The following is a 129,501-nucleotide window of genomic DNA, read 5'->3' on the forward strand; positions in this document are numbered from 1 at the left end:
ATCAGTGTGTGTAATATATATGTGTGACAGAACGGTGCACCACGTCCTGTATATACATCGGTGTATATATATGTGTACTACATCCCGTATGTACATCAGTGTGTGTAATATATATAGTGACATAACGGTGCACCACGTCCTGTATACACATCAGTGTGTGTATATAATAGAATACTGTGTGATGTTACATATATACAGTGGCAGTGCACTGGGAGGTGTATATAGCTGTACAGCTGGAGCTGTATCCATCCTGCCAGCGTTGGGGAGGTGTCTGGGAGCCCCAGGATGCGGCATTATGGGGCAGGCTCCTAGGAGAGCTGTGATCATTCATGTGCTGAGAACTCATTAGGGATAAATCAAAGCAGTAACAGCAGGAAGCAGAAACATTACACCCACCATTCAGTAACGTCCCCCTCCCTTACCCCTGCACCCCCCCATATCATAAGACGCCGAATATTCTACCTCCTCCCAGATCATAATGGGAAGGATGGATCCACAGAGGCAAAGCGCTGCCCCTCGCCTGGTTAGGAGAACTACCTACCACTTTAACACTTTGCTTCCCTATAACAGAATGGTGGTGACAATCTCCATACAGGAGTGAAGTGCACCCCCTCTCATTTACAAAACCCAAATTACAGATTATGTTGGAGGAAGTGGACAATCAGTCACCGAAAAAGGGGTCCCAGGAGGGGGAGATAAGGAGGTTAAGATGGGGGGGTGGGGGGTGGGTGTAGAGGGTTAGGATTTGCAAATAAAAGTTCACGAAGCAGAAAATAAAAAAGCAAATCATACAGATGTGCCAATTTTCAGGATCATTGCTCCGTCCGCCCCTCTCTCTGTGGTAAAGGCTGGGCCCCTAGGGACCCTTCATACTAGAATAGGGAATATCCCGCCCTACTTGTCAATGACAGACCTCCACAATGCCGCCCGCTACTAGCAGGACATGTATCCTACAGCACTAAATGAGGGACGTGTGACATACGGTGCCAGTCACGGGGCAATCATACATGTATCAGACACGCTGCCCCCCATATACCACATAATACAACTTCAAATAAGAGGGGCCGCTGATGGGCACAACATGTAATATGCCCAGGTCCTGGAGCAGGGAGAGATCTCCCGACATCTTATTACCAGCGCCTTCACCTCCTGAAGCTCTGTACCCCGCTTCACTGCCCAAAAACAAAGACATCCTTTGTCTCCTTCAAGATTTTCCTTCATAGCAAGTCTATACAGACCCGGGATGGAAACCTTTCATCTCTGAAGAGCTCAGCTGTAATACCAGTCTATGAACAAGAGGGGCGCTGTTTTTTAAACACAGCAATCTTATTCCATTGTGGCTACATCTAGGCTGTAGTATTAGTTATATGTTTCTGCCATTGTAGACATACATAAAATATATGAAAAAAATATACACTAGTACACATATGGGTCTTGCATTGTAAGAATGCAGTTCTGGTGTCGTTTTAAAGTGGAGAATCTCTGATAATCTACCATCAAAATCCATCATGATAAACCAGAGACTTTACTTATAGATCCAAGAACTGTGACTGTGGTAATCTTCTTATATTTGTTATCCATTGCCTTCTTCCATCTAAAACTTTTATAATTTGGGGGGCGTTACCAGTTCCCTCTGTGCTCTGGCTTCACAGGCTGTTACACTGTCTCCCCCTTCCCCCTCCTTGCTGTAATCTCACAGCAGCAGAGGATGCTTCAGCACAGTGGGAGAGGTTCTCCTGGAGGTAACAACCTGTGAAGCTACAACACAGAGGGGCTCTGGTTACGCACCCCAGTGCACTTTTGGCTTGTTAGCATAATTTTAAAAGTTGATTTTAGAAAGTAGGAGCCCATGGATAACAAATATGAGAAGGAAACCACAGTCACTGTACCTGGATCTGTGAGTAAGTGTCCCTAATTTATTATGCTTGATTTTGATGGTAGATTTCCTTTAAAATTGTTGTCAAAGAGATATAAAAAAAAATAGTGATTTGGTCGGAGAGGGGGGGGGGGGGGGATAAAAAAAATAAACATGTACTTACCTCCTCAGTCCCTCCTGTTGTCCCGCACCTGGATCTCTCTGTGGAAGCTGCACTCTGACCCTACACCATATCCCAGCACCTGATACAGAGCTGGGATAGGGGACGGGTGGGCATGGCCAACCAGAAGCCATCTGAGCGCAGTTTCAATGCCCCTGTAAGCAAACAGCCACATCGCTGTTTTATTATACCTCTCGGACAACCCGTTTAATATCACACCAGGATCGTGTTTCTAGGTTTCCACGGAACCGGAGACATTCACAGTTAAAGTCAGGAGTGGGATCTGCATATAAAAATCACATTTCTGGCTGCATCGATAACAATGGAAATCTGTGTGGTACTAAGAAATAAAAGCTCTGACTCTGCGCTTTAAAATGAAACCAGGACTTCATTCAAATATATACAATTGAATCTAGCTGTTTGCTAGATATTTACATTCTAGCTGTCTATAGCCTCCACTAGAGGGAGCCGACTGTTTTGTGTTTAACTAAAAAACTAACTATAATATCTCCCTCTAGTGGTGGCTACAGGTAGTCAGAATTTTTTTTCACATGTCTGTGCAGGGGACTTGGAGCTATACATCAGAGGGATACTAAGTAAGATATGAGGATACTAAGTAAGATATAAATCAGCACATGATGAGGGACCTGGTATTGAAGTTGGAGAGTCAGTGTAAGTCAGCAGTTCTCTACACACATAGCACTAGAGTCTGTAACACAAGGAAATATGAAGGACAGTGCAATCCGGCAGGGGACAAGGGTCCTTCTGCTTCCATGTGACTCAGCAGCACTTCTCTGTGCCTTTCAGCTGCTTAAGAGGTTAGGAAAGAGCCCGATGTACGTCAGAGCCTTGTGCAAGGAGCACATTCCCGCCATCTCCTCAGGACTTCTTAACACAATCACATCCTCAAAAATACGTCCTTGCAAAACTGGACAATACTTCCTCAAGAACGGTAACTAAAAGGACGTGAAACTTCGAAATATCTGAGCGCAATCATCTCTGAATCATATAACACAGGAGAAGCGGGGTGAGGGTGGTGGTGGGTGCACCTATTGCAAAATCATACAGGGTCATCATGTCTTAAATCCAACCAAAGGTTACAAGAAGATCTCAGATACTTGAATAGATATTTATTAATATTATGATTATAGAGGAATAGAGTTTGTTGGTCTAGAATTGCAATACGAAGAGGAAAGAGTGGAAAAATACAAAGTATTTGCATGTTACATATTACTATGTGTGTTTTAGGAAGGGTTAGGATTTGGTGTGATCCCATTAGAAAAGTACCTACCCCTAATCTTGTCAGGAACACAACTCTTAGATATACAGAAATTTGTATCTGACTTTACAGGGGTTTATATATACGTCTTCCAGGACTGAGGGTGCCCAAAGGTGTCCTGGAGGTTTATCCTCACACTGCTGTGCTCTTAGCCATCTCTCTATAGCCCCTGTGTATGTGTATGTACCCATAAGTCTTCTACAGCAGAGGAGAAGAGCTGTGGAGCAGTTCAGCGGAGAGAGCGGTGTGAGGAGACTCTACACATGCTCCAAGTCCAGCTACAAACCTGGAATACAAGTGCATTTTTTCACAGTCTTGCTGCTAATAGTACATGGTTCTCCAGGACCAATAACTTCAGGTTTGCAACATCAAAATTGTTACTATGTTCCCATACCTTCTCTTTCATGGCAGGTGCACAGTATATGAACAACGCGTGGAGGCTCCCCAGTACAATTTACATGGTTTTATTGGTTTTCCAATGCAAAATGCATACGGCACAAAGGCTGTGCCCAATTGCAGACATGAAAACCTCACATTCAGTACCTGACAGGATGAATGAGGACCGCGGTATGAGATCAGGCTCAGAAAAGGCTTAAATATAACATACAAGTCATCCGCAGTCCTCTAAATACACAAGGAACCTTACTGTGCACATATAATACAGGCAGGTCACATTGTCAAAGTGCAACGAGAGCAAGGAGGCCGAGAGACAGCGACTCTTCATGTGACATAGTAATAAATCTACATAAAAACACAGGTAATGGTAACGGTAAAACATCATGATGTCTAGAAATACACCTCCGACATGTCTGTTTTAATAAATACCTATATTCCCCATATTATAACAATTTGTGGCATTCCTCTGTTATTCCTCCTGGAAATATATAACAAAATTGAATCATATTAACAGGGTGAGTCCCTACAGAGTCTGACCTGGTCAGTGCAAGTAAAACAATACATCTTAATGCATTTATACAATTCGCGGAGGAATAACAGGAACATGCTACAAAATATTTGCTTAAAAACAGACATGTTGGAGAGGTGCTGGGTCCTCTGTAATCCTGCTGGATGAGGAGACCCAATTGTGAAATGGCTAAGCTCCCGTGACGTGAAAGAAGTCTCTTTCCGACAGGCCTGGAAGAACAAATACTTAAAAAAACTACAACATAAAGGAATGGTCATTGCATAGAAATAGTACCATAAACTCACTGACCAGCATGTGCACAGTATATATGAGTGGTGGACATGACCTGACATTACCTTTAATGGTTGATCCAGTCCGGCAAGGTACCATCACTTCACTACAAACCCCTGTCACATGTGACCGGCATCATACACTCCCTCTACAGTACAGTACAGTATGTTAAACTTAAAGGGGTTGTCCATAACCGAGAAAACTTTCTGAGCTAATGAGAAAACCTAACAGTAGCCAGAGGAGGTGTCAAATCTAAAAAAAGAAGGCGATTTTTCCTATTTGAGGCCAAATCCTCTTCTTTATTAAGCTATATTTCAGTCGGGACAGGTTCCCATAGACACTCTAAAGTAGTAGTCCCCAACTTTTATTTTTGCCCAGGAACCGGCAGCAAGCATACATTTTCTTCAGGGACCGGTGGGCATGGGTAGGTGGTCTGGTATTTGGCCAAAAATATATGGCTTATAATGTATGTAGAAGTGCCCCCTTCCCCACACTTATACCGGCCCCTTTCCTGTTCAATGCTTCCATTGTCCATTAAGTTTTTTTATTTTTTGACAAAGTTTCGGTTGTGGCCCAGTGTCAGGTGCTCCACGGCTCGGCCTTGGGCCATGGCTCGGTGGTTGAGGAACGCTGCTCTAGTGTATAGCAGACATGGTAAACTGTATAATCGAATGTAACAAGAACTAAAGGACACAAAAGGTATTAATCCACTTTAGAGAGTCTATGGGAACCTGTCCCCACTGAAATATAGCCGTCTGGTGACAGGTTCCCTTTAACAGCAGGTCTTAAACTCAGCGATACAACACTGCCAGCTAGTGGCCACGACTATAAGTGCAGGTTGCCTTAGGCTAGAGAAGGGTCTAGCTTCTAGATATGTAAATACGAGTCTACAGATCTATAAGATTATATATATACCTAAAAGCAGAGGGAATGTTATGTCTTATTATCACCCTCACACGTACACGCACAATATCATCAATACTGGTTCAGGATCCCATCGGGCTCCTTCTACTCTAAGGAAACTACCATGTGCAGTATCCTTCCAGTCTATGACAGATTCCCTTCTCAGTGGTCTCTGTCATACATGTGAGGTACCATGAATAGTGCAGATAGATGCAGCATCAGTCCCATTTTGAGTAGGGTGCTCCGGTCACACTAAGTTTTTATTGCGCTTGGGGATAATCCTACGATATGTTCTGCGCTCAGAGATGTTACGTTTGACCTTGACAGACATGGGGGAACTCTCCGGGTTCAGGGAAGGGCTGGAGTAGGACCTTTTTAGGCCAGAGTTCTCCTGTCCTCCATCGGGTTCTGTAATACGGGACTCTAATGCCTGGAGATCTTCACAGCCGCTCTCCATCCGTAGGGCTAAGAGCTTCACATATGTTTCGTACCTTAATTTCTAAAGAGAAAAATTAGGCATGTGAATATAAAATACCAAGAAAACTTTAAATCTAAAAAGTTTCATAGAAAATCATTATTTCCCTGGGAAGGAGTGTTGCTAATCGCTACAGCTCTGTGTCCTCTGTCTTCTGGGCAACTAGTGAGTGACTGCATTGTGCCAGGAAGGCAGAGTGCACAGAGCTGTGGTGATCAGCACTGACAGCCAAGTACTAGCCGAATAGTACTTTTTATAGAATAAGCCCCATACAGGTAAAGGGGAGACTCTACAGATAATGCTAAAAGCCATGTAAAGATTGCCTGTAGATTGATAAAAATCCAACCGCACCTCAAAACGCAAGTAGTCTCCACGTAGATGATAGTCCTCCCATTCCCGTGTTTTGCTCTTTGAGTCTGGAAGATTTCTCTGATGCGCTGTCAGGTCATCTGTAAACCTGTCCATCAAGGACTCGTGGGACTGCAGCTGCTCCTCCTATAACACCATGTAACATTTTAATATACAACATTACAAACGGTAAAACTGACTTTTTTTCAATGTACAAACTTTCCCTCCCATATATTTTATGGAAGATGTCGCCCTATGAGCAGACCACCCCTTTAAAGGAAATCCACCATCAAAATCCATCATGATAAACAAGGGACACTTACTAATAAATCCAGGCACCGTGACTGCACTAATCTTCTTATATTTGTTATCTATGGCCTCCTTCCTTCTAAAATCAACTTTTAAAATGATGCTATTGAGCAAGAAGGGCTCTGGGGGGTGTTACCAGAGCCCCTTCGTGCTGCAGCTTCACACTGTTTGATGGATTTTGATAGTAACTTTCCTTTAAAAGACCAATTTTCTGTGCAAAACTGGGCATATTACTCAAAGTGGTTTCCCTTTATTAATTGTTTATCAGGGTGTCAGGGTATCGGACATTCTTTATCCCTCGCCTATATGTAGCAAAAAGAAATCCACAGCAGCACAATGTCAAGAAGACCCCTAATAAGGGGGGGTGCAAAGACTCAGCAGTCCTGGTAGAAGACTCAAATGCATATAGTTGTCAAAAATTGAGGCAGCACTCCAAAATCAGAGATGAAAAAAGGAAGGGTTTATTCCCAAACCAGCAACGTTTCAAGCTTGAAAAAGGTGATAAACACCGAAACGTCGCTGGTTTGGGAATAAACCCTTCCTTTTATTCATCTCTGATTTTGGAGTGCTGCCTCAATCCTCGCCTATATGTGATAGTTAATACTAATTCCTTAATTTATAGAGTGCACACAGATCACCCAGCAGCTATGATACATGTTATAGGCTTTTGAGGGTTTTCCATTAGCACCTACCAGGTCCATTTTGCATGGAGCGGTGGGAAGGATGGGTCTGTAAAATCTTCTTTGAGAACCTACAGCGGCTGGAAACGGAGGAGATGAAAACATGGCTGCCACCAAGTTAATACGGATGATCCATGAGTTCATTTCTTCTGGTGTCCTAAAAGGAGAAAGATATTGATGATTTTATCTTTTGGATATCAGATTGGATCTGACACTAAGCATCCAGCTACTGGTTAAGTGCTGGATCCAATTTGATAGAATAGGGTCACTATGTCTAGTTGTGCTAATGCACCACTGTCATAAGGCGGACAATACTTACGGAGTCTGGAAGAGGAAAACCCGCCAGTCGGCGGTCTGCAGCCGGAAGACGTTGGGTCTCTTGGTGTACTCACTCGCTCGCTCAGCTAGAGAATGGTGGACACTGATCACCTCCTCAGGGAAATGGAAGTCAGACCTGTACTCATCCTGCCCAAAAGACAACAACCGATAATCCACTCTTCAAATATGTCATCACAATGACTTCTGATAAGATGTGCCTGATGTCCACATATTTCCAATTTTAAACTAGAATATTTCACACCCTGCAAAACTGATGCAGTTCTCAAGACAGCCAATAGAGGGCATATTTTTTTTTTATACAGGCAGTCCCCGGGTTACGTACAAGATAGGGTCCATCGGTTTGTTCTTAAGTTGAATTTGTATGCAAGTCAAAACTGTATATTTAATAATTGTTGATCCAGACAAAAAAAATTTTTTTCCCCAGTGACAAATAGATTTTCAAAATTTTAGCTGAAATGGGACCAAGAATTATCAATAAAATTTCATTACAGACACCTTACAGCTGATCATTGCAGCCTGGGACTATAGTAAAGCAGAGAGATTCACCAGATGTCACAATGGACAGATGGGTCCGTCTTTAACTAGGGGTCGTCTGTAAGTCTGGTGTCCTTAAGGGAACCGCCTGTATTTGGACAAAGATGTCATACCTTTAACAAGAAGAGCAGTGTCCCCTTCAGTACTGTGTGAAAGGATTTCCAGCTTCTTTTCCCCCAAGGAGCTATAAGAAGAAAAAATCATCACATTATTGATCAAGATCTTTCCTGTGGATAGGTGATAAATGATCAAAAGACAACCCCTATCACTTATCTGGAGCAGTTCTTGTTCACACTAATGCCCCCTATAGAGTAATATACACATTGCAGGCCCATTTAGCTAAGGATATCCAGGCACTGACTTACTTTTCTTCCCATCGATATCGGCGTGTACTTTCCGGCAGAGTATTCCCTGTTTATAGACCGGGGCATCGGGATCAGGGGCAGGAATGTCTACAAATGGGTTGCTTTTCTTCCGCACAGACATGAGACTGTCGTTTCTACTAAGCAAGCTGTTCACCAGTTTTTCTTCACTCCTGAAATAACAATGGGCAAAAAATAATTACAAAAGGCACAAAAGGAAACAAAAAATAATAACAATAACTCCTTTATTTATATAGTGCTCACAGATTACGCAGCGCTAAAAAATAAACTTTAAATAAAACAAACAATGGATAGCTGCACTAGAAATGGCAGAAAGGTTAAATAAATGTATGGACTGTGGAGAGTAATCTACCTGTATACTGGAAGTGGAGTTGTGAATCTGTAGTTGAAGTTAGATGTATAAAGGTCTCTTCAGCAAAATGGCTTCCAATAGTTCCAAATGGATATCCTTATGTTGTAAATTCCGTCAAGAATCCAAGGACATATCGCTCATCCCAGATATATATCCAAAAAGGAAAGGATGAAGAGTCCTAGAGTCAGATGCAGATAAGTTTCCGCAGGATACTGCTTGTACTGTCGTCATTCCTGAACGATCCGTATCGCGAGTGATGTCACACTTTCGGAACTGCATGCGGATACTAGCCGCCAGCCTGGGTGGATATAATCTCTGGGAACACCGAAATCCCCTTGGATACTTGATGGAATTTGCAACATAAGGATATCCATTTGGAACCATTGGAAGTCATTTTTCCTGAAGAAGCCTATATACATCTAACTTCAACTACAGATTGACAACTCCCCATCCAGTATACAGGTAAATTACTCTCCACAGTCCATTCATTTATTTAACCTTTTTGCCATTTCTAGTGCAGGTATCAATTGTTGGTTTTACAATTTTCTGGGGAGATATGTGGGTTGTCCTTCTGATTCCAGCGAAAGTGATTCACATAATCCAACCTAATCCAAACATTTCCACTTTGAAAAGTAAACTTTATTCAGTTCAGATAGATGGTTACACAAGTGTGAGGGAGGTTGTCATATGTCCTTGAAAGTAGGAGTATGCTGACATTGCAGCATGAAGTACATGTCGCATGGATATCAACAGAATTTCACTGTTAATGCATAATCTCAACTATTCCTGTGGTTGCCATGTATAAAAATTATGGGGGACATTTATCAGTGCACCAGTTTCTGGTGTAAAAACTCTGATAAAATAGCAATTTCATGTGGACTGCACTATGTTGGCGTGGAGAGGGGCGCCTGTCAGTGGAGTGGCCCGGCACAGGGTGTTCCTGCCCTGTGCCTGCAGACTTTCTAAAAATTTACCTAAAACTACGCCAGGTCTGTCCTTGCCCCAGATACGTCAAGAAGCCTATGCCTCTTGATGTATCTGTCGCAAGGGGGCACGCCGGTATATGATAACTTCCCCCTTATGAGTAGACAAAAGAAATGTCCATCACATATAAGACTGGTTAATATTTTTACTTCAATTCCTTGGTTCTGTTCTATGTATCAATAAGGGTCTAAATGGAGCCTATAACCCAAATGTGGTCATTGAAATATACTGACAACAGAAAATAGTTGTAAGAATATAGTCTACTCACATGGCCCATTCCAACTTCTCTGTACGGATAGAGTTGTACAAGGCCTAAAAAAAGAAATAAATAATGGAACCGTATTATACCTATGTACTAATACATGATACTGTAATAATGTAAAGATGCATGTCAGGTTTGTGGCATTGCACTGATATCCAGAGATCCCACTTCACTTTTTGTTGACTGTGTATGAAGTAAGGTTATTTGTAGTGGTGTCCACATATTTGAGGTTTGTGATCACACTTCTGTGGAGCTATGTACACTTGTTCTCCGTCCCCAAGGTTGTATAAGAAATATCTATTGTTATAAATGGCATCAGTCACATTACAACGGAAACAATGACGCTGAGAAAACTGGAGGAAGTCCAAAATCCTTTGTGGCTTTTCAGTCTACTCGCTATCAGAAGGCTCTTATGTTAAAGTAAAACTACCGCCAGGATCATGGGTTATAAAGCAAATTATTATGCAAATGAGTCTGAGGGGTTCTGGGCTTTATTAACAGCTATGGAGCCCGGAGCCCCTCAGGTTCACATGATTTGAAAGCCTTTTTTTGTGAATAGGAGGGCATGAAAAGCTAAAATAAGAGGGGGCATACAGCAGTATGTAAGAGTGCTTAGTATACAATCCTAAATCCTGGTGGTAGATTTCCTTTAAATTTTAATTTAGGCAGATTTACTAACAGTGTCTTAAATGTACAGTCTGAAACTACACTAGATCTTGTGTCATTGGTGTAGTTCATGACTGTCTGCTTTTTCTAACTCAGCACCTTTGTGTTGACGGAGTGGACGACAGATTTTTGTAGTTTACACAAAATAGTTAACCATTAAAAAAAGCTTGGTCCTTTACCTTAAGAAGCTCCTTAGGAAAATTGGTCCCATCATTCATGCCTTCAAGGTTATTAATAAATTCTTGTGAGGTCATACTCTTCCCAATATTCTATAGAAAGAAAGTTCAGAAACATCATTGGTATGAAGCTGAGCTGAACATTATGTCCGGTTTATAGTTACACCATCCAAAGAAGGTGATCGACTGGGAGAATCAATAGGGAAACAGAATTGTATGGCAATAATATACTCATAATAACATGGCACATTGAAAGTTACTGTAGAGGAGGCTTCAGCGGGCAGCTGGGATGTGCTGCACCAGCAGGACACTGCTACGCTAGGTATGACATGCAGACTACAAGCAGTGTGCAGTTGCAGGGCCCACTGCACAGCCCGGGTCTGTGATGTACTGTGGTTTCAGGAGTTCAGATTCGGTGTTGGCACATATCATGGGTATTAACCTTTTAAATACCACTGGTGCGATCACTGATCGTGGGTGTTAGCTGTTTTTTCTTAACTTTTTATAAGATGTATGCATAATATATACATACTGGGGCACATTTACTTACCCGGTCTGGAGGAGATCTCGAAAGTGCATTGTCCGATGACAATGCACTGTGCCGCAATTCAATAAGATTGTGCACCTGATCTCTGCATGTGTCGCTTCCCCGCTCAGGTCCGCCAGAGTTGACCATCTCCCTCTTGGTGTATGTAAGTGCATGTCTTGTGACACAATTTTCAAATGAAATCCTGCGTTTTATCCAAATCTGTCGGATCATCCCCCCCCCCCCCCCCGATTTGTGTCGCATGAAAGCCAAAATCATGTGCAACATAATCGGCTGCTAAATACCTGTCCCAGCGGCACGATCCCTGAAAACGCCGGAAAACCTGATGGAAATGCCGATGCGGGACCCTTATTAAAAAAGCTCTAATACGTATACATATACATAAGTCTATAAGATGTATACATAATATTTATGATGTATATATACAATAAATCAGAAAGGAGAACCCAGCATCTCACGGACTGCAAGAAAATCTGCATTATACCTAAAAATCTTACCTGCCCATGTAGATCTGAATTCAGAAGCATAAGGGCACAAGTCAACGTGTGAACAGCATCTGAAACAGCGTTAAATGTAATGAGCTCTGGCCGGGTACAACCTGAACACACAGGACAGAATGAAGAATAACCAGGACACGTATATCAGGACCGCTCTCACCTGCTGACTGGTAATCCTTAGGGTTACAGCTGTGGAAACGTTTGGAGAAATGGAAGAGGACCCGCTCTCGTTCCTGGGTTTCCCCGGTCAGTACCAGTTCTTGTAGCAGAGACCTGACCATATTAAAGACAGTAATTAGAGCAAACTCTGCGACATCAGATTTAATATTGATAGAAAGAAAGCAGACAGAGAAAAAGAGTACGTACAAAGCCCTGCCACACACGGTAGAATAATGATAGACAATTTTTGTGGGAACAGAAAAAACCCAATTGGGCTCATTTACTAAGGGCTTTGCGACGCACTTTTGTCTGACTTTGCACATTCTTCTAGGCTAAATGGCTTGCATAGGTATTTAATAAGTGTCTGCGCCTCTAATGTGTCGCACATGACCCTTTTGTGTATCCATGCAACGCAAATTAGGGGGCGTGCTGTCGGACCAAGCACCTTATTTAACTTTTAGATTGTGTTGCACGCCCTATGTTAAAGGTGCACCACAAAAAAAGATGGTGAACTCTGTCGGACCGGATTTCTGGCGCTCGTTCTTAGTGAATCGTTAGCACCAAGCATTACACACAGTCAGCGTACTTTTAGTGAATTGTCCAACTTTGTAAGTAAATGTGCCCCAATGTGTGACTTCCCTGACTCTCCCTGGGATAGATAAGGATACGATGCTGAGTTTTTCATGTGTCCAATCCCTACAATCTCGGGATAAAGATAAACCCCATCAGAGGTGTCTGGTAGCAGCTTATCAATCTTATAAATTTTGTCTAAACCGAGTGTGCAAGTGCATCGAGGGGTAGGGAGGAATAACATTCAGACAAATTACCTCTATCAGAAGAAAGTATTCTTGCACCCCATTATTACATGATAATCAACATGCGCAATGGGCATAGTGAAGCCAAGGTTATTCGCTGTGTTGGCGTATTAATTCATTGCACACACTCCCATGTTTTGGCCTAGCAAAGGATATTGGATTCGGTTTTACCGTGCACAGGTGGACTTGTTGGCACCGACTTTTACCCTCAGGTAGGATATATATTCCCTCTTTTATGTGAAATCATTACCTATGAAAAATCTCCTCCAAAGTTATGTGAAAATGAGCAGAGAAGAGTCATATTTTGACTGAAATGTGTCAAGTTTACATTTCATGTGATTTTAGTTTCTCGAATTAAAAAAAAAAAAAAACCTGGCCTACCAAACAAGCAGATAAATGTCCATAAAATAAAACCGTAGGCGTCTCACCTCAGAGCTACATCCAGGCTTTTCCCTGTGAAGTCGAAAAGTGCAAGATATTCCTCGGCCACCAAGGCACTGAACTCATTACTGAGAAAATATAAGACGTTTCCGTTATTGCACTTGCTCTTCTCTAATCAGAGAGCAGAATACTGCATTTCAGTGACAAAACTTACTTTTTTTGAATGTAGGGAGCAACCTGAGATCTATCAAAACCGTCCAGGTGGAATAACTTCAGTGCCAAGCAGCGGGCGGCCTCCACGTCCTGAGACTTGGGTATGGCTTCCACATACGTCACCTCCTCGGAGCTGCAAAGCAACAACAAGTCAGTGTTCACAGGTAGGTAGGGAGATAAGTTTATAAAGTCTGACGTCTCTACACTCAGTCTGTACTGATGCAAAGCCAAAACGGGGCACCTATTACAGGGTTATGGGCAACCCAATGCCCTAATCTTACCCAGAAGTCTCCAGATCCGTGGACACATCGTCTGACTGATCTACGACGATCTCTGGAGGTTTACAATCCGTTTCGTCCTGAGTTGGCGATTTATTGTCCACATGTTCCCTGACTTGGCAGCGCTGGCACAACATATGTGCATCTTCTTCATTATGGTTGTCTATAAGCACGTCCCCATCATGGTCCTGCACCGGTACCAGGTCTTCATGTGGAGTGAACGGACCGTCCTTCAGTGTCTCAGAAGGTGGGTTCTTCTGCTCCGGATTCTCATCTTCTATTAATAATTTGGTCCAGAAACCAGGATCGGAAAACAGTAAACCTTCCTCTTCAGCAGCAGCAGCGGGGTCCTGGCCGGGGGCTATGGGTGCTGTGAGAGGAGAGAGGAAAGGTCACTAATCTTTGATATGAGAGTCATTAGACAGAAGCATTTCGTTTAGGGATCTTGAATTAGTTTCATACCCCCGACACATGTGCAATGGGCAAGGTTATTCGCTGTGCTGGCGTTTTACTTCATTGCACACACTCCAATGTTTTGGCCTAGCAAAGGGTATTGGATTCGGGTTCACCGCGCACAGGTGGACTTGTTGGCACGGGATATTACCCACAGGTAGGGTATAAATTCCCTTTTATGTGAAATCATTACCTATGAAAAATCTCCTCCAAAGTTATGTGAAAATGAGCAGAGAAGAGTCATATTTTGACAGAAGTGTGTCAAGTTTACATGCTTCAGGGGGAGCGTCACTTCAGATGCCCCTATATGCAACTCTAGAGCACCTAGAAACATGTCATAGGTGTCATCATAAAGGCGAGAATATCATTGTTCAGATTGCATCAGGATTGTGGTTCAGTGATATACAGACCCAGAGATACAGGCAGTGAAATCCACCATCAAAATCCAGCATGATAAACCAGGGGCAGTGAGATTACATCAGGCAGAGGGAGGGAGAAGTGCAGAGAGAGAGCAGGGGAGGGGGAGACAGTATAACAGCCTGTGAAGCTGAAGCACGGAGGGGCTTTTGTAACATCCCAGAGCTCTTCAGGCTCATTAGCATAATTATAAAAGTTGATTTTAGAAGGAAGGAGGCCATGGATCATAAATATAAGAAGATTACCACAGTCACGGTGCCTGGATCTAAGAGTAAGTGTCCCTGGTTTATCATGATGGATTTTGAAGGCAGACTTTCTTTAAATAAATAGTTGGAGACGTGAGCTGCAGATAAAGATGCAATTCCCTGCCTCTATCTCCAGTTCTGTAGATCACAGCACCACAAGTCTGATGAGATCTGAACAATGAGATTCTTATATTCATTTCTAAGTCCTATGAAACCGAAGATCAGGACGTCAGAAGTGCCACTCCCCCTGTAGCCTCTAAACCTGACTCTTCTCAGCTAAAATGTGACTCTTCTCTGCTCATTTTCACATGACTATGGGGGAAATTTTTTTTTTATAGCTAAAAAGGTGAGATTTCACATAAATGAATTAGGATATTTCATACCCTATACCTGGCACAATTAGCCTTGGATAACTCAGGAACATTATAGCTGGGTAAGGCTCCAAGAGTAAGGCTCCATTCACACTGACGTATGCTCGCCCAGCTAGGAGGCGCGATGGAGAGGAGGAAGGATGAGTGCATGGGCACGGCACTGAAAAGGGAGCACATGTTGTGCTCACACTACCGAGCCCGGGGGCCATACCCGGCCATATGTATATTGCAGCCGGATATGTGTCCCTAAGAAGGTCGTGGGTATGGGGCCTTAGTCACACAGGTCAGGGACCTCCAACTCTATGAAAGGTGCTGGAGCCCCAAACTTACTGACAGGTTCCCTTTTTTATTTATTTATTTTTTTACATTTAGTTTTCTAAATGATTTTTTATTATGTCTTTAATGAGCCTCGATAAATTATCATATTCTCACGTATTTGTAGTGGTATTCATATAGCGGGTTGTAAATTAAGGAATTCTGGAACACACCCAACACCACAATGTGTGAACAATGACGGAGGTATGTATGTCATGACTTGGGGGAAGCGTAGGTCACGGTCCGATGAGCTCTCACATAGTAACATACATCTGTATGGGATGTACAGATTTAAAGGGAAACTCCAAAATTGACATCGAAATTTTCACTTCTTCATGAAACGTTTGGGTCAGCTGGGTGGAGCTAAATACTAATAGACAGGAATTAAAATAGAGAAAATTGTAAGTTCTACAGAATTTTTTTTCCCAAGCTAAAGAGAGCGTGACAGGTTTAGAGAAGCTCGCGGGTTAATTCTACCCAAGGAAAAAAAAAAATCACACGCTGTATTGTCACATCAGCAACTTTTACATCTCACTAGGAAGTAACATAATGATAGGAATTATAAATAGCTCTGGATGTCTCCGTCATCTAATATGATCTCTTGTTTGCTTGACATGTTATTAGAATGGAAATATTAATTTGCATATCTAAGTAGTAGTCACCTGCCTAAATTACAATGGGAGTAGATCCGCCCATAGATCTGCATATATCTTGGTATTGCTGGGGCCAGGTTTTCTAGGTCTATGGTGAAGGTGCCCCATGTGAACAAGCCTTTATTCACGTAATAAGTGCTTGGACTATTCACGATTTCCTTGCTGCTAAACGTCTTATCGTCAGACCTCTCCTTGATAATTCAATTACAAGAAGTGATTTAGACTCGGCCATGGTCACCGGATATTCACTGTTACTTCATGTTACCTTCTCTCACTCTCCTACACACTGACAGAATCAGCGCTGAGGCTGCTGGAATCACAGGGCTTTCCCTTCCAGCTCAGTTGTTGTGCACCAGACTTTGCCATTTCAATAACAAGTTTTTGTAATCCCTGTATCTGTGAAGAGTCACTGCTTCTACAAGACGACTACTTCATATTACAATGTTACTCCTACATTTGCCCTCTTCATTCCTAGAACTCTCCGACACACCTCCAAAATCAGTGCAGAGGCTGCAGGAAGCACAGGGCATCACTAACTAACATACTCCCTTTACAGGCACACGGGGGGAGATTTATCAGTGCTTGTACGTCACTTAATATAATAATTATTACTTTTATTTATATAGCGACATCTTATTCTGAAGCGCTTTACAAATCATAGGGGACACATACAAATAAAACGATACATACACTTTTCTGGTGTACAAGCCCTGAAATAATCGCAATTACTAGCGAACTTCCAGTCATTGCGATTACGGTATATCCCGCTTTACGTAACCTCCATGCCCAGAGGGTGTGAAGGGGGCTGCAGTCGGTGGAGGAGTGGTTCCTGCACCCCGCCAGCACACTTACCATAGCCTTGGAAGCTTTTAGCCCATGGCATTTATAAACTGGCACAGCCGCCCTGCCAAATACATGATATCCAGCAGCCGGAAGGGCTAGGGACTTTATCCTACTTGAGCCAGTGTATGAAAAATATCCCCTGCAGAGCTTATCATTTAGTCTTTTGCTAAAATATTCATAAAGAATTTATTAGGGTTAGGGTTTATTTAAAAAAAGAATCCTGGAACGGTTGCAGTTGATAGTAATAACTCGCACGTCTTAGTAGTAATCACCTTTCTAATTACACTGGGAGCAGATCCATCCATAGATCTGCTATATCTTGCTATTGCTGGAGTAAGGTTTTTTCGAAGACTTTATAAAATAGTCTATAGTGCACGTGTCCCATGTGAATAAGTACCTCCGGTGATAAATAAAGACTTTCTCAAGTATTCTGAAGCATCATGAAAGTGAATGGAGCATTGCATTACAGACAATCCCCGGGTTACATACAAGTTGAATTTGTATACAAGTCACATCGTGTATACTTTAGAATCCTAACGCCAGCCAATTTTTTTTTCCAGTGACAATTGGAATTTCCAAATTTTGTGCTGCCATGTGAACAAGGATTATCAATAAAGCTTCATTACAGACACCTTACAGCTGATCATTGCAGCCTGGGACAAGAGTAAAGCATTCAGAGAGCTTCACCAAAGGTCACAGAGGGCAGGGAGGCTGTAACTAGGGGTCGTCTGTAAGTCGGGCGTCCTTAAAGGGGTTTTCGCGATCGGATTGTGGTGCATCGGCGCCGGCTTGCATGCAACAGAAATGGGTGGTGGTGGGGGGGGGTGTTTCTTGCAAAATCTGTCGCAAGATCAAGCGCTCACATGCACCAGGAAGAAGAAGGTGAACTCCGCCGGACCTCAGCGCAGAAGCGACTCCTGCAGGAAATTGGACGCACAACCTTAGTGAATCGCACTGGACCCGAATCCTTGTCGGACAACGCAACGTGGGACCGCGACAGGACCGGGTAAGTAAATGTGGCCCTTTGTTTTAGTTGAGATTATTTTGTCTCAGTTTCCCCTACTTAATGCAGTAGCAGATGCAGCATTGCTATCTTGATCCATTATGTTGGATTGAGAAGGCACGTGGGTTTAGCGTGGCCACTAGCAGTAACGTACAAGATAGATGGAAAAAAGAAAAAAAAAGTGAAGCCAAGCGGCACCACTATAGTCCCTTTATTCCAGGTTGGGGATCACAGCACCCGAACCACAACCACTCCAAACTCTTATAAGAATAATGGAATAATGAGGAGTCTCCTCGTCACAAGTTACATTGTGATTGATCTGAGAACAAGTTCCCAGCTCAAGTATTCGGAAGAAATTCACACTCACGGGTTTGGGTGACACTTGCAGTAGAGGTGAACGCCGTCATCATTTTCGGTGTTTCTTCTGTCCTCCTTAAGCCATCCTGAAAGGTACAGAGTCTGTTAGATACACAAGTAAGTGTCCTCGCTCCACCCTGCCTGCAGAGAACTAATGAGACAAAGCGAGTGTCACTTGCATACAGCGAGGTCTGCACACACCCGTGGTTTCTGCCGAAACGGATGTAAGTGCAGCAACAGCCACAAAGACAGCCGCGGCCATGTGACTCACGCCTGCTCTTCTGCCTAACTACTGCTAGTATTGATGGAGGAAGTCTACATGTAATAACATACGTGTTATCACATAACTCGACCACAATAGGGAAAGTGACCCCACTAAAATTCACTAAATTGTCTATAAACGTTTTTATTTTTATTATTAACCTGTTTGTGCAGTAAGATGCCAGAACCCCATTATTATATAAAATTATAACATTATCATGAAACGACTGGACCTCTATGGTCTCAGGACGATGTCACATTCAGAATTTTTCCAACTGGAATCTTTAGTGGGTCGCTATGACAGCCCAGGCCTAACAATGGTCATCAGAACTGCCGGAGTGTAATACTAATCTAGAGTGAGACTGTGTAAGTTATTGCAGTGTATATCAGAGATCAGATGTACTAGACGAATCCTTGAGTGTGACTTAAAATAAGGTTAAAAAATACAGAAAATATTTATATAAAAATATTTCAATATTGTGTAAGTTTTTCTGTAATTGTAATGATCGGAATGATTTTTTATTTGAAAAAAATTAAAACAATGACAAAATTGCCATTTCTAGTTTGTTCTACCTTAAAAGGAAATCAACCAGTATGAAAAAGTAAAAAAAAAACACTGAAAATACTCATGTCTGCTCCTCTTCATCTTGATCCCGATGCTCGTTGCTCACTAGTCTTGACACACAGGGATCACCTAGAAAAAAAAAACGTATAAAAAGCAGCCCGGAGCATGGGGACAAGATGTCCGGCGCTCCGGGCTGCTAATTATGCACGCCCCCTTGTGTAAAGTCATCTCCCTCTCAAACATAGGAGAAGGAAGCATCTATTACACAAGTTGCGGGCATAATTAGCAGCCCTGAGCGCCTGACATCCCGTCCCCACGCTCCTGGCTGTTTTCTCTAGGTGATCCCTGCGTGTCAAGACTAGAGAGGGCAAGCATCAGGATTTTTTTTTACTTTACGGGTTGATTTACTTTTAAAAAAATAATAAAATCTCATACTAGTACCCTTAAAATGGTATCAAAGAAAACTACAGACCATCCTGCAAAAAAACCAAGCCATCATACAGCTCTAAGTAATACAATGACAGGTAGCAGACGTGTGGCCTCCTGAAAGGGACGTTCCTTTACAAAAATTGGCAATGAGAATTGAAAAGATGTTGTTCTGTTAGCCCACAGCTATGCCTTTAAAACCTTAGATACAAGAAGGCTTTGTATATCTAAAAGTGGAGAGGGGAGCAGTCTGCTGGTTGTTTATGTGGACATGTGCCAGGCTGAACACACATTAGGGGGTTCAGCCAATGTTAGTCTAATGTGTATGACCACCTTTTAAAGAGGTTCTCCTTTTGTTTATTAAACCAATTTGGGGGCAAAAAGTTTACCAACCCTACCAGCTACCCATTCCAGTATGTGACTCCTGGTCGGTTTGTTGAGGCACAATAAGTGATGTCACTTGCGTTCTCAGAATCCAACTGGTCACAGTTGCCTCATGAATACGGACAATTCAGTCCAGTCTGGAATGTTGCTGAACCAACCGGAAGCCTTACAAGGAACCTGTCACCAGGAATGTAATTTTTAGCTGGCGACAGGTAAAAACCTATGCTATTCTGATTTTATGTCTGTCAGCATTCTGAATCATTTCAATACTTTATAATAGTTTATTTTACATTACCTGGCTCCCTGCCAGCAGTGTGCCGAGTCCCGAGGGGGGAAAAGGGGGCATGTATTCTTCCTTTACTCCACAATCTCTCTCCCCTGCCTGCTCAATGCACATGACTGGAAGTGGGGAGCAGTGAGGGAGCAGGATGAGTGTGAAGGAAAGAAGACTGATGCAGGCACACACAGGCTGCAGTTGCCCCCATCTTGGGGACTCACCACATGCTGCTGCCAGGGAGCCAGATAATGCAAAATAAACTATTATAAACTACTGAAATTATTCAGAATGCTGACACAGGCATATTTAAAATCAACATAGCATAGGCTACTGGAACCTGTCACAAGCTAAAAATGACATTCCTGGTGACAGGTTCCCTTTAACAATTTAGGAGATTGGAGGCATATCACTTCAGACACCCTGTAGGCAGTTTAGCTAAGCTGGAGTCCCAAATCAAAATTCTGATCCAATAAAGTTAAACAAGATCTGATGGTGATCTGATGCCGACAGCGATGCCAAGCAGACACCCGTAGAACAGAAGAACATTTACATATTGTTAAATTAAGTTATAGAAAATTCAATATGCACGTCACATACCTTCTGAGTATTGTGCTGAGTGTCAGGGACATGCCACTTCTTGGTCCTGGAGCTGGCAGACAACACCCTCTTCTCCTCCCACTCATCCTCATAAATCTGGAGCTCCTCCAGTGACTCTTCCCGTGTTATCTGATGCCACGCATCTGTTCTCGTACCTGATATTTTAATATCCCAGGCGCTTTGTGCATAGAGCAGCTGACTCCCATGAGCCTCTGCTCTATGTGTATCTTCACATTGGCCTGCGGGAATACACAGCTGTGTAATGTGAGCCGCAGAACATGAGTCTGTTGAGTTCTTGAACAATGGGTTATCACAAAATAAGCTTTCGTCTTCTATGTCTACGTCCGAATATGAAGCTTCGTCACTTTCTTGCTCTTCTACCAAAGTGGGAAGCTCTTCGTCCAGAAAACCATCAACCTCAATGTGAGGTTTCCAGGTTTCCAGCATTCGGCTCCTGGGAGGACATTTCTCGGACTGATTGATCTCATCCTGGAGATCCATCACACACAGCTGGGCCTGGAGTAAGCTGGCCAAAAAGACATCCTGAGCAGAGTTGTTCTTGGGCAATGCGTTGACTTGGGTCTTCATGTTGGTGGCTTTAGATGCTGCCTGAGGAACCTGTTGGACTTCCCTGTGGGTTTCTAAATAGTTTCCAGCATTAGTACCTGGGATGAAACCAAATTCTTTGGCTGTTTCTGGAGGTTTCTTCACAATGGACCACTCATTAGTCTTTGAGTCATGGTTCAACAAGGGGCCGAGATCGGAATTAGCTCCAGTTGTGAATACCTTGTGTTCTTCAGAAACCCTGGACAAAGTTTCGGGTCCTATGTCAGGTCGAACATAATATATAGGTAGAAGGTCATCATCCACCGAAAGCTGCTCCTTTTCCATGTCACCCTGTTCATTTGTAGACAGGGGCTTCCAGTTTGGCAAATAAAATGTGGATTCCTAGAGTCCGGCACTAGGAGGATTCAAGTCACTATAGGTTGTGTAACCCGGGGCTCCAGAGGACCAATCTTCCACATTAACATCTGCCCTGGAAGACACGGGAATAGAAGCAAACAGTGAGGAGAAGTTAATGGTTAATCTGAAGGAGTAACGCTCTGAAAAACCTCTAGTAGCTTGAATATGCAACGGCCATAAGTATAGTATAGGGTTTATAGTACTTATACTGTAGATATCCTAGTCTTATGACAGGGTTTTGTGGGTGTCCATGCTTTATGGGACTATTGGTAACTTCTAGTAGTTATAGTCAAGTTACTCATTTGGGTAATGTGCCACTAGTAGCAATAACCCTAACATAAATGGATTAATAATAATACTCTCATGTTCCCTTTTCGACAGAAACATAATAAATACGTCCCAAACAATCCATTTATACATCTTACAGGATAAAGAATGAAGCCGACTCCTGCCAAAGTTATATCACAAGAGGAGAATGTTAAAAAGGTGGAAATGGGAATTACTGGAAAAAAAATAAGCGTCTGACGTCAGGAGAAACATCAAGGCCGTAAACAAAAGAACTTTCTGCAGCTATAATTAAGATTGTAATGGCAGGATGTAGTGATGAGGGACAAGGCTGAGGGGAAAAACTGAGAGAACACAGTGCAATACAGAGAGAAAGATAGACACGAGAGAGACACAGAGGCTCATGTGTGTGACACAGGCCCAGAAGTGTGAGAGACCTGGGGGTGCTACAGAGGCCCAGAAGTGTGAGAGACCTGGAGGTGCTACAGAGGCCCAAAAGTGTGAGAGACCTGGAGGTGCTACAGAGGCCCAGAAGTGTGAGAGACCAGGAGGTGCTACAGAGGCCCAGAAGTGTGAGAGACCTGGGGGTGCTACAGAGGCCCAGAAGTGTGAGAGACCTGGAGGTGCTACAGAGGCCCAGAAGTGTGAGAGACCTGGGGGTGCTACAGAGGCCCAGAAGTGTGAGAGACCTGGAGGTGCTACAGAGGCCCAGAAGTGTGAGAGACCTGGAGGTGCTACAGAGGCCCAGAAGTGTGAGAGACCTGGAGGTGCTACAGAGGCCCAGAAGTGTGAGAGACCTGGAGGTGCTACAGAGGCCCAGAAGTGTGAGAGACCTGGAGGTGCTACAGAGGCCCAGAAGTGTGAGAGACCTGGAGGTGCTACAGAGGCCCAGAAGTGTGAGAGACCTGGAGGTGCTACAGAGGCCCAGAAGTGTGAGAGACCTGGAGGTGCTACAGAGGCCCAGAAGTGTGAGAGACCTGGAGGTGCTACAGAGGCCCAGAAGTGTGAGAGACCTGGAGGTGCTACAGAGGCCCAGAAGTGTGAGAGACCTGGAGGTGCTACAGAGGCCCAGAAGTGTGAGAGACCTGGAGGTGCTACAGAGGCCCAGAAGTGTGAGAGACCTGGAGGTGCTACAGAGGCCCAGAAGTGTGAGAGACCTGGAGGTGCTACAGAGGCCCAGAAGTGTGAGAGACCTGGGGGTGCTACAGAGGCCCAGAAGTGTGAGAGACCTGGAGGTGCTACAGAGGCCCAGAAGTGTGAGAGACCTGGAGGTGCTACAGAGGCCCAGAAGTGTGAGAGACCTGGAGGTGCTACAGAGGCCCAGAAGTGTGAGAGACCTGGAGGTGCTACAGAGGCCCAGAAGTGTGAGAGACCTGGAGGTGCTACAGAGACCCAGAAGCATGAGAGGCTTAGAGGTGCAACAGAGGACAAGCAGTGTGAGAGGCCTAGAGGTACTACTGAGGCCCAGAAGTGTGAGACAGCCCTGGAGATGCTACAGAGACCCAGAAATGTGAGAGGCCTAGAGGTGCTAGAAGACCCAGAAGCGCAAGAGGCCTGAAGGTGCTATAGAGACCCAGAAGCATGAGAGGCCTAGAGGTGATACAGAGACTGAAAGGTGCTACAGAGGCCCAGAAGTGAGAGAGGCCTGGAGGTGGTGCTACAGAGGCCCAGAAGCATGAGAGCAGAGACCAGAAGCGTGAGAGGCCTAGATGTACTACAGAGACCCAAAACCGTCTGAGGCATGGAGGTGCTAGAGAGGCCCAGCAACGTGAGAGCAGAGACACAAAGCATGAGAGGCCTGGTGGTATGGCAGCAGTGTGACACAGCGCTGGAGATGCTACAGAGAACCAGAAGACTGACACAGGTCCAGAAGGGTGACATAGACCCAGAGACACCATAGACAAGTGAAACAGAGATGCGACTGAGGCGCAAAGGCGCAGCACAGGCACGGAGACATAAAACAACCTGGAATCTGGTTGCTATGGATATCTGCTCCTCCGTTTCCTGTAGTAACTACATGCGGTCCTCTATCTTCTTCTCTGTGCTGTGACCTCTGGAAGTTACAGTAAATGTGTAACAGGAAACGTTCAATGTACAATCTAAGAAGGACATTACATAACAATCACTGGTGACAGAAACAATACTCGCCCCCGGAAAGTCACAGCAGTGACACCCCTCATCCACTGACCACAGATGGACCTCCCCATCACCATTGGTGGTTTAGTGTCAGCAGATAGACCATGTCCAGCTGTTTGGCCACAGACTAACAATACTGGGGCTTATTTACCGAGGGTCGCGCGCTGCACTTTCGACAGACTGTGCACTTTTTTCGAGGATTACACGGCTTGCATAGATATTTAACAGGTGTCTGGGATTGTGTCGCAGCTGCGCTGGCTTTCATGTGACACAAATCAGGGACGTACTGTCGAATGGTCCAACTAATTCGGACTGAGTGCAGGATTTAACTTTAAAATTGTGCCGCAAGACAATGCATTTACATGCACCAGGAAGGTGAACTCCTGTGGACCTGAGCGGGGAAGCAGGATATCGGGCGCATTGGGGCAGATTTACTTACCCGGTCCATTCGCGATCCAGCGGCGTGTTCTCTGCGGTGGATTCGGGTCCAGCCGGGATTCACTAAGGTAGTTCCTCCGACGTCTACCAGGTGGCGCTGCTGCGCTGAAGTCCGCTGAAATGCACTCAAGTACACCGGCCTATTCCTGGTGAAGGTAAGTGCAAGCTCCGCGTCACTTTTTGTTTTTTAAATGCGGCGGTTTTTCCGAATCCGTCGGGTTTTCATTCGACCACGCCCCCGATTTCCGTCGCAAGCACGCCAGCGCATATGCGCCACAATCCGAGCGCGTGCGTCAAAATCCCGGGGCAATACAGGAAAAATCGTCGCAAATCGGAAATATTCGGGTAACACATCGGGAAACCGTGAATCGGGCCCTTAGTAAATGACCCCCCTTATCTTTGTGAATCACGGCACAGTTCATTATCGTCGGACAATGCACTTTCGGTGAACTACATGGACGGGGTAAGTAAATGTTCCCCACTGAGTTATACTCTATATAGTCATAATATTTTTCATATTTTGCATTTCCATTGAAAAGAAGGCAAGTCGCAGCCTAGATGTGCGGGTGTAGAGTATTTTTATCTGTCAGATGACATACGGGAGTGATATCATCCCTCGTCCCACACGTGTATGCTGGATTTCCCTCTGCTGTGACTTGTTCCCTCAGCCCCTGTCCTCCATCACTTGCTGAACTGGAAATCGCAGAATATGAGGTGCAGGTGGTATCCTGATTTAAGGCCTACAGTCCCGGGGCCATGTTTGTGGGGAGTTCCTGGGCCTGTCGAGGCAGACATCTTGTTTTATAATCACCGGCAATGTAACACTTATTAGCGCTGGAGGGGTCTAGTAACAGTAAACAGTAACCGTTCTACACGCCGCTGCTCTGCCGCATGTGAAGAGTCCATCATGGAACTGAAAAAAAATGGACTTCAATAAAGATATAGATCGTCCAAAAAACATGCCCGCTTTCTTCCAAAAACAGTGCCACGTTTGTCCACAGGTGAAGCTTGGTAATGCAGCCAAGTCCTCATCTTAATTAAAGAGAATAAAGCAAAAAGCTGTAATACCACAAACAACCACTGCAAAATAGACGGCACTGTGCTGATTCGTCGCTCGGCTGATCAATACATTTGATGGCTTATTCTAAGAATAGAACATTGATATCAACCTCTGACATATCAGGCAACCTACAGGTGTGCAAGAGCGGAAGCACAGGGTGCAAGTGCAATGGGGCAACAGGTAATGTTTTGGGTGTCGACACTGCAACGCAATGGGCTGCAGAAGAGGAAATTTTTCACTAAAAGTACTACAAAAAGACAAGTTATGGGTAGAAATAAGCGGACCTGTAGTTTCAGTTCAGGTTCGGCTGTGTGACCCGGGCATATTGCCGGATTGGTGGCTGAACAGTGTCCCCCTAGCTAGTAGCTAGGGTCATCAATTTGCCAGAATGGCTGTTTGGCCGTCAATACGTCTGGGTCGCACGGCCAAACTCAAACTATGGGTTTTCTTACAGTTCTGTCTTGTGTTGTTCCTCCTGAAAATTTTGTGTGCTCTATGCAGTTAGAGGTTGTGTCCCTATACACTAACATTGTCCAATCAATGCTGTGAATAATTAGACTGTATATGGACACACCCCTTTGGCAAATGGAAAGATAACTCAGTTGTCAATCTATTTATTCATTTCCAAGAGGAATAACAGAACTACAACCACATTATTTCTTATCAATAGGGTATGTCCCTACACTGATCAGTACCAGAATATAGAGACACATTCATCTACCAATAGGAAAAGCAACGTCCAGCTTTCAGGTCATTCCTGTGTTTCCTGGAGGAATAACAGAGGAACCGCACAATTTATAGTTACTAAAAAAAAAAAACACACTAGAATTTTCGATTCACTGGAAATATACAGACGGAGCAGTGGCAGGACCTCCAAGCCCGTGCAGCGTTGTGGTGGACAAAAAAAAACTTTCATCCCCCCTTAAAGTATTGAAAAGTCATTGCTTACCTAGAGATGACAGCACGAGGACTACATGGGACCAGCTCTATCTAGTCCAAATTGTGACCCCCTAACAGGGTCCACAGCAAGGGCTTCAGTCCTGGGGGTCTCATGGCTTGTATCTGCAGAGCACAGGCAGAGGATGCTGGATGATCTGATGATGTGTAGACCCCGGTATCTGTCAGCACTCAGCTATGTAGCGTCAGCCGGAGAGGAAATCAGCTCACCTCCAGAGGAAGTGCCTCAGCGCTCACACTCCTGCCAGGTACAGGAAATCCATGCCGCTATACCCGTGACTTCATGTTTCCACACACCGCGTACTACTAAATGCTACGTGATTCATACTGACCATCACAGGGGGACGGAGGTCACCAATATCCACCCAACTAACATAAAAGAAACCAGTCCAAGCAAAGAGGACACCTAAAATCTGCCCCAATGATCATCAAATATTAGAAATCCGGTTTAAGGAGATCCCCAGCGATCAACTGAAAATGTTGAAATCCCCAGGTAGCGCCCCCCAGAGGCCGAATATAGAATAATACATTATTCAGTAAGGGGCCAAAGTTTGTACCAAAGCCAGGGGTTTCAGGATTATTACAGGAACAATATACTAAGATAACAAAAATGTAATCTATCGATTACTGGACACCAAAGATTCCCAAAAGGCATCCAGGACTATAATGTGGTCCAACGGCCCTAAATTAGGAGTTTAAGGAAATCTACCATAAAAATCCATGCACCGTGACTGTGGTAATCATCTTATATTTATTATCCATGGCCTCCTTCCTTCTAAAATCAACATATAAAATTATGCTAATTAGCCTGAAGGGCTCCTGGGGAGGTTATCAGAGCCCCTCTGTGCTCTGTCTTCTTTTACAATGTCTCACCTTCCCCCTGCTTTCTAAGTACTTCCCCCCTACCTCTTCTTTCAGTGTTCTCATGGCAGCAGCACACAGCGGCAGAGGGAGCAGGGGGAATGTGAGACAGTGAGCAGAGAGTGGCACTAGCATAATTTTAAAAGCTGATTTTAGAAGAAAGGAGGCTGTGGATAACAAATATAAGAAAATTACCATGGTGACAGTGCCTAGATCTATAAATACAGTAAGTGTTTTTTTCATGCTGGATTTTGATGGTAGATTTCCTTTTTTCAGATTAAAAATTCAGGCCTGTAGAAATGTGCTGAGCCTCTGTTGTAGATGTGTGTGATGCATGGATGTGCTCGGTCCTGCAAAGCTATTAACGATCTGGCTAAGCCCACTTGCACAGAAACATTGGGGCTCATTTACTAAGGGTCTGTCGGATGCATTTTCGTCGGGTTTCGCAGCGAATTATGTTTTGCTCCGAATTGCCCCAGGATTTTGGTGCACGCCGATCGGATTGTGGTGCATCGGCGCCGGCTTTCACGTGTGGCTGAAAGACAACCCGACGGATTCTGAAAACCCGCAGAATTTAAAAAACCAAATTGTGTCGCAAGATCAGCACGTACATGCACCGGAAAGAAGAAGGTGAACTCCGGCGGACCTCGGTGCAGCAGCGACAACTGCTGGATATCAGGCGCACGACCTTAGTGAATGTCGGCAGACCCGAATCCTCGTCGGACAATGTGCCGCGGGATCGCGACTGGACCGGGTAAGTAAATGTGCCCCAATCTGCTAGCCTTACATTTATTTTCTCATGGTTCCCAAAAAAAAAAAAAAAAAAAATCGGATAAAACACAGATGAAATATGGACCGTTTTTACGGACAAAATGTTTTTGGCTCTGCAACGGATGATACACTGACTGTGGATCCATTGTTTGCAGCCAAAGAACAGAACCCGAGTGTGTAGAAAGATGCAGATCCTAAATTTATAAAAAGGGTTTCCAGTAAATGAAATGTATCACCTAAAGACAGAAGTAGAAGTAGGATAAATCCATGACTCAAGCTGCGTACAAGTCTCGTCATGTCTTGGAGACGTGCGACACCCCACGGTCAGACATCTGACAGCACACGCCAAAGTTATTAAAGGTATACTATCGTTACAAAAATATTTTAATTGATGACATTCTATTTAAAGTAAAAGAGAATAAACCGGATGACTTAGGGAAGGATACGCTGCCATCTATCAATAATGGGGAGTGTTCAGTGCAGATCAGTAGCTATTCCCGTCTCCTCTTCATTTGGGATCAGACTAAGCCTCTCTGTATACACCGCCCTCCATAAACAAGGGCTCCGATGCCAGGATCCACCTCTGACAGCTTTAGACTCCTTTTATATTTCCAGACATGACCTCTCCATAAAGGAGAAGTATGGTCTCACCTCAGAAGTCTCTTCTCTATTGTTCCCCGGTCTGTCACCCTTTGCCGGATGCTTGACATGTAAAGCGAGGAGTTGCGCTGCAGCTGAGATACAGGTGCTGTGTGGCTGCGGTGAGGCTCAGCTCCCGGCAGTCTTGTGGGCAGGAAGCTAGCAGGCGGCCTGCTGTTCTTGGCAAAGCTCGGGGCCTGGCTGAGCACAATGTTCGGGGTGAGAGGGGAAGTGCCATTTCTTTCTATTGGATTGCAAAGGATAATAAGAGGCCTGTGTAGGCAGCGCAAGGTAGAAGGCACAGTCCTGAGTATATAGACCAGCGGTGCCCCCCAGAGCAAAGTTTTTACTAAGAAGAATTATTAACATATTACCGATCAGTAAATTAATGAGATGCTGACAGCGGTTTTTAACCCTATTAAACTACCAGAACCTCAGGTAGGGTATGAAATGTCCTTTCTGGAAGTCCCTGTTTTATGTAAAATCTAAAAAAAAAAAAAATTCTGTCAAAGTCGTGTGAAAATGATCAGAAAAGAGTCATATTTGCTTGAGAGGATTCAAGGGGTAGAGTCATTTCAAATGATCCCATCTTCAGTCATTTTAAAGATAGGAATCTGAACTTTCAGATCATGAATTACAGAACCAGAGAAAGAGAAATATAAAGACTGGAAAAATGATTTTTATCTACAGATCTCATTTCCAACTATACGGGAGATTTATTGGAAGTGTCTAAAAGCAGAACTGTTCTGTTTGTCCATGCCAACCAATCAGAGCTCAGCTTTCATTTTCCCACAGCTGCTTATAATATGAAAGCTGAGCTCTGATTGGTTTCCATGGGCAGTTTTACCTCAGACACTTCTGATAAATCTCCCCCTATTTTTTAACTGCTTGTATCTCTGATTCTGTACATAACTGAACAATTAATGCAATCTAAAAATGAGATTTATATATTTAATATGACACCAAGAGCATTTTTCTAGGTACTACAGAACTGAACATATAGGCGTCTAAAGTGACACTCTTCCTGCAGCTTCTTAACTTGACTCATCTCTGGTAAAATATGACTCTTCTGCGCTTATATTTATATGATTTTGGAAGAGAGTTTTTATAGATGAACAGGTGATATTTCAGATATAAGAAGGTACTCTAGAAAGGACATTTTTTACCCAACCTGAGGGAGCTAGTAGTTTAATGGGGTGAAATATGGTGACAGAATCTCTTTAATATATACAGACCTGTAAAGCAATAGTGGTGATGACAGGAGAGTCTCATTAAAGAGAACCCGTCATGCAAAATAACCCCCTAAACTAAATATATTTTCATAAACTGCCATTAGAGAGCATCGCCTCTATCCCTTCATTGTCCCTCTACATGCCTGTAAACCTAAGCAATGAGGTCCTAAAGCTGTATGCAAATGACCTGTGAAATGTCCAATGAAGCATTAGCATATTCAAGCTGTCCACTCTATTCATGAGTGGGAGGCACAGCCACACCCCCAGTGCATGACTGACAGCCTGTATAATGATGTGAGGCTGTATAATGCTGTGCTTCCTGGTGCTGGTGGCCACGCCCCCTGCAGCCTGTGTGTGTATGTGTGTGTGTGTATAGGAGAGATACAGCAGCTCCAGGCAGCCATGTTACAGCAGAACATGTCAGATTCATGTGTAGCTGATGTCTGTGTCTCTCACCTGTATATTAGGAGGATGCAGCATGTCAGCAGATGCAGCACACACACTAGCCATGCTTTACTATACATTACACACAGACATGAGCAGGGGGAGGAGAGGGGAGGGGTAACAGGGGTGACATCACTGCCTCTGACCATGTGACCAGCCTCATTTACTTGATAAAAAATATGTGATTTTACAATGAATAATGTATGAAATAACTAGATAAAGGCTGGGATGGGATCCTTGTGAGCTGCTCCAACAGGTAGAGGTGACAGGAGAAGTGACACAGACCTGATGACAGGTGTCCTTTAAGGACCTTACTATATTATATCTACATCTGTGCACACTTCAGAGCTGAAGTCTCCCAGCAGTCACTGCACAGAGTTTGCTGAGGAGACTTGCATGCTGGTTAGTGTAGGCTTTACACCAGGCGTTGTACCGTAAACTAATTTATACAAAAATGACCCCCCCCCCCCTTGTATTAGAGAAGCAAAACTAAGACGTGAAGAATTTGTGTCTGTCAACAAGGCTGTAACTACAGATCAGGGCGAGATAAGAAACGCTAAGTTTTTACAAAGTTGCTCAACTGTAGAGAATATCTATATATAAGCGTCATAAAGATTATTACTACTATTAGAAAATCTAAAACAACTTATCCCAATGAAATCACAATCCTGTGAGGCACAATTCCTCTGTTATTCCTCATAATAAATGGACAATCGGGTGTTGACCACCGCAGTGTGGTGGCCACAGATGTCACCTTGCCAGGGACTGGAAGTACAGAGGAGGATAGCATCTACGCAATAATGAACGGGAAGTGAGGCAAAGCCATCAATAACACATCCATTACTGCAAATGAATGGTAAAGATGGTAATAGGGAAGAACCACAAACATGTCTCCACAATAAGGGGATTATGGATGATGAAGAATGGTCCTCACATAAGTCGGACCACTCGCACATGGAGACTTATATGATACATAGGAGATCAGCATTACATAGAGCAGCTGGGGCACAGCTCCGCACAGTCGCTCCTTTGTTCTCACACAGAGCCGGCTCCACACTGTAGTGCTAGAAATTATTGTGGGATTCGGTCCAGAAATTCACATATAATCCTGGTTACAGACCCCCCATCCCCTACAAGGTCAGTTTGCAGTCGCTTCCGGTCCTTATGGGACATGCTTGTTTGTGCGGGCTGCCGACGTCCACATTCACATTATATATGTATGTGTACACTAAACTCACAGCTTGAATTATTAATATAATGCAGACCATTTACAGCAATCTATAGAACCCTCAGCTTAGGGCCATTGTTTTTACAGTCCATTAAAGCAACCATCTGCTTTTAGCTACTACCCCCACCTCAGTGGTGACACAAGACCCTGTAGCGGCTATAAGGGGGGAAGCTGTAGTCCTTGACATGTACTGTAATTCACATCTGCGTTCAGGCTTCCGTTTTGTAACGGATCCTTTTTTTACTCAATTGATCTCAATGGACTTGTAATGGTGTCCGGTAGTGTCCGTTTTCCCGTCATCTGTTAGGCCTTCCGGTATTTTAGCGGATGGTTGGACGTAAACTGCGCTACTTTGTCCGTCTGGAGTTACAGAAAGATAACGGAATACTCTTTTCTGTCCTTAATTTAACGTTTATTTCAATTTAATGCCTATTTAACACCAACATGTGAGGGACCGATGACTGGCCACAATACAGGTCCTCATAGCCTATGGCGCCCGGCCGCGTACGGTGCCCACACCGTACAGTGCACAGAGAGGGGTGATCAGTGCTCATCCGTCCTCTCCAGCGCATATGTGTACTCTCGCCAAGGCTACTAGTGTCTTCTAATGTGACCATAGGGTCCTCTCTGATGCCATTGCCCACTAGTGATTACATTTGCAGTAATGATACCCATGACCTATACAAAAAAAACATCAATATCACATAAGCAGTTTGGTGTCTACGTTTTTCTGTATAGTGTTAGACCGTGGGAACTGCAGCTCAGCTTCTTTTTATTTGATATTAGATGATTAGATGGCTCTGTCTATGAGAGCCTTCAGCACTGCATATTTCAGGAGATTTCGGTGAAAGTGACTATTATTCACCTCCCACCCCCACACGTTTTTCCTGTCATACTAGCGTGTATAAAGCTTCCTGTTTGTGTCTGATACTACTACGTACATCAGGAAAGAAAGATGGCCACAAGCGCCTGACATTCTGTCTAATAAGCAATGCTGGCGTCCTTCATGATAACCTCAGGATGCTACGTGAAGAGGAGCCCTAAATAGCACATCAGATAGTGCCAAATCCTTCCCAGCGATTTACTGTCTACATAAAGGGTAACACGCAAAAATACACTGTACAATGGGTAAATCTTTAAAACCCCTCAGTACTTTATAAGAGTGAAAAGATAATAAGAGAAGACTCTAGGAGCAGTTGAACTTGACATTAAAATGAAGGAGGAATCTGCATATAGTCAACCTATGCGGTTCCCTCAGAGGATTTTGGCGGGAATTTACTTGACAATATTGGTTTGCCATCTCAGACGGACAAGGGATCACTTTCTCCTGCTTGTGACCTACAAAGTGCATACGGTGTGTGCATGTGGTCTTAGTAACAGATAGAGCTTATAAAAATGCATTGTTTTTATTAAATTCCCAGTTTTTAATAGTTTTTTTTGTGTTACTAATTTTCTTATTTATGACCAGAGTAATTAAATGAAGGCACTGGCTGATAATTTGACATGCAAGTTGTATATTTTTCATTGTTCATATCCTAAGGGGTTTTCCAGGAATTGTATGCTGATAAATCAGGGATTGCTGCAAGATGTTAAAGATGACCTGTTACCTATAAAAACAGCACTAGGAGCTTATTACTAACGCAAGCAGCTCCTAGTGATGCAACAGACGCAGCAGTGTTAAACTGCTAGCATTATCAAAAACCTCCAATAACGCTAGCAAACACTGCTGCGCTGTACAATGGAAACGCCAGAGGCGCTACCTCTTCCCAGGACTGCCCCACTCACTCCATAGGGTAGCGTTGACTGTCACGCATCATGCGGCAGTAACCGCCCCTAATCCCGCCCCCTCATGAATATGCCGGACCGCTTTGAGAGCAAACACAGCGCAGCAGTGTTTGTTAGCGTTATTGGAGCAGTAACACTGCTGCGTCTGTTTTGGCACTAGGAGCTGCTTACTTTAGTGCCGTTTTTGAGGGTGACAAGTCCTCTTTAAAGAAGATCAGCCAGGGTGAATTGGGACACTAAACGACCCACAGGGAGACCTAAAACACACAGGTCCTGTTTGAGTTCTCTCCTTGTTTACTTAAAAAATAAATAAATAAACCTTTATACTTACCTAGAGATAGGTCCGATTTTTGTGGAGCTGTGGGTGGTTTAGTGTCCCAAATCGCCCTGACAGGTCCCCATAAATTTATCCCATATTCACAGAAAGGGGATAACATGCTGTTTGGTGGGGTCCGACTGCTGGGATTCCCACCAGTTAGGGGTGCCTGATTCCTTCAAATACATGGAGTGGCAGGTTGAGTATGTGTACTATCACTTCACACCTTGGGACACCCCCTTTAATGCAAGTCCTCAATATCAGTTTTGTGGGCTACAACAACCAGAACTTCTACCATCAGCTGTTTATAGACTTCTCAGGGGTCGGCATCATATAAGCACCCGATTAGTTTGTCTCTGGAGACCTCATATGATATCCCTAACTCCTACTTTGTCCATATGTGTAGTGAGGTGGATGAAGCTTTACATATATATCGCCCCTACACACAAGTAACACATCTATATACACTCATGTGAATCATGACTGTGCACTATATAAAGAACACAATACATCACGTGGCTGCATTAATACTGGATTCTCCACTCTAATCTACTCATAGTCACCATAATTACTGTACTATGGGTATCTTCTCGCTCTGGCACATTCTGCTTGGAAAAGCCATGTATTAGCCGCACTGAATGGGACTAATCCCTGTAAGCATCCACTGACGCATCTACAATAGAAACGCCAGTGTCTCCCTGGATGTCAGGAGCTAATCCAATTACAAATACGTGTAACATTTGGGGTGTGAGCATAACCTAAAGCTCTGGTTCTCTTCTACACTATGGTTTCCATTGATAATATAGGCCATAGCAGTAAGCCACATCCACAGCACAATGGCCATCACTGTCTATTTTAAGAGGACCTTTAATCACCTCCATCAACTACAGCTCCTTGCACCTCTTTGCAGACACTACTCCACCGATTCTGTCGCATATAGAATTTTATTTTCTTTAGCCCCCACTATTACCGGGCAGTCAGTCCCACTCCTTTCAGCACAATATAGGCCAATAATTTCACGTGGGTAGTGTCAGGCAAAGACCACCCACCTGACAGTAGAGGAATTGATTACTGAATAGAGGGGTATAGAGAAAAAAAACGGATATAGAATAAGTAGAACAACACATACTACAGATTGTAAAGGTATGGATTTTGTAAAGAAAGGCTTACTTTAAAGTGATTGTCCCAAGTTTTACAGAAAAGCAGATCACAATCTGATTGGTGACAATCCGAATGCTGGGATGAGTACAAACGACCACTTTTCACAAGACAGGGGGTTCTGTTCTTACTAATTTAAAGGACATCTACCACCAGGATGAAGACTTGTAAACCAAGTACACTTACAGGCTGGTGTGTCCACCTTCTGGCAGGATCAACTCTTCTTGAAACTTCTTCTACCCTTGGTTTTAATAAATAAAGGTTTTAAAATTATTTTTAAAAACACCTATTTTCATAACAACAAAAAGGTCCAAAGAAGCTAAAAGAAGAGCAGAAAATGATAGAGGGGGCCCACACCAGTATGTCAGAGTGCTTGGTTTACAGACCTTCATCCTGGTGGTAGATATCCTTTTAGAAAGTGGTTGATCGTGTATGCGTTTTGATGCTCCGATCAGCACCTATGGAAGTGCCAGAAATTGACAAGCGCTGTACTTAGCTATCTCCGGCAAGCCCATAAATTCCGAATTCAGTAGCAGGACGCAAGCTCCGCTACCACTTCATTCACTTAGTTAGAACAACACCCCTGTGAACTCCCGTTGTTCGATCTTGTGATAAGTTGGGGTACCAGCAGTTATACCACACTGATCAGATTCTAATCCCCTATTCTCCATGGGGATGGGGGGGCTATTTATACACTTATCTTCAGTATGACAATAACGTACGAGTCTGTTTTGGATCCAAAATTTAATCTTGGGTCGGCATAGGGTCAATGGCCTTAATAATGACCATGCATGCTATAAATATATAGATAGATCCATAGAATAAGGCCTCCATATCAGACTGTTGAGAACAGTTAATCTTTAGGATTCTGAATATTAAACCCTCAAAAATTTGATATTAAAATGCCAGAAGCAGCCCATAACCTTGTCTGACATTGCCCATACAATGATTTCTAGTTTCCTGTTATGTGAGTAGAGGAGGTCACTATTACCTCACCAGCACATTGTCCCCGAGGTGATCGCTGTCAAGAACTTTCTGCAGTTCTACAAGATATCAGAGACTTTGACACATTCTTGCGACATGCCAAGTTTCATTGAACGCATTCCAAGATATGAAACATTTACCGAGTCCTCATTCATTTACGTACACAAAACTAGACCCACGGTGATCCGCTAAGACTAGGGCTTTGTTTAAAGAATAAAAACCCACAAAAAACAATGTACCTGTCAGTACCGCTCCAGTTTCAGAGCGTAGTCTCCGTTTCCATTATATACCTCATAGAAAAGGGTGTGTGGTAAACCTATCCCAGGAATAAGTTTTGTACTGTCATTTATCCAAGTTTGGCACATTTTGTGACTACGACACAATTATGTCGTTGTAAAAAGGTGATGTAGGTGATGTAAAAAGTTTGAAACGTTTTAGTCCAAAACCTTCTTTGTACCAAGAAAATCGAACTTTTTTTAATGACAAAAACTGAATTACAAGCCTTGTACATAACCCATGATAGAGGGGCTACACCCCTCGATGAGCTGGACGGATTTGACATATATTTTTGCACCCACTCAGTGGGGCTCACGTGCGGGCGACGGCTGAGGTTTCAACATCAAAAGACAGGAAAGTTGATGTGGTTTATATGGTGCAGCTTCCACACGGACACATTCATTTCAATGGCCCCACGCACATGAAGGTGTTTTTCACGGATCCACGATGAAGCTGTAGGAGCAGGTCCTATTCCTGCCAGTGTTTCCGGCACAAGTATATCCTCCACGCACGGTCCGTATTTGCTAATCACTTGCTGTACAACACATGTGACCCTTTCAGAGCCAGTAGTATCATTTGCAAGCCTTTGTTTTTTTTATCTTGCGAATTTGTAAAAACGGATGACATGCAGAGTGTTTCATGTGGACAAATGGTCCAGAAACTACACATTGATGAGATACGGATCACAAAAACCGGAGCACGGATCAGTTGTAAAACGCAACAGAACCAGTGGGCAAATACATAATGTGAACACTGCTATAGCAATGATCCGGGGGGGGGGGGGGGGTCACTCCTTTGAGGGGCATTATACAAAAGGTCTATATAAACTACACAGTAATAGTAGCCTGCAAGATGTGTGATGAGGGTCCTAAGTATCATATATAGTCCTACATACAATTCACAGCTATATATACAATATATACAGTACTACACCTAGATTGTAAGCCCCCCCACAGGAGGCACCCCGACTACAGGTCATACCACAAGTCCCAGCATGGCCAGCGGCACTTACCTAGTGTGGAGAGCCCTGTCTCTCTCGGGTGTTACATGTAAAACCGCAGCTCCCGGTGTCAGTGTGCACTGAGGCTTGCAGCAGGTCGCTCAGCCATGAGTCTCCGGTGGGGGGCGCTGTGCAGGCTGCACTATAGGCTGTGTATTATGTGATGACACAGAGGTCAGGGCCTCACCCCGCACTGCTGAGGAGGATAGTCAGTGTCTGTGTGAGAGCTTCTTCCTTGTTCTACAGATGGAGCAATGTGTGTTTACCGGAAATAATAAAAAAAAGCAGGCAGGTCTCACATTACAGCAATGGCGGCAGGAGAGCAGTGCCCCTGCTGTGTGTGACCTGCCCTGCTGCCCAGGGGCACAAGATGGGGCACAGCTCCCCTCACATGCCCTCATATATCCCCATACTATAAGGACATGTCCACACATGCCACACAGTTACCACCAAACTAAAGTTCATGAGAATCATGATATTTTATCTCAAGATTTTCACTGAGATATACATGAAAAATGCAATAAACTCTGTAAACTCAAGCATGCTAAAGCAGGGGCAATTACTCATAGATCCTGACACGATAAAGAAAAGACCCTGATTTATGCCCCCTTTCCTGCATAAATACCCCCAATTTATAACGCCTCCATTTTTGTAGCAAACTGTCTTTAGAATGGAATCCCTATTCAGACTGTGCTCCAATCCAGCTATTAGTATATATTATCATATATCCAGATGACCTCTATTTCTCCTCTCATTAATGTCGTCAAAAAATATTCCAAAGATGAGTCTTATTGAAGGGACGGCATTAGGAATGTGAAGGAACCCGCTTGACCAGTTCATCGGGCTATTGTGGAGATGATGCTACATCACAGCTGCTTCCCTGGTATATGTAGTAATGTACATAAAACCATCCCAGCATGAGGTGTTCACTGCCGAATAATATTCCATTAACTCCTCAATGCCATGAATATTCCGCAATGTGTCAGGTTATACTAAATATTTCCCTTTAGGGTTGCTGCAAATGGGTGTGAAGAGTCCACGCATGATTCACAGTTAAAGGGGGTTTCCATGAATATGGTTCTGGAGTAAGAAATAGAGGAACAAATACTTATCTTGCTCCAGCTCTTATGGGTTTGTGTCTGAGTGGAAGTTTTTGGGGTCTTACAGGACCCTCTTAATCCAATGAGTGGCCTAGCGTTACTAGCGGAGAACCCCTTTAATGCACATTTGGCTGTGAGTTCTCACTTTGAGAGAGGAGAGATCTGCTAAGAACGTACACCTGAATAATAACACGTACATTTTTGTGCAGATAATTTTCTTCTGTATAGTAACTTTATTATTTGGTTGCTTTATAGTATGTAAAATCTGCTCCAGATCCGGTCCCTTAGTATCTACCCTTAGGCTTGGTTCACTCCGCAATATATGACATATATTTGACATATTTATCGCTTTGTAGGAGATAAGAAAAAGGATAATTCAGCTGTCAGCTTATTCATACTTTTCCAGGAGGAATATCAGAGTCCTGCGGATGCTGGAATGAGCCACATTGTTTCCTCCTAGTGGCCAGGTGTGATATTACAGATGCATACTGTACAGGGAGATCAGCAAGGTCATGTTTGGTGTGATTGAGCTCTTAATACCTTGGTTCTTGAGCACACATGCAGCCATTGTGAATGTGCAGTTCCTCCTGACATAAATTTTACAGTGTTCCTCTGCTAAGTGTTGTTTGCTTGTCACACATGAGTGCCTTGTGTATTTACCTAGGCTTCTATCACTGTATTTGTCTAGGGCAGTCATAATCTTGTATAGCCGCCATAAAACGGAGCGCATTGTTATGCACTGGCAGTATTTCTTATCACCGCTCTCTAGTGAAAGTGACAGCTACTAATGTGAAGTAAATCATAGAGGACAGTCAAAGTCTTGTGTACAAGGTGCGTCCCAGTTGCATACGACTACAGTCATATGCTGGGCTGCACCTATACATCTGAAGCATTACCTGCGGCTTGTCTCTAACCTATGATTATAGGGTTATATGTGCCAATAATGACACCTAAATCCTATGCATACATCACAGATTGGTACATCTCCCTTATAAGCTAAATTATTTCACCTTTATCCTTCTTTCCTCATATTCAAATAGAATTACTATTTAAACAGTCCTCCTTATCATGCTGTTCACAGTATGTCGTCATGATACTAAAAAGACACCTAACAAATGATTAAAAGTACCTGGTAAGTTACAAGGTTTTAAGGATGTTCTCAGACAGAAGTGACTATAGAGCATCAACAGGAGGTTGTAACAGAGATACAGAGAGACTGGAAGAGTCACAGAAAGGCATAGATGTAGATGTCCTTTTGGAACATCCCACATTGATGGCATCTTTAATGTGAACAATGTGGGGAAAACTTCTAAGGGACGTGCGCCAGTTTTTTGTCGGACTTTGCACGTTCTTTCTAGTGCAAACTACTTGCACAGGTATTTAAGAAGTAGGGCGGCACGGTGGCTGAGTGAGTAGCACTTTTGCCTTGCAGCACTGGGGTCCTGGGTTCGAATACCACCCAGGACAACATCTGCAAAGAGTTTGTATGTTTTCTCCGTGTTTGCGTGGGTTTCCTCCGGGTACTCCGGTTTCCTCCCACACTTCAAAAAAAAAACATACTGCTAGGTTGTTTAGATTGTGAGCCCCATGGGGACAGGGACCAATTTGACATGCTCTGTGCAGCGCTGCGTAATCTGTGTGCGCTTGATAAATAAAGGATTATTATAAGAAGTGTCCGAGACACATTTGTGGAGCGGCTGAACTATTCTTCATGTGACACAAATTACTGCAATGATGGGGGCATTTCTATGCTCAGTCTCACCTATGCAAAGTCCGACAGAATTGTGTCGCACGCCTCATGTTAAAGGTGCACCAAAAAAAAAGTTAATTCTGTCGGGGCAGTGTAGGGGGCGCAAGATTCATAAAAACCGTGTGCCACAAATCATGAATGTGTCACTTCCTGCACACTACACAACTGCACATAGTGGGGTCCGAATAGCTCTTTTTCGTCGGGTTTCCCGAAAATTACCGGTTTGCGACGAATTGCCCTGGGTTTTTGGCGCACACGATTGGATTGTGGCGCATCGGCGCCGACATGCATGCGACGGAAATCGGGGGGCGTGGCCATCGGAATTCCTGACATATTCAGAATAAAAAAAAAATGTGTCGCTTGACACGCGCTTACATGCACCCAGGATAGGATGGTGAATTCCATCGGACTTCTGCGCAGCAGCGACACCTGGTGGACATCGGGCCTACGACCTTAGGGAAGCGCTGGAAGACCCGAATCCTCGACGGAGAACACGCTGCTGGATCGCGACTGGACCGGGTAAGTAAATGTGCCCCAGTATAGACTGTGATATTCTTAGTAAATGTTCCCCTATGTCTTTTAGTCAGAGGGTTGGGGATGGTTGACCTCCTGGGACACATAAAATTCTTTATGGAGTTCTTGAAATAATGTAAATGAAAATATGGATGTCACCAGTTTTAACCATGTACAACTGCAGGAAGTGTATGGTAGTTGCCTCTCTGCCCTGAGTAACTGCTGTAGTATTCTACCAGAAGCCTACTACAGCATTTACTCAGAGCATAGATAATGGATTGTAGAAAAGATCAGTGCAGAGATCATAAGAGCACAGCAGTGTGAGGACAATCCTCAGTGCTCCAGCCACAATCCAGAAATATAAATTAACTGTTCATAGTCCTACTGCTACTGCAGAAGAAATGATTAATATACAGGAAAGATGTATGAAAATTAGCATGCCATACTTAAAGGTGATGACATAGGTGCCCAGAAAGGTTTTGTTCCGGTCACAACAATCCAGCGTTAGGAATTTCAGGGTGCGTCCACGTCATCTCTTGGAAACTCCTTTGTTGCAAAAAATGTGCACTAAGCTGAGATTATCAGACTTCAGGCAAGTGCAATGTAAACTATGTGCAGATTCAAGTTACCGGATACAGTAATAATAATAATCTTTATTTATATAGCGCCATCAAATTCCGTAGCTTTACAGATTCTGGGGAACATATACAAATAAAATAAGACATTAAGGAGTAATAACATAATAGTCATATGAAACAATAGGAGTGTGGGCCCTGCTCACAAGAGCTTACAGTCTATGAGGATGAGAGGGTGGCACAAGAGCTTACAGTCTATGAGGATGAGGGGGTGACACAAGGGCTTACAATATATGAGTATGAGAGGGTGGCACAAGAGCTTACCGTCTATGAGGATGAGGGGGTGACACAAGGGCTTACAGTCTATGAGGATGAGGGGTGACACAAGAGCTTACAGTCTATGAGGATGAGGGTGTGACACAAGAGCTTACAGTCTATAAGGATGAGGGCATTACACAAGAGCTTACAGTCTATAAGGATGAGGGCGTTACACAAGAGCTTACAGTCTATGAGGATGAGGGGTGACACAAGAGCTTACAGTCTATGAGGATGAGAGTGTGACACAAGAGCTTACAGTCTATGAGGATGAGGGGGTGACACAAGAGCTTACAGTCTATGAGGATGAGGGGTGACACAAGAGCTTACAGTCTATGAGGATGAGGGGTGACACAAGAGCAATCACTTAGTTCTCCTAGCAGTAGCTTCTGGATGGGTTGTGCAGGCTCACCAGATTGATCCTGACAAGGAGAGGGCGCTATTCGCAACAACCCCCTTTCCTATGCATTGGCAGGGGTGTTGCATATGCATGTTTTAAAGATCTTTACTGAATAGGTTTATGTAAAAAGTATCCTTAGAAAAAATCCAGTTCAATCTGTCCAAGACAAACCAGATGTCGCCAATTTTTGCCAATTCAATTGTAAAGGTTGGGTAAGGGTGATGTTCTCTTTAATTGGATTCTAAAAAGAGGATTGGGAAATGTATTTAAGCCTAAATATAACCGATTTAAAGAGAAGGACCTGTTGAGACCACAGGGATTGGATCAGCAATCAGGTGCAGAAAGTGCTGGTGCCCTCTAGAGATGTAAATAAGTTTTTCCCCCAAATTTCGAAATTAACTTGACCCTACGCCAGATTTACACACAAAACTAGGAGAAAATGTTAGTAAACCAATCAAACATAACCATAAACTATTTCCATAACTTTATATTACTTCTACGTTGTGTATGACTGTGTCTAGAAGGGATGTGGTCAGTCTTTTTCTCAAAAGCCTCAGCTATAGAAAATACATTTCCTGTAGGAGTGATTGTGTAAGGCATGTCCTCATAGCTCTACATACGTCTGTTAACCTCTTTGTAACTGGGCCTGAAAGATCAAACACTAATGACTAATAATAAATATGTAAATATATAATATTTTTACTTTCATTTGGGTCATTCTATTTGTGTATGTACTGAGCTTGGTTTTTGGTGTTGTACGGAGCACCAGAAAAAAAACTCAAAAAACTCAGGCCTGTTCTAAGGTCCAAACTGGCGAAGTTTGCGCGCATATTTACTAAGTGGCCAGAGACTCTTAGTATATTTGTGGTGCTGCATCACCAGTCTAGGAAATTTTAAGAGTGGCATTCAAAATACCTAAATCAAAATTATCAGATCTAAATTAGTGCCCCCCCCCCATAAAAACTAAGCCTGGAGGAAAATAGTGTAACTGTGTTTTCTCTCACTTCAATCACATTTGGAAATTTTCCCCCAGTTTTTCAGTGCAATATCAAATGTTCCCACTAGGAAGTACCATTTGTCCCACAGAGAACTAGCCCGCTTTTGGTTCTACAATCCAAAAATAGTCCATGACCAAATTTTTTGGGCAATATTCTAGCTATGCACATGAGCAAAGCTCTGATCCGTGACACAGAGTTGATAAAGTGTTTCTCTTATGGTAAAAAAAAAAATTATATGCTGATGACTTATCACCTTTTTGGGGAGACTCCTGCCAATCTCTGACTAATGTTATTTCTGTCATCGGTACCGATAATGTGGCTCTAGTTGGTGTATTTTTAAAAGTTCCAACCAATATTTTGAGATCTTGTCTGGAAGAAAGGGGTCCCTCATATTAAGTATGAAAGGCTTCAGCAATGCCGGGCTGGGTTGCTAAGGGCCCAGTGTTAAAAAATCGAATTTGGGGCCCACAATTGCATAACTACATGTACAGTTTGTTACACAGTCTATCCATATAATTTTATGGAAGAAGTAAAATCCAAGTCAGCACAATCTTATGGACTCCTAATAAGGAGGGGTGCAGCGCCCACAAAGGTTCTGGCTTGATCCTCTTGTAGCTAAATAAAGTGAAAAGCGGGCAGCACTCCATGGTTCAAAATTTCAAAATAAAAGGTGAACTTTATTGAACAAGTGGCGACGTTTCGGTGTGTAACACCTTCATCAAGCCGTATAATTTTATGAATAGGTAGGATGGTTGAGGATACCCTGTCCATGACTGATAATGCAGGGACAATCTCAGGGGCCCTCCTGTGGGCCAGTCTTATGTATAAAGGTGGCCTGGCCATTCCCAATCTATGGCTGTACTTCTTATCCTGTCAGCTCCAGCATTTTCATTGCTGGGGGATATTGAGTGCGCCATGACTGTGAATTCGCCACTGGCTTCTCCGACAGAGGTGAAAAGCCGTGGGTGCTGCAATCTGAGATTGTTGCTCCCACATCATTGGGGAGCGACGATAGACCTGACTCTATTTAGCAAAAATTTAATAAAAAGTGATCAAAAGGTCTTACGGCCCCCAAAAAGGTAGCAAAGAAATCGTGAGCTTGTGCCACATAAAAGATACCTCACAAAACACTGTACACCAAAGTATGATAAAAGTTATTAGCGCCAGAAGACGGGAAAACTAAAAAGAAAATCCCCATGATTGTACCCAGCCAAGAAAAAAGGAGCCATGCCATTTGGGGCGCACAGTGAAAGCTGTAAAAACAAATGCGCTGTTTCACCAATTTTGCATTTGGATATTTTCCCACTACTCAGTACACGGCATGGAATATTAAATAACGGCACTATGAAGTGCAATTTGTCATGCAGAAAACGAGCCCTCACACAGCTCTTTACATGGAAAAATAAAAAGTTTTTTGAAGGTGGGGAGTGAAAAATGGAAACACAAAAATGAAAAAAGGCCAGGGCGTTAAGGGGTTAATCTCTACAGGATGCACATGATTGTGCACAAGTTGTGTAAGGACTGGGCCGGAGATTTGGATAATTAAACAGTTTTGGAGATGTCTGCACTACTGTACATTCTTATAATGTACAAGTCTGCAAAATTGATGAGATCATATTTTTTCAGACACAGACACCTTACAGCTGATCATTGCAGCCTGGGACTATAGTAACATCCAGAGAGCTTTAACTAGGGGTTATCTGTAAGTTGGGTGTCATTAAGTAGGGGACCGCCTGTAGAAATAAAATAAGACATTACAGAGTAATAACAGGCATATGATACAATAGGAAAGAGGGCCCCTACTTGCGAGAGCTTGCAGTATATGGGGCAGATTTACTTACCCGGTCCATTCGCGATCCAGCGGCACGTTCTCTGTGCTGGATTCGGGTCCGGCCGGGATTTATTAAGGTAGTTCCTCCGCCGTCCACCAGGTGGCGCTGCTGCGCTAAAAAAGCATCGGAACGCGCTGGAGTTCACCGGCTCGGGCTGAGTGAAGGTAAGTGCAAGCTCCGCAACAGATTTTTTGTTTTAAATGCGGCGGTTTTTCCGAATCCGTTGGGTTTTTTCGTTCGGCCACGCCCCATGATTTCCTTCGCGTGCATGCCAGCGCCGATGCGCCACAATCCGATCGCGTGCGCCAAAATCCCGGGGAAATTTGGCGCAAATCGGAAATATTCGGGTAACACGTCGGGAAAACGCGAATTGGGCCCTTAGTAAATGACCCCCTATGTCTTATTGTATTGTGCTCTGACTCTGACTGAATTGGAGGGTTAATTGTTGGTAGAAACACTTGTAAAAAAAAACTTTCAATAAAAATGTTATTGTTATGAAAATAGAAATGAGCAAAGCTCTCATTAGAGCAGTGTTTCTTTCACCAGCAGGTGTCAGTGTGGAGCTACGGAGGTGAGTGCGTATGGTGACTGTAATCTGTATAATGGTAAAACGGTTTTCTATTGTCATTATTCATTACAGCGGCTCATTAATCATTTCTTATCTGTGCCGTAGCTACAATACGTCCTTCTCCAGTATGTCCTCCAGCTAAGAACCATAAGTTGAGCAAATCAATATGTCAGGACTTATGGTTTAGCAAAATTCACATGACGCAAATATCATAAAAATTCCTGTTGCTTTTGTGTTGCAATGTGAGCAGTAAGACGTACCCTTACATCTTGTTGCGCATGGGGGAGTGTGAAGAGGGCTCACGAGCTGAGCCCTCTTCATGCTCGCCGGGTGCTTGCTTCACAATGAATGGCCTGGTCCATAATGGGTTAAGTAGATTACTTGGGCAGTGTGAGGTCTTATTGCATATATCAGTGGTGGCGAATCTATGGCACAGGTGCCAGAGGTGGCACTCAGAGCCCTTTCTGTGGGCACTCAAGCTACCACCCCACCACAGAGTTTGCCAGCTAGGACTCAAGGCTTTCTCCTGTGATCCAATACAGCCCAGGACGTGCCATGCTCAGCGCTATTTGGCTGCCAGGACTAGAGGAGAAGCAAGAAGGTGTGGATAGAGATGGATTGTCATTGGAGCTCCTGCTCTGGGTCCCCTGATTGTTCCTCTTCAGGGGACCCTGGAGAGAAGCTACAATCCAAATTTCTCCATCATCTTTCTATTGTATTGGTGAACTCAGGATGCCAGTACAATTAAAACCTGTGATACAGCAGGGATGAATAAGTTACTGCTTAAAATGTCATGTTGGCACTTTGCGACATATAAGTGGGTTTTGGTTGTAGATTGGGCACTTGGTCTCCAAAAGGTTCGCCATCAATGGCATATATCATACAGACATTTCGGATTTAAGATCCATTCTGGGGAATGAATAGGGTTGTCATAGATTTCGGCAGACCACATCCAAATCCTCAACTCTGATCTTATCAGTTTATGTATTATCATAATTACAAGGTGCATCAAACTGACAGTGTGACATATGATACAGGCCTGGCACCAGCACCCGGCTTCCCCGGGCAAGACCGGGGAAAAAAAAATTGTTTTAATGCGTTTTGTCACTTTAAGACACTGGTACAAATGATCACCCTCCAGTGCCTGTTGTTTTATGCCTTGGGAGCGCAGCATAGAGGCAGAATCCAAAACTCACCTGTCCTCGTTCCCCTGGCCTATGGGGGGAGGGGACAGTGTGGCATATGGGTGGGGCGCAATGTGGCTTATGGGGGGACAATGTGGCTTATGGGGGCACAGTGTGGCTACGGGGGGGGGGCACTGTATGGCTACAGGGGGGTGTGTGTGTGTGTGTGGGGGGGGGGGGGTCAGTGTGGCTACAAGGCGGGACAGTGTGGCTACAAGGGGGGTGGGACAGTGTGGCTACTGGTGGCAGGCAGTGTGGCGCTGCAAGTTTTCTGAAAAGTGGCTCTGTTGACCTTCTTAAACCTGAAGCCGTCCCTGATATGATATATTCATGTAAAGACCATATAAGTAAGAACAAGATGATAAAAGAATACCCAAAAGGACATCAGCGTCCCTCCTTTACCCTGCCGAATGCAGAAATGAGGGGGAAAAAAGCAAAAAGACTTTGAATACTTGCCTTAATACATTACTTAATAATAACTAAAAAAGTCACCCAGGCCTCTTTTAAACTTGCAGAATTAATCAACCTAATCAAAATATTACTGTAAAGATGCGTTGTCTATAACGATGGTGAAATGTGTAGAGGATATTAGATCTCTGCATTAATATAAAATTGGAGATCTAATGGACTAAAAAATGAATGGAGAACCATGTGGAAAACCTACCTGCTCCAGCTTTTGGTTCCTATGTCATGCCAGTCTCTAAGCACTAAGTGCTTTTGCAGGATTGCCCGGCAACTCAATTAGGCTGATCAGTGGCCTCCTTGGACCACGGGATGCCACTTGTTCTTACTTCATGAGTTACCTCCCGTGGTCCAAGAAATTGGTGCTGGAGACCAGAAGAATGGAGCACTGCAGGAGCCAGGAGATAGAAGAAGGGTAAGAACACTTTGATGTTTTTTAGGTGCACCCCTACCCTTTCACCCACAGGGTTTACCAAGATTCCTGATAAAACCCTTTTAAGGGACGAAGCAGTAAAACATTTTATGACTGGTATATCATGAAGGGGATGAAAGCCAGAATACTACTTCAACCTATATTACAGGAACCAGCTAAAAAAAAACCTCTGCATTTCACTTTTTATTTACTTTATTAAAGAAAATCTGATAAGAGCCCTAGAAATTGTTGCTTGTGTTGCAGTACATACTTTTCTCCACTAGATGTCACTAGTTGTGCTATTTATGGAGCATTCACATTTCTGAGTTGTGTATACCCAGCAGCTCTATATATTTTCATATATTCATATAATATATGTGTGTGTATAAACCTTTATGGTACATTTACACCAACGTGAGCTTACCTGGTCGCAGCCCGAGCGAGCGCATGTTGGCCCGCGGGAAAGGAGGAGGGATAAGCGCTGCTCACTCCCCTCACCACAGTAAACAGCTCCATATGGCCGCAAACATAGCAAAAGAAAGAGCATGTTCTATCTTTTCCCTGTGTAAGTTGTGACACCGTACCACTGCCAGGTCGCCATAGTCATCTATGAGGACGTAGACACACATCACCACAATGGCCATCTGAATGCGGCCTTACTGTGATACTAAACCACTTTTACACACTTCAACAGGGATTTTGGCCCAGTCCTCCCTACAGATTTTCTTCAGATCTTTCAGGTTTCAGGGCTATTAAAGGGCAAGACTGAAGGCATGAACTACCCGTAACCTTTAAAAGAAAACATGGGCACACTAATGCTGAGATTAACCCCATTATAAACCATCTATAAATACCACAGACCACAACTCTTGCTAGGTTTAAAAAAGGTCACAGCTTTATTTTATCCATACAAACAATTCCAAACACTTAAAGCACTTGTTTGTTATTCGGTCTCATCGTGCTCGGCCACTGTATGCTAGCTGGACTCCCAACTGGCAAGTCGGCCAACCGAGCATTCTCCATCACATCTTTCTCTTTCCGCCAGCTGCGACTTGGAGTATGGGCTATGTGCTGATGAGATAGTAAATATTAGATGGGGCACTTCCTTTCCATGACAGGACATCCGCTCTTCTATTTCATCACGCCCATAACAGGGAAATGATGTACAACTTGGTGATGTGCAATACAGAGCAGTGCTGGAAGCTTATTTCACAACAAGAATCCAGCTGTAATAGTGAGAAGGGTTCTGGCATGAAGATTTCCATGTGCTTATGCCAGGTTATCATAGGTTAGGGGTCCACAGTATAGAGGCCCTACTATGAAGTACACCTGTGGTTAGGTAGGAGCAGATCTCACTCTGATGGACACGAGCTGCACTCTTAAGCGCTTGTTCAAACAAATGTCTTTGGTTTATAAGTCACAGATCATATAGTGGTCGCATTTTATGGACTAAACACAGCACTACGGATGCGAGTCCAAGTATCATAGTTATACAGTGTGAAAAATAAGTACGGTATTTCATACTCTGACAATTTTACAGGTTTTCCCGTCTGCAAAGAATGTAGAAATCTTAAATTTTTTATCGTAGCAACACTGCAACTGAAAGACAGAATTTGTCCCCCGATTTGTGTCGCTGGAAAGTCGGCGCGATATCACCAAAATCCAATCGCGTGTGACACAATGCCCTTATAAATCCCTGTCCCGCCAGCATGATCCCGGAAAAGTTGGAAACCCGACAGAAATCTGGCTGCGGGACCCTTAGTAAATAAGCCCCATTGTATGATTTACAAATAATAAAATTTTTTTGCATGAAATAAGTATTTGAAACAATAGAAAAACAGAACTTAATACAGTGTAACCTTGGAATACTATTATTTGAGTATAATATGAGCCCGGAACATGCTTGTAATCCAAATCGCTTGTATATCAAAGCAAGATTTCCTATAGGAAACGCAGACAATTCGTTCCACAGTTATACAGTTTTGTGAGAGAGAAAGTTACAGTACAGTAGAGGTTGGGGAGGGTCACATAATGCTTGTATTATGGAATTTTGCTTGTAAACCTAGTTAAAAATATGTGTAAAATGCAAAACTTTTCAGACCAAGTTACTTGTAATCCACGGTTCCATTGTATGTGGCTCAGAAACCTTCATTTGCAGTTACAGAGGTTGGACGTTTCCTCTAGTTCTTATAGTTTGCACTGCAGCAGAGATTTTGGCTCAGTCCTCCATACAGATCTTCTCCAGATCTTTCAGGTGTCAGGGCTGTTGTTGGGCAATACTGAGTTTCAGCTCCATCCAAAGATTTCTGACGTGGAAATGCTTCTTATGAGTTTCTTTAGTTGCCCTGGCTATATATTTTGGGTCACTGTCATGCTCAAAGACCTAGTCATGATTCATTTTTTCCATCCCCCATGCTTGTCTAAATACAAACTACTTGGTCAAAATCTGAATGACCTAAATTAATGTTGTGACGGCAGCCAGGTTTGTCTTTAAAACCAAACGATACACGGATGCCTCCAGGTTGTGCCAATCACTGCATTGGTTGCCCTTCTCCTTTCGAATTCACTTTAAAATAATAACCCTCATCCACAAAGCTCTGCATAATGCTGCACCTCCCTATCTCTCTTCTCTCATCCCAGTCTATCACCCAACCCATTCTCTTCGATCTGCCAGTGATATTAGATTAATCTCTACCTTCATTCGAACTAATCCATCCTATGTCCCCCTCCCCTCAGTTATCCGGCAAACACCAGATATATACCAAGTTCCAGGCTTCTCCGCGGTCACTTTCATCTTGGACCTTGTAAATAAGATGGCGGCTGATGGCTGGTTCAAGCAGCAGAATTTTTATTTATTCAATTATTTATTTAAATTATTTTATATTATTTTATATATGCTCTTATGTCACCCCCTCATCCTCATAGACTGTAAGCTCTTGTGTCATCCCCTCATCCTCATAGACTGTAAGCTCTTGTGTCATCCCCTCATCCTCATAGACTGTAAGCTCTTGTGTCTCCCCTCATCCTCATAGACTGTAAGCTCTTGTGTCACCCCCCTCATCCTCATAGACTGTAAGCTCTTGTGTCACCCCCTCATCCTCATAGACTGTAAGCACTTGTGTCACCCCCTCATCCTCGTAGACTGTAAGCTCTTGTGTCACCCCCTCATCCTCATAGACTGTAAGCTCTTGTGTCACCCCCTCATCCTCATAGACTGTAAGCTCTTGTATCACCCCCTCATCCTCATAGACTGTAAGCTTTTGTGTCCCCCCTCATCCTCTTAGACTGTAAGCTCTTGTGTCACCCCTCCTCCTCATAGACTGTAAGCTCTTGTGTCACCTCCTCATCTTCATAGACTGTAAGCTCTTGTGTCACCCCCTCATCCTCATAGACTGTAAGCTCTTGTGTTACCCCCTCATCCTCATAGACTGTAAGCTCTTGTGTCACCCCCTCATCCTCATAGACTGTAAGCTCTTGTGTCACCCCCTCATCTTCATAGACTGTAAGCTCTTGTGTCACCCCCTCATCTTCATAGACTGTAAGCTCTTGTGTCCCCCCTCATCCTCATAGACTGTAAGCTCTTGTGTCACCCCCTCATCCTCATAGACTGTAAGCTCTTGGGTCACCCCCTCATCCTCATAGACTGTAAGCTCTTGTGTCACCCCCTCATCCTCATAGTCTGTAAGCTCTTGTGTCACCCCTCCTCCTCATAGACTGTAAGCTCTTGTGTCACCTCCTCATCCTCATAGACTGTAAGCTCTTGTGTCACCCCCTCATCCTCATAGACTGTAAGCTCTTGGGTCACCCCCTCATCCTCATAGACTGTAAGCTCTTGTGTCACCCCCTCATCCTCATAGTCTGTAAGCTCTTGTGTCACCCCCTCATCCTCATAGACTGTAAGCTCTTGTGTCACCCCTCCTCCTCATAGACTGTAAGCTCTTGTGTCACCTCCTCATCCTCATAGACTGTAAGCTCTTGTGTCACCCCCTCATCCTCATAGACTGTAAGCTCTTGGGTCACCCCCTCATCCTCATAGACTGTAAGCTCTTGTGTCACCCCCTCATCCTCATAGTCTGTAAGCTCTTGTGTCACCCCCTCATCCTCATAGACTGTAAGCTCTTGTGTCACCCCTCCTCCTCATAGACTGTAAGCTCTTGTGTCACCTCCTCATCCTCATAGACTGTAAGCTCTTGTGTCACCCCCTCATCCTCATAGACTGTAAGCTCTTGGGTCACCCCCTCATCCTCATAGACTGTAAGCTCTTGTGTCACCCCCTCATCCTCATAGTCTGTAAGCTCTTGTGGTCAGGGCCCTCACTCCTATTGTTCCTTTTGACTGTTTGTACTTTGTAAAGGGAATATGATGGTGCTATACAAATAAACATTATTATTATTATTCTTGGGGTTGTACTCATCCTTCTTCTTCCTCCAAACTCAGTGAGTGGACCTAATACCAAAACCTTTCAAACAGATGGAATTAATACAGGTAATGAGTTAGAGGAGCTTCTTTATAACACACAGCTCTGATTACTCTTTGTGATATAACAAGCCGCGCACCTGTGTGACATCACATGACCAGGGATATAACGAGCCGCGCACCTGTGTGACATCACATGACCAGGGTTATAACAAGCCGCGCACTTGTGTGACATCACATGACCAGGGATATAACGAGCCGCGCACCTGTGTGACATCACATGACTAGGGATATAACGAGCCGCGCACCTGTGTGACATCACATGACCAGGGATATATAACGAGCCGCGCACCTATGTGACATCACATGACCAGGGATATAACGAGCTGCGCACCTGTGTGACATCACATGACCATGGATATAACGAGCCGTGCACCTATGTGACATCACATGACCAGGGATATAACGAGCCGCGCACCTCTGTGACATCACATGACCAGGGATATAACGAGCCGCGCACCTCTGTGACATCACATGACCAGGGATATAACGAGCCGCGCACCTGTGTGACATCACATGACCAGGGATATAACGAGCCGCGCACCTGTGTGACATCACATGACCAGGGATATAACGAACCGTGCACCTGTGTGACATCACATGACCAGGGATATAACGAGCCGCGCACCTGTGTGACATCACATGACCAGGGATATAACGAGCCGCGCACCTGTGTCACATCACATGACCAGGGGTCTGTTTTCTTTCCACAGGAAGCAAACAGTGAGGCTTCCTATACAATGGCTACAGGCAGAGATCTAGAAAACCAGGAGGAATTTTTGTACAGAAAGCATATACAGGCAGTCCCCTACTTAAGAACACCTGGTTTACATACGACCCCTAGTTACAAACGGACCTCTGGTAATTGGTAATTTATTGTACTTTAGTCCTAGGCTACAATAATCAGCTATAACAGTTATCACAGGTGTCTGTAATTAAGCTTTATTGTTAATCCTGATTCTTATGACAATCCAACATTTTTAAAATCCAATTGTCACAGAGACCAAAAAAAATTTGGCTGGGATTACAATGATAAAGTATACAGTTCCGACTTACATACGAATTCAACTTAAGAACAAACCTACAGAACCCATCTTGTATGTAACCCGGGGACTGCCTGTATTAGAAAATTGTATAATTGTTTAATATAGAAACAATAACATTTACTTGCTGAATTTGGACAACCCATCATTTTTTAGAGGAGCTGGAAATAGGTGTAAACTTTCATTATAGTAAATGATGATGAAGCTCAAGCTTGTTTGTGTATGGCTTACACGTTTAATCCGTGCACCTGGAGGATCGCTACAGGAGCCTGAACGGTATTTGTTTGCCAGTAAATGATGATGGTCCAAGACTTTCAGAACACCATATGGGTGACCCTATAATAGCAATACTACAGACGGTTATGTCAGACTTTACCATCACCATCCAGGAAGGAATTGTGTAACTCTCTATGATGTAATACAGGCTGTCATATTCTTAGAACACGGGCTTTACGAATCTAAAGCTTAACACCCTACTTAGTTTTTTCCTGATTGTTAAAGTCAGAAGAGACAGGATGAAGCCTTGAAGTGTAATATGAGGAAAAGTAAATTCAATGTATGCAGTCTATTGACATGTACATCAATAAATCCCTAATCTATGTGAATCTCATGTAATTTGTATGTAATAAATAGATAACATGTTGGCTACCCACAGCCACCACTAGAGGGAGCTTAACTACTACTTTCTAACTATTGATTTCAATGCCCAAACATGTACTTATCAATTTTTCATTGGTAAAACTTAGGACATTTAAATTCCAGCCTAGGGACTGCCCTCTTTCATAAAAAGATGAGGAAATTATTAATTATCTGGAGCATCTTTTCTAATAGCTCTTTGTTGTGTCATGTTAACAGTGAAGGAGGGTTGTCCATGCATCACGCTGTCCAATCAGCGCTGACAATATCAAACTATGTGGGGAGAGACTTAGTTGTCAATTTTTTCAAAAATTTCTAGGGGGAATAACAGGGGCACCACATAAGCTATAAGATAATGGGGCTCATTTACTAAGGGTCCACGTAGCGCATTTTCGTCGGGTTTCCCGACGATTTCCCTTTTGCGCCGAATTTCCCCAGGATTTTGGTGCACGCGATCGGATTTTGGAATTGTGTTGCAAGATCAAGCACTTACAAGCACTGAGAAGAAGAAGGTGAACTCCGGCGGACCTCGGCACAGAAGCGACACATGCAGGAACTCGGGCACACGGTCTTAGTGTATCGCGGCAGAGCCGAATCCTCGTCGGACAATGCACCGCGGGATCGCGACAGGACCGGGTAAGTAAATCTGCCCCATCATGCTACAACAGGGGTGCACTACTTGCGGCACACATAGCTTTGAGGTATAGCCCACAGCCTGTTGCTGCAGAGGTTCAGGATCCTGGAGTGGCAGAGGACCCTGGAGCAATGGGTATTCGTCAGCTGTTCTGTACTCACAGCTCTGGGTGCTATTCTACTTTGGATACTCTGGGAGTCTCCAACATTAGACATGTGCTCTGGCGTTTGCCACTACTATAGTCTGCTCTGTGGGTTTCCAGTATTAGGAAGTAAGAGTTCTCTTTATGGAGAGTTTGTCAATTAAGGCAGACTTATAGGCGTGTGGAGACTTAACATCAAGCATGGCTTACAAGAAGCCTAATAACATGATGTGGAATTAAGCCAACCCACTATATCTATTCCAGGAGGAACAGATTAGATATACTGGTTTGGAATAATCCCACATCATGTGATTAGGCTTCTTGTAGGCCATACTTGGTGTTAAGGGAGCCGCCTTTCAAGGTAGCAAAAGGAGGCATTGTTTTCCCATTTCCCAACTTTGAAAATGTATTTGCATTTTTTCCCCAGAATCCCGTTGTGTACCAATGGCTGTAAGTCTTCACACACCTATATGGTGGCCTTAATTGGCAAACTCTCCATGAGGAGAACTCTTACTTCCTGACCCTAATCAATAATCTCTCACTCAACTAAATCTACACTGTACTGAGGAGACCCAACCAGGTAGAATAGATATACTCAAATAATGTCATTAGAAATTTGCAAAATCCCCCACCGGGCCTAGCCTTTTCTTGGGGCCTGGAGGCAGCCGGGGCCCAGAATACTGGAGTAGCTGGCGATAGCGGCCTAGGCACCCTGTGGTCAAGGTGCTTGGTATGGGGACCGGAGAGCTGTCCTACAGCCTGGCAGGTCTCCAGCAGGTGGTATGTGCAAGAAATATGGAGGGAGAGGCTGTGGTACTGGTTCTCCCTGGGGCAACCCCTGAGTGTCCGTAAGATAGGTCCCTGGGTAATGGATGGGGAAGCCAGTGGTGGTATAAAGTCGTATCCAGGGATCAGACGGAGGCAACGTTGTGCAAATGAACACACGATTCTTTATTGAACAACAGGTCACAGGCAATGGGCCTAAACGGTTAACAGCAGATTCTGGTACTGGAGTGGTCGTGGAAAGGGGTCCTCAGGATTAGTGCACCAGCCTGGTAGTAGATGCAGGCTGGGATGGAGCTGTGTCCAAACTGTGGAAGCTGCAGATCTGATTCTCCTGATTCTGGTCCTGGGATTAGGTTAAATGTCAGTACTGAAGGTGTGCTGACACTGTCTCTCTCTTCACTCAGACCATGTGGACTGCTGGTAGATTCTAAAGAGAGACATGAGGTCCAAGAGGTTGTGGTAAAACCAGCCAGGACTGGAATCAGACCATGTGCTCCTCCCTGCCCAGGGGTTTTATACTCTCCCTGGTCAGGTGGTAGCACCTCTCCAATCACACTCCAGTTTACAATACAGCCAACTCATTCGTTAACGTTCTACACCCACTTAACTATTGCCTGTTCAGGCAGAGGCTACAGCTGCAGATTACCTGAGATCTCCCTGTATTATCTGCTGTATATCTGCAGTATTTGCTTATTTCCCGCTTTCCGGTATTGTAAGTGCAACATTCCCCACCGGGGCCTAGCCTTTTCTTGCGGCCTGGAGGCAGCCGGGGCCCAGAATACCGGAGTGGCTGGTGGTTGCGGCCTAGGCACGCTAGTGTCACGGTGCTTGGTATGGGGACCGGAGGGCTGTCCTACAGCCTGGCAGGCCTCCAGCAGGTGGTGTGCGCAAGAAATGATATAGAGGGGGAGGCTGTGGTACTGGTTCTCCCTGGGGCAGCCCTTAGAGTCTGTAGTATGTGTCCCTGGTAGATGGATGGGGTGCCCTTGATGGTGAGACAGTCATAGCAGGGACCAGATGGAGGCAATGTTGTGCATAAAAGTAACTTAAAGTTCTTTATTGGAACCAACGGTAACAAAACGTCAAACGATTCTGTACAAGTGCAGTACTGGAGTGATCTTGGAGAGGAACCTCAGGAGTTGTGTCACCAGCCTGGATGCAGGGGCAGGCTGGGATGTAGCTGTGTCCAATCCTGGAAGCTGCAGCTTTGTCCTGAGTATATTCAGTATCACTTTGGGTGTAGTTGCTTAGTTGAGGCCTAGAAGGCCTATGTGCAGAGCATGTGCTCTGAGCTCCTCCTGTGTTGAGAGCTTGAACTGAAGAGAGCTAACTCCTCCCCTGACTAAGGGTTTAGTTACTCCCTAGTCAGGTGGTCTCCTCCACCAATCACATTCCAGTTACAATAGTGGAACATCATTGGATAATAACATTAACATTCTTAACCCTTGCCTGTCTAGGAAGTATCTAATTACCTCTATATGTACTGGGTAGTAAAAGTAGTTATTCGCAACTACTCCTCTGCCATGCGCATTGGCAGGAACGTTGCATAAGTGTGTTCTGGGAGTCTCCATTTCTATAGTCTGCTCTGTGCATCTAAGCTATTATACATCTGCTGTGGGGTCTCCAGTATTACACATCTGCTCTGGGGTCTCCAGTATTATACATCTGCTCTGGGGTTCTCCATTTCTATAGTCTGCTCTGTGCATCTACGCTATTATATATCTGCTCTGGGGTCTCCAGTATTATACATCTGCTCTGGGGTCTCCAGTATTAGTTTCTGCTCTAGGGGAGGGGAGTCTCCATTATTATTATTATCTGATTTCTGCACTGTATTTATATTTTACTCTGGGGTCTGTATTGGTTATTGTACAAATGAAGTATATGGTTTCTGGCATAAACTGTGGTTGTTCTGGTTACTAGTTGCGGTTCCATGAAGTTGAGCGGTTACGACAATGCGGCCCACGGAGAACACTGTGCTATAAAATTCCTATATTATAAGAAATACAAGTCCAACTTTTGCCAAATTTTTGGGCAAAAAAGGGAGGTAAAAAAGACACAACTGCCCTCATAGGCTACCCGAGAACACGATAATGGAAATTACCAATGGAAATAAATTGTCAATGGAAGTTTTGTGGAATATTATACAGTATACTTCATCCTCCCTATTATAGATGATATGACAAAGAACAAGGGTGGGGGTGGGGGGGATACAAACTAATGATCTCATCTGGGAAATATAATTGCCGGCACCTTGCATAAGACCCAGGACAATCTTACTATAGTATACTCTGCTAGATATGATAATAATAGTGTAATGGTGACAATTTCCTATTGTTTCAATTTTTCCACTAGTGTGAAGTGAATTAGTCACAATATGATGAGTAAAACCACAGAATGGAGGCTCTGTGCCAGCAAGCAGCGAAAACTCCTAATGGGTGAGGCCAACGCTCACGTCTACTGGTGATGATGTCCTAATCTAAACCACAGACATTTCCCATGAAATATCCTATTCTTATAGATCACTATATATTGGGGGTCATTTACTAAGGGCCCGATTCGTGTTTTCCCGTCGTGTTACCCGAATATTTCCGATTTGCGCCGATTTTCCCTGTATTGCCCCGGGATTTTGGCGCATGCGATCGGATTGTGGCGCATCGGCGCTGGCATGCACGCGACAGAAATCGGGTGGCGTGGCCGAACGAAAACCCGATGGATTCGGAAAAACTGCTGCATTTTTAAAAAAAAAAGTGTCGCGGAAATTGCACTTACCTTCATCAGGAATAGGCCGGTGAACTTTAGTGCATTCCAGCGGGCCTCGGGGAACTTCAGCACAGCAGCGCCACCTGGTGGACGTCGGAGGAACTGCCTTAGTGAATCCCGGCCGGACCCGAATCCACCACAGAGAATGCGCCACTGGATCGCGAATGGACCGGGTAAGTAAATCTGCCCCAATGTCTATATAGCAGGTCAGAGGCTCACGTTGAGTTAACAAAATCTTCTTTGTATGTTTTATCTACAAAACAAAATGCACCAAAATACTGCATTTGATTAGGGCAAAATCTGCACCAAAATTGCACAATAATTTTGATGCAGGTAAGCCAAGTCATATGTCATATAAACTGGAAACTCCTGATCCAGACTTCTATCCTATCTCTACAATTTATTTGACTTTTTAGGACTGTCTAGTTTTAAAGGGATCCCCTCAGGTTGGAAATCTCCTTTTTAAAGGGATCCCCTCAGGTTGGAAATCTCCTTTCTGGCATTTCTTCTTCCTGTAAAATCTAGTCTGTTTAAAGGGAACTATGGTCATTTCAAAAATGCCTTTGTCAGCATTCTGAATAATTTCAGGACTTTATATAAGTTTAATTCACATTACCTGGCTCCCTGCCAGCAGTATGTGGAGGGTGGAGGATGGACAGCTGCCCCCTAATGCATTCTTCCTGTACTCTATGCCATCCCCCTCCTTCCCCTGCCTGATCAAGGGAGGGAAATGCATTATCATGGAAGAGAGGAGACTGACACAGACACACACACACACAGGCTGCAACTGCCCCTTTCCTGGGGACCCACCAAATGCTGCTGGCAGAGAGCAAGGCAATGTGAATAAAACTATAATAAAGTACTGAAATTACTCAGAATGCTGACAAAGACATTTTTAAAATCAGCAACGCATAGGCTTTTGAAACCCGTCACCTGCTAAAAATGACATTCCTGGTCACAGGCTCACTTTAACTATTAAAAAGAATGGGGCACATTTACTTACCCGGTCCAGTCGCGATCCTGCGGCGCGTTGTCCGACGAGGATTCAGGTCTGCCGGGATACACTAAGGTCGTGCGCCCAATATCCTGCAGGTGTCACTGTTGCGCCGAGGTCCGCCGGAGTTCACCTTCTTCTTCCTGGTGCCTGTAAGTGCTGATCTTGCGACACAAATCGTTTTTTAAATTCCACGTTTTTTTCCGAATCCGTCGGGTTGTCCGACGGCCATGCCCCCTGATTTCTGTCGTGTGAAAGCCGGCGCCATTTGTTTTCATGCATTGTGAACCAAACATACCTTGAGAATGCTGTAGCTACACTGATGCAGAAACATATCTTGTTTAATTCCTGAATTAAGATGTTTTGCTGAAAAAACAATTAAAATTATGATAATGAGGCTCTGTCGCTCATGTGGCTGCTCTGACGCTTCCCCTCTTACCCTAATTATGTGCCACTCCAGAGAATGATGTAATCACTGTGTTGTCCCTGACAGGCAGAAGTAATCAGTCGCTGCACCGTCCCCCAGCTGCTGTGTATGAGTAATGCAGCTCAGGATGATTAGTCCTGCCTGGACAGTTCAGGGAGCTCTGTGTAATGTGTTTATAAATGGCAGCCAGTATGTAACCCAGCTTTCCCAAGGTCCTGAATTTTATAATGGTTTTTTGAGAAAAAACACTTGGATTAGGGATTAAAGAAGATATGTTTCTGCATCAGTGTAGCATATACGTTTGGTTCACAATGCATGAAAGCAAATGGTAGATTTCCTTTAAATGAGTAAAGCATTAGTCAGCATTAGTGAAATTGACAAAAGAAGACAACATTTGCAATATAAACAGAGATTGTAGAAGAACAATACCTCCAATACCATATACCATAATGCTGACTAAGGCTGGGTTCACATCCCAATAACGGTGTATGCTTAGTGTATATGTTGGGAAAGCTCCCTGCGTGTACCCATTGATATATAGCTGCAGACAGAGGGATAGTTGTTGCCCTTGTTGACGTATCCAGTGCACAAGACAGGATGCAAAGATGCGGCAAGCTATGTCTTTCCATTCTCTGGATACATTGCTCTGCAGGAGGGGGGACACTGGAAATGTCACTGCCCATATAAGGACAGTGACATCACTGTGGAAACACCCCCAACAAGGGGCGGCAGCCAATCACTGTTAACTCCTCCCCCCACATTCAGGGGAGTGGCCAGCCACAGGGCCACGTATCCCACTGTTTAAGCACTGAATCCGCCAGACGTGTCCTTACAACCTATGGAAAAAAAACGTGATGTGAATCCAGCCTAAAACTATGCAACTGTGTACAATCCCATTGAAAACTTTAGTTGGCACAAGACGTCCACATAAACATGTGGCCAAATCTATGGGGAAATTCCCAGTGTGAACATACCTTTAGAAGACGGGTGTCTGGTTAGCAATACTATCCGGGACAAAGGAGCTAAGCATACACCTACAGGTATGCAAACAATCTTTTTATTGTGAGCTAGATCGGTTTTTGCCTCACCAAACCTGTTTGATGGGTATATTCCTGGAAATATTAGCTATTAAAGTGAAGATAAGTGCAGCATGGAGTCATGTAAAGCTGATTGAGTCACTGTTTCCAAAGAATCTCTGCTTAAGGAAATAAGACTTCAAAAAATATAATTTACTTACCCGGTCCCTGCGCGATCCTCGAGGTGCGTTGTCCAACGAGAATGAAGTCTGCCGCGATCCAACAAGATCCTGCGTCCGATTTCCTGCATGTGTCGCTTCCCTGCACAGGTCCGCCGGAGTTCACCATCTTCTTCCCCGTGTATGTGTGTGCATTGTCTTGTGACACAATTTTGAATTTTAAATCCCGTGCTCAGTCCGAATCAGTCGGGTTGTCCGATGGCCAATTTGTGTCGCGTGAAAGTCGGCACCAAAATCCGATCGCAAAGCGGAAATAGTCGAGAAGTCCGACGGAAATGCGGTCCGCGGACCCTTAGTAAATGTGCCCCAATAAGTGGCATCTCAGACAGCAGAACAATACAAAGGATAGTGACAAGGCAGCAGCTTTACTACTAGAAGGCAAGTAGTTTATTATCAATATTATCAATAGAATATTGTGCAGGGTCAGTACGGCCTTGCAGAGGATGATCCTTTAAGCTACAGGGACTTATTACAGGGCTTTGAAAGTCTAGTAGAAGACAACCCCATATGGAGACGATGGGTCTTATTTACTAAGGTCGCTCGGACGCATTTTCGTCAGGTTTTCTGTCGCGCCGGGGTTTGCATCGCACACGATCGGATTGTGTCGCAATTGCACCGGCTTTCACACGACACAAATTGGGGGGCTGGCTGTCAGATGATCCGACGGATTCGGACAACACGCGGGATTTAACAATTAAAATTGTGTCGCAAGCCAAGCACGTACATGCATCGGGAAGAAGAAGGTGAACTCTGGCGGACCTGATCGGGGAAGCGACAGGTGCAGGATCTCGGGCGCACGCTGGTAGTGAATCGCGGCAGACTTCATCCTTGTCGGATATTCCGGATCGGGGATTGCGCAGGGACCAGGTAAGTAAATGTGCCCCAATCTCTTCTCCTAGGGATACAATAACAATGAAAAAAAATACATTATAATTAAAATGAGACACTTGTTGTTCTTTTGGGATCATTACTTTGGTGAGCTTAAATAGAAATAAATTAATAAATTAAAGGGGTTGGCCACTTTTCAATAAATCTCTTCCATTGGACATATCTCTGCATGTATACTGTATGTTCCTGTTCCATTGCCTTCTTTAAGAGCTTTGGCCTTTTCCTGTTCTCATTATGTTGGCCTCTGCATATATACACAACTTCTTTCTTTCACTGCTATAAGCCAACCTCATGGCATCCCCCACTGTGTCTCTCTTTTCACTGTCCGTCCTCCCTGATAGATTGCAGAGCAGAGTAAAGTTCTCCTTCCTAGCCAAAATATGAGAACTCCCTATATGAACTCAGAATTTTCTAATTGGGCATTTACCATACATGATGGACCTTTGCACCTTCTATTAATTGGCTTAGCATACGCCCAAAAATGTGTCACAATTCTAGTGCATTTGCATAATATTTGTCAGGGTTCAGGATCAGTGGACCCTCTGGACCACCACGGGAGATGAGCCGACACCTGGGACCGGAGTCTAAGTGGCACCTGTTCTTCACCAGAGCACGTAGCAAAGCGGGATGGTCTTTCTGCGACGGGGTGCCATCAGGTCGTTCCCAGGTGTGACTAGCCTGCGGTGTGCACACGGGTCAGGCTGGACGGGAGCAGGAGAGGAGAGGTCAGTTTGGAGCGGGGGCCAGAGCAGCGCCACAGAGAAGGGCACGGGTGTGCCTGTGATCCGTGGCATGGATCGAGGGGGCACCTGTGACACTATTGTGTAAAGCCACCCCCCCTCTCTTCAGGGGCCACAATGCCTTTGATTTTACTAGTTGTAAAACTACCTTAAAACTATCTACTTATAGATATACTAAGAATTGCACCAGAATTTTTTGTTTTATAGCCACAAATGATTGTGTTAGAGAAACTTGACAATTTAAACAATCTAATCCGGATAGTAAGAGACTTAGATTAAAGATTTCTTTGTGGATCAGCTACTAAAAATCTTATAATTGTCAGCTCAACACCTTTGGGAGAAAAGAAGAAGAAAAGAGAAGTATGAGTATAAAGGGATGAGTCATGTATAATCTTATTTCTAGGAGCGGCTAAGCCCTGAAGATCACTGTGATTCCTCGAAAGACATTCATACAGTGAAAGGAATCTTTCAGGGACTTGTTTTATCAGTATTTGTTGGATACCCGCCAGTTGATTGTAATACAAGTCAACCAACAATGATGACATCTATGGAAAAATATAGAATTTCCTTTAAAGGACATTTACCATCAGTTTACAACAGGGATAGTGAATACATTAAAATTCCAAAGTGTAAAAATGTGTGAAATATCCAGCACTTGAGTTATTAATAAAAATCCATTTCCTTTAACACCTTCGCACACCAGGACGAATTATATCGTCCTCGTGCTGCAAGGGGTGTATGGAGAGAGATCACGGGCTGAGCTCTGTCCATACACAGCAGGTGTCAGCTGTATAATACAGCTGACGCCCGCCTGTTATTGCCGATTCCGGCAGTTAACCTGTTAAGTGCTGCGGTCCAACCCGACCGTGGCACCTAACTTACCATTACATGGGTGCCGCCATGTTGGATGGCCGATCGGCGCCCCCCCCCCTTCCAGTGACGTCAGAGGGCAACGATCTCTTCCCATGGTAGCCTACAGCCTCATTGCCATTTGTAATGATCTATAATAGCCAGCAGATGGCAGGCTATTAGAGATCATCAGTAATATTGCTATATACTGCAATACAGTAGTATTTCAGTATATAGTATAAGCAATCAGACCCTGCAGGGTTAAAGTACCCTGGAAGGTCTGAAATAATGGTAAAATAAAAAAAATTGTAAAAAAAATTCTATAAAAAGTGATCAAAAGGCCATACGGTCCTCAAAATGGTTGCATTAAAAATGTCATTAAAAGTCACAAAAAATGACACCACCCACAGCTCCATACACCGAAGTATGAAAAAGTTATTTGCCAGAACATGGCAAAATGAAGATTTTTTTTTGTACAGGAGGCTTTCATTTTTGTAAATGTATGAAAACATTATAAAACCTATACAAATTTGCTATCACAGTGATTGTACTGAACCAAACAATAAAGTAGACATGTCATTTGGGACGCACAGTGAAATAAGTAAAATCCAAACCCACAAGATAATGGAGCACATTTACTTACCCGGTCCTGTCCCGATCCAGAAGAGCGTTCTCCGGCGAGGATTCGGGTCTTCCGGCGATTCACTAAGGTCGTGCGCCCGATGTCCACCAGGTGTCTCTGCTGGTTCTTCTCGGTGCATGTGAGTGCTTGATTTTGCGACACACTTCGTTTTTTTAAATTCCCTTTTTTTTTCGAATCCGTCGGGTTTTCCGATGGCCACGCCTGTGATTTCTGTCGCGCGAACTTCTATCGCGTGCGCCAAAATCCCGGCGGAATTCGCCGAAAAACGGAAAAAGGAGGGAAACCTGACGAAAGTGTCGCTGCTGAGCCCTTAGTAAATGAGCCCCAATGGCTCATTTTTTCACCAATTTCACTGCATTTGGAATTTTTTCCTACCTCCTAGGACATGACATGGAATATTAAATACCGGCACTATGAAGTGCAATTTGTTACACAGAAAACAAGCCATCACACAGCTCTTTACAAATGAGAACGAAAACGCAAAAGCAATGAAAAATGAAAAATGAAAACGCAAAAGCAAAAAAAGGGCAGGTCGTTAAAGGGTTTATAAGGTTTGGGTAAAAGTTTATTTTGTCAATTTCTTTTGACAGGTTCCCTTTAAACATTATCACATCAACAAATATGAAATCGTATGTAACTCGAAACTGTACATTTTATAATTGTAGCTGCAGACAAAAAATTGTGACAATTGGAATTTCAAAATTTTTTGCTGTAATGGGAATAAGGATTATCAATAAAGCTTCATTACAGACACCTTACAGCTGATCATTACAGTCTGGGACTATAGTAACATCCAGAGAGCTTCACCAGAGGTCACAGTGGACAGAGGGGGTGTACTTAAGTCGGGGACCACCTGTACTCCATTCTCCCTGTGGGTGCATATAATGCAAACAAACACTTATAATAATAATGTTTATTTATATAGCGCCATCATATTCCGTAGCGCTTTAAATATCATAGGGGACATATACAAATAAAATAAAACATGACAGAGCACAAAAACAGTCATATCGAACAAAATTGATTGTTCTCCCCAATGATCCATTAGAGAATCCTTCCTGCAAAAAGAGACAGCCCCTTTTTAAGATTTAGCCACAAATAAAGGGGTTGTTTCATGATAACACATATCCTCTACCTACAGGATTGAGAATGTAAGTGTCTGATAGGAATGTTGGTGCACATGTGCGACCACTTCATTCACTACACTCCCCAAATGTATTGCTGGTCACACATGTGCACTACTGCTTCATTCAAAAGGGGCACTTGCAGGCCCCCAATTGTGATTGTGTCATATTGCCCAGACTCCAACTTATAAGACATCTATTCCCTATCCCTACCTACTGTATTTGTGGATCATCAGCCCCATTAACAATTACAGTCCAATAAAGTCCACTAGTCATTTCCTGTGTGCAGTTTTATATAACTTACGGTTCCTCTAAGAGGAAATTCTCAGATATTTGCCATTGACAATCTGTAGAATTATTTCAGACATTTCCTTGTGTCTAATAATTTCTGTTCCTTCTGACTACATCCGGTGGTATAATTACATGAAGAAGCTATTCATACCATTCACGGAAAATATTTCCCTTATTGTGTTCCTCCTTCTCATATACCTTCTATTGCAACACTAACATAAAGGGGGAAGTTAGATAAATGAATGAAATCCAAAATACAATATATGGAGGAAATGAGAGGTGTGAAATATTTGGAAAAATGGGGCTCATTTACTTAGGGCTCCACGGCCGCACATAAGTCCGGGTTTCCCGACTTTTTCTGGTTCGTGCCGAATTCCGCCGGGATCTTGGTGCACACGATCGGATTTTGACGCAATTGCGACGGCTTTCACGCAACAGAAATCGGGGGCGTGGCCGACGGAAAACCCAACGGATTCGGAAAAATGCAGAATTTAAAAAACTAAGTGTATTGCAAAATCAAGCACTCACATGCACAGAGAAGAACCAGGTGAACTCCGGCGGACCTCGGCGCAGCAGCGACACCTGGTGGACATCAGGCGCACGACCTTAGTGAATCGCCGGAAGACCCGAATCCTTGTTGGAGAACGCGCCGCTGAATTGCGACAGGACCAGGTAAGTAAATCTGCGCCATAATATCTATTTAAAGCTGCTTCCTATCAGGTTTAGTCACAGTTTCCTCTATATCATTATACTACAATAATTATATGAATAAAGGTAAAATATCACAAAAAATGTACCATAATGTAGTATCACAATTATAAAACCAGAACACTACAATCATCATACCATACCCATGTTTGGGGAAATATAACCAGATCACCACGATCATCATACTATACCCACAATCATTATACCATACCAAGGTGGGGGGTGAAATATAACCAGAACACCAGAATCATTATGCTATACCTGTGTGTATTATATTATAATATGCTAAAAATAATAAAGCAGTTACTCACCTCAACACCGTTTGCCCTTCTCCCGGCTCTTCTCCTCTGTGTCTGGATGCAGGTGTCATCCCACGCTCCCAGTACTCCAAAGCAACAGAGCAACCCTAATTGGCTCCATTATGGCCCTATATTTTGCCGCCTCCCTCAAGGCTCGGGCATCTGCCGCCTGAGGCGCGATTCTCATCTCGTCTCATGGCGGCCCTGTATATGTGGTGAAATACAACCAGATCGTTATGATCATGATATCATATACTCATGTATAGTGAAATATTACCAAATCACCACAATCATCAGACCATACCCATTCTCCTCCCCCGCTTCCAGTTGCTATGTTACAATGAGAATCCTATAAGTGTTCTTCCCAGGCATAAACTACAAGGAAGACATAGACACTTATGTATTTTACACACAAGACGTCTTCTTAGTCATAGCAAAGGTGATATTTCACAATCGGTAATTATCATTGTCATACAGACTATTTTAGATGCATGGACTGGGGATGTCATCCAGAAAAAAAAACCTGTGGCCTCAATATAATGACTAGGGCAACCAATTTAGTCTATGGAATATGTTTGTGAATGGTGATGCAAATCAAGGTTGTTGTCATGCAAAAAAAAAAAAAAAGAATTGCCTGTACAGGCAGTCCCCGAGTTACGTACAAGATAGGTTCTGTAGGTTTGTTCTTAAGTTGATTTGTATTATGCTGCTCGCAGGGCTTGGGATGTGCTGAGTTGGCCTAACTTAAAAGTCTGTGCCAGGCCTCTGACTATAATTTATAGGCACTCGTCCACTGGGAGTAGCTGGAAAGGAGCAGTTTCCACCCCACCCTTGGGAAACAGCTACTCCATGTGTCCTTTTCAAATATATGAAAACACCCATCACTTGGCTTAGCAACTCTACAGCCAATCCTGAGTGATGGGAGTTAGGGTCCATTCATATGCGGTGTGCCCGCCGAGCGAGCATACCGCCGTGTGCTGGAGGTGAGGAGGAGGTGACCCCTCCTCCCTCCATAGAGAATAGCGGCGCATGGCCGCACACACGCCGAAAGATAGAGCAAGCTCTATCTTTTTGCGGTGTGCGGCCTGGATCTGCGCCGCGCCGCTATTGCTGTCTATGGGGACGTACATGCGGCCGCAAATTTGCGGCCTTATGTACGTCCCCGCAGATGGCCATGTGAATGTGCCCTTATTCATATATTTGAAAAGGACACATGGAGAAGCTGTTTCTCAAGGGTGTGGGGGGAAACTGCTCCTTTCCAGCCACTCCCAGTGGACGAGTGCCTAGTCACACAGCAAATGCTAATGAAAGGTACAATATAACATATCTTTTTTTCTGTAAAACCTATTTTTTTATACAAAAACACTCATCATCATCACAATCATACCGCTGAAAACAAAGAGAGCATATGTGAGGCTTAAAGGGAACCTGTCACCAGGAGACCCATTTCTAGAACTCCCCCAGTCCCCACAGAGCATAGTACATACTCTGCTCTGTGGGGACTGGGGGAGTGCTAGAAATGGGTCTCCTGGTGACAGGTTCCCTTTAAGCCTCACATATGCTCTCTTTGTTTTCAGCGGTATGATTGTATTTATGTATACCACCTCTAAATAAGGACATTACCACCTCCATAATAAAAAATCTTCAAAAATTTTATTTCATAATTTAAAAACAGAACATTTATTACAAATGTAATAAAAATGGTTCCGAATAATCAGGGGATTAAGGCCCCGATGTGCGTTTCGCCTGTTCCTCAGGAGGCAGCAACAGGCGAAACACGAGTCGGGGTGAGGGTGAGATGACAGCCAAACGATAAGGTATATATCTCCTTAAAAATATTGTATACATGTCTTGATGCATAATGGTTAAAACTTTGGGAGAACCTATGTGCTAGCTCATTATGAGAATGCATAGAAAAAAATAGAGAAGTTACATTACTAAGCACCCTACTGTTTGGAGCTGCCTTATCCCCTGATTATTTGGGGCCATTTTTAGTATATGAAATTTTGTAATAAATGTTCTTTTTTTAAATTATCAAATACAAATTTTGAAATTTTTTTTATTATGGAGGTGGTAATGTTCCTTATTTAGAGGTGGTAAAAGTAATTTGGTGGGAACTTCCTTGAGATTAAAAGGTAAAGGACGAAAGTAAATTGGTGAAATTTTGTATTTATGTATGTATAGTTGTATATACTGTACAGTGTCAGTCTATTCAATTATCAGTAACTGATTATTAATTTAGTAAATTATAGTGTAGGATCTTTTGGTCATATTATTGCAGACTGTGCATTATATAGTATGTTAGGATCTGGGAGTTTCCATATGTATTGTGTTATATAGTATAAAAATAACCTTGGGGTGGTATCTTACTGTATATGACTATTGATTATATTACGTAAAAAGAATGGGGAATTTCTGTATATATTAGTAGAAGAGAATATCTACTTGTAATTTTATATTTGATTATGCATTACAAGTTGTTCCCTACTTAATAACACCCGACTTATGGTCTCCTCCTAGTTACAAACGGACCCGTGGATGTTGGTAATTTACTGTAGTTTAGTCCCAGGCTACAATGATCAGCTGCAGGAGTTATAAGAGGTGTCTGCAATTAATCTGTATTGGTAATCCTGGTTCTTATGACAACCCAACATTTTTAAAATCCAATTGTCAAAGAGACAAAAACATTTTTTAGCTGGAGCTACAGTTATAAAATATACAGTTCGACTTGCATACAAATTCAACTTAACCCCTTCACGCTCCGCGGCGGATATATCCGCCACGGAGCGCAGTGACTTAGCGCTCAGTGGCGGATATATCCGCCACGGCGCTTATGCCGGCTCGGCTCTGGATCAGAGCCGAACCGGCATCGGGAAACACGGGGTGCCGGCTGTAACTAATAGCCGGCACCCCAGTGTAACACCCGCGATCGGAGTTGTCTCCGATCGCGGGTGCTTAACCCGTTAGATGCCGCGGTCAGCGCGACCGCGGCATCTAACAAGTATCTGGGGTGTCTTTCCCCCACGATCGGCCCCCCCAAACCGTTTTCGGGGGGCGCCGATCGTTGCTATAGTAACTCTGGGGTCCGATCTGGACCCCAGAGTTACTAGCAAGAATTGCCAGTAAGATGGCGTCTGTGACGTCATCTTACTGGCACAGTGCCAGCCTATGCAAGTGCATAGGCTGACACTGATAATACTCTGCAATACATGAGTATTGCAGAATATTATCATGAAGAAGCAATCAGAAGATTGCTTGTTCATATCCCATGGTATAAAAGTGAAAAAGTAAAAAAAAAAGTTATTCAATAAAAAAATAAAGTCATAAATCACTAAAAATGCCCCAAACCCCCAAAACATATAAAGAGACATATAACTCAAAAAAAAGTCTAAATCATAACACAAACCCCACATATATAGTATCACCGCGTCCGTAACAACCCGTAGAATAAAAGTAAATCATTATTGAACCCCCATGATAAACGCCGTAAAAAAAAACTGTTATAAACCCTCCAAAAATTATGATTTTTACCTTTTCAATCCCACAAAAAATGATATAAAATGCGACCAAAAAACCATATGTACTCAGACATGATACTGGTGCAAAGTACAACATGTCCCGCAAAAAACAAGCCATCAACCAGCTCCGTAGCCAAAAACGTAACAAAGTTATGCCAATTGGAAGATGGCAATACAAAAATTATAGATTTTTCCCCACATTAGGGTTTTGTTTGACAAATTTAGTAAAACGTAAGAAAATATATTCATGTCTGGTATCCCCGTAATCGTATCAACCCATAGAATAAAGATAACATGACTATTAGTCTATACGGTGAACACCAAAAAAAAAAAAGTCAAAAATCCAGGACAGAATTGATGCTTTTCTACTCCTGCCCTCAAAAAAAGTTCCTAAATTTTCAACAATAGGTGATACCAACCCCAAAATGGTAACAATGGAAAAAGCATCTCATCCCGCAAAAAAAATGCCGTCACATGGCCCCAATAACGAAAAAGCGAAAATTTTATAGCCTTCAAAAGGGGCCAATGAGGAAACTAAAATCCTGGCAGCTGCAGCGCCCTCCTTCCCTTCTGCGCCTCGCTTTGCCCCCATAAAACAAGTAACGGCCACATGTGGGGGGTCTTTGTACTCAGGAGAAATTGCAGAACAAATTGTATGGTGGGTTTTCTCTTTTTATATTTTGGAAATGTGTAAATTTTGGTGCTAAATGAACGTATAAGGGAACAATATGACCATTCTAAATTTCATCTCCATTTTGATTCAATTACTATGAAGATCTCAAGGGGTTAACAATCTTCGTAAAAGCTGTTTCTGATAGCTTGAGGGGTGCAGATTTGAAAATGGGTAGATTATATAGGGGGTTTTGATGCTAAATATGTAAAATTTCATTCAAAACTGTATTTATCCCCAAAATAGTCAATTCTGAAAATCCGGAAAAGCGATATTCTATTTGTAAGCCGCGTGACGTCAAAATAAATTATCCAGATATTTCAGAAATTATGAAAATGTAAAGTAGACAAATGGGAAATGTTATTCAGCAACTTATTTAGCTGGTAAATCTATCTGCCTGAAAACGCAATGATTTAGAATTTCGAGAATGGCAAATTTTTCAAAAAAATTATCATATTTTCTTTTTTTTGTAAATAAACGCAAAACTTATCTGCCAAAATTTACCACTAAAATGAAGTACAACATGTGGGGAAAAAACAATCTCAGAATCGTTTTGATAAGTAACAGTGTTCAAAAGTTATAACCATATAAAGCGAAGCAAGTCAGAATCCAAAAAATCGGGCTGAGCCTTAAGCTGTAAAATGGCTGCGTCCTTAAGGGGTTAAGAACAAACCTAAAGAACCAATCTTGTATGTAACCAAGGGACTGCCTGTCTCTGTCTCTCACTCTCCCTGCCTGTCTCTCACTCACTCTTCCTGCCCATCTCTCTGTCACTCACTCTCCCTGGCCGTCTCTCTGTCACTCACTCTCCCTGCCCGTCTCTCTGTCACTCACTCACTTGCAGATTATATCCATCTGAACAGTATATAATGTGATGGGGTCTGGGGATCAGCTTATGTAATGTACCAGATAGTTGAGCTCAACTCAACAACTCCATAGAGGACAAACCCCAGTGGGACATCTTCCAGGTCTTAGGTGATCTTAGTAGGGATCTACCTCACTCCGGCAGCCATAGAAAGCAATATAAATAAATATACAAGTACTGCAAGTGGTGGAGGAACATGTGGATAGGAAATTCAGAAACCCGAATAAAATGGTTGCTGAGAAAGTAATGACTTATTTTGTTACATTTATAAAGGAGTTGGGGATGTGTTCATGAATGGAGAATGAAGAGCCCAGATACAAATGATTACTAAATGCTTTCCAAAAACACGTGGTACAATGCCCAGAATAGATTTAATATTAGTGAATGACAACTGATGTAACAGAAGTGGATAACATTGTGTTTGGTGCTATAGGCTTATCTGACCACTCTCCTCTCTGGTTTAGTTTATGGATGGTAGTGGATACATACTCTGAGCTGCTATAAAGTAGTAAAAAAAAAGTAGTAAAGAGTAAAAATAGCCCTGGATGCCATAAGTCGGCCAAGGGTTTCTGAATAAAATGCTGAAGCCTTAGGTCAGCCAATAACATTACAGGAAATGGGACAAGCCCTGAAAAACTTACCAAGGGGTGAGGTACCGTAACTAGAACTGATGGCATCCCAGTGGTGCTGTATTCACTAATGAGCTGTCAGATTTCATGAGGAAGGCCTGCCTAGTTCCCATTTGAGAGGACCATGGAGGTCCAATGGATATGGATTCATACCTTCATTTAAGAAGGTGGTGGTCAAAGTGGTCAATGGTAACCAGGCCAGATTTATGTCAGGTACCCTGTAATATTAGGCTGGTGTGATTTGAGGGGCACCAGTGTTTTATGTGGTCAAGACTGATGGGACTATATCTGGTTGGTTTTGGAGAGGATGGGGATGGAGGAACCCATTATTAATTGAGTAAAGCTGCCCTATAAGGAGAGAGCAAGAGTTAACATAAACTTTGGCAGCTTGGCATTTGTAAAGAGGAACCAGTCATGGTTATCCCCATTGTTGTTAGCGGTGGTATTGGAGATGTTGGGTGCAGTATAAGGGAAAATAATTATTCTAAATGTTTTGTGCAAATTCCTTTGGGAAATAGCATGACAGGTTCCCTTTAATATTTGATCCAATAGACAATAAAAATGCTATTATTTTACATATACTATTGAGGCATTGAAAATATAATAGGAACTTTGGAAATTTGTGTGATCCTTCATGATACAGTGATTAATCTCTACTTACATCAGGCAGTGAAACCCTGTAATAATGTTCCTCTATACATCATAAGAAGGTGTGCTGGAGCCTGACATGAGGTTTTGGTGTACCGCCCACATGCCGCAGCTTCAATAAATAGTCTGGATGACATTTTGACTAAGGAATACAAGAGGGAAGACCGGCGAGGAGCAGGTATGTGGCTGGACAAAGAGATCTGAGCTACGATGAGGAGTGCCAGCCTTAATGTGCACTGCACGCTCCGGAACAAGATATTATACTTGTGCTGTCCCTCCTAGTAATGACGAGAATAGATGAAAGATTTGGACTGGGGTAATTTAAACTGATTTAAAGGGTAGATATTTGACGGGAACATTAAAGTCAGTTTTCTGTGAATTACAGAAAGTCGGTCCATTGATAGTTTCCAAAACTATACATCAACCAATATGAATTATAGCTAATTTGGCTCTTGGTAGTAATTTTTTTTTTGGACACTAAAGGTCCTTGGGTATCTTTAGTCTATATAAGTGGATAACAGATAAATCGGGACACCAGCAGGGCACCCTTAGAGGGGTACACTCAGGGCAAAAAATTTGTAACAAATTCTGCGGAAAAATCCAGGGTCAGGCTTTCCCTCATGGATTTTGACATACTGTAACTTAAATATATGTATGAATTTATAGAAGCAAGCCTCCTATTGATTTGAATGGCTGGGAGATTTTGGCACAAAGTTTATAATCATAACATTTGTGCCAAAATCTAACATGTAAATTAGCCCTTACAATACGGTAGTAGTATTTTTTGCAGCATGGTGGTAATTTTTCATTTTTGCAGTGTTATCACCCAGACACTTTATGGCAGTGTTATCCATAGCACTACAGATCAGTGTTATTGCCCCTATAGAATTCTATGTACCACTATGCGTTTTATGATTCTATGGGGGACATGTATCATAGTTTTGTCTCTCTGTCAGGGGCGTAACTTGAGGGGGTGCAGAGGTTGCGGACGCAAGAGGTTTAGGGGGCCCTTATGGTGTCACTTTCCCAGAGAAGACTATTACTATAAACCGTACATTATAGTCGGGGGCCTGGCACAAACTTTGCACCAGGGCCTATCAGCTTTAAGTTATGCCACTGCTCTCTGTGGTGAGTTTTTGAGACATTTGGCAGCTCTTTTTTGTGCCATATGTATGATCCTGTCTTTTTACTTGTGATACATGTTCAGTTTTTCCTGTCTTAGTAGGTGCAAATTTTGGCTTCTTTTTGAAACTTTTTGTGGCAAATGTCTCAAATCCACATTGACTTAATTTGGGATTTGAGGCTGTGTCCTGCATTTTTAAACACTCTAGTCACACCCCAGGGAGATGACAACATATTAGGCTGCGGTCACAAGCAGTGGCGTAACTAGAAGCTGATGGGCCCCAGTGCAAAGTCTGTGCCAGGCCCCTGACTATAATGTATGGAGTATAGTAGTAGTCTTCTCTTATGGGAAAGTGACACCATAAGGGCTCCTTAAACCTCTTGGGCCCGGGTGCGATCGCACCCTCTGCACCCCCTAAAGTTACGCCCCTGGTCACAAGTGGTGTTAAGGGTGCGGTCACACGTTGCGTTTTGAAACCTATTACAACAGCTGAGGAAAGGTGATTTGCCTAATTACATTACTGTTTACATTTGCATTTACAAAACGCAAAGTAAACGCAATGTAAACACATGCGTTAATGTCGCGTTTATATTGCGTTTTGTAAATGCAAATTTTATCAGTAATGTAAATAGGCAAATCAGCTGTTGTAATTGGTTTAAAAATGAAATTAAAGCGCAATTAAAACACTACGTGTGACCAATAAATTAAAAAAAAAATGTAAATGCACAAATTTCAGAATTAAAAAAGAAATGGTTACTGTGCAAAATTTTAAACATTTAAAGCGTGTGAAATAATTACAATTTACATGTTAAAATAGGGTCCATGGAAAAAATCCTTTCTTTGCAGACTTACGCCTAAAAGGTCGCAAAAATAAGCCAAAAAAGTGATACATAAGTGAAAAGTCGCACGGAACATCTGGGAAACAATGATACATAAGGCACACTGCACAAGGTGCAGCCAAGGCATACTTGAAAAATGACAAAGTAAAAAAAGTCGTAAAAATGAGACAATTTGCCTAGCTGAAATAATGATACATGTCCCCCTATGTCTCATTGACTAAATAAATAGTCATCAAATGATCAATCAATGAAGTCCAGGCATGCAGATGGTGCTGCATATAAGCATACATGTAGTGGCTGCGGGTCTGTATAACAACAAGTACATATTAACCCCCTCCACGCCCACTTGAGGTGATGCAAGGGGTAAATAATTGCAATCATTAATGTCCCCCTCTGTGTTCCAGAATCGGAATGTATGTCCAAATCCAAACTAACTTTAGGGTAAATTGTAACTAATTACTCACACAGACCCATCGTCTATGCAAGTTATATAAACTTTTTTTTGTTTTCTAGACCCAGGAGACTCTACAGGTGGCAACAATGAGGAACAATTACTATTTCCATTCTCTGCTTCCTGTAAAGCAAATAACCTACCCAACCCCTCCGTATATGAGCATTCGGAGGGATGAGATTGAGGTGCACCGGCCGCCTGTGTGGAGACGCAAATTGATGGATATGATTAAAAGATTTGATCCAAATGGTAAGAAGTCCCATGTTATCTGCACACACCAAACTTATATAAGACAGGAGCATGGAAGACATACAGCTCTGCAGTGATTGGTTGTTTGTGCAGCTTGGACAAGTTCTTATACAAGTTCTTATCTTGGATTTAATGTATCCCCCCTCCCTGTGTATATTGGGGAATAGTGTCCATGAGATCTTTACATTTTCCTTTCTTTTAACTTCTCCTTAAAGGGGTTTTCCCACCAAGCAAGTTAGGCCCTATCCACAGCATAGGACCTAACTTGCTGATTGGTGGGGGTCTCAGTGATGAGAACCCCACAGATCACCAGGGGTCTGGTGGGGTGAGAGGTACCTCCGTGAGATCCCTTCTCGCTCCCCAAGATGAGCAGAGCAGACGGCGGTGCATGTCCTTTCTTCTCCAGTCATCTCTATCGAGCTGACAGAGATTGCCGAGTGCAGCACATATGTACCAAATGATTATTTTTCCTTTTTTTGTGTTTCCATTTTTTGTCTTGGCAGCAGCTGTCAGTGTTGTCAGATATTTAATATGTGTAATATTTTAAATTAGGTCTATATAGTGGGATTGGTATAAAAGCAAAACTGCCTTGAAGGTTGCAACAGTTCATAGTCCACCAAATATGTTTTATGATATATTTAATTTACGTGTCCTATACATCAGTGATTTTCAACCTGTGTGCCGCGGCACACTAGTGTGCCGCGACACATGGTTGAGTGTGCCGCGTCAGGTCGCGTAAGGCACGTGACATGGGCCGCGCGGTGCAGGAGCTACAGAAGATGGGCGGATCGCCATTAGGAGAGAAGTTACGCGGAAGAAGACATCAAGGGTAAGTATATAGGGTTATTATTTGTATAGGGAAGGCAGCTAGGGCCTTTTTATTAGTAAAGGGAGGCAGCTAGGGTCTTTTTTTATTAGTAAAGGGAGGCTGGGGCTTTTTATTAGTTAAGGGGGGCCTCTAGGGCCTTTTAATTAGTAAAGGGAGGCCTTTAGGGCCTTTTAATTAGTAAAGGGAGGCCGCTAGGGGCTCTTAATTAGTAAAGGGAGGCCGCTAGGGGTTCTTAATTAGTAAAGGGAGGCCGCTAGGGGCTCTTAATTAGTAAAGGGAGGCCGCTAGGGGCTTTTAATTAGTAAATGGAGGCGCTAGGGTCTTTTAATTAGTAAAGGGAGGCGCTAGGGTCTTTTAATTAGTAAAGGGAGGCCGCTAGGGTCTTTTAATTAGTAAAGGGAGGCGCTAGGGTCTTTTAATTAGTAAAGGGAGGCCGCTAGGGGCTTTTAATTAGTAAAGGGAGGCCGCTAGAGGTTTTTATTAGTAATGGGAGGCCGCTAGAGGTTTTTATTAGTAAAGGGAGGCCGCTAGAGGTTTTTATTAGTAAAGGGGGCCTTTTATGACTGTTTTAGTGTCATTTTGTGCTATTTTGGTTGGTGGTGTGCCCCAGGATTTTCTAAGTATAAAAAGTGTGCCGCGGCTCAAAAAAGGTTGAAAATCACTGCTATACATAACCTTACATTTACCCACTTCAAACATCATTTGTTTCCTTGCTCTTGTCTCCAAGCTACAAAAACTCTGTATTGTACTATCCTCCTCTGTATTGATCGCTTTACAGAACTTAGTATTATCTGAAAATGTAACTTGTACTTTCTATGCTGTGCAGTAATAATTACTGTGTGTTTCTTGTCAGATATTTCATACATTGATGACTACAGTTATACTCCACGTTTCCTAAAAAACTTCTCCTCCAATCAGTATCCTGGATTCAGCAGTGGTATTATGTGGTCAAAGGTGCTACAAGATGACAACATGCGCATTCAAGGTATGGACTATCTGTTTATTAGGTCTTTATAGAGACAAATATTTTCCAATATTTCCTATATTTCCAGCCATAGGCTTTTATTGGACATATAAAGTACAAACTTTGATGTTATGTTGTTGTACTCACTGGAAATATTGTCAACTCTTCATATATCATTTAATGCAGGAACAACTAAAACTGGTGACCAATGACTGACTCCATACTAAATAAATGTCTTCTGCTAAAACTTTGGGGCCTGTAACTGTGACCATCTGGAGATGTAAACCCAGTAGGATTTGTGCTCAAGACTAAATAAGGAAGGAAAGTCTAAGTTTTTTACCCCTGGAGTAGTCCTCTAAGCCAGTGATTTTCAACCTTTTTTGAGCCGCGGCACACTTTTTATACTTAGAAAATCCTGGGGCACACCACCAACCAAAATAGCACAAAATGACACTAAAACAGTCATAAAAGGCCCCCTTTACTAATAAAAACCTCTAGCGGCCTCCCTTTACTAATAAAAACCTCTAGCGGCCTCCCATTACTAATAAAAACCTCTAGCGGCCTCCCTTTACTAATTAAAAGCCCCTAGCGGCCTCCCTTTACTAATTAAAAGACCCTAGCGCCTCCCTTTACTAATTAAAAGACCCTAGCGGCCTCCCTTTACTAATTAAAAGACCCTAGCGGCCTCCCTTTACTAATTAAAAGACCCTAGCGCCTCCCTTTACTAATTAAAAGACCCTAGCGGCCTCCCTTTACTAATTAAAAGACCCTAGCGGCCTCCCTTTACTAATTAAAAGACCCTAGCGCCTCCATTTACTAATTAAAAGCCCCTAGCGGCCTCCCTTTACTAATTAAGAGCCCCTAGCGGCCTCCCTTTACTAATTAAGAACCCCTAGCGGCCTCCCTTTACTAATTAAGAGCCCCTAGCGGCCTCCCTTTACTAATTAAAAGGCCCTAAAGGCCTCCCTTTACTAATTAAAAGGCCCTAGAGGCCCCCCTTAACTAATAAAAAGCCCCAGCCTCCCTTTACTAATAAAAAAAGACCCTAGCTGCCTCCCTTTACTAATAAAAAGGCCCTAGCTGCCTTCCCTATACAAATAATAACCCTATATACTTACCCTTGATGTCTTCTTCCGCGTAACTTCTCTCCTAATGGCGATCCGCCCATCTTCTGTAGCTCCTGCACCGCGCGGCCCATGTCACGTGCCTTACGCGACCTGACGTCAGGTCGCGGCAGTCACGTGACATGGGCCGCGCGGTGCAGGAGCTACGGAAGATGGGCGGATCGCCGACGCGGGCCTTGTTGGTAAGTATGGGGGCCAAGGCGCGGCGGCAGCGGTACACAGGGGCTCCCCGCGGCACACAGGTTGAAAATCACTGCTCTAAGCCATGGTCAAGGTTGACCTGGAACTTAAAATCCCCAATAATCTGGACAAAGAGACAAAACATTTGTATTTTTCTAAACTGCTCTTTGGAGCCCTTATGCTGAAGCCCCTGCAGAAATATCAGGCATGGATTCTGTTTGAAGTGAACCTGTCACAAGGAATGTGATTTTTAGCTAATAATAATAGTTTGATTTACATTACCTTGATCCCTACCAGCAGTGTGCGGTCAGTCCCAGGGGCGGCAGCTGCAGATTCTGTGTGCGTCTATCTCCTTATGCTTTCTACTCCACACCATCCCCATCCCTCCTCTGCCTGCTCAATTCACATGACAGGAAGTGGAGAGGGGGAGGGAGCTGGATGTTTGGAGAAGAGACGACGGACAAAGGGACACAGGCTGCGGCTGTCCCCCAAGGGACTCACCACATGTGTCTGGCAGGGAGCCAGGTAATGTGTATTAGACTTATTTGAACATTCAAGTGATTCAGAATACTGACAAGGGTTTTTTTTAAAATTAGTAAAGCATAGGCTATTAGAACCTGTCACCAGCTAAAATCACATTTCTGATGACATGTTCCCTTTAACTCCAGGAGGCAGTGATACATACAGAGGTAGAAGCTTGCAGCTTCCCATAACCTGTGGCACCTGTCTTACCAGTTACTCTACTCCACAAAGTCATAGAGAGGATCATTGCTGACATGTGCTTCTTGTGCAGGAACAACTATAGTCCATAACTACAGACCTTCCCTTTAATTTCTCTCACTTAAACATGGCCCAAGATTGACTGAGACTCTGAAGACTTTTCTATATAGTCAAAGAGGATGTTCGCATGTAGAATAAAAAGATCTTTAGACTCTATATATCTCGTCAGAGGAAAATTCCTTTATCTCCTGTTATCAGCCCTTATCCTACATGCTAAACTGATTGGGCTTATATAACAGGGCTTCTGCACCAGAACACTGGCATAGTCGCCCTGAAATAATTGCAAATGCTAGCGTATTGCCGGCACTTGCGATCACCATATATACCCAAGTATAAGCCGAGTTACCTTATTTTAACACAAAAAACTAGTAAAACCTATTGATGTGAGTATAAGCCTAGGGTGGAAAATTCATTGGTCACAGCCTCCACCCAGTATATAGCTAGCCAGTCCCCTTCCCCCAGTATATAGCCATCCAGCCCATGCCCTCTAGTATATAGCTAGCCAGCCCCCTGTTTCCAGTATATAGATAGTCCCTGTACCTCGTATATAGCCAGTCAGCTCATGTCCCCAGTATACAGCCAGCCAATGCCCCCAGTATACAGCCAGACCCCTGCTCCCCATATAAAGCCAGCCAGCCTCCTGACCCCCAATATATAGCCAGCCAGCTCATGCCCCCCTAGTATGTAGCCAGCCCCTGTCCCCAGTATATAGCCTGTCAGCCAGTGCCCCCAATGTGTACATATACTTTTATATGTAAGTTTTACATATATTAACTGAAATACTCATTTACAAAAATGTATTTCAAATGACTCTTTTGAACTCTCTTCGTTATCCTCCTCCGTATCTACCTGTTCTATATTATTCCAATACACAGGAGGCAAAAATTACATGTCATAGTTAATATTTGGTGTAAATAGAGGGATTTGTTTATTGATAAAACTTTTCTCATTTTTTTCGATGGTCCAAATAATTTTTTGCAACTGGTTTCCCGAACTTTTCGGGTGTGTCGTCGGGGATTTTGTCGCACGCGATTGGATTGTGTTGCAATCGCGCCGGCTATCATGCGACACAAATCGGGGGGCGGACCGTCAGACGAACCGACGGATTCGGACAACACGCGGGATTTAACATTTAAAATTGTGTCGCAAGACAATGCACTTACATGCATCGGGAAGAAGATGGTGAACTCCGGCGGCCCTGAGCCGGGAAGTGACACATGCAGGATATCGGGCGCACAATTGTAGTAATTCGCGGCAGACTTCGTCCTCGTCAGACATTCCGGATTGGGGATTGCGCAGGGACCGGGTAAGTAAATGTGCCCCATTGTCCACGAATACGCCCATGATTTTTAAATATTTTAGAATATATTTAATTTACTTCTTCTAAGTACATAACCTTACAATTAATCGGATCAACCTCCAATCATCAATTCTCTTTGCAATCCTCCAGCTTTGTGGTATTTTATTATCTTCCTCTGTATCAATCTCTTTATGGAGCTTATTATCTTCCTTAAATACACCATGTGCTCTCCATGCTGTGAAGTAAGAATTACTGTGTGTTGTTTGTCTTGTTACCTCAGATGTTGTGGATCGTGATTCGGTAATGAGTTTCCAAAATCAAAGCAGCACCACCATCCAGGATACTAGAAGTAAATATTTTGTCATAAACAATGGCACTGTGTGGGCCATGGCACTACAAGGTGACAACATAAAGCTTAAAGGTATGCACTATCCAGTCTTTACAGTGACAAATATTATCCTAGGTTTCCTGCTTTTTTATTTGTGTTTGATGTCATTGTATAGGGCAGCACAATGTCTTAGTGGTTAGCATTACAGCCTTGCAGCGCTGGGGACCTGGGTTCAAGTCCCAGGGTCAACATCTGCAAAGAGTTTGTATGTTCTCTTGTTGTTTGAGTGGGCTTCCTCTGGGTCCCTTGGTTTCCTCCCACACTCCAAAACAGTGGTGGCGAACCTATGGCACGGGTGCCAGAGACGGCACTCTGAGCCCTTTCTGTGGCCACCCAGGCCATCACCCCAGAATGAAGTTCACCAGACAGAACTCAAAGAATCTGCCTGCAGAATCTTCCTGGAATGATAGACGAATTTGCCCTCCTCCTTTCAACTGTGTTGGTGTCCTTGGGAGGCTGAAGGGCTGAAGGGTTGAAATTTGTCAATGAACAAGGAGAAATACATTAATGCTTAAATTGCTACGCTGGCACTTTGCTATAAATAAGTGACTTTTGGATGAAGTTTGGGCACTGAGGCTCTAAAAGGTTCACTGCTCCAAAACATACGGGTAGGTTGATTAGGTTGTGAGCCCCATTGGGGACAAGGACCGGTTTGGCAAGCTGTGTGTAATCTGTGTGTGGTATATAAAAATAAAGAATTATTATTATTGTATACACTGGAGATATTACCCCCCTGTCTACTTGGCATTCTGGTTGCTAAGAATGATCCGTAGACTGAAAGAGGAGAGATGCAGGCTACAGATTGAGAAGTCACAGAAGGGTGACTTATGTTCCTAATCATACTTCACCTGTTCAACCTGCAGCTGCTCAGTTTAATAAATTATCTATTATTATCCATAAACATTCCTTATAGTAGTCAAAAGGCTATATTAGATTGTAGGTCCACCTGTGTAATAGTTAATAGGTGTATATGTGTGTAATAATCTCTGTCCTAGAATTGCTAGTGCTAGAGAGGAGACCCCGGCCAGTGAGGGAAGCTGCTCTGGCCTCAGTGCCCTTACCTGATATCACACCCAAGAAGTGCCCACCAATTTCAGGAGAAGATAAAAATAATATTATAAGAAGGTCTGATAGATGTATCAGGCTGGATCTCAGGCTAGGAACCTAGGCTCATTAACCATAGTGTTACTGTGTCCACTTGTGTACAAAAATGTGTTCTATTCAGATGTTCAGATTCCATTCCTGATGAAGAGACCTGAGTAATCTTGAACATTTGCAATAGGCATCAACCTTTTTTGTTATCCAATAATAATATCTACAACTGAGGACTCTCTGGATTTTGGCATATACTGTGATCTCTGATCGCTGACTACCCATCTCCCTAGAAAGCCAGTAACGGAGCGCTGTATTCTACCTGTATAACACGAGCTCCATGATGTGTTATTTTCTATATTCAATTTCATAGCATATTTCAAGATTACGCTGTACCCCATACAAACCAAAGGTGCGATTAAGTGTGTCATTACTCTACAAGTCCAAAACCAAGATCTGTACCTCTCATGTAAACCCACGGATGAGCAGCTAAAAGTCTTGGTGAGTTTTTTTTTATTATATCTATACATCTATATCTATTAATTTTCCTCTGCCTTGTACAATGATTCAGGGGTATTCAAAAACAGTTCTGACTAGGAGACTAGGACATGCTCTACTTTGTAATCTATCCGTGTTAAAATAACATCTGTAGGCACCTATCAATTAAAAAGTATAGCAGTAAGTGTAGCCGTGTGTCGTCCAACCACAGTATCGTGTGCATCTGTCCTTTCTTATTTGTCTATGTGTCGCCATATTCTGAGAGGTCTTATGAGAGCATTATTTGGGCTTGTATATTGTGAGATAAGATACCTTTTTTATCGGTACTATTTGGGTTACATCAGAAACTTGAATCGCTTTATATTACAATTATTTGGGAGGTAGAAGGCATTAAAATTTCAATTTTGGAATTGTTTTTTTTTGTTTTTTTTTATGCCTTTCACATCCCATTAGCCAAGTACGCGGCGATACCAATTTTGTATAGTTTGTATAGTTACTTATGGCGAAAAGGGCAATTTTTTTCATTTTTACTGTCCTATTAGAGGACTTAATGATCCCTGTTATAATACATTGCTGTACTTGTGTCATGGATTGCTGTACTATTGGGACGAGTATAATTGCCCTTAGACGTCAAGCGTTTAAGTATTTATTCTATACAGACTACAGATAATGGTGTGTAGATGTGTAGACTATACAATAATCCAGTTAAAGTCAAATCAAGTAAAAACAGGCCTCATGCACATGACCAGTTGCAGAAATGGGACACAAACAGGGTACAGGTTGCAACACGTTTCAGCCAGGTGGAGATGGGGGTGAGAGCTGCTCTCCTTTTCCATCCCTATAGGACAGTGGTGGCGAACCTATGGCACGGGTGCCAGAAGTGGCACTCAGGCCATTGACCCCAAGACAGAGCTCACCAAACAGGACCAAATTCACCAAATCTTCCTGCAGACCCAGGCAATTTTAAGAGATGCTGCAATCAGGGCTATTTTAAAATGACACTTCATTGGCTGTTTGGAACTGCGGTAAAAGTGAGAGTGTTGATAGAACTGCAGAATATTCTTACTGTACAGAGAGACCCTGGTGAGAAGCTTCAATGACAGTCTGAATGTTCCCTCCTTCTTTCAACTGTATTTGTGGCTTCAAGGGGCCGATACGATTGATAAATGTTGAAGAACAGGTAGCAATAAGTTACTGCTTAAAATGCAATGTTGGCACTTTGCGGTAATTAAGTGGATTTTGGTTATAGTTTGGGCACTCAGTCTCTAAAAGGTTCGCCATCACTGCTATAGGAGCTGGGAAGTCAGTGCAACCAACCAGCTCGGTCATGGTGCCGTCAAAGTCTGTTCACCACGTATAATAGAAGTCAACGGCTGCTGTGAACTGGCAGCATGTTATAGAGCACAGGTGAAAAAGCACACTAAGTTCACTAAGAATGGTGTTTTAAATGGCAGTCTTAAAATTTCCCCCACCAGTGCTCTGACGCCCATATTTACTAAGAGGTTCTGGAGTCTTAGGAGACTGAATGTTAGACTAATACAAATGATGGAGGAAAATCCATACACCCAATCGACTAAAACATATCTTTTTATTGAAAAATGTATTAAAATCTAAATTCATAAATTTAAAATCAAGATGATTGACCACAAAACATAGACGCTCCAGATGACACAGTAACCATAATTATCTCATACAAAATTGTGTAATATTGCTAAGACCCACAGATACCATCAATCCTCTAACAAAGATGAATAATAATCTGAATAAACAGCAGGATACACATTCTATATAAGTCAAAACTAACGCTGTAAAATAATATAAGGTGATAAAGAATGCGCCTACCCAAAAAGTTTGTGTTATTCAGCATCCACCCTTTGGTCCCACTCCCATTGTGTCTCGTCCAAAGCCAGCATGTTATAGAGCAGGAGCAACTTTGAACTTCACATGAGCACTTTTACATAGATTTCATTGGGCCCTTGCCTGCCTAATGTAGTGTAATAGGATGGAAATGCTTTTTAATGTTACTGTGTGAATTACTGTTTACAACATCTTTTTACTTCCGTTTAGCCATTAGGACAGAAGCGCCTTGTAGTCACAAACCCTGAGGTGAAAGATTTCTTCTTCTTCCCCACTGAAGTCACCACTAAAAAGTACTCACTGGAGCCACTGACACGACCCGGCTGCCTGGTTGGCACATCCCCTGACAGTAACAGCCGTGTTAGTGTGGTGCCCACTTCGGACAACACCCACTATACCACCTTTGCTTTTGATGCAAAATTTACCATTGGTTTTAATTTTGTGCAAAGAGCAATTATGGAAGCGACACACAGTAAGTTTTTATTCTGCTTATTTGTGTCCAATAAATCTGTAAATGTGTTTATCTCCTGCTAAATTATTAGGACAACCCCTTTTGCAAGTTGCAAGTCCCCCATCATCACACAGACTAAGACCCCTAGAGATCACCATAGACGTTATTTGGTGTATCAACAAGATCCCTTTTCAATGGGGTCCTATGACTACTATGAGACCTTTTTCTATTATCTTCAACTAAGGCTATATTCACACGACCGTATGGGGGGACGTATATACAGCCGACGTATATATACGCCCTATATATGTCCCCCATAGACAGCAATGGGAGCACGGCGCCGTACGGGAGTGGTTCGGTGCAGATAGGACATGTCGTGTGAATGTAGCGTAAGTGCAATATCCGGCTGAGCTCTGGAGGTCTCAGTATCTGTAACTTGTCTCTGGTGGGATAACCTCTGTAAGAAAGACAGTCCATGAAGCTTATAACCTAAATTTCAGAAAAAGTTAATGGACTTGGTGAATTTTGTCTGAACTCTCAAATTTTGGGAGAACTAAAAAACTGTTCTATTTGGATTGAGGTATCTTGACACCTAATAGAGCAAGAAATGATTGGGTTTGCCAGGATGGATTTCAACATGTCCGATCCTTTGTTCTCATGGCAGAGGTAGATATATTATGGGGTAGGGTGGCTAGAATTTAGGCATCCCACTGGCAGATGAATGGCCTTTGTTCTGGGAATATACTAATTTACCTTTTGGCACCTTGCCACTAAAAATGTAACACCATGTATTAATCTGGTTTATAACCACTAACAATGTCTGCTTTTTCCCCCCGATACAGTAAAGGGGCACGGTACAAATAACGAAGAATTGAGACCAAACTTCAACCAACGATACACAGAAATAACTCATTTTCCTGGACCAATGTGGAACCCAAAACCTTACACTTGCCCAGGCTACCGGCCAACTTCAATAGAAATGTAAAATTTAAATGTAAAATTATGGTTCCTCTGATGCACTAATTACAGAGTCCTCACCCCCTCCCATCATGGCTGGGGAGGCTTTCCAATTAGGCCTCATGCACATGACCGTATGTGGGGGACGTGAGCTATCTGCACAAACAGTGGCTGATTTACAGGCCCCATGGAAACCTATTGTGCACGGTACGGTGAGGGGCACGGTGCATGCAATGTTAGTAGCCGTACCATAAATGCAGCAACCGGCCACACCGCAAATTATAGAGCAGGTCCTATTCCCGCACAGATTTGCGGTGCTACCTGTCACTTTCTATGGACATGGGTAGATGGGTAGATGTGCTTGCCATTGTTTGTGGCCCATAAAATGCACACAGTCATGCGCATGAGGCCTTAGAGCCAATAATAAACCCTACGTGCTTTAATTTTTCTAGAAGTCACCACCATCATGGTGTTGGTGTGGACAAAGCCTGCATAAAGATGCTGGTATCCAGTATACTAGTATGCGGTTATATCGTATAGCTTCTTATATAAGGCAAGTGGGGCCAATATGGGGGAATTCGCTGTGCTGACATTGATGATTTACATGTTATGTAACATACGGCGGTGCTGCCATTTTATATTATATTTAATAAATTTTAGTTTTTGGTATTTGTTCTTTTATTTGTGTTATGTTGTCTCCTATTGCAATATAAGGGTCCTTTCACACTGAGGTGTAAGCACACGGCAGCGCGCCGGAGAGGAGGAGGGGGAAGCGCTCCCCTCTCCATAGGAGACAACGCCGCACGGCTGTAAACACAAGGAAGATGGAGCATGTTCTACCTTTCTAGTGCAAACTGCTCGCACAGGTATTTAACAAGTGTCCGTGACATATATGTGTCACACACTACTCATTTGTGGCGCGGCTGCTGTCTTGACACAAAATTCGGCACATAAAGTGGCGTTCTGGTGCTCAGTCGGACCGTGCACCAGATTTAACATGCAAAGTCTGACAGAAGTCAAAGGTGCACAAAAAAAAAGTGGTGCACTCTGTCGGGGTAGTGTAGACGATTCATGAAGAACTGGTGCCGGAAATCCTGTATCTGGCGCCCCCTGCACAATACGCAGGCAAACTGCAGTTTGCACTGTTTTTGGTACATGTGGGTCATTCTGTTTTGTATCAGTTTTGTAGCCACATCCGTTCCATTTTTTTTACATCTGCAAAAAACAACAGATGGTTGGCAATAATTAGACAGCAAAACACCCAGTTCCCCAGCACCATCAGTGAAAAAAATTGCTGTACATAAATGTCATATTTTTTTAAAGAGCAAATAGTATAAGCCTGATTGCTACAGCAATCTTAAATTCTTAAAGGAAACCTACCACTTTACAATGACATTTATAAGCCAAAAATCCGGGTGAGCTGATGTCGGAGCATATCTTCACTATTTGCCTAAAGCGCTGTAGTCCGTGTAAAACAGTTTTAAACGTTATATGCAAACCCCCCTTCGGCGCACCATGTGCACGACCGTGTGTGCGCCTTACTACGAGGTGCCGTAGAGCCGGTGACGTCACAGAGTTCCCGGCACACTCGCGCCTGCGCAACTCGCGTTGCGTGCAAAGCCGGCTGCGATAAAAATTTTAAGTTTGAATATAACGTTTAAAACTGTTTTACACGGACTACAGCGCTTTATGCAAATAGTGAAGATATGCTCCGGCATCAGCTCACCCGGATCTGTTGCAAGGTATTTTTGACTTATAAATGTCATTGTAAAGTGGTAGGTTTCCTATAAATGGCAACTGCAACAGCAAACAGGCAAATACTATTTGTTCTTTGGACTGGATTTTGTGGCAATTTACGACTATTGCATGGACATTCCTTTCTAGCTCTGCTTATGTACAGGCGGTCCCCTACATAGAAACACCCAACGACCCCTAGTTACAAACGGACCTCTGGATGTTGGTGATTTACTGTACTTTTGCCTAAGGCTACAACAAACAGCTATAACAGTTACCAATGGTGTCACCAAAAACATTTGGCTTCCGACATACAAATTCAACTTAACTGACTGTATAAGAGATATAAGAGACTGTACAATAGAAAGGTGCTATCCACGACCCATTGAGTAAAATAATGCACATATTTTTTTGTTGTTGTGCGGACCCATAGACTTCTACAAATATGTATATATTTTCTAAGGGGGTAGGGGCCCCCATTCATAAGTCTGCTATGATGACCTACCTATCCTAGTTATACCCCTGATATAATAAAGGGTCAGTATGCGGTCCTTGAAAATCAGATGTGTGAATAAGACCTAAATCTTGGCAAACAAAGTCTGTAGGTGACTAGTTGGTGATCACTGTTCTGTTCCGGAAGCAAAAGAAAAAAAATAAAACATTAAAAACACCTCGCAATTAAATAACCAATGGCAAAGCTATTGCAGTTGTACTGATGCAATATTCATAGAGTGAGAGACAGGGAAGTGGTTGTCAGCTACAGGTTGCACCATCATGTTTCAAGACAAGTTGACCCCAGTAGGGACTAGGGAATGGGAAAGTTACGAGAAATAGAAGGTTCACCCTCTTGGACTTTAGATGGCATGAAGGGGAAAGTAAGAATTCTCTGGTCCTTAGAAAGATGTAAAATTTGGTGAATACGACCTCATATGAAGGACAGTACATAACAGATTAAACCATATAGCCGTTTTCTGTACAAGATAGCCATACTACTTGAGTAGGAATTAATGGACTAAGTAACAGCCACGTACTGATGGTATGGCAGTGATCCTCTAAGTGTGACCGCCTTTATAGTAGCAGAACTTTAAGTGGCTGAATAGCAAGGGAGCCTTTGTCTACTTACAGGGAACCTGTCATCAGCAATTGGCCTAATAAACCACTACCAGTATACTGTCAAAATGCGTAACTGGTTGTATAAAGTCAAGGAGGCGGAGGGTTAAACTCTATGATTGACATCATGCATCAGAATTCAGGAGATCTGGTTAGTGGTGTCTCTGGATGCAGAACCATCAATACAGTGAAGGGGCTTTCTGAGGAAGAGAGAGCTTGACTTCAGTGTTAAACTCTCCGCCTCCATGACTTTATACAACTGCAAAATCCCTCACCAGGGCCTAGATTATTTCTGGCTTGGTGGCAGCCGGATCCCTGGGTACCTGTGTGGCTGGGGGAGCGTGGACTAGTGCTCCTCTGTGGTCACGGTGCTGGGGACCAGGGGAAAAGGCTTTGTCCACAGCCTGGCAAAGGCTTTGTCCGACAGGTGGAAGCTCAAGAAAAGGAGGGAAAGGCTGAAGATGTAGTATGTTTCTCCCTGGGGCACCCCGATGTAGATGTAGGGTTCCCTGGGGATGGTAAATGGCGTGCCTTTGGTGTTGTCAGCCTTACGCAGGGATCACTCGGAGAGAATGTCAATCATTCAACATACAGTTCATTTATTCAGGAACCCGGCAAAGGCCAAAAGAGCAGTAACAATCAACTGTATTGAGATGGCTGGTTATCGTTCTACAGGAGTTGCTCACAGATTGGTATAGGTAGCCTCCGGCTGGAGATGATGCTTCAGCAACAGGATGATGCAGACTCCTACAGGTGGAGGCCTGCTTAGGCCTGGTGTCCAGGGCAGCGTGCGCCAGGCACACATGCTCCTTATTCCGTCCTGGGCAGTACGAATAAGATCCCAAGCTTCCAGCCACAAGGGGTTTTATACCCCACCCCCCCACCCCCCTTGTGAGGTGGCTGGCTACTCATCCAACCAGCATTCTCTTTACCATGTCAGAACAACAAGCCATCTTATTGGTCACATAATTATACATTTCTTCTCAGGTAGATATTAAACAGCTGCATTACCGATTATAGACACCAGAGGGCTCACAAAGGTGATCTGTGGCACACATATTTATTCGGAACATTATTTCGTAACACACTGCATTGGCAGGGGTGTTACACAACCAATTTACATCTCACTTCAATGTTGATTTGCTTGTGAGACTACCACACTGGGTCATGAAAGAAACATGATCTGGAAGGTGATCAGCTGCTTGCCACATACTGGTAGTGGTTTATTGTGACAATTTCTGCTGACAAGTTCCCACTCAAGTAAACCTAACATCCAAAAGAAGGACCAAGCACACTTGCATACTGGTGTGTGCCCCCTCTGTCAGGATCTGCTCTTCTTTTGCCCTTGTTTTTACAAAAAATGGCCTTAAAAACTATGCAAATGATTCTGGGGGCTTCTGGCTCAATTAACAGCTATGGAGCCTGGAGGCCCTCAGGTTTATTTGCATATTTTAGCATATTTCTGTAAAAACAAGGTAATAAGAAGGTAAAAGCAGAGCGGATCCTGCTAGGGGGAGGGGGGGGGGCACACTAGTATGTCAGTGTGCTTGGTTTACAGTCCTGGTGGTAGATGTCCTTTAGCAGAGGTTCTCCATTCATCAAGTGCTACTAGTGGAGTGGCTGATCACTGGTATATCTATCTTTGTTTAGCATTGACAAATGTTTTGCTCCTTCAGGACATAGAAGTAATCCAGGAATATTTGGCTCCAACGTGAGGCCAGATTCTTGATGTGGCCTCCTTATGGTGTTCAGAAAGAACACTATTCCTGGACAAGTGTTAATATATCTTGCGGACAGGGCCACCACTAGGAATTTTGGGGCCTCTGACAGGAAGATTTTTGTGTCCCCATCCACCCACCGGTGTCTATTTCCACATTGATACAAAATTTTCGGACCATGACATGCTAGACATGACCCTACTCTACACACAGTGGGGGTCATTTACTAAGGGCCCGATTCGCGTTTTCCCGACGTGTTACCCGAATATTTCCGATTTGCGCCGATTGTACCTGAATTGCCCCGGGTTTTTGGCGCACGCGATCGGAATTTGGCGCATCGGCGCCGGCATGCACGCGACGGAAATCGGGGGGCGTGGCCGAACGAAAACCCGACGTATTCGGAAAAACCGCCGCATTTAAAAAAAAATTTGTGTCGCGAAAATTTCACTCACCTTCATCTTGGATAGGCCGGTGTATTTCGAGGCATTCCAGCGGACTTCAGCGCAGCAGCGCCACCTGGTGGACGTCAGAGGAACTGCTTTGATGAATCCCGGCCGGACCCGAATCCAGTGCAGAGAACGCGCCGCTGGATCGCGAACGGACCGGGTAAGTAAATGTGCCCCAGTATATATATAGCCCCTGCACATTCACACTCAGTGGGGGTCATTTACTAAGGGCCCGAATCGCGTTTTCCCGACGTGTTACCCGAATATTTCCGATTTGCGCCGATTGTACCTGAATTGCCCCGGGATTGTGTCGCACGCGATCGGATTGTGGCGCATCGGCGCCGGCATGCGCGCGACGGAAATCGGGGGGCGTGGCCGAACGAAAACCCGACGTATTCGGAAAAACCGCCGCATTTAAAACCCGAAAAAGTGTCGCTTGGTGACCGCTTACCTTCACCTGGTCCGAGGTGGTGCATTCCGGCGCGTGGAGATGATTTTCAGCGCAGCAGCGCCACCTGGTGGACGGCGGAGGAACTACCTTCATGAATCCCGGCCGGACCCGAATCCAGAGCAGAGAACGCGCCGCTGGATCGCGAATGGGCCGGGTAAGTAAATTTGCCCCAGTGTATAGAAAGCCCATGTACATGCCCACTTAGTATATAGATACTAATATAGTGTAATAGTGTAAGGGCCCATGTGATGCATAAAATATGTCACGCGGCTGCGACTCCACCGAGTCATACTAGTGTGCCCGGGCCGGTAGAGCAGAAGACGGAGCCAGGGGGCTGGGGAGAAAAAGGTGAGTACAGTTTTTTTTTCCTTATATAGGGCCCAGGAATGGAGGGTTTAGTGGGTAATCTGAGCCCCTCAGGCCCCCCTTTGATAGTAAAACGGGGGGCCACTAGACCCCACCTTATGATGATGGCCCTGCCAGCAGATGTTACTAATAAAATGTAATATGTAAAATATCTTGATGACTCAATCTACAATGATCAGATTCTTAGAAGTTTTATATATTTTGTTGTGACCTCACTGGGGCGTGCACTGCTCACATCTTCTATTCTCAGAATAAATGTCTGGCATTGTTAAAATCTTACATTCTTATATGTCTTGTGCAATATTTCCAAACCGCAGCTTCCTGACACCTCTTAGTTCCCATCTGACTAGAGAAAATAACTTTCCAATGTTAGATCCGGAGTGCAACGTCCTGATGAAAAAGCCGACTGCCAGGGACCCCCACATTTATTATCTCAATGGCCTATTTAAAGGATATGTCATTTACATTAATGTCATTGAAAATTCAGCCCAGAGGCACAAACATCAAAATCTCTGCAGGTTGGCAGTAGAGGAATCTGTACCCGAAATGATTTACTGTGCCAACTGAGTGGATGTGACTTGTACATGTAGCATTACACGACTTCTGCTGTCAATTACTGCTCTGGATTCTAAGTGCTGATTTCAATCTTTTGAATGTAAAATCAAGTAGCCATCTGTTTTTATTCTGGCACCACCATTTTTAAATCTGCACAGCTCCTCCTGCTCTATAACATGCTGCCTGAAAATACAATGCAATGTACAATATTTTCAGGTCCCCTGCTCTATAACATGCTGCCTGAAGATACAACACAATGGGGCTTATTTACTAAGGCTACATTCACACTGCCGTTGCCCGCCGTACCGTAGCACGGCACGCAACGGCAGCGCGCGGGGAGAGGAGCGCTCACCCCCTCCCCTCTCCATAGGGATGTATGGCGCACTGCGCCGTAATATGGGAAAAGATTGGACATGTCCTATCTGTTTCCCAGGTACGGAGCGGTATGGTGCCGCACATGTGCAGCACCGTACCGCTCCCGTAGGGCACCGTGCGCCCATTGCCGCCTATGGGGGACGTATATTGGCCGTATATACGTCGTCCGTATATACGTCCCTCATACGGCAGTGTGAATGTAGCCTAAGGGTCCCGCGGTCGGTTTTCCCGACGTTTCGGGGATTGTGTCGCATGTGATCAGTTTATGTCGCAATCGCGCTGGTTTTCACGTGACACAAATCGGGGGGGGGGCGGCCGTCGCATGATCCGACGGATTCGGACTTCGCGCAGGATTTGTGTTGCAAGGTACGCACTTACATGCACCAGGAAGAAGATTGTGAACTCCGGCAGACCTGATCACGGAAGCGACACATGCAGGAAATCGGGCGCACGATCTTAGTGAATGGCGCCGGACTTCATGCTTGTCGAACAACACACCTCGGGGATTGCGACAGGACCGAGTAAGTAAATGTGCCCCACTGTGTGAACTGTTTTCCCAGTGCAGTTTTTTCTCAGGTTCGTGTAACATTATAACTATTTTAATGAATTGGTGACCACTGCAAAAGCTGATCTCATTCATAATGGTAGGTCCCTGATGAGTATGGTGCAGTGGCGTAACTAGGGGACCAGAACGGGGGCGGGGGAGGGGCAACACATTCAACTGGACCCCCAGTCAAATTATGTCAATTTGAAATAATGATAGAGCTGGAGGCCTATAGCTCCCTGCTTTACCGTTCAGTTCAGCTACCATATATTGGTGTCTTGTATAACGCTAGGAATGGTGCTGCCACACATGACGTTTATATTGGGTTTACAACCACAATGCAAACATCAGGGGGCACGGCTCGACCCAATCGTATATGCGCTTCCATTTAAAGGCATGCAATCGGTTTCAAGTCCAACATCCCCAGCCTTGTCTTGCGGCCCGGAGGCAGCCGGGGCCCAGAATACTGTAGTGGCTGGCGGTTGCGGCCTAGGGCGCGCTGATGTCACGGTGCTTGGTATGGGGACCGGTGGTCTGTCCTACAGCCTGGCAGGTCTCCAGCAGGTGGTGTGTGCAAGAAATATGGTGGGAGAGGCTGTGGTACTGGTTCTCCCTGGGGCATCCCCTGATTGTCTGTAGGATGAGTCTCTGGGTGATGGATGGGGAGCCCGTGGTGATAACAGCCGTATCCAGGGATCACACGGAGGCAACATTGTGCAAAATAACTCACGGTTCTTTACTGAACAGGTAGCAGGAAACGGGCCAGAACGGTCAAACAGCAGATTCTGGTACTGGAGTAGTCATGGAGTGGGTCCTCAGGAATAGTGCACCAGCCTGCACCCATTTACAGATGCTATTACCTGAGATCTCCCTGCATTATCCCCTGGGTTAGTGGATCAGACTCACTATATGGATCCTGACAGGTTGAGGGCTTTATTTGCAACTACTCCCTTGCCTAAACGGTGGCAGGGGTGTTGCACAAGTACATGCTGTTTTACATTGGTTAAACACATAAATGATCAGGCTGAGGCCCGCCCCTGGTGGTTTAATTGCGTTCACTTGAATTCCGTGACAGATGATACAGATATAAAGGGGGTCACCCAGTGCATGACACACATATAAAGGGGGTCACCCAGTGCAGGACACACATATAAAGGGGGTCACCCAGTGTATAAAACAGATATAAGAGGGGGTCACCCAGTGCATGACACAGATATAAAGGGGGTCACCCAGTGCATGACACAGATATAAAGGGGGTCACCTAGTGCAGGACACACATATAAAGGGGGTCACCCAGTGTATAACACAGATATAAGAGGGGTCACCCAGTGCATGCCACAGATATAAGAGGGGTCACCCAGTGCATGTCACAGATATAAGAGGGGTCACCCAGTGCATGTCACAGATATAAGAGGGGTCACCCAGTGCATGTCACAGATATAAGAGGGGTCACCCAGTGCATGTCACAGATATAAGAGGGGTCACCCAGTGTATAACACAGATATAAGAGGGGTCACCCAGTGCATGTCACATATATAAAGGGGGTCACCCAGTGTATAACACAGATATAAGAGGGGTCACCCAGTGCATGCCACAGATATAAAGGGGGTCACCCAGTGCATGCCACAGATATAAAGGGGGTCACCCAGTGCATGCCACAGATATAAAGGGGGTCACCCAGTGCATGCCACAGATATAAAGGGGGTCAACCAGTGTACAACACAGATATAAGAGGGGTCAACCAGTGCATGCCACAGATATAAAGGAGGTCACTAAGTGTATAACACAGATATAAGAAGGGTCACCCAGTGCATGACACAGATATAAAGGGGGTCACCCAGTGCATGCCGCAGATATAAAGGGGGTCACCCAGTGTACAATACAGATATAAGAGGGGTCACCCAGTGCATGAAACATATATAAAGGGGGTTACCCAGTGCATGACACAGATATAAAGGGGGTCACCCAGTGCATGATACAGATATAAAGGGGGTCACCCAGTGCATGACATAAATATAAGAGGGGTCGTCCGGCACATGACACAGATATATAGGGGGTCACCCATCGCATGACACAGATATAAGAGGAGTCGCCCATTGCATGACTAAGAAATAAGGGTAGAGTCGCCCAGCGCATGACATAGATATAAGAGGGGTCACCGGCGCATAAAACAGATATAAGAGGGGTCATCCGGCGCATGACACAGATATATCGGGGGTCACCCATGACATGACGCAGATATAAGAGGAGTCGCCTGGTGCATGACTAAGAAATAAGAGGAGTTGTCCGGCGCATGACACAGATATAAAGGGGGTCACTCCGCACACAACAGATATAAGAGGGGTCGCCGCATGACATACAGGGGGGGGGGTCGCACAGCGACATTACATTACAGTGCATTACATTACAGTGCATTACAGTACAGTGCATTACACAGATGTAAGGGGGGGCGTCTGCGCATTACACAGATGTAAGGGGGGTCTCTCAGCACATGACAAAGGACTTTTCCACAATTCACTTGTACTTTGGATTTGAGCAACAAGAATTAGTGACCGTCTAAGCTTTGACCCCTTTGATCAGTAGAAATGCCCAAATGTAGTAATTATGTGATTATAATTATTCTACGAAAACTCAAAGAGACATAATTTGGCAATTGGAGTGGCGTAATTCTGTAGTTACACAATACTACTGATATTTACATCAAGATTAGCTCGTCATCTGTCATCGCCAGCCCCACCAAGCAAATAGAGGAGCTTCTTTTATTGCAGATGTTATTGTTACCTGTTATTGCAGGTTTGAAATCTATGTGTCCTTATTCTACTTCTGATAAGTATGTATTGTAAATGCAAATGGAATCCTGCAAAAAGATATTGGGTCATGTTCTATTGTCACAGTTTAAAGGAAAGCATGTCAGGAAAGAAACTGTTAAATGTACCCTTAAAGGCCACCTATTTAGGTGTACGGAGACCTAAACGCCATGCTGGGCTAGGCATTCTGGGAAATAAATATTCAAATATGTTTTTCAGGATGAAACTGTGGACAATGTAGTTACCGTGTCTTTGCATCTCATCAGCACAGTGTAGGAAACTGATTTGGCTGGATGAGAGATCATAGACACACGATAGGTAAGAAACAATTCTCTTTACAGTTGCCATTAAGGGGCACCTTTTTAGGGGTATAGAATCTTAAAGGCCATGCATACACTGCTGGGGACTCTGGGAAATACATATGCGAAGTTATCTTTGCCTCAAGGCAGGTACAAAGACAAATCTTATACCATCTGTATACTGCGGTCTATATAACTTTCTGAGTATTAAAGAGATGTTTCAGAATAAAGGTAACATGATATTTAGGAGCATAGTGTGGGAAATTATAAAGCGAAAGTCCATGTTATGTGTTGGCCAGATCATTATTTCTGGTGGATCCAGCTGCAAACTGTAATCCGGTGGACATACATGGATAAATGGACTTTATGCTACCAATCAGTAAAGCTGTGTATATGACAAGGCTCAGCAGAATAGGCGATGCTCCCTGGAAGGTACATCTCCACCACACCTTTGTTCCAGGAAACTATTGGTTGCTCCTAGATTTATTAATACTGAGAAACAACCAGTTCCTTTGCTTCAGGCCTTGTGTAATGTTGTAATCGCTGCCTGTACAAGAATAAGACCAGTCTTAGGAGCTCTTTTTATCTTAGTGGCTTGATAAATGTGACACACGAGTAGTTAATGGGGCAGATTTACTTACCCGGTCCAGTCGCAATCCAGCAGCGCGTTGTCCGGCGAGGATTCGGGTCTGCCGGGATTCACTAAGGTCGTGCGCCCCATATCCTGCATGTGTCGCTGCTGTGCTGAGGTCCGCTGGAGTTCACCTTCATCTTCCTGTTGCATGTAAGTGCTGATCTTGCGACACAAATCGTTTTTTAAATTCGCCAGTTTTTCCGAATCCGTTGGGTTGTCCAACAGCCACGCCCCCCAATTTCTGTCGCGTGAAAGCCGGCGCCGATGCAGCACAGTCCGATCACATGCGCCAAAATCCCAGGGCAATTTGGCGCAAAACAGAAAATATTCGGAAAACCCGACGAATGTGCGGCGTTCGGACCCTTAGTAAATGAGCCCCAATGTCTGCAGCCGAGTTGTAATTTCAAAAATGTTCCCCTATGCCAGGAGCGGATTGGAGTAGATTTGCATTCCAGAAAAATATATATAAGTATATTATCATGAAGGGGAACAGATCCAGAACACAGGGATGGTGCGTTCCTCCTACAGGGTGCTGCTACAGGCTATACACTACCAGAAAACTGCTGCACCAGCCTATTCTAGTAACTGGGTTGTGCTGATGGTCTATAGATACATGGCCCTACAGGTGTCCTTACTTTCCCTATAATTAGGTATTTGTCATCAGCAATGAATTCACATCAATACTGTGATATACGGTATCAAGTAATCGCCAGTCTGCAGTAATACTAATTACTCCTGGCACAGGATAATATCCTAATAACATCCTAACACTTATTTTACGGTTCCTGTAAAGCTTTTGCGTAATTATAGGCGTATAAGCCTGTTCCAAGCACAAGAGGCCGATCTCTCCTGCCAGATGTAATAGCCAATAAAATAGATACGGAACATAAAAACTCAGATAAGAGATGACCTTATTGTACTACATGTGTTAAATGTAGACCCTCTGTTCTGGGAGAATGTCTATGCCTTAAAGGGGTTGTCCGGGCTTTGCAAAAACTAGATAACCAGTCTGGGGTTGGCGGAACAGGACCCGCGCCAGAGGCAGGAAAGGGGCTGGCATGGGCACGCTGCCCGCCACATGTATTAAGAGGACTAAGCCTCTTGATGTGCCCGTCGTGACAAGGGCAGTAGCCGGTATCAACTATTGTTATAAATCTCCCCCAAACAGAGAAACGGCACTAAGGGGCAGCAGCAGGGGGCAACAGAAGCGAGACAGGAGGTAAGCATAACTTTTCCTTTTGTTTTTCCAGAACCCCCAGGCCGGTTATCTAGATTTTGCAAAGCCCGGACAACCCCGAATCTAATTACTGTAAAACAAAACAAGATCTTGCTGGCTTTACAAGCAGCTTATTGACACTGAATAATGTTACTTAAAGCATTTGTCCAGAGCCTCCGCAACACAGCCGGACTTTGTTGTTATACGGAGGCTCACCGGTGACGTCAGGCACTTAACACACACCTGCTACAGCAGAATCTGTCTCCACAGGGCTCTGCTATCTGCTCCCTGAGGCAAGATGCTCAATTTGCCACATTCCTGACTATGACATTACTCAATGTATCATCTCACATCATCTAATATTGTTCATTTCCCCCCTAAAAAATATACATATTTGTATGCTCACACATTTATACACTCATCAGCACACATCTATAAAGTGATATATACATTTATACACTTACACACTTATACAGTACTTTCACAGTTGCTGCTGACCACATGGCGGGAATTAGAGATGAGATTCATAGTTCTGCTGTCCCTCTCTTTTCTTATGTGTACTGTGGAATATGTGACGTGTTATATACATATTATGCTGTAAAATGTGCAGTATAATATGTATAATGGTGCACATTCTTCATTCTTTAGTGCTGCAGGTCAGGGGGGCCCCGGCATCTGACACTGCGGGCCCCATAGCAGCTGCTCTGGCTTCTATCCCTATAGTTACACCTCTGCCCTTTCTTTTGCAGCTGTGCTACATGAAGCAACAAAGTTAGCATTTATAATATTGGTATCTCCCTACATAAGTGTTCCCCAACCACCAGTCTCCGGGCCAAGACTGGGCCGTGGAACACCTGGTTCGGGGCTGTGGCGGACCTCTGTAAAAACAAAACAAAAAAAAACAATACTCACCTTCCCCATTCCCCTGCAGCAGTCTTCTCTTCCTTTACTTAATTTCCATGTTAATGCACTGCTCTATTGCCGGCGTGGGTCATGATGTCATCACATTGAAGGAAGAGAAGACTGCTGCAGGGGAATGAAGAAGGTGAGTATTTTTTTTACACAGTTCGCTTGGGAAAGCTAAGGGTGGGAGCAGTTAAAGGGACATGGGAGGAAGGCATGATGCAGGAAAGGAGACAACCGAAGTGGGGAGTGCTTCTTCAGGAAATTGGACAATATAAGCTGGGCACACTGGGAGTTATGGTGGGGCATACATTTTTGGCTATGAAACTGACACCAGACCGCATCCCCCCCACCTACCGGTCCCTGGAGAAAACTAATGTTTACAGCTGGTCCCTGTGCAAAAAAAAAAAAAAAGGTTGGGGACCACTGCCCTACATGACAGATGGGCTGCTAGGCCTCAGGGACCTGGAGTGACTACTGCCTCTGTGCCCCTAATGCTACACCCATGGGAATATCTCTTATATGTCTGGGATCAAACATTCCAGATGTTTACAATTGTTTTAGCTGTTTTATTATAAAATGAAAAACATACTAAATAAATCTAAATACAGGCCGTCCTCAGGTTACGTACAAGATAGGGTCCATCGGTTTGTTCTTAAGTTGAATTTGTATGTAAGTGAAAACTGTATATTTTATACTTGTAGCTCCAGACAGAAAAAAATTTTGGCCCAGTGACAATTTTTTGCTGTAATGGGACCAAGCATTATCAATAAAGCTTCATTACAGACACTTTACTGCTGATCATTGCAGTCTGGGACTATAGTAGAGAATTAATAGAGCTTTACCAGAGGTCACAGTGGGGAGAGGGGTCCGTCTGTAACTATGGGTCGTCTGTAAGTCAGGTGTCCTTAAGTAGGGGACTGACTGTAGATCTAAAATTCTTCTTCATAGATGACAGACTGAAGTAAACTTCTTGAGATATATGATATATTTGGAGGTCTTGGGGTATATTGTTCCTCCTTCTGGTAAATTAAATAAGTGCCTCTTATTGGAAAATATCTTATAAACTGTAAAATGGTCTTTGACTAGGATCATACTATAAGCCATGTCAGTACAATTATTCCATCAATTTCACTTTTCCCACTCTTCGGCAGTGAAGTATGGGGGATTTGGGAGAGGGGGCTAGGTGTGAGGCCATCGATGTGGGTCAGGAGGGGTAATGTTTTTATATTATAGAGACTGCTATGTGCCAATCAGTTGTATTTCTTGAGGCCTTGAAGTGAATATTACATATCCAGACGTTGTACAATGACCTGTCTACTTCCCGGTGACTCAGTGGGAAACTATTTCACTTTGATGAACCTATTTCCGGGTAACACAGTGAATAGGTGTCACTCCACAAACCAACTACTTTCAATGGTTCCTGTCTGTCTTACTCACGTTCTTATCTGAACTTTCACAGAAAGCTGTTTATTACATGTATTGTAGTATTTGCTGTCAACCTGGGCCATATAATGACGTCATCCTGAAACAACATGTAATAAATAGTAAAGTCCTAGTATAATGGCACAGAATTACGAATATTGGGTCGTATTAACTAAGGGCTTTGCGCCACTTTTCTTTTGGACTTTGCAGGTTCTTTTATGTACAAACCACTTGCACGTGTATTTAAGAAGTGTCCGCCCCAAGTATGTGGAGCACATGACCCTTTTGTGTCGCGGGTGCACTATTCTTCACGCAATACAAATTTCGTCATTGAAATTGTCGATCCGTTGGACCGTGCACCACATTTATTATGCAGTGTCCGAGAGAAGTGTGTCGCACCCCTAATGTTAAAGATGCAACAAAAAAAAAGTTGGTGCAGTGCAGGGGGCACCAGATTCATGAAGAACATGTGCCAGAAATCCTGAATCTGCCGCCCCCTGGATTACAAGCACTCACATGTCTAATATTGCAAACATAGACTAAACAGTCTTTTAATGGGACAGATTTTTGGCATATAGTCAGGCCTGTATTTACCACTAGGTACCGATAAGTGGAGGGGGTTGGGTGGGCGAGGCCCAAGCATCTGCCCCTGCCTGCTCCACAGGCTACAACTTCCCAATGAGCATGTGTTATAATAGATGCAGGGAAGGCGACTTGTAATAAAGCATCAGCCTGCACTGAGTAAAAGGCCTATGGTCAGAACTGACCTGGCCCAGGCAGACGTCTGATGTAATCGCAAGAAGAGGAACAAGGTGAGTATGTTTTATTTTTTTTATATTCACAACTGGGGGCAGCACTGTGACTACTGAGTCCATTTAGCTACTGGGGGCAGCACTGTGGCTACTGTGGGCAGCACTGTGGTGACTGTGGGCAGCCCTGTGATTTCTGAGGCAGCCAGTGTGACTACTGGGGGCAGCACTGTGACTAGTGAGTCCATTTGGCTACTGGGGCAGCACTGTGACTATTAGTTGCAGCACTGTGGCTACCGTGGGCAGCCCTGTGACTGCTGGGGGCAGCACTGTGACAACCGGGGGCAGCACTGGCTACTGGGATAGGCACTGTGACTACTGGGGACAGCACTGTGATTACTAGGGGCAGCACTGTGGCTACGGTGGGCAGCCCTGTGACTACTTGGGACAGAACTGGCTACTGGGGTAGGCACTTTGACTACTGGGGGCAACACTGTGACTGCTGAGGGCAGCCCTGGCTACTGGGGTAGGCACTGTAACTACTGGGGGCAGCACTGGCTTCTGAGGACAGCATGACTATTGGGGCCTGGGGACAGGGCAGCACTGTGACTACTTTTGGGCAGAACTGACTACTAGGGCCAGCACTGTAACTACTGGAGGTGGTACTGGCTACTGGAGGCAGCACTGTGACTACTGGGGCCTGGGGGCAGCACTGTGACTACTGGGGCCTGGGGACAGCACTGTGACTATGAGGGACAGAACTATTTTAATTTACAATAGTGTTGCTGATCAGATTGGGTATGGAAAGCAATCTGATATAAATCACTTATCCTAAGGAAAGGTAATAAATATCAATAACCCAGAAAATTCCTTTAAGTCTCTGATTGAGATAACTTGGGTTTACCATTTCATATGAGTCCAGGACTTCTGCATCAGCGGCCATGTTGAACTCTACAATCTCAGCTTTTGTCCTGGAATGTCCCAGACTTCCTCCTATAAGTCCTACGTGCTTGTTAAGGAGCGTCTTGAAAAAGCCCAGAGACTAGAAATAACAAAACTCTACATCTTGATTTCAAACTTCCACTTTTACAAAGAAGTGTCAGATATTGTTGCATTAATAATGTAAAAATCATCCCTCTGCCTCACCTCTTGCATCATCTTAGGATGAATTTATTGTTCCCAAAAAGTACGAAATTGACTTCTGCCAGAGGCTGCACCTTATTAGTTACTACCAGAATATCAGGGAAATCCACCGCACGCTGCAGAAATGTCTTCTCAAAAAAAACACCCAAAAAGCAGCAAAGTGCGGCCAATGTAGATGGCAACACCATGATCCCCTGTGACCCCAGCTGTGCCGGAATCCTGCCCTCATAGTGACATAGTGAATGTTTACTTTCCTGTGCTGTAACATTACTGTGACAATTTTGTACACTATGCCCTGGTTATAATATAACACCATCATGTGTTTTATCCCAGCATTGTGAAATTATTAAATGTATAATTACTTTACTGCATAATCCCTGAATTATGACATCTCTATGTGTATTATCCTTTTACTGTGACATCACTGTGTGTATTATCCCTGTACTGTGACATCACTGTGTGTATTATCCTTTTACTGTGACATCACTGTGTGTATTATCCCTGTACTGTGACATCACTGTGTGTATTATCCCTGTACTGTGACATCACTGTGTGTATTATCCCTGTACTGTGACATCAGTGTGTGTATTATCCCTGTACTGTGACATCACTGTGTGTAGTATCTCTATACTGTGATATCACTGTGTGTATTATCCCTGTACTGTGACATCACTGTGTGTATTATCCCTGTACTGTGACATCACTGTGTGTATTCTCTCTGTACTGTGACATCACTGTGTGTATTATCTCTGTACTGTGACATCACTGTGTGTATTATCCCTGTACTGTGACATCACTGTGTATATTATCCCTGTACTCTGACATCATTGTGTGTATTATCCCTGTACTGTGACATCACTGTGTGTATTATCCTTTTACTGTGACATCACTTTGTGTATTATCCCTGTACTGTGACATCACTGTGTGTATTATCTCTGTACTGTGACATCACTGTGTGTATTATCCTTTTACTGTGACATCACTTTGTGTATTAACCATGTACTGTGGCATCACTGTGTGTATTATCCCTGCACTATTCCATCACTGTGTGTATTATCCCTGTACTGTGACATCACTGTGTGTATTATCCCTGTGCCGTGACATCACTGTGTGTATTATCCCTGTGCTGTGACATCACTGTGTGTATTATCCCTGTACTGTGACATCACTGTGTGTATTATCCCGGTACTGTGACATCACTGTGTGTATTATCCCTGTACTGTGACATCACTATGTGTATTATCTCTGTACTATGACATCACTGTGTGTATTATCCCTGTACTGTAGCATCACTGTGTGTATTATCCCTGTACTGTGACATCACTGTGTGTATTATCTCTGTACTGTGACATCACTGTGTGTATTATCTCTGTACTGTGACATCACTGTGTGTATTATCCCTGTACTGTGACATCACTGTGTGTATTATCTCTGTACTGTGACATCACTGTGTGTATTATCCCTGTACTGTAGCATCACTGTGTGTATTATCCCTGTACTGTGACATCACTGTGTGTATTATCCCTGTACTGTGACATCACTGTGTGTATTATCCCTGTACTGTGACATCACTGTGTGTATTATCCCTGTACTGTGACATCACTGTGTGTATTATCCCTGTACTGTGACATCACTGTGTGTAGTATCTGTATACTGTGATATCACTGTGTGTATTATCCCTGTACTGTGACATCACTGTGTGTATTATCTCTGTACTGTGACATCACTGTGTGTATTATCCATGTACTGTGACATCACTGTGTGTATTATCCATGTACTGTGACATCGCTGTGTGTATTATCTGTGTACTGTGACATCGCTGTGTGTATTATCCCTGTACTGTGACATTGCTGTGTGTATTATCTGTGTACTGTGACATCGCTGTGTGTATTATCCCTGTGCTGTGACATCACTGTGTGTATTATCCCTGTACTGTGACATCACTGTGTGTATTATCCCTGTACTGTGACGTCACTGTGTGTATTATCCCTGTACTGTGACATCGCTGTGTGTATTATCCCTGTACTGTGACATCACTGTGTGTATTATCCCTGTACTGTGACATCGCTGTGTGTATTATCCCTGAATGCCTGTACCCTGTATTATCCATAATAGTGTACCCACTCCATCTGACATATATCAAAAGGCCGGGCCACTACGCCCCAGGGGGTCTCAGCCAACATCAAGGGGCTTTATAAATCTGACTCAATATTTTTGAAATCCTGAAGATATGTGCCACATAGATCTTCCTGCAAACTCTTTTTAAGAATTTTATGAATTTATTTTGCTTCCAAATACCTAACTTCACATAACAACCCAATATTGGGGCTTATTTACTAAGGGTCCTGCAGCTGCACTTTCGTCGGGTTTCGCAACTTGAATGGCATACATTTTTTTAAACCAGGCTGTAGCTGCTGTGCAAATCCTGGCTTCCAAACAATGGAACACATATGGCACCAATTACAGCTGTAGCCCACCCTGCAAAAAAACAAACCCCAGTTCTCTTATTTTGATGTATGAATAAAAAGGTCATAGCTCTGAGAATCAGACCTCTCCAACTGTAATTTAAAAAAAAAAAGTTTTTTAAAATCTTTAAAAAGTAGTAAAAATGTGAAATCTGAAATCTCTGCAGTCATGAATGATTTTATGACGCTATATATATATATGTATACACTCGCCGGCCACTTTATTAGGTACACCTGTCCAACTGCTCGTTAACACTTAATTTCTAATCAGTCAATCATATGGCGGGAACTCAGTGCATTTAGGCATGTAGACATGGTCAAGACAATCTCCTGCAGTTCAAACCGAGCATCAGTATGGGGAAGAAAGGTGATTTGAGGCCTTTGAACGTGGCATGGTTGTTGGTGCCAGAAGGGCTGGTCTGAGTATTCTGCTGCGACATTCGGATGGTAGGGTCAGAATTTGGCGTCAACAACATGAAAGCATGGATCCATCCTGCCTTGTATCAACGGTTCAGGCTGGTGGTGGTGTCATGGTGTGGGGAATATTTTCTTGGCACTCTTTGGGCCCCTTGGTACCAATTGAGCATCGTTGCAACGCCACAGCCTACCTGAGTATTGTTGCTGACCATGTCCATCCCTTTATGACCACAATGTACCCTGTAACATCTGATGGCTACTTTCAGCAGGATAATGCGCCATGTCATAAAGCTGGAATCATCTCAGACTGGTTTCTTGAACATGACAATGAGGTCACTGGACTCAAATGGCCTCCACAGTCACCAGATCTCAATCCAATAGAGCATCTTTGGGATGTGGTGGAACGGGAGATTCGCATCATGGATGTGCAGCCGACAAATCTGCGGCAACTGTGTGATGCCATCATGTCAATATGGACCAAAATCTCTGAGGAGCTTCCAGCACCTTGTTGAATCTATGCCATGAAGAATTGAGGCAGTTCTGAAGGCAAAAGGGGGTCCAACCCGTTACTAGCATGGTGTACCTAATAAAGTGGCCGGTGAGTGTATATATATATACTGTGCGCAAGGCAAAATTGGTAGCTAAATTCCTCCTAAATTTTATGTTACTTCTCCTCCATGAAATGTTAACAATTAAAAAAATTATGCAATTGACAAAAATCACTGATTTTGCAAAATAAAGTGAGGATGATGTTGGTTTTGGTTGGGAAATTCGGGAGGAGCAGGTTGACCCCTTTTAGTACAATAATCTATATTCATTAAGTAAGGAAGACGCAGGAAGTATTGTATCACAATAGACTAAACAAACACCACAAAGAGGACAACACCTGGGTGCAGAGGAATGTATCCACACGCGGAATGTACAAGGGCGGAGAGAATCCGGGAAACACCCTGTAATACTCACAATAAATGCTTTTATTGCATCATAAATGTAATACGTTGGATACTCAATTATGGACGTTTCTTGTATGCTGGAAAAGGATATGAAACCGATTAATAACACACCTGCTGCCGGACACAGCTCCTGTTATCACAGTGTCTATGGGGGTCATTTATCATTATTTTTCTTCCTTTTTCTTCCTTCTTTTTTGAGACTTTTTTTTGGTGCATTGCAATTTTTTCGCCTTTTTTGGGGACATTTTTGAAATTTTCGTCAGTAAGACACATTTATCTTCTATTCCGGATGTGCTAATGTCACAAATGACATTTCTCATTTCAAATTGTCTAATATTTGCAAAATTTTTTGGCGCAAAAAACTCCAGATGAAACCATACTTAAGGAAACCTTAGAAAGTGGAAAGAAATGACTTGCGACATTTGTGCGACATTTTTTGGTGCAAGAACTCCAGACGAAACCATACTTAAGGAAAACTTAGAAAATGGAAAAATGTCACTTGTGACATTTGTGCGACATTTGTAACAAATGTCTCAAAAAGAGATCTAAAAAAATAATAATAATGTAAAACACAAGGAAAAAGTGAGATTGATAAATTACCAAAAAAGCAAACGGAAAAAGGACAGGCAAAAACTAGCAAAATCAAACAGAGATAAATGAGCTTCTGTGAGATGCTTTATACAGTAAAGGGCGGCACGGTGGCTGAGTGAGTAGCACTTCTGCCTTGCAGCGCTGGGGTCATGGGTTTGAATCCCACCCCGGTCAACATCTACAAAGAGTTTGTATGTTCTCTCTGTGTTTGCTTGGGTTTTCTCAGGATCCTCCAGTTTCCTCCCACACTCCAAAACATACTGGTAGGTTGTTTAGATTGTCCCGAAGGGACAGGGACCAGTTTGCCATGCTTTGTGCAGCGCTACGTAATCTGTGTGCACTATATAAATAAAGAATTATTATTATTAATGTGGTCCCCCAGAGTAAGGCTACATGCACACTGCTGTGTCCATAGCCCGGGCATGCACACAGTAGTGCGCTGGGATGAGCAGCAAGTGGAAAAGACGTCAATAAAAATACACAGATGACAGTATGGGGAGCCTGAGCTAACCCTAAACTGAGCATTGGACTGGAGCAGGAGGATCTGGAGGGCAAAAGTTTTTATATAATATTCTCAGAGGTCTAACAGAGGGAAACACTTTTGGGGCGACCTAGTTCTATTTCCTCGTAATTAAAGGGGTTTTCCAGGAAGTGGGTGGCAAAAAAAAATCTGCTCTGAATTCCGCATTGTTATGGTACTTCCTGTTTTCCACCCTACCAGAAGTTTGAACACAGAAACAGGGTAAGTAGGGTTTTTTTGGTGCTCCGTCCTGTGTCTCACAGGTTTTTCCAGAACTCCTGGAGACCCTTATATTGGAATTTAAGACCAAGAACTCCAACCCCTTGCAGCTCATCATTATTATTATTTCTGCTGCTGGGTGCTCTTCCCATAAGAGTCCCTAATAGAAAATACTGGGGCCTTGTGTTAGCCGTGATGAAAAAATGCTTGCATGAGGCCTAGTGTATGAGTGTATGAGGCCTAATCGGGAAAGTTGAAATAAAGGATACCTCAATTAGAAAATATGTGGGCCAATTGGAAAGTTTTCTCAGAGAATTTCTTAGAGAGTTGTAGATGGTATGACCAGTCTTCTCTATTACTGTACTGTTTTTGTGCTATTTTAGGTATATATTATTGGAAATTATATGTTCTACCCTCGTCTCACCTGTAGTTTAGCCCTTTCAATCCTGCTATCTCATTACCCGTTCTCTGGGTCATGCTAGTAATATCCTCAAAATTCTGTTTCAATCAGACGGATCCTTCTTGGGCTTTTACAAGATGAATATGTTGGATTAGCCTCTCAATACATAATACTTTCATCTTGCGGCTCTATGGTTTGAGTGTATGATTCAGATTTTTACAACTCTGAAAATAAAAACATTGGGGCAGATTTACTTACCCGGTCCATTCACGATCCAGCGGTGCGTTCTCTGCGGTGGATTCAGGTCCGGATGGAATTTATTAAGGCATGTGGCGCTGCTCCGCTGAAAAGCATCGAAACGCACTCAAGTTCACCGGCCTATTCTTAGTGAAGGTAAGTGCAAGCTCCGGAACACATTTTTTTTTTTTAAATGCGGCGGTTTTTCCAAATCCGTCGGGTTTTCGTTCGGCCACGCCCCCCCATTTCCGTCGCGTGCATGCCAGCGCCGATGCGCCACAATCTGATCACGTGCGCCAAAATCTCGGGGCAATTCAGTGTAAATCGGTGCAAATCGGAAATATTCGGGTAACACGTCGGGAAAACGTGAATCGCCCCTTAGTAAATGACCCCCATTGTATCTCATACAAACTGCATATAAATAAAATCAGAAGTGGAATACAGATTATTGCATCAATTTTTTATATTATTACATTAGATAAGAAAGGAGAAAGAGCAATGACCATAAAGGAGGAGAAGCAAAGCACATTGCAACGTTGCTATAAGCGGATCACAACTTTCTAACCTGCTTAGAGACCCAATTTAAAACTATTGGAGGAATACTAATAAACGACCATACTGTAAGTTAATAAAACCGCTATATGGAGATCAATACAGGGATCGTAGCAGTGGGTTACGCAGTATAAGGCGGATTAAACCATTAAAGCCTGTGACTTACCTTTTCTTTTCTCATTATAGTCATTCACTTTCTCAGTCTCCAACTTTCCATCTTGCCCAGACCACCATGATGACGTATGATTTGCCTCTGAAGAGTTTGACTTCTATCTTTGACTCCATGCTATGTCCTACATTAAATAGTACCATAACATATAGATAAAGCCCTGTATACAACTGTAGCACATACCTAGTAGAATTGTGCTGTACGTAGTCCTCTCTCTATATAAGACTGTGTCATATATAGGGCCCCCTAAAGGTTGTCTCCCCTCAAAGGCATTACATCTCCAGGACGAGCGCCTAGTGTAACATATGATTGTCATTTCATTTCTACTCTTCCCTTTCACAGATGACCTCAGTTGTACTAGAGTTCAACTCAGGAACTGAGAAAAGTCTCTGGGAAGTCCCAGTAAAAGTTTCATGTCAGATGCTGACAGTGTGCACTATACATGCCAAAATACAGACACTCAGTAAAACCCAGAACCTCTGAACTGTTGTGGCAAGATCTCTGGTAGATCCAAGCTAAAACCTCACACAAGACATTAGCAGTGGGATTAGTTAACCATACGTTACATGTTACACCAGGGCCGGCAATAGCACCGGGCATACCCGGGCGAGTGTCGGGGCCCAGAGCTGCTGGGAGGGCTCACACAGCCAAATCTGTCCTCAGCAGCCTGGCAGTGCCTGGTGAGGGGTAGGGGGGCTGTTGATAATATAAACCATGAAGGGGCTCTATATAATGTAACCATGTATATAATATAACCTACTAGGGGCTGCATATAAAATAACCATGATGGGTCTGATTGGTATGATAAACTAGAGAATATTTTAGGGAACAGGAGACTGTTTTGGTATTTGAATTTTTAATGCCGCCACGTGAGTTCACTGCAAAGAGGCCCAACGAGGCTCTGTCACCCAGGGGCCTACTGAAACCTGGAGCAAGCCCTGGGTTACACTTTTATGATAAAGAGATCATTTATAGAAATGTGGAAGAAAAACCAATAGAATATTTAAAAAAAAAATTTGCATCACATCTCAACACAAAAATAACAAACAGATATCAACCTTTGTTGAGAATATAGAACTTTCAGAATATCAAAAACAATTGGAAAGATCAAGGATTTATTATAAAGTTTTACCACTGAGGGGAATGGATATTTGCCGTTTCGGAAAAAACATAAAAAAACAGTCTACTTAAAAGGAAAGTTATACTAACATTATCGGCAATCGTGATTATGTATTATTTGCTGGTCTAGATGCTGCATCTGCCATGAGGCGAGATGAAAAACTCACTTCAGGCGGCAGATTGCGGAGCCCTAAGGGGGGCGGCACAATGACAGACTTCAACGTGCCAGACCCACCAGTAAAATCAATTACATCTGTGTCTTTAAGATTGATCGATAGGCAGGGTGGCGCAGACTATTAGTATTATTTTAATGGTGCCCACTAGATTAGGGTACAGAGGGGGGATGTATATCATTTTACTGGGGGGGGGGGGGTTCAGGAATTCTAGGATGATAATGCAATTGGGTGGTCTGTATATTATTGTAGCTGTATAGAGGGAATCAATATATGGGAACAGGATGGCAGGATGTATAGAATGATACTTGGAGTGTCCTGCTGTAATGGAGAGGTGGATAGGCTGCTTCTCTCCCTCTAACTGGCTCCCAATCCGTGTTGATTAGATTGTGAGCCCCATTGGGGACGGGAATGAATTTGGCAAGTTCTGTGCAGCGCTGTGTAGTCTGTGTGTGCTATATAAATAGAGGATTATATAGGTAAAATTGGTCATTAAATTCATTGGGACGAGTATAGCAGGAAATCTAGGCTGGGCTACTGGGGAAGGGGGACATTTTATTTTTCGCGACCCTATTTGGGCTGTTCCTGCAGATGAAAATTAAAACAATATCTGTCCAAATATAACCAAGAGATTAACTGGAAACCACAAATGTTACCCCCCTTACAACAAGTTTACGACTCCACCGCCGGATCCTTTCACAGTCAACTGGAGTCAGAAGTCTACTTTGCAGTCCGGGGCCGGTGAAGCCTTGGCATAGGATAGAAGTACAATATGATTATCCCAATGCCGAAAATCCTGGAAAAAAACCTGTGTAAGATTTCCTGCAGGATTTTCAAAAGAATTTCCAAATCCGACCTTTGTGAACTTCGCCTCCTTCCGCCTGTGCCAGCTTTATTGTGAAGGTTAAAAAAAACTAAAATCAAGGAAACCCCATTGCTGTAATAAAATACTTAGTACATTTCTAATTACCCTGACACTTTTTTTTTTTTTACTTACGTGGAAAGAAAAAAAAAATCAGATAAGACGTTGCCTGAAAGGAGGAAGCGTGAAAACTCCCGGAGTTGCATAAGATCCTGAGCAGAGTATAAAAGCAGCTGATGCTCCAGGCTACAGACAGAGGACAAGCTAATAGCAGCCACATAACATCCCCTACAGAACTTCTCTAGGATATTAACTTAAGATACAAGGTATTTTACTACTTTCTTTACAACCTTAATGCAATATATATATAAGATATATTTGTACTGATCATATAAATATTACATTGCCCTAATTTTTATATCATTTTTTTTATTTCTACAGACGTAATGGCAATGGCAGAAGTTCCAGAACTGAATGACTTTTCAATGGAATACAGGTAATACTTTACTATACTTAGGTTTTGGGGGGATTTTTGCCGCTTTTTTTTCATTAATAAGTTTTTATTCAAAGTTTTTAACATACGTACAGCTGGGGAGTAATACATTTACAAAATCTCCTCTCATTTATGCCTCGTGTGTAACTTACATCTATACTTAGGTGTATGCAGTGCATACACTGTATACAATGAAGTTATAGCACGCCCATGTGTTGTTCTAAAGAGCCTTGTTGTCTTACAAAATACACAGTACCATAAAAACTCAACATTTTCTAACTTAAAAAAAGCAAGAAACCTAATTTTTTTACATTTTCATTTATTTATTTTTTTACACCTTTAAATAATAACCCAAAAGTCATAATTTGTACAACATTTTGCAACAAACACATACAATTCATATGTATAATGTACACAGATCTATAATACAGAACACAAACCTCCAAACTTTAAGATGGATAACAGATTACATAGAGGACCGGAACAAGATTTTTTTTATGTAATAGGATTTTGTTGCCTTAATTTCTGAATATCTTTATTTTTTGTTGCAGTGAAGATGTTGAAGAGTTTTATATTGACGACCTCAGCTTCAAGCAGAAGGTAAAGAGCATTTTATTTTATAATTCAGTTATTTCTTATTGTACACAAAAGTACACAAGAAAAACCTATAACAATGGAACTAGTTTTTGATCCATATCCTCATTATGATATAGTGGAGTAAATATGTTATGAGATTGTGGTGTAGATTTTACAGAGACATCGACATTTACATAGTCATCACCAGATTTCCATAATCCAATAGTTATATATATTGTAGGATGTGATATGTTTGAGAATTTTAAGTAACAAACCAAAAACATGACAAAAATTGTAATTTTTGTTCCCCAGACTAACAAGGCTCACATACAATGGAAACTCCACAAGGATTGCTGGTCACCTTTCCATTCTGGAGTAAAATCGGAGATAAGAAAGCCTGGAAAACCGATGTCCTCCTTCAGGAAAGCCATAATGCTGGTTGTAGTTGTAGAAAAGCTGAAGGGAAAAACAAGAAGTGAGAAGCAGGACTTTTTCGGTGATGACGACCTGCTGAATCACATCCTTGTAGAGGGTAAGACCACTGATAATGGGTTATTTTATAATTGGGGCCCTTATACAGGAAAGACCCAAGATTTATCCTGTATTTAATATAACACAATAATATTTGCTCTATTTTTTTAAATTTAGTTTATTCTTAGGCAAAATTTGTAGAATATGAGCAAGCTATTACTATATATTTGAGTATACAACATCCCTTTACAATATGATGTACTATAGGAGGACTGGGAGAGATCCAGCACCACCATGTCGGGTTTCTTGTACTGCTTTATGAGACTTTTTTTTGTCTCAGTTGAGATTTTTTTGATCTTGGTTGAGACCAAAAAGTCCCAACTGAGACCAAAAAGTCTAAAAAAACCAAACAACATGGTGATAGGTCTCCTCCAATATACCCTTGACTATATTGACTATAATGTTGCCCATTTACCTATGAATTAACAACAATTTTTTTTTGTACTATTTACAGAAGACATTACCTGCGATGAAATCCAAACTTATGATGCCCGGATATCGAAATTCCAGTACAATAAGACAACAGTGCACATTATTCGGGATCACAGACAGAAATGTTTAGCTCTGCAGCAGTTTCAGGACAACGCTCGTCTCGTGTCCCTGTTTTTGCAAGGGCAGAATATCGAGAGAGAAGGTAAGATGCTTATACTTATAAATTCTATGTTATGATAATTTATTCACACTAGCCATAATACTATTTATCATAATTAATTAACACATTGTCTTTTTTGCAGCTAAAATCAATGTGAACAGCTACATCACGGCTCCCTTTGATGTCAACAAGCGTCCAGTCACGTTGGGTATTGCCGGTTCCAAATTCTACTTGTGCTGCTCCGCCGAGGAAGGGTCGCAAGATCCCGTTTTGTGTCTGAAGGTGAGTTCACAACTTATAACATGGACAGATATCCCATTCTGGTCAATAATATTCCAGAGCTAGACAATGAAGCTGGCCATACACATTAGAGATGTGTTGGCAAACCTTCAGTAGGACCAGACATCCATCTATTGCATATTGGGTTTGCAGAGAGTTTATCTGACAGACTTGGCGCTTTATTGAATTTCAACATGCCCAATCCTTTGTCTTCATAGATGCTAGAACACACGCATGCTCAGCCTAACTGAATATGCATGTACATAAAGAGTACAGAAGGAATAGCTCTTAACCAAAGAAGGGTCGGACTGACAATTGGAGGTTCATGGCCATTTTTGGTTGAAGCCGGAGTTCTGGCACCCTTATTATGATGGGTTGGGTTTGGTGTAGGACCACAGTGGCTCTAGTTTTGGTATAAAGCTATGTTAAACCTATCAAGCCTACACCTTGCACAACAATATAAGTAACAAGAACTAAGGAAGTTATGAGGTTTCCATAAATTATAATCTTGTAATTTAATTTTTTTCTTCAAATTTCAACTAAACTTCTTATTTTTTTTCTTTCATCTAGGAAGTGGACAATATTAAAGACATAAAGAACGATGACTTGTTACCCTTCATGTTCTTCAAGAAGCCCAGCAGCGGTGTATTTAACTCCTTTGAATCAGCCGCTTTCCCCAGCTATTGTATTAGCACATCTCAGCAGGAGAATCAGCAAGTGCAACTGAAGCCACAAGAAAGCCAAGTCTTCCTGCAAGATTTTATAGTCAATCCAAATTTTTAGTTTGTGATCCTGGCAGTTCTGTGTATGTACCATGTACATAGAGGAATATGGCATATCTGTTGCTTCCAGGCATATGATACCTACCAACATTTCTATACCAAGATGATAAGAAGAAGATGAAGTAGTGTGGCCCATTCAGAATAATGCATTTCAATGCAAACTTTGCACAAACTGTTTCAAATGGGCCTGGTATAAAGGATAATCCATGTAAAAATTATACACTATGTATGTACAATATCTAAGAAGTATCCCTGAAAATCTCAGAGATTCTCCATAGAAGTAGCAGAGTCTGTTGTATAAAAGCACTTTCATAAAGTTTACATTCTCAGTCAGAGAATAAAAAGTAACTCGGTGACGAGTCCTTATGTTATTTATAGCTATGAATTAATAATATATTATTTTATATTATGTATTATATGTGCATTGTCTACTGTCTCTAGCTTGTAAATTATAATTTTCTATGATAAAATGCAGTTTTTTATATTCAAGGATGCGTAAATAAAAAGATATTAATTTAAATTATGATAATTGTATGAGTTTGTGTACAAAAAAATAAAATTCTCAATATTATCCTAAAAAAATCAACCAAAGCACAATAATAAACCATCATAAAGACATCATATATAATGTAGCTGTCAAGACAGGGAAATCAGAGGGGGTGGAGTTCTTTAGAATGGCTTTCAATTCTGGCTCAGATGGTGGACCATCTATATGTTGTATGGTCTCTATAGGACAGTTAATAGAACTAAGGAAAGAAGGTAAACATGCACATCTGATCTACAGACCTGTCCCACCCAAAAAATGTCTCTTTCATAATTTATTTTACATAAATTAAAAGACACTATCCTAATTCTTGAAGAGTCTGCGAGCAAAACATTTCAGGGGACCTTATCATCTTCTCAAACCAACATGCAACAGGACAGTTCATCAACAGGACCCAGTTTCTTGGCCCAAAAGTGGCTGTGTTACAGCGCGGCCGCTCGCTTCTCTATAGAGAGGTGAGCAGCAGTAGGTAGAAGATTCGGGTTTATATAGAACAGTGATTGGGCACAGAACTGCTGCACTCCATAATATAATAACTCCATGTGAGAAACTGAAGGCTAGAAGAAATAAGACCGAGCTGCGTGGTGGCAAAGGAGGCAAGGTGGTGACTAGGGAGGCCTAGTGATTTCAGTTTCTACCATCCTGTCCTCTTGATAGTAAGTGACCCTGCTTATAGGCTCCCATGAGTTATTTTGTAGACCAAAGTCTTGCCACTACAATTGGTTTTGATAAATAACAGAATCCAAAATCCCTTCTACAAAATCCTCCTCCACTCTGTGGATTGTAATTGAGTAAGATAGAAGCAAGATATTCCCAGGGATTAATGGAATAAAGTAGTAAATAATTTATTTTAATTACGGAAAAAATGTGGTAGCCACTAGAACCACAATGGACAACAAAGGAAGGAGATAGATAGGGGCTGGAACCCGCCCTAACGCAGTGGGTGGGGTGGAGGCCAGCATGACTGAGCGAGGGGATTGGCCCCTTTGAATTATGAGGAGGAGAATAGTGGTTGAAGGGGGGGGGGGGGAGTATATAAGAGTGTAACGCAGGAAAAATAGGGCAGTCTAGTGAGACACGGAGCTGAGGTCCCGCCCACCCGCCCTGGGTTTACGGACGTTGGGGTAGGTTATAGCTGTTTAGTTGGGGTATTCGGAAAATATGAAAGGAGGGAGGGTCTAGGGCAGTGGTGGCGAACCTATGGCACAGGTGCCAGGGGTGGCACTCGGAGACCTTTCTGTGGGCACCCAGCACAGAATTTACCAGATAGGACACAAAGCTTCCTCCTGCAGTACAATACTGCCCAGGATGTGCTACGCTCAGCGCTATTTTAATGTGACACCTACTTGGCTGCCAGGACTACAGTAGGAGAGAGAAGGTGTGGATAGAGATGGATTGTCATTGGAGCTGCTACTTTGGGTCCCCTTATTCTTCCTCTTCAGGGGACCCTGGGGGGAAGCTACAATCCAAATTTCTCCTGCTTTCTATTGTATTGGTGTCCTCAGGACGCCAATATTATAGAAACTTGTGATACAGCAGAGATCAATAGCTTACTGCTTAAATTGTCATGTTGGCATTTTGCTACATAAAAGTGGGTTTTTGTTTGTAGTTTGGGCACTCAGTATCTGAAAGGTTCGCCATCACTGGTCTAGGGGTCACTTGTTGTCATATTTCTTTCATGCTGTCACGGTAGCCCGGGAGGTGGAGTCGGGAGGGAGTGACACACCTCAAAATTGTTGGATGGTTGTTTTTGGGTCAAGGCACACTGGTTTGGGGGCTCTTACAAGGGGGGGGGGGGGCTTGGGGAGCCCAGGAGACAACAGGAGCCACTTAAGGTGGCTGGCGGTGCCGCGGAGCCTGTGGTGTGGTGTTATAAAATATTATATTTGTATATTTGTAAAGTGCTACGGAATTTGATGGCGCTATATAAATAAAAATTATTATTATTATTATTATATTATTAGAGAGACCATCCTTCTTGGGGGACTTTTAGAAATCACTTGAAATTAAATATATATATGTGTGTTCTTTAATGTTGATCAGTGTTTTTTATCTCATTCTGTTCTTTAGAATATATACAATTTATGGAATGAACTTATACTACTGCTATTTTGCTCATGTTAGGATATAGATACAAAGGACTACACAATGTAGGAAATTGTGTGTTGTTCTCTAATTTTGATCTCCAGTGTTGATGTTTTTTTGGATAAAACATCCTGGATATAAACATCCAGAGCCTCTAGTTCCATCTTGGAGAGTGCATAGCTGTGTCTATAAGGTATGGTTGATCTGGAAACACGTCACATATGAGATTGGTGGTGCACAGGTAGGATACTACTCCATAACATATGTGGAAAGATAGCATATTGTGATATAGTGATAACAATTGAACAGACATAATGGGGATTATTTACTAAGGGTCGCGCTGCGCACTTTTGTCAGACTGTGCACCATTTTCGGCGACTGCACGGTTTGGACAGGTATTTAACAGGTGTCTGCGCTGAGATTGTGTTGCACGCGACCCTTTTTGTGGCGTAGCTGCACTGGTCTCCATGATTGTGATATAATACTATAAGAGGAAATAACTTTAGTTTTTTTCTTTACAATGTACTTAGAACTGGATTGTTAAATATATTAACATGTACTTGTTTATGTATTTTTACTAAAACCTCAATAAAAAAATTAATAATTAAGGGGCGTGCCGTCGGATGGTCCGACGGATTCGGACTGAGCGTGGGATTTAACTTTCAAAATGTGCCGCAAGCCCAAGCACTCACATACACCGGGAAGAAGAAGGTGAACTCTGCTGGACCTGAGCGGGGAAGCGACACATGCAGGATATCGGGTGCACCATCTTAGTGAATCGCCGGACAATGCACTTTAGGTGAACTCCGGTGACCCTGGAAGTAAATGAGCCCCATTGTGATGCTTTGGTCAGATAGACCTTCTTCAGACACAGAATTGTACATGAAAGAATATAAAAAAGTAAGGAGGCTCTTAAGGGGGCAGGAGGCGGACACTGCAACTGAAGGAAGGCGCTATCCTCCAGCAACATTGTCTGAAGAAGGTCTATCTGACCGGTACATGACAGTATTTCTGTGGATTGCTATCACTATATCACAATAAAATAATTATATTTTCAAATTCAAGAGTGTTAGGTAAGGTAAAAAATTCATAAGGAGCGATGAGAAGGGACCAAGTTGGCATCTTTTTTGTAAATTCTTTAGGATTCAGGTAGTTCCACAGATTTGGTGATTGACTCTTCACCAGTCCCCACACGAAAGGAAATAGAATTTTTCAGCCGATATCTTTGCTGACCCCATTTTGCAGTTAGAGTTAACTTTCTTGGATGATGATTTTGTGTGGAGACTAACTTAAAGTTTTGTGTATAACATGATCCGGCAATAGATGAGAATGTAATGTCCTTTGCATAACAAATCATCCAATTCTGCATCAATTTTGCTAAAGAATTTCTCTCAGCGAATCGGACCTTTGTGACCGTCGCCTATTTCTGCGTTACTGTAAAGAACATAACCCTAAAATCTAGGGGAACCCACTGGTGTAATACAATATTTTGTAAACCTTTAATAATCCTTTCACACATTCATGTAAAAAATGATCAGTCAATATACGTCGACTTAAGGGAGGAAATGTGAAAACTCCCGGAGTTGCATAAGATCCTGAGCAGAGAATATAAGCAGCTGATGCCCCAGGCTACAGACAGAGGACAACATAACATCCCCTACACCCGGGAGCAGAACTTCTCTAGGACTTAAGACTGAAGGTGTTTCACAACTTTCTATTGAATATATTTGACATTTATTTGTACTGATTATATAAATATTACATTGCCATAATTTGTATGTGCTATTGTATTCCGACAGACGTAATGGCAATGGCAGACTTTTCAATAGAATACAGGTAATAATTTACTATACTAAAATCCATGCGCTTTATTATAATGATGTTGTATCAAATCCTTAGGTTGTTGTACAAATCATTTATATTTCAAATTTATGCTCCAAAAGAAGTAAAAAAATGACCATAATATATACAACAGCACAATTTTCTAATAAAAAAGCAAAGACATATAATTACTTTTTTTTTGTTTTAATTAACTTTTGAAACATTTGCATTTTTTACATTTCAATAATAATCAATACATCAAAATTTGTATAGTATGTTGAATAAAAACACATAACACACGTATAATATACTTACAGTACATCTATAATACAGAACATAAACCTCCAAACTGAAAAAGATGTGTAACAGATTACAGGCGGTCCCCGGGTTAGGTACAAGGTAGGTTCTGTAGGTTTGTTCGTAAGTTGAATTTGTATGTAAGTCAGAACTGTATATTTTATAATTGTAAACCCAGCCAATTTTTTTTGTCTCTGTTACAATTGGATTTTAAAAACGTTGGATTGTCATAAGAACCAGGATAAACAATAGAGTTTAATTTCAGTGAAAACTGTTATAGCTGTTTATTGTAGCCTAAGGCTAAAGTACAGTAAATTACCAACATCCAGAGGTCCGTTTGTAACTAGGGGTCGTCTGTAAGTCAGGTGTCCTTAAGTAAGGGACAGCCTGTATATAGACAAGAATTTTTAGCTAATCAGATTTTATTGCCTTATATTCTGAATATATCTCTCCTTTTTGTTGCAGTGAAGATGTTGGAGAGTTTTACATTGATGACCTCAGCTTCAAAAAGAAGGTAAAGAGCATTTTATTTTATATTTCAGTTAAGTTATTGCAAAGTACATTAAACAGTACATTAAAAAGTACAGATAAAGGAAAAAAAACATTAAAAAGTACAGATAAAGAAAAGAAATTATAATGAATCCCTTCCAACCAATTTTATTTTTTTTTAGTTTTGCATTTCCATTTTTTGCTCCTCTCCTTTGAAAATCCATAACTTTTTTATATCTTAGTGTACAGAGCTTTATGAGGGCTTGTTTTCCACATAACCAATTGCAATTCCTAGAGTCATTATTGGAGATTCCATGCCACATACTGAGAAGTGGGTGAAATGCGGTGAAATTGAAAAAGCACATTTTTTGTGGATTCTGTTTCAATGGCTTTCACTGTGCGCTCCTAATGACACCCCTCCTTTATTCTCTGGGCCGGTACATTTAGAGGGATACCAAATTTATATAGGTTTTATTAGGTTTTTCAAAGGGAACCTGTCATCAGGAACCCTTTTTCTGGCTCCCCCATGTCCCCATAGATAATAGTGTGCACATTGCCAAAGAGTTTTTATTATAAAACTGGCTTTACCTTTTCTCTCCAATGTGTTAGATACCTTGTAGACAACAGATGTTTAAGAATATTAAAAAACATGACAAAATTGCAATTTTTTCCCATAGACCCAGAAGACACACATACAATTAAAACTCCACAAGGATTGCTGGTCACCTTTCCATTCTGGAGTAAAATCGGAGATAAGAAAGCCTGGAAAACCGATGTCCTCCCTCAGGAAAGCCATAATGCTGGTTGTAGTTGTGGAAAAGCTGAAGGGAAAAACAAGAAGCGAGAAGCAGGACTTTTTCGGTGATGACGACCTGCTGAATCACATCCTTGTAGAGGGTAAGACCACTGATAATGGGTTATTATATAACGGGGGGCCTTATACAGGAAAGACCCAAGATTTATCCAGTATACAAAAATAATATTTTTATCTAATTTTCAAAATATCTGATTATTCTTATATTTAACCCCTTAAAAACTTGGCCCTTTTTTGTTTTTGTGTTTCCATTTTTCACTCCCCAAATTCAAAAACTCTTTTTTTTTTTTCCTTGTACAGAGGTGTATGAGGGCTTGTTTTCTGCTTAACAAATTGTACTTCATATTGACTATATTTAACACTTCATGCCATGTACTGGGAAGTGAAAAAATGCAGTGAAATAGGTGAATCAAAGCATTTGCGCCATTTCCTTGTGGACTCGGTTCTTTCACTCTGCGCTCCAAATGACACATCTTCTTAATTATTTGGGTTGGTACAATCACGGGAATACCAAATTCATGTTTTTATAGTTTTTTAATACTTTAGAAAATGAAAACATCTTCTGCTAATTCAATGTACAGAGCTGTGTGAGGTGTCATTTTTCAGGGACGCGCTGAAGTTTTCTTTTGTTACCTTTTTAGGAACTGTATGACCTTTTGATCACTTTTTATAAAACATTTTTCTATGTTGCAAAATGGCAAAAAAGGGGAGTTTCATACATTTGGGTACTATGTTCTCTTACAGGGTTCAGTGACGGGAATAACCGTAATTGTATTTTGATAGATTGTGATTTTTGGGACGCAGCGATACCTAACATATTTAAGAATTTTATTTGTATATTAATTTTTATATGGGTTTTCTAATCAATATTACCATATAGTGCCATACTGCAGTATGGGCGTTTCTGTGGATTTTGCAGATGATCTGTTACAATGTGCCACAGGCACATTGCAACAGATCTTAGGAAATGAAGCAGCCTTGTGTCTTATAAAGACATGAGGCTGTTATGGCAATGGGATGGATTATCAAAGCTAATATGGTTGGCAAATAATTACTATGTAATTGAATACACAACATTCCATTACCATATTATGTCATAGTCAGTAATAATTATCAGATAGGCTACGTGAACATACCCTTGTGTCGTCGATATATCAACCACAGTGTAATCGATATTTACACATTAATTAACTTCAAACTTTTTGACTATTTACAGAAGACATTACCTGCAACGAAATAGGAACTTATGATGCCTCTAAATCTCAATATCGGTACAACAAAACAACAGTGCACGTTATTCGGGATCACAGACAAAAGTGCTTAGCTCTACAGCAGTTTCAGGAAAATGCTTGTCTCGTGGCCCTGTTTTTGCAAGGGCAGAATATCGAGAGTGAAGGTAAGATGTCACTTACTAATTCTAGATTAACCCCTCTTATGAACCTCTTTGCTATTATAACATTAAGTGATAAATCCTTAAAACAATGTTTTTTATGCAGCTAAAATCAATGTGGACAGCTATGTTGCGCAACCATTCAACATCAACAAGCGTCCAGTCACGTTGGGTATTGCTGGTTCCAAATTCTATTTGTTCTGCGCTGTCAAGCAGGGGACAGAAGATCCCGATTTGTCTCTGAAGGTGAGGACTCATGAGTGGTTGTAGTAGAGATTGTTACCACAGCACAGAATTAATTAGAATATATAAGACACAAAATAAGGACTCTGCAGCGCATCAGCAAAAAATGCAGGTGTGCGATGTCCTTGTTCACTCCGTATTGTATCCGCATCCGTTTTTTTTTCATGTCTGAATACAATAATTTTTTTCACATTTGCAAAAAAAACAGATGGGTTTCTGATCTACTTTTTGCCCTGCCCAATTGGTTGCCTAGCTACATTTGAGAAAAAACAGACTGCATATGGGTGTTATCCATGTGCTGTCCATTTTTTTGGCTGATCCATTGACTTCTGTAAAGGACCGTGGTCTTGCATGTGAGAAAAAAAGAGTGCATGCTGCAATTTTTTTCTCCCCATCTGAACATCTGTGAAAAGAAAAATGACATGTGAACAGACACATAAGAATCAATGGGTCTTTATGCCATCCACAAAAAAAACGGATTTCATATAGACATTATAAACACCCGTCTGAATGAGCCCTAAATTGTATATTTTATATTAAGAATTCCAGGACAACCTTTACAATACATATATTACACTGTCATAAAAAACTAAAGCTCTCCTTGCAAAATAATGGTTGACTGTTATTGATCGCATGTGGTTCATTGGAACTGCATACGCAATCGGGCTGAGCCCCCAGACATTTGCATTGCGTTTCTAAGTGTAATGTAAACCCCCCATGTGACCATACCTGAAACATTCAGATTTTTTTTCTTGTGATACTTCTTAAGATAGCGTATCACACTCAAAATTCTGTTCTGTGCAACCCTATAGTAGACAGATTCATGAAGAGTGATTTTTCAAAAACATTTCATTGGCCACATTTATCAACCCCTATAAGCCACAATATTAAATCAGTTTTACCTGTCAAAGATGGCTAACAAACACGTACAGCTCGAGTAAGATTCTTGCTCCAATGTTCTACATGTTGTGGGGTCACAAATCTATACAAAAACAAACAAAAGTACCGATATTTTTGAGCTGGACGATTAGGCAAGATATTGGCTGAGACCTTGGCAGGACCATCTAGTATATCATGGGGTGTGTGTTATTGCCTGAAAGATTTTAGGTGAGGGAAGGATTGTAGATGAATTTTAACATGTCAGATCCTTGGCTCATGTGGATACACCAACTGCTCAACAAAACTGAACATATATGTGTATAGAGGGTTAAGGAGGAATACAGGAACTGTCAACCAAATGAGGTTCTGGCCATGTGCTGGGGGTCTCCTTCCATGATTATTATGATTGTTTTGGTGTTGGTTAGGTCTACAGTGGTCCTAGTTTTGATACAAAGAAATATTGCCCCTGTTTAGCTGTCATTAAAAACTTCATGGTTCATCTGAACGTTTCCTTGAATTTCAACTAGACTTTTAACTTTCCTCTTTCATCTAGGAAGTGGACAATATAAAAGATATAAAGGACGATGACTTGTTACCCTTCATGTTCTTCAAGAAGCCCAGTAATGGTGTATTTAACTCCTTTGAATCGATGGCCTTCCCCGGCTATTGTATAAGCACATCTCAGCAGGAGAGTAATCCAGTCCAGCTCAAGCCAGAAGAAAGCCAAGTCTTCCTGCAAGATTTTATAGTGAATCCAAATTTTTAGTTTGTGATCCAGTCAATTCTGTGTATGTGCCATGTATAAAGCAGAATCTGTCTGTCCCCATAATGGGCACCGCTAACAACCGCCTTATCAACTTCAGTTACAAATGTTGGTCGGTGCCGACTTGTCAGATTAATGCATTTCAGTGCAAATTTTGAACCCGACATGGAGGCCCAGTACAAAGGATGACCCATGTAACATAGCTCTGCCGGCACATATAAAACAGGTGTCCTACTGGAGCTCTGCTTAGAAGTGACCAAATCTGTTGTATAAAAACAACTTTCAGTTTACATTTTCAGTCAGAGAAGTAAAAAGTAACTCACTGAGTCCTCTCTATGTTATTTATAGCTTTGTGTTAATAATATGTGGTTTTATATTATGTATTATATTATATTATGTATAAGTTGGGCTTGGTTTATAGACTATGTATTGTCAATTATATTTTTCTTGGTAAAACACCCTTGTTATTATATATTAGGGTGTATAAATGAAAAAAATAAAAAAAATAATTAAAAGTATTTTAGAGTAGTTTTAGTTTGTTTTTTTTATGCATTTAAACATTTGTATTTTCTTATATCCAAACACAAAGGATGAACAAAATCCACAAATGTACAATAATAAATTCACATATTGGGGCACATTTACTTACCCGCCCCTTGCGCGATCCCCGCTGTGCATTGCCCGGCGATCATGGACTCCAAAGTGATTCACTAAGATCGTGCGCCCGGTATCCTGCATGTGTCGCTTCCCCCGCTCAGGTCCACCGGAGTTCACCATCTTCTTCCCGGTGCATGTAAGTGCACGGCTTGCGACACAAATTCCGCGCTCAGACAGAATCTGTTGGATTGTCCGACGATCCCCTCCCCAATTTGTGTCCGCGGACCCTTAGTAAATGAGCCCCATTGCGTAGCTTTCAAAAGTTGTGGTCCAGGTGACATTTTATAGGACCCAGAAGCATTGGTGAGGAAGCTGGGCATCGGTGAGGGGCTGTATACTTGGGACAGGGGGCTGCAGGCTGTATACTTGGGACAGGGGGCTGCAGGCTGTATACTTGGGACAGGGGGCTGCAGGCTGTATACTTGGGACAGGGGGCTGCAGGCTGTATACTTGGGACAGGGGGCTGCAGGCTGTATACTTGGGACAGGGAGCTGCAGGCTGTATACTAGGGACAGGGGGCTGTAAGCTGTATACTAGGGACAGGGGGCTGTAAGCTGTATACTAGGGACAGGGGGCTGCAGGCTGTATACTAGGGACAGGGGGCTGCAGGCTGTATACTAGGGACAGGGGGCTGCAGGCTGTATACTAGGGACAGGGGGCTACAGGCTGTATACTAGGGACAGGGGGCTGCAGGCTGTATACTAGGGACAGGGGGCTGCAAGCTGTATACTAGGGACAGGGGGCTGCAGGCTGTATACTAGGGACAGGGGGCTGCAGGCTGTATACTAGGGACAGGGGGCTACAGGCTGCATGCTAGGGACAGGGAGCTGCAAGCTGTATACTAGGGACAGGGGGCTGTAAGCTGTATACTAGGGACAGGGGGCTGCAGGCTGTATACTAGGGAGAGAGAGCTGCAGGCTGTATACTAGGGACAGGGGGCTGCAGGCTGTATACTAGGGACAGGGCTCTACAGGCTGTATACTAGGGACAGGGGGCTGCAGGCTGTATACTAGGGACATGGCTCTAACAGGCTGTATACTAGGGACAGGGGGCTACAGGCTGTATACTAGGGACAGGGGGCTGCAGGCTGTATACTAGGGACATGGCTCTAACAGGCTGTATACTAGGGACATGGCTCTAACAGGCTGTATACTAGGGACAGGGGGCTACAGGCTGTATACTAGGGACAGGGTCTAAAGGCTGTATATTAGGGACAGGGGGCTGCAGGCTGTATACTAGGGACATGGCTCTACAGGCTGTATACTAGGGACAGGGGCTGCAGGCTGTATACTAGGGACAGGGGGCTACAGGCTGTATACTAGGGAGAGGGGGCTGCAGGCTGTATACTAGGGACAGGGGGCTGCAGGCTGTATACTAGGGACATGGCTCTACAGGCTGTATACTAGCGACAGGGGGCTGCAGGCTGTATACTAGGGACAGGGGGCTACAGGCTGTATATGAGGGACAGGGGCTGCAGCCTGTATACTAGGGACAGGGGGCTACAGGCTGTATACCAGGAACAGGGCTCTACAGGCTGTATACTAGGGACAGGGGGCTACAGGTTGTATACTAGGGACAGGGGGCTGCAGGCTGTATACTAGGGACAGGGCTCTAAAGGCTGTATACTAGGGACAGGGGGCTGCAGGCTGTATACTAGGGACAGGGGGCTGCAGGCTGTATACTAGGGACATGGCTAAAACAGGCTGTATACTAGGGACAGGGGGCTACAGGCTGTATACTAGGGACATGGCTAAAACAGGCTGTATACTAGGGACAGGGTCTACAGGCTGTATATTAGGGACAGGGGGCTGCAGGCTGTATACTAGGGACAGGGCTCTACAGGCTGTATACTAGGGACAGGGGGCTGCAGGCTGTATATTAGGGAGAGAGAGCTGCAGGCTGTATACTAGGGACAGGGGGCTGCAGGCTGTATACTAGGGACAGGGTCTACAGGCTGTATACTAGGGACAGGGGGCTACAGGCTGTATATTAGGGACAGGGGGCTGCAGGCTGTATACTAGGGACAGGGCTCTACAGGCTGTATACTAGGGACAGGGGGCTGCAGGCTGTATACTAGGGACAGGGCTCTACAGGCTGTATACTAGGGACAGGGGGCTACAGGTTGTATACTAGGGACAGGGGGCTGCAGGCTGTATACTAGGGACAGGGCTCTAAAGGCTGTATACTAGGGACAGGGGGCTGCAGGCTGTATACTAGGGACAGGGGGCTACAGGCTGTATACTAGGGACATGGCTAAAACAGGCTGTATACTAGGGACAGGGGGCTACAGGCTGTATACTAGGGACATGGCTAAAACAGGCTGTATACTAGGGACAGGGTCTACAGGCTGTATATTAGGGACAGGGGGCTGCAGGCTGTATACTAGGGACAGGGCTCTACAGGCTGTATACTAGGGACAGGGGGCTGCAGGCTGTATATTAGGGAGAGAGAGCTGCAGGCTGTATACTAGGGACAGGGGGCTGCAGGCTGTATACTAGGGACAGGGTCTACAGGCTGTATACTAGGGACAGGGGGCTACAGGCTGTATATTAGGGACAGGGGGCTGCAGGCTGTATACTAGGGACAGGGCTCTACAGGCTGTATACTAGGGACAGGGGGCTGCAGGCTGTATACTAGGGAGAGAGAGCTGCAGGCTGTATACTAGGGACAGGGGGCTACAGGCTGTATACTAGGGAGAGAGAGCTGCAGGCTGTATACTAGGGACAGGGGGCTGCAGGCTATATATGAGGGACAGGGGCTGCAGCCTGTATACTAGGGACAGGGGACTGCAGGCTGTATACTAGGGACAGGGGGCTACAGGTTGTATACTAGGGACAGGGGGCTACAGGCTGTATATGGGGGAAAGGGGGCTGCAGGCTGTATACTAGGGACAGGGGGCTGCAAGCTGTATACTAGGGACAGGGGGCTACAGGCTGTATTACTATGGACAGGGCTCTACAGGCTGTATACTAGGGACAGGGGGCTGTAGGCTGTATAGCTGTATACTAGGGACAAGGGGGTGCAGGCTGTATACGGGGAACAGGGGGCTGCAGGCTGTATACGGGGGACAGGGGGCTGCAGGCTGTATACGGGGGACAGGGGGCTGCAGGCTATATATTTGGGACAGGGGGCTGCAGGTTGTATACGGGGGACAGGGGGCTGCAGGCTGTATAAGAGGGACAGGGGGCTACAGGCTTTATGTGAGGGACAGAAGGCTACAGGCTGTATACTGAGGACAGGGGGCTGCAGGCTATATATTTGGGACAGGGGGCTGCAGGCTATATATTTGGGACAGGGAGTTGCAGGCTGTATAAGAGGGACAGGGGGCTACAGGCTGTATACTAGGGACAGGGGACTACAGGCTATATACTAGGGACAGGGGGCTGCAGGCTATATATTTGGGACAGGGGGCTGCAGGCTATATATTTGGGACAGGGGGCTGCAGGCTATATATTTGGGACAGGGGGCTGCAGGCTATATATTTGGGACAGGGGGCTGCAGGCTGTATAAGAGGGACAGGGGGCTACAGGCTTTATGTGAGGGACAGAAGGCTACAGGCTGTATACTGGGGGGCATGCACTAGCTCGCTGTATTCTGGGGGCAGGCTGGGACCAATGCATTTCCTACCCTTGGCTTATACTCGAGTCAATAGTTTTTTCCAGTTTTTGTGTTAAAATTATGTACCTCGGCTTACACTCGGGTCGGCTTATACTGAAGTATTTATGGCAAGTGCAATATATTTTAGCTAAAATATAGAATTAATGTGAAGTACAATGTTATGAAAAAACTTTCTGAAAATAAACTCAGTAAAATAAAGCGTTCCAAAGTTGTAACTGCGTATCGCGACGCAGACAGATGTGAAAAATCGGGCTGTGTTCTAAGGGTGAAAATGAGCTTAGTCCTTAGTTAAAACAGCAATTGCCAGGGAATAGACGCACTGTTACAAGGAGTGCTGTGCATCATTGTGGGGTTAATCTACTAGGGTTAGAGTCTGTCATCTTATATTGCTTTCCGAAAACCTGACAGGTTGGATTTAGCTCGACCCGTGTAGACATGAATATATTCCTGTAATAAACAATGCAGGCGCATGTCACTGCATGTTATTGTTGTTTTTCCTTTCCTGGGGCAGATTTGCTCACAGTGTAATACATCTTGAAAAACTCTCCCGGACATGATGCTGAAAATCTGTCCGGGAAATTCAGGTTTGTGTAACCAAAATCAGCTGGACAGGAAATTACACAATCATAGTTTATACGGTTGAAAAAAGACACTTGTCCATCAAGTTCAACCAAGGAAGGGTAGGGATTGGATGAGGAAGGGATTTAGGGGAAACGATTCTATATAACATAACCATCAATGTTATTTAGGTGTAAAAAGGCATCTAGACCCTTCTTGAAGCTATCCGCTGTCCCTGCTGTGACCAGCGCCTGAGGCAGGCTGTTCCATGGATTGACAGTTCTCATAGTAAAAAATCCCTGTCCCCTCTGGTGATTAAACCTTGTTTTCTCCAGACGGAGAGAGTGCCCCCTTGTCTTTTGATTTGATTTAATCTGAAACAACTTACCTCCATATTTTTTGTATGGACCATTCATATATTTATATAAATTAATCATGTCCCCTCGTAGTCGTCTCTTTTCCAGACTAAATAAATCTAGTTGTTTTAATCTTTCCTCATAACTAAGACCCTCCATACCCCTTATCATTTTTGTGGCTCTATGTTGAACCCTCTCCAGCTCCAGGGCATCCTTTTTATGGACTGATGCCCAGAACTGGACAGCATATTCCAGGTGAGGCCGAACCACTGCCTTGTACAGTGGTAATATTACATCCCTATCACGAGATTCCAGACCACTTCTGATACCTGACAAGATCCTACTGGCTTTAGAGGCAGCTGCTTGACATTGCATGATGTTATTCAATTTATGACCTACTAGTCACCCAGGTCCTTCTCAACAAGGGACTCTCCCAGATTTACTCCCCCAAGGACATATTTTGCCTTTGGATTATTTGCCCCCAGGTGCATAACCTTACATTTATCCACATTGAACCTCATTTGTCAAGTGGATGACCAAACACTCAGTTTGTCCAAGTCACCCTGCAGCCTATGAACATCCTCCATAGACTGTATTACACTACACAGTTTGGTGTCATCTGCAAAAATAGACACAGTGCTATTAATTCCTACCTCTATATCATTAATAAATATATTAAATAGTAGTGGGCCAAGCACAGAACCCTGAGGTACACCACTCATAACTGGTGACCATTCCGAGTAGGAATCATTGACCACAACTCTCTGGATACGATCAGGGGATTTTGGCGCACACAATCGGATTTTGGTGCTTCGCCGCCAGCTTTCACGCAACACAAATCGGGGGACGGGCCGT

The 129,501-nt window shown here is 43.2% G+C and overlaps 4 protein-coding genes across 9 annotated transcripts; 3 read left to right on the forward strand and 1 right to left on the reverse strand.

The window, feature by feature from the left end:
• Positions 1 to 3,763: 3,763 nt before the first annotated feature.
• On the reverse strand, positions 3,764 to 37,763 carry PSD4 (pleckstrin and Sec7 domain containing 4). 5 transcript variants are annotated; one of them, XM_072148994.1, is made up of 17 exons: positions 37,524 to 37,763; positions 24,192 to 24,279; positions 20,979 to 22,014; positions 18,479 to 18,554; positions 13,815 to 14,181; positions 13,535 to 13,666; positions 13,368 to 13,448; positions 12,126 to 12,238; positions 11,966 to 12,024; positions 10,925 to 11,014; positions 10,086 to 10,129; positions 8,464 to 8,633; positions 8,212 to 8,282; positions 7,545 to 7,690; positions 7,238 to 7,382; positions 6,240 to 6,383; positions 3,764 to 5,912 (listed from the first exon to the last, which is right to left on the reverse strand). In XM_072148994.1, the coding sequence occupies exons 3-17, from the start codon at positions 21,867 to 21,869 to the stop codon at positions 5,661 to 5,663; spliced, it is 2,781 nt and encodes a 926-aa protein (XP_072005095.1). In that variant the 5' UTR covers positions 21,870 to 22,014; positions 24,192 to 24,279; positions 37,524 to 37,763; the 3' UTR covers positions 3,764 to 5,660. The 5 variants fall into 5 exon arrangements, with proteins under 5 accessions (XP_072005095.1, XP_072005093.1, XP_072005094.1 ...); XM_072148992.1 differs by lacking the exon at positions 24,192 to 24,279; XM_072148993.1 differs by lacking the exons at positions 24,192 to 24,279; positions 37,524 to 37,763 and adding an exon at positions 29,101 to 29,245.
• A 19,930-nt stretch (positions 37,764 to 57,693) lies between these two features.
• Positions 57,694 to 86,312, forward strand: LOC140125730 (uncharacterized). 2 transcript variants are annotated; one of them, XM_072144588.1, is made up of 7 exons: positions 57,694 to 57,772; positions 75,121 to 75,307; positions 76,990 to 77,121; positions 80,765 to 80,905; positions 82,338 to 82,465; positions 84,530 to 84,791; positions 85,613 to 86,312. In XM_072144588.1, exons 2-7 carry the CDS (start codon positions 75,148 to 75,150, stop codon positions 85,753 to 85,755), a joined length of 966 nt encoding a protein of 321 aa, XP_072000689.1. In that variant the 5' UTR covers positions 57,694 to 57,772; positions 75,121 to 75,147; the 3' UTR covers positions 85,756 to 86,312. The 2 variants fall into 2 exon arrangements, with proteins under 2 accessions (XP_072000689.1, XP_072000688.1); XM_072144587.1 differs by lacking the exon at positions 57,694 to 57,772 and adding an exon at positions 72,697 to 72,823.
• Positions 86,313 to 111,111: 24,799 nt separating this feature from the next.
• On the forward strand, positions 111,112 to 114,655 carry LOC140127856 (interleukin-1 beta-like). The gene is made up of 7 exons (XM_072148997.1): positions 111,112 to 111,205; positions 111,321 to 111,375; positions 111,924 to 111,972; positions 112,261 to 112,480; positions 112,934 to 113,113; positions 113,214 to 113,353; positions 113,921 to 114,655. The coding sequence occupies exons 2-7, from the start codon at positions 111,326 to 111,328 to the stop codon at positions 114,131 to 114,133; spliced, it is 852 nt and encodes a 283-aa protein (XP_072005098.1). The 5' UTR covers positions 111,112 to 111,205; positions 111,321 to 111,325; the 3' UTR covers positions 114,134 to 114,655.
• A 3,729-nt stretch (positions 114,656 to 118,384) lies between these two features.
• LOC140127857 (interleukin-1 beta-like) lies at positions 118,385 to 123,972 on the forward strand. Its single transcript, XM_072148998.1, has 7 exons — positions 118,385 to 118,460; positions 118,561 to 118,597; positions 119,345 to 119,393; positions 120,046 to 120,265; positions 121,399 to 121,578; positions 121,679 to 121,818; positions 123,248 to 123,972. Exons 2-7 carry the CDS (start codon positions 118,566 to 118,568, stop codon positions 123,458 to 123,460), a joined length of 834 nt encoding a protein of 277 aa, XP_072005099.1. The 5' UTR covers positions 118,385 to 118,460; positions 118,561 to 118,565; the 3' UTR covers positions 123,461 to 123,972.
• Positions 123,973 to 129,501: the final 5,529 nt, after the last annotated feature.

The sequence above is a fragment of the Engystomops pustulosus genome, chromosome 4 (genome assembly GCF_040894005.1).
Source record: "Engystomops pustulosus chromosome 4, aEngPut4.maternal, whole genome shotgun sequence".
NCBI lineage: Eukaryota > Metazoa > Chordata > Amphibia > Anura > Leptodactylidae > Engystomops > Engystomops pustulosus.

Coding starts and splice junctions, on each gene's coding strand:
- LOC140127857 (XM_072148998.1), top strand. CDS start 118,566: ATGGCAATGGCAGACTTTTCAATAGAATACAG. Junction 119,394..120,045: donor ACCTCAGCTTCAAAAAGAAG/GTAAAGAGCATT, acceptor TTTTTCCCATAG/ACCCAGAAGACACACATACA. Junction 120,266..121,398: donor GAATCACATCCTTGTAGAGG/GTAAGACCACTG, acceptor GACTATTTACAG/AAGACATTACCTGCAACGAA.
- PSD4 (XM_072148992.1), bottom strand. CDS start 21,869: ATGGAAAAGGAGCAGCTTTCGGTGGATGATGACCTTCTACCTATATAT. Junction 13,449..13,534: donor GCTCCCTACATTCAAAAAAA/GTAAGTTTTGTC, acceptor ATATTTTCTCAG/TAATGAGTTCAGTGCCTTGG. Junction 7,383..7,544: donor GTTTTCCTCTTCCAGACTCC/GTAAGTATTGTC, acceptor TTCTCCTTTTAG/GACACCAGAAGAAATGAACT.
- LOC140127856 (XM_072148997.1), top strand. CDS start 111,326: ATGGCAATGGCAGAAGTTCCAGAACTGAATGACTTTTCAATGGAATAC. Junction 113,114..113,213: donor GCAGAATATCGAGAGAGAAG/GTAAGATGCTTA, acceptor TCTTTTTTGCAG/CTAAAATCAATGTGAACAGC. Junction 113,354..113,920: donor ATCCCGTTTTGTGTCTGAAG/GTGAGTTCACAA, acceptor TCTTTCATCTAG/GAAGTGGACAATATTAAAGA.
- LOC140125730 (XM_072144588.1), top strand. CDS start 75,148: ATGAGGAACAATTACTATTTCCATTCTCTGCTTCCTGTAAAGCAAATA. Junction 77,122..80,764: donor TGACAACATGCGCATTCAAG/GTATGGACTATC, acceptor TTGTTACCTCAG/ATGTTGTGGATCGTGATTCG. Junction 84,792..85,612: donor AATTATGGAAGCGACACACA/GTAAGTTTTTAT, acceptor CCCCCGATACAG/TAAAGGGGCACGGTACAAAT.